General features: G+C 50.0%; 4 protein-coding genes and 3 long non-coding RNA genes across 10 annotated transcripts; 3 read left to right on the forward strand and 4 right to left on the reverse strand.

Annotated features, from left to right (window-relative positions):
- Positions 1-3,000: 3,000 nt before the first annotated feature.
- Positions 3,001-8,337, reverse strand: JKAMP (JNK1/MAPK8 associated membrane protein). The gene is made up of 7 exons (XM_066186945.1): positions 8,270-8,337; positions 8,030-8,121; positions 7,275-7,429; positions 5,526-5,732; positions 4,664-4,845; positions 3,905-3,981; positions 3,001-3,601 (listed from the first exon to the last, which is right to left on the reverse strand). The coding sequence occupies exons 1-7, from the start codon at positions 8,280-8,282 to the stop codon at positions 3,383-3,385; spliced, it is 945 nt and encodes a 314-aa protein (XP_066043042.1). The 5' UTR covers positions 8,283-8,337; the 3' UTR covers positions 3,001-3,382.
- A 203-nt stretch (positions 8,338-8,540) lies between these two features.
- On the forward strand, positions 8,541-11,768 carry L3HYPDH (trans-L-3-hydroxyproline dehydratase). The gene is made up of 5 exons (XM_066186946.1): positions 8,541-9,113; positions 9,371-9,540; positions 9,824-9,946; positions 10,819-10,956; positions 11,290-11,768. The coding sequence occupies exons 1-5, from the start codon at positions 8,576-8,578 to the stop codon at positions 11,413-11,415; spliced, it is 1,095 nt and encodes a 364-aa protein (XP_066043043.1). The 5' UTR covers positions 8,541-8,575; the 3' UTR covers positions 11,416-11,768.
- A 1,519-nt stretch (positions 11,769-13,287) lies between these two features.
- Positions 13,288-15,862, forward strand: GPR135 (G protein-coupled receptor 135). Its single transcript, XM_066186948.1, has 2 exons — positions 13,288-15,091; positions 15,241-15,862. Exon 1 carries the CDS (start codon positions 13,288-13,290, stop codon positions 14,578-14,580), a length of 1,293 nt encoding a protein of 430 aa, XP_066043045.1. The 3' UTR covers positions 14,581-15,091; positions 15,241-15,862.
- Positions 15,863-24,791: 8,929 nt separating this feature from the next.
- On the reverse strand, positions 24,792-116,116 carry DAAM1 (dishevelled associated activator of morphogenesis 1). 2 transcript variants are annotated; one of them, XM_066189033.1, is made up of 27 exons: positions 115,900-116,116; positions 97,794-97,893; positions 78,577-78,800; positions 65,061-65,150; positions 56,171-56,242; positions 54,866-54,960; positions 52,291-52,624; positions 51,249-51,359; positions 51,045-51,148; positions 50,555-50,621; positions 50,103-50,220; positions 49,839-49,977; positions 49,423-49,481; positions 48,937-49,124; positions 48,302-48,610; positions 48,096-48,203; positions 43,942-43,971; positions 42,541-42,644; positions 37,312-37,396; positions 36,419-36,525; positions 34,560-34,648; positions 34,196-34,364; positions 33,343-33,450; positions 30,806-30,866; positions 30,051-30,182; positions 28,334-28,504; positions 24,792-27,744 (listed from the first exon to the last, which is right to left on the reverse strand). In XM_066189033.1, exons 3-27 carry the CDS (start codon positions 78,757-78,759, stop codon positions 27,535-27,537), a joined length of 3,243 nt encoding a protein of 1,080 aa, XP_066045130.1. In that variant the 5' UTR covers positions 78,760-78,800; positions 97,794-97,893; positions 115,900-116,116; the 3' UTR covers positions 24,792-27,534. The 2 variants fall into 2 exon arrangements, with proteins under 2 accessions (XP_066045130.1, XP_066045129.1); XM_066189032.1 differs by lacking the exon at positions 43,942-43,971.
- On the reverse strand, positions 84,883-87,263 carry LOC136291849 (uncharacterized). Its single transcript, XR_010721773.1, has 4 exons — positions 87,180-87,263; positions 86,887-86,974; positions 85,678-85,809; positions 84,883-85,023 (listed from the first exon to the last, which is right to left on the reverse strand). It is a non-coding gene; the product is annotated as an uncharacterized lncRNA (long non-coding RNA).
- Positions 116,117-124,557: 8,441 nt separating the features above from the next.
- On the forward strand, positions 124,558-125,464 carry LOC136291851 (uncharacterized). Its single transcript, XR_010721777.1, has 3 exons — positions 124,558-124,629; positions 125,047-125,203; positions 125,285-125,464. It is a non-coding gene; the product is annotated as an uncharacterized lncRNA (long non-coding RNA).
- Positions 125,465-126,277: 813 nt separating this feature from the next.
- On the reverse strand, positions 126,278-129,665 carry LOC136291850 (uncharacterized). 3 transcript variants are annotated; one of them, XR_010721774.1, is made up of 3 exons: positions 129,635-129,665; positions 128,593-128,657; positions 126,278-127,922 (listed from the first exon to the last, which is right to left on the reverse strand). It is a non-coding gene; the product is annotated as an uncharacterized lncRNA (long non-coding RNA). The 3 variants fall into 3 exon arrangements; XR_010721776.1 differs by having other exon boundaries at positions 129,624-129,665; XR_010721775.1 differs by having other exon boundaries at positions 128,593-128,676; positions 129,635-129,663.
- Positions 129,666-140,313: the final 10,648 nt, after the last annotated feature.

The raw sequence follows: 140,313 nt of genomic DNA on the forward strand, positions 1-140,313 counted from the left end.
AACGGGGTGAAATGGATGATGTTGTTGAAAGAAAAACTGTCTTTTTAATGTCAGAGGAATACATTAACCTTTGTATTTCCATGAGCTAAAACTCATTTTATTCTTCCTGATCTCTCCAGAAACAGTGAGACTCTTTGGAGAATATTTTGGAAACTGTGGTAATATTCAGTTGTAATTTTTTTTTTTTTTTTCACAGAGCAATAATAAAAGAAGATATTTTTGCAGTCAACTTAAGCCAGCAATAGGCAAAAGCCTGAATGACCTGACAGTGCTTCATGGTAACATGTTAATAACTACTTCAAAACAAAACAAAGTTACTTTTTTTCTTTTTAAGGTAACATTTTTAAGGATATCTTTCATTCCTTATATTTTTTTTTTTTGGCACAGCAATCTACCTCATTTTAACTTTTAACTCTGTTATAAATTTTCTGAAGGGATGGTCAGAGGAGATCTTTATTCAAAAGATGAACTTAAATTTTCTGGTGCACTGGTTTCTGTAAATCTATTTCACTTACCATATAAAAACAAATTTGCATTTTGCAAATAAGGCACTACCATCTTTGAAGTCATATGAGGCAAATTATGAAATATGTGTTTTCCATGAATGTATAAAATCTTGGCTATAAAAAGAATTTTTCCTGATATTATTTCTTTTGTTGATCTGATACTCAAGCTTTTCTTAAATCAAATCAAATCATTTTCTCATTCAGTTCATCAGCCTTGTAATATTTTCCAGTCAGTTGTGGCTTTAATTTTTAACAGAAATTCAAATAAACAATCAAGTAAGTTTTTTCACCAGTTATCCTGTCAGAAAAGCAAACTTTGGGGTTTTTTATGCAAGGATTGGGTACTTGAAAAAGTTCCTGCAAAGCTACAGGTCTGGTGGCCAGTCAAGCTGTGGGAAAACAAGATGAGCAAAACAAGTTTCTTAACATTTCATGAGGGAATTTTTCATTTTAAGAAAAAAAAAATTGTCCGTATCACTACATGCATTTCTGCAAAATGAGTGGGAAATACTGAACGCAGTGCCAGCTCTAACAACAAAAATTCAACAGTGAGAGGAAAAGATCAGCAGCCTACAATACAAGCTGGAAGGACTGGATACTCTGATTGTCAAAGAATCCTGAATGGGTGATCACTGTAAGATACACTGAACATTTTTCCACACTTCTTTTTTTTCCTTCTAGATCCTGCAATATATTAATTCTTAGCTAGTTTCATCAGGCATTGTAGTGATTGAACAAGGGGGAATGGCTTCAAACTGAAAGAGAAGAGGTTTAGATTGGGTTAAGGTTTGGAAGAAATCCTTCCCTGTGAGGGTGGTGAGGCCCTGGCACAGGTTGCCCAGAGGAGCTGTGGCTGCCCCATCCCTGGCAGTGTTCCAGGCCAGGTGGGACAGGGCTTGGAGCATCCTGGGATAGTGGAAGGTGTCCCTGCCCACGGCAGCGGCTTGGAACTGGATGGTTTTTCTAGTCCCTTTCAAACCAAACTATTCTGTGATTCTCTGAATCTGTAAAACACAAGCAGTGTGTCCAACCCTCCTGCTGCAGATTGAGACCATTTCTTGGAAAAACCTGAAATGCTTTAAGGCATTCCTTAATCATCCTTAACATCCACTTCCTGAAGAGCTGTGCTAATAGCAGTGAGGGGGCTGTAAAATAGTCTGAGCATCAGTGATCTTCCCAGAACTGAGTGCTTGCTTTTGCACAAAGGATAAATAAAACTAATAAACCCCAACTCCTGCAGCTTGTGGCTGAGTGGTTTGCACGGCAGGACTGCGTGGTTAATTAATGCTTATTTTCTTTAGAACTTCCATGTGAGCAACTTGTATTGTTGTTTCTGTGGCTGTCATTATATATATATAATTCTTTTAATGCCACTGAGAGAAGATGATCAAAGACCTTTTTAATTTGTATTTCACATTCCAGGTTTTGCTGAGGGATAAAGAACTGGAGTCCAGCAGAAAGGTCAGTGGTTGGGGTGCCAGGCAAGGTCCTTCCTATAAGCTTTGCCTTTAACAGAATCCCTCATTCTGCCTTCCAAACCAACACACCATTTTTCAGACCAAAATTTATCTGGGACTTGTTACTTTTCTTTCTAAAAACAAGATCTAGCGCAACATTTAAACCCAATACACGTAGTCCACACAGAAATATACATGAAAGAGTAAAGTCCTTAGATGTGGTATTTTAACACGAATTTTAATCCCATACTTTTAGAACTCTCCTCTAGATCACTGTGTCTGCAAATTACTGTACACAGCAGTACAGACAGTATTTGATTTAAGAAGATCAGTTACTCCCTTAATCCCAAAATAAATCCTTGCTTCTGCATGCAAGAGTGAGTTTGTTTGCACACAATTTTTAGGTGCAGTGAACCTGTCAAGTGGCATTTCACATTAAAATTAAAAAAAAAAATTCACGTAAAGCCATGAGGGTGTATCAGATGTAACAAAAATAAACCTTCTGTGGAGGAGACAGCTCGAGGCAGCCTGGCTGAGGTGACACCTTTCAAAGCCTCTGAGGCGCTGGCAGACTTATCAGTGATGGCAGGTGATAAAATGAAAAAAGGATTATCATCACAGACATAGAGAAACATGCACTGTTACAGGCAATGATCCATGTAATTTGAGAGGATCTTCTTACTCTTGGTTCTGTTTTTGACCTTTCAGCACTGCTCTGCATCTTCCTCTAGACCCTCTATTAGCATCAAGTTTTGGTGACCAATACCAACCCAACTCCCAAGAAAATAAAATCTTTAATCTGATCTATTTAATGCTCTCCAGGAAAGTCTCCAGATTTAAAGCACACAGAGCATATACTCTACCCTTTTAAAGAATTTTATAGTGCATTTCTTCTTCTTTTACAGTGCACTTCTTCTCCAGCAGTCAGTCTCAAACATCATGAGGAATCAGGCACATGTTTTATCTTTTGATGTCAGGTAGAAGACAGTCTGTTTCCACTGCTGGGGGATGGAAGCTAGAGTATGCAATGAAAAAAATCAAGTTCTCTGGTATATTCAAGCTCTATTTTTTTTTTTAATTAAAGTCTATTGAAAACCAGGCTCTATTGTTTTATTCAAATACCATGTTAGGAAATGAACAATACACAAGCAAACCATTGTACTAGGACATGTCACAAGCTTTTTATACAGATTCACAGTGATAAACAGATAAAAAGACATTGCTTTTGATCTATACCAGATACTTACGAAGAATACAAAGTACAGCTTTTTAATATTATACAGTCTCACCCAGAGGTGCTTCACCAGAAGTCTGGCACATAAACAACTTCTTTTTGAAAACAGAAGTTTCCAAAGTGTGACAAGGACTAAAATTGCTTCATCCAGACCACTGGGACAGAGTTGTTGGCACAGGCTCCTTTCAATGTCCATTCCCAGTTTCAGAGAGGATACGTGAGGGCTCTGTGTACTTTGCTGTCAGTAAATAGAAGAGAGCAGGGGCAGGCACCAAGGCAAGCAAAGGCAGGTCTTGCTCAAGCTTATCCAGTTTGGAAATGGAGATGATTCCATAGGCATGGAGTAACCAGTGGCTGAAGAGGACAACGAGCCTTTTCTTCCTCACGAGCAGATCCTTGAAAAACTTGCAAAATAAACACAACATCCTGTTAGCATTCAGCACCTGGAATTTAAGAGGTGTGACAGGTAGAGAACAAAAACCATGTGAAGCCTCCTGGGTTTGAGCCCTTCCAGCACACATCCAGTTTCTCAGTGCACCATCAGAGGGAATTCTCATATGAGATTCCTCCAGCCAAGAGGGGAAGGGATAAAGGAAGAGACTTAAATGTAAAATACACCACTGAGAAAAGGCAAGAGACAAAGTGGTCTCTGCTCATTCAAGTCTTTTTTACTCTTGAGTTTTAAAACAGGAAACATGTTTACCCACCTCCACTTCAGAAGCAGACATGTACACAGCCAGTGTAACCAAAGAGAGCACCAGGATGATGTATGGGAAGGCATAATCTAAAGGCAAACATGCATCATGTTATCAGGCAAGAAATGGTGCAGCTTATCTTTCAGCAAAGAGAGGTTTTCCACAGGTGTGAGGCAAACTGAGCTGCTCCAGCTGCCTCAGCATGGCACCACACATGCACAGCAGTGAGGGTCAGCCAAGCACAGCCCTTCAGCTACTCCCCATGAGATTTTCTGCTGTTTCTCAGTGGAGTTATTCAACACTTCCAGCATGAATTGAAAAAGGCACATAATGAGGAAAGTAGTCAGGCTGAGTGGAGATTTTGTGGCACCTCTCCAAATGTGACAAGAACGCTGGAAGCTAAACCAAAAATAGCCAATCTCCCCAAATTTACACTGAAATCCAACTCCAAAATCAGACAAACTCTGCCTTAGCAGAGAGTGGAACTAGCTCGCTCTGAAGTACTTTCCTCTCACACCCCCCCTCTTCCTTTCTTTTGGGAAATGGACAGTCTCTAACAGCACTGGCTGAGGCAAAGCAGTGTTGGTCAGGAGTTTGGTGAGGACAGAGCTCCTAACGAGCAACAACCTTTTCAGGAGAAACTCCTCAAAACAACCCTAAACAATATCCTTATTCCCAAAGCAAAAAGTGTCCCTTCCTTCTGTCCCTTAAGTCCTTTCTCAGTGTGCATTTATAGGTGTGTTGAGGAGTGTTTTTTAGGAGAGAACTCACAGAGGAGGCCTCCTCCCACGGCCTGCAGCACGGTGAGGATGGGGAAGAAGTAGAGGGCTGCATAAATGCTTTTAAATCGGTCAGACCTTCCCAAACCACAGGCAATCTTCTTCACCAGGAGAGGCCGAAGCAGCATCATCAGCACGAGACAGAAGGCGTAATAGATAAACACAATGGTGTACCTGGAGAAAAAAAAAGAAAAATTCCTTAAAATGTGCATTTTCTCATGGAGATTCAGGTCACAGCTAAGGAATTTGGGGTTAGTCAGTGAACTCTAAAGACTTTATAGGCAAAAGGTGTAAACACAGAATGATGGGATCACTTTTCCTAGGGGAAACAGTTATGATGTTTCCTTTCCAATAAAAGGAAAGCAAAAAGAAAAATAGAAGTTTTAAGCTTCACATAGTGACAGGATGAGAGGACATAGTCTCAAGCTGCACATGAGGAGGTTCAGGTTGGACATCAGGAGGAATTTCTTCACAGAAGGGGTGATCAGACACTGGAATGGGCTGTCCAGGGAGTTGATGGAGCTAACCATCCCTAGAGATGTTTAAGGAAAGACTGGAATTGGCACTCAGTGCCATGGTGGTTTTGGGTCATGGGTTGGACTCAATGCGCCCAGAGGTCTTTCCCAACTAAACTGATTGTGTGATAGCCTGGGCTAGGCCACTTTCTTTGATTACTCAGAAAGCCATTAAGTGTTGCTAAACCCATGTAAAACAGGTCAGTGCACAAAAGATTCCGGGGATTGATTGCCATTGATCCCAGCTCTACCTGAAGACCTTTGGCAGGAGGAGAGGCAGGGACGAAACAGAAACCCAAAGCGCAGGGGGAGGCAGGAACACAAACCCTTCACACTCACAGGGGGTACACAGCCTCGTGGGTGCAGTGCACCGTGGTGATGTAGTCGGGGCTGGGGTTGTAGAGCATGGTGTACCAGTCCGAGAGCTTCTTCACCCTGCAGGAGCGGATGTGCAGGGAGCCCGCGGGGTCGCTGAGCAGCAGCGTCACCACGGCGGCCGCGCTGCACTCCAGCAGAGCCGTCAGGTGCTGCAGCAGAGCGCTGGAGCTGCAGGACAACACACACACACACACTGTCACTGCCACTGCCAGGGAGGCAGCAAGGGCCAGCCTTGTCAAGCTTCTAAAGGAGGGGGAATGATGCCTTAAGTTTTAACTTTCACGATTTTCAGGTTCTGTGCTGCCTAGGGGTGCAGTTCTGAGTCTCACATTAAGCGCTAGCAATCTCTCTTCACAGAGCAGGGAGACAAAACAAATCCTTTTCCTGCTCAAGATCAAGGACGACTGTTACAACTTTCAGGCCCAAAAGCACAAACAACGGTGGACTGAAGGGAGGAACAAGAAGGATGAGACCCCACAACCCAAAGCTGCAATTGGACAATTAAACCCCAATATGCAAATGGACCAAAATTTAGAAAAGTGTGAGACCTCGTGACCGGTCAGCCATTTTGTCACCATTTCAAATCCACCTTGGGTGTAGCCCTGGTCAGGCTCTTGTCCTGCCCAAGGTGTACCCTTAAAAGCCCTTCAATAAATATCTGCTTTATTCTCTAGCTCTGTCCAGTCTCTGTTCCAGGTCAGCCTTCCCAAGGCATCACCAGCTCCTGGCAAATCCCAATACCCATTGGAAAGAGGGGGCCTGGGCAGGGCAGAGCCCTCTGCAGAGTTAAAATCCTCTCAGTGGGGAAACTCTTTGACAATCTCAGATGATTTAGTGTGTAAAAGGAAAGAGCAGTGAGGGTAACACACCACACATCTCAGAAGGGGTGACATTGCCACATGTGATCTAAGCAGAATTTCCAAAGCTGCAAGTCCTCATTGAAGATGGTAAATATTCACATGTTAAACATTCCCAGCCCCCTATCTTTTCATAGAATCAGAGAATGATTTGGGTTAGAAGGGACTTTTAAGACTATGCAGTTCCAACCCCTGCCATAGACATGGACAGTTCAGTGCACTCCAGAGCCATTACTTCTTATAAAACTCCAGTCTAACACCTAATGGCCACATGCAGCTGTGGATTTAAACCTCTTTTTTACAGAACTTCTCTGATGTAAAGGCCACAGCAGCTCTGCTATCAAGACCCAAACCCAGAATACGTACTCCTAAAGAGAAAACTCAAACCCATCCTCTCTCTGCACTTGTGCAGCCCTGCTGACACTGACCCAGCAGAGAGGGGATGATACAAACTGCTCCTTCTGTCTGCTGGGAAACCAAACCCAGCCCAAAGTGCCAGGTGGGCTGTGCACAGCCACATTAAAGAGGTACAGACCATGCCCTGAGGGCAGTGACTGGAAAGGGTGCCCTGCAGGACACCTACATTTGTAAATAAACCCTCCTACAGCTGCTCTAAACTTCTGTGCAACATCAGCTCAGTCAACAGCAAGGATGGATGGGGCTCTGAGCAACCTGGTCCGCTGGAAGGTGTCCCTGCCCAAGAGAGAGAATTGGAACTGGATGATCTTTAAGGTTTCCCCCAACCCAAAGCAGTTATGACTCTAAGAACTGCTGGACAGTTCAGTTCAGCATCTCAGACTGGACAGAAGATTTCCAACTTTAAACAACTCATCTGGAGAAAGGGTACACAAACCTCTTCTTCCCAGAATACCACTCAATGAAGAACCAGTGCAAAACCAGGGGCAGCATGGCCATGAAGCCGAGGTACAGCCAGTCATAGCGGTCTGGAGAGCCCACACACTCCCGGCAGATCTTGTTGTCATCGGTTCTTTGGCCTCTAGGACACACCTACAGAAAGCAGAGCTTGTGTTTAGAACCCACTGACAACAGCAGATCACTGCAGTCAATGGAAAAACAGCTTGAAACAGCACGGGGCAAGACACAGACCAGCTTTTTAAAGAGATGAAACAATAACCCAAATAATTTCTCAACCCACACTTGCTCTCTCTGGCTCTTCTTTTATAATATACACAAGGGTGAAGCACGATTAAAAGCCTTCATGCAAGCCTCCATTCTCCTCTCCTGCTGTCACACCACTCCCTTTCATCTCAGCTCCCTCACCAGGCTGCTCACAACCACTGTCACCCAGTTTCTTGCTTCACTGTCATCCCACCTTCCCTGGATCTCGCTCTCCCTTAGCACTCCAATAAAACCGGCGTGCACAGCGACTTATTTCAGCACAGCTCTCCACGCCATCCCGTTCCGTTCCAGCTCTTCCAGCCCTTCCAGTCGGCTCGGGTTCAGCACCGAGCCTCCAGCAGCTCCTCCGGGAAGCGTGTCCGGGGGCAGCTCCTGTTCTCGGCCCCCGCAGCCCCGTCAGCCCGACCCGCGGGGCTGGGCTGGGGCCCCGCCTGAGCCCCCCCGCCCCGGGCCGAGCCCCGTACTCACCCCGCAGTCCCCGTAGGTCTCCACGGAGCCGTTCACCGACAGCACGGTCCTGCCGCAGTACAGCCCGAGGCAGGCGGGCTGGATGTCCACAGCTGCGGGGAGAGCGCGGGTCGCGTTACCGGGAGAGGCACCGAACGCCAGTCCCGGGCCGCTCCAGCCGCTGACAACACCCTCAACCCCATCCACACCCCCACGTTCATTCCCAGCCCCGTCCCGGTACCCCATCCCGGCCCGTCCTACCGGCGCGGAACATCGCGGTAACCCAGCAACCGCGGCCCCGGTACTTCCGCTGCGGCACTTCCGCTTCCGCCGCGGGTCGGCTCCACCCGGGAACGCGGGCGCGGCAACACGCAGGGGCGGGGCCGAGGGGCGGGCCCTAGGATGGGGCGTGGTTACCTCCGTGGGCGCGGTCGTGAGAGGGATTTTAATTGGGTGAGCGTGACGTGGGCGTGGCTGCAGGGTGGGGAAGGCCGAACGGGGCGTGGTCTGTCCTTTGTGGGCGTGTCTTCTGGTGGCCGGCGGTGCCGCCCCGGCCGCGCTGCCGCGATGGCGACGCACGGCGGCGGTGACGGCGGCGGAGCGGGACGGGCGCTGCCGCCGCACTCGCCCTCGGGCGCGGTGCTGCAGACGGTGGAGATGCACACGGGCGGCGAGCCGCTGCGCATCATCCCGCGGCTGGAGGCGGCGGAGCGGGCGGCGGCGGCGGGGCTGTCGCTGCTGTCGCTGCGGCGGGAGGTGGCGGCCGGGCAGGACCACGTGCGGCGGGCGCTGATGCACGAACCGCGCGGCCACGCCGGCATGTACGGGGCCGTGGTGGTGCGCGGCGGGGCGGCCGCCGAGGGCGCGCACCTGGCCGTGCTGTTCCTGCACTGCGCCGGCTACAGCGCCATGTGCGGCCACGCCGTGCTGGCCCTCGGCCGCTTCGCCCTCGACTACGGGCTGGTGCCCGCGCCCACCCGGCCCGAGACCGCCGTCCGCCTGCGCTGCCCCTGCGGGCCCGTCACCGCCTTCGTGCCCTGGGACGGGCACCGCAGCGGCAACCCCGTGCGCTTCCACAGCGTGCCCGCCTTCGCTGCCGCCACCGGTGCGTTTGGTGGGGAGGTTGGTGGTGGCCGTGCCGGCGTTGGGGGCTGGTGGCCTGGCTGAGGGGCCGCTGGGGATTATCTCCCTAGTTCCGCTGTTCTGCAGAGGTCATCAGGGATGCTGTAAGGTGCCACAAGAGTACTCAGGTTATCGTCCCCATCCACTGCCCTCGAATGCAGCTGGGTTCCTTCACTCTGTATGCAAGCCCATGGCTCAGCACGGTTTTGCCTCCTCACCTTCTTCCCTTTCTCTGCTCAGACTTGGCCATTGATGTCCCCGGCCATGGGAAGGTGGTGGTTGACATTGGCTACGGTGGCACTTTCTATGCCTTCCTCAGCGCCGAGCAGCTGGGCCTTGATGTGTGCTCTTCAAAGACCAGAGACCTTGTCAGTGCAGCGAGTGCAGTGACAGAAGCCGTGAAGAAGCAGGTATGGATGAGCACTGTGGTATCCCAGCATGTTCCCTTTGGGGTGACTGCACCAGACTGAGATGCTCTGGTTGGTGGGAGAGTCCCATCCTCCCGGCCCCATGTTGAATTTCAGTCCTTACAAGGATGTAATAAGGAGCCGTCCTGCTTCTGTCTCTGTTACCTTTGAAGCAGAAGTGGAAAGGCAGCAATGTGGCCTTGTCCCCTTTGGTCTCTCACAGAAGCTGCACTGCACACATTGCAGCTGTTGTGTGCATTTGTGACCCTCTCTGTGCTGTTCCCAGTTCAAGCTTCATCACCCTGAGAGTGAAGACCTGGCTTTCCTCTACGGCACCATACTGACAGATGGGAAGGATGCCTTTAGTGAGGAGCCCACCACCAACATCTGTGTGTTTGGAGATGAACAGGTACAGAAGAAGGCTCTTCTCAGGCACAAGAGGCACCACAATTGTCCCTTTGTCCCTTAGATTCACTGCAAAGAAGAGAGACTGTTCTGATTCTTAGTTTGGGCAGTGATTGCTTGTGCTGCTGTCATGTCTCTGGAGAGCAGTGTCGATGCACACGTTCTGGTTTTGCTCCTAATAGCAGAAATACTTCTGCACACCTTAGATGGTGTGCATTTTAAAAAGGTTCATACCCAAAACCTGTTGATTGGAATTTTCCAGGAGTTCAGGGGCTGAGACAGGATCTCAGCATAGTACATGTCCCTAAAGTCCTAATCCAGGGAACATCTGCTGGAGATTAACAACAGGAGAGAAATGAGGTGTTAAAATTCTGTTCTTGTCTGCAGTGCATAAATGGCAGGGGAAGTTTTGGTTGGACTTCCCAGCAGAGAGGAGTGTGGAGCACTGGGACAAGTCACCTCAGAAGATGGCCAACACTGTGTTTTTGGAGATTTTAAAAACCAGGCTGGCCAGGAGCCAAGCCGTAAGGAGAACCAGTCTTGCCTTGAGGTGTGAGAATGGGGCAGGTGGCCTCAGCTCCTCTCAGTCCTTTTGAGATGATATGGGGAAGATTTCAAGTAAATAAATACTGAATAGCCTCAGTCTTTATTACATCATGCATCCCTAACTGCGCCAAAGCCAATCACAGTCCAGAAGTACCCCAAACCTGCTTCTTTTTCCTTCTCAGTTGTGATGTATCTGGATTCTCTACAAAACCCTGGGTTGGAGGGGTTTCCCCCGAGCGCAGTGTAAAGGTGGCAGAGAGAACTGAGGGGAGCAATCTCATTTTGTATTAAACCCCAAAATCTAGAGCTGGTTCATCTCTTCTGCTGCAGGTTGACCGAAGTCCGACAGGTTCGGGGGTGACAGCTCGCATTGCCTTGCAGTACCACAAGGGACTCATCCAGCTGGACCAGACCAGAACCTTCCGGAGCAGCACCACGGGCTCCTTGTTCACTGGGAAGGCAGTGAAGGCAAGTGGCTTGTGCTGGACTTCCCCTCTGTCTCAAGGGCTGCTGGAAATGTGCTCAGTGGGGAAGCAGAAAAGCCTTTCTGTGCCTGGGGAAGGGTGCAGGGAAGGAGGGAGGTGCCTGGCGGTCTTGCCCTCCCACAAAGCTGGCACTTCAAGGATTTTAGGACCTTGTGTTGCGTGGCCACTGCAACTGCACACTTTGGGATGTACCAGGGCAGGGCAGAGCATTCGGGGAGGGGTGTCTGCATTAATGCCAGGTAATGCTGGAATTCTGTGGGGTTGGGAGAGTGGAGAACCTTCTGTTGCCTCTATCCTCATCCCAATCCCTCTGCAGGAAACCAAGTTTGGGGACTACAAGGCTGTCATTGTGGAAGTCTCAGGAGAAGCCTTTTACACTGGCACAGCCACCTTCACTGTTGAAGAGGAGGACCCACTGAAACACGGCTTCTTCTTCAAGTGACCTGAGCCATGGGTGGTGACAAAGTCACAAAGCCTTAAATTCTTGCCCATGAATTTCCCCTTTGCTTCTCCACACGTTGCAACAGGAAGAGCCTTGGGTGGTGTGACAGCATTTGTCACATTTCAGGATAACAGGCTCATTGCCCTGTTGTGATTAGCATATTGGGTGCACTGTGATTAGCATATACAAGCTGCTCTGAGAAGCTGTAGTGTTTTTTTTTTCTTTTTCTTCCCAATAATCCACAGAAAACGGAGCTGATCTTGGAGCGCTGCCTTCAAATTTATGTGCCTTCTCTATGTCTGCAAATTATGAATTTCAAAGTTAGATTTCTATTAAATGCCAGCTGAAAACACTGTCATTTTCCTTGTTTTCACTCCTTGAGCTCATTTGCTGGATTCTGCTGAGTATGTCATGACTCTGGGTTTGAATTGCTTGCTCTTGTTGTCTCTTGCTGAGCCAGCTGTGCTGCTCTGTCTCATGCCTGAGCTTCCCTGCTCAGCCTGTCCAGACAACCCCTTCCTCACTCATTTCTCCCACCCCAGGGCTGGATGCAGGCATTTGATCAGAATTTCCTATATTCCTGTCGAGTGTCCATGCTGTGCTGCTTCCCTGAGCCTTCCTCTCTTGCTTATCTTGGACTACTGGCTGCAAATACCCTGTGGTTAACTTTCAACAGGAGCAGCTGTGTTTGAAGGTCTGAGCCATTACGACCTTTGACTGCTAATTATTTACTGATTTTGTCCCAGTCCAGGGACAGCTTGTGCACGGAGTGCAGTCAGTGCTAGATTTGCCAAAGTCCCTCCAGGGAAAAATCAAGCATTTGCAGTGGCAGGAGCAGAGCTTCAGACCTCTGGTGGCCTGTCACTTCCACTGTGTCTCTGGACAAAATGGTGCTTGTTAAGTGAAGATACTCATGGAGGGAACTGGCACTTGTTAAAATGAGACATGAAAATGAGAATGATCATCTCACAGAAGCTCATGCAGCAGAAGGGAGAAAGTCATACTGGTGAACTTAGATAACGCTGGCACAGAAAATCCTGGGAGGGATTTCTTCTGTCAGCTTGAAAATAACTGTAACAGGAGGAAATAAAACTCCCCTGATTTATGCAACTGCTGTGTTGCCAGTAGAGGTTTTTAGGGTAGTGTCTGGGGCTCTTGCTCCCAGATTTCCTGTAAGCCCCTTGTAAGTCCCATACAGCCTCTGGTCCAGAACAAGAGGTGACACACACATCCTCTGTGCTTGCAGGGGCACACTCTTCCATGTGTTTTCATCTGGGCATCTCCCTCCTGATCAGCCCCCCAGCCTGGCTCCTGGGAAGGAGCTGGGACAGCAAGTCACAAAGCCCAGCACAGGATGTTTTGAGGTTCTTCAGGCACTAATTGGGATGCATCCTTCATTACTTATTCTCTACCCCCATCCCCAAGAAAATTTTTCAGGTAGGGGCAGGCAGCTGTAGCATGGATGAGAGTGGGGGAAAGGGTCCTGCTGCCCATGTGGGAGTCCTGATCCCTCAATCCTACAACTGATCCTTCAAGCCCCAGCTGGGGTCCCGGGCTCCACCTGAGTGTCTGGGGGTAGCTGGTCCTTCGTGATGGGGAGAGGGGCTGCCAGGGGAGCACATCTGTGGGGACCCATCGCCGACTCCGGGATGGGGATGATGCCGTTGTGGGGATGATGCCGGTGTGGGGATGATGCCGGTGTGGGGCGCGGTCCCCCGGCCCCACTGCTCGTCTGCAGGGGCTCCGCTCCGCCGCCCCCGGGTTCGGCCGGGCCGGGCCGGGCCGGTTCCCCGGGCAACGGCGGCCGAGCGACGTCAGCAGCCGGGGGGGGCCGGGAGCGGCGGGGCTCCGCAGCCGCGCCGGGGCCGGGCCATGAGGCTGCGCATGGAGCCGGCGGCGGCCGTGCCGGGAAACCTCTCCCGCGGCGGCGGCGGCGGCGGCGGCAACGAGAGCGGCGGGGCGGCGGCGGCGGCCGTGGGCGCGGCGGGGTGGTCGGCGGCGGCGCTGGCCTCGCAAGCGGCCGCGCTGCTGCTCATCTTCGCCCTCTCGGCGCTGGGCAACGGGGCGGTGGTGCTGGTGATCGCCCGGCACCGGCAGCTCCGCACGGTCACCAACGCCTTCGTGCTGTCGCTGTCGCTGTCGGAGCTGCTGGGCGCCCTGCTCTGCCTGCCGCTGGCCTTCCTCAGCCTGCTCAGCCGCCCGCCCGGCGCTTGGCTCTTCGGGCAGCGCCTGTGCCTGGCCAGCGCCGCCCTGCACGCCGGGCTGGGCATCGCCGCCACGCTCACCATGGCCCTGCTCTCCTTCGACCGCTACTGTGCCATCGTCCGCCAGCCCCGGCACAAGATGGGCCGGCGCCGCGCCGCGCAGCTGCTGGCCGCGGTCTGGCTGGCCGCCCTGGCGCTGGCCGGGCCCTGGTACGGGCTGGCGGGCGAGGGGCGTCGCGAAGCCCGTCCCGGCGCCTACCGCTGCGTCTACGTGCTGCCCTGGGGCTCCTCGCGGCTCGGGCCGCCCTACGGCGCCGCCCTGATCGTGCTCTGCTACCTCCTGCCCTTCGCCGTCATGTGCTTCTGCCACTTCAACATCTGCCGGGCGGTGCGGCTGGCCGAGAGCCGCGTGCGGCCGCTCACCACCTACGGGCACCTGCTGCGCGCCTACGGGGAGATGCGCACGGCCACCACCGTGCTCATCATGATCGTCTCCATCATCTGCTGCTGGGGGCCCTACTGCATCCTGGGGCTGGCCGCCGCCGCGGGCCGCCTGCCCTTCTCGCCCACCATGGACGCCGTGGCCAGCGGGATGGCCTGGGCCAACGGCGCCATCAACCCCCTCATCTACGCCGCCCGAAACCCCAACATCTCGGTGCTGCTGCGGCGCAGCCGGGAGGGCGGCTACAGGACTAGGAACAACATGGTGGCCTACCTGTCGGTGCCGGGCCGCCAGCCCGAGCCCCGGAGCCGGGCCGAGCGTGTCCGGGAACGCTACATCAATCGGCACGGCGGCGCCCCGGGCAGCGCCCTGTCCTCCTCCAGCCCGGCCAGCGGCGGAGAGGTGGCCATGTGGGCCTGCAAGACTCCGGCCGTGCTCTTCTGTCGGGATGGGCAGCCAGACACCATCTCTGAGGCCACCCTGAAGGCCAAAGCTGGCACCATCGACACCAGCCTGTGAAGAGGGCTGGGATGGAGGCGTCTCTCCCCGGGGCTGTCTCCCTGAAGAAAGTCCTGGAGCCCTTTGTAGCCAGATCACCAGGACACTATGATGGGACCGTGTTTCTTCTTCAGTGTGAGCTCTGCTTTGGTGGCCCAGTCTGCCAGCAGCAAGAGCTCCCCAGGGAGGGGAAATCCCCCTTCCTTTTCAGCAGGCTTGATGCATCAGTGACAGCCACCGAGCCCAGCCAAGGCAAGAGCTCAGCTGCAGGAACAGGACAGTGTTTGCTCCAGACCTGCAGGAAGTGCCACTGTGAAGCCCAGAGGCTGACACACCAAAGCTGACTGAATGTCTGTGTGAGCTGTTTGTTAAGTGCCAAAAAAAGCAATTGAAAGCTGAGCACCGGCAGCTGGAAGCCACTCTGAAACCACACTGTGAAAACCGCGTTATGGCAGGAGAATGTTGCTTTTACCCGTTACATGTGGAAGTGCCAGCCGCCATAAAGTCACGGGCTGTAGGACAGGCTGAAAAAGTGCTCTATTTATTTATTTTTTATTTAAATGCTGAAGCATAACATGAGAAATAATTGTAAAAGGGAAGATTTATAATACTGGGAGGGAAGGAAAGGAAGGTCATACCTCAGGTGTCAGAATTTCAGCAGCCTTTTCTCTTTTTTTGCAGGTACAGTCAACTTAAAATGCCATGAATATGAGAAACTTGAGTTCCTCAGACAGACTGAAAAGGGTGTGGGCGTAATCTGTGGTGTGCACAAGATGTGTGTTTTCTTTTTGAGCTCATCCAAAGTGTCTCACATCTCCAAGGGTTTTACCGTAATTAGAGGAGCTATGTGAGAGAAGTGTCTGAAAGGAGAGGTAAAGCAATACCACGTGCTCCCTGTGTGCTCTGCAGCGTGTGAAAATGTGTATGTACATAGAACAGTTATTGTTATATTGATGGCAGCAATCCATTGGAATACAATATTTAAAAACCAGCCGTTTGCTGTTGAAAAAAAAAAAGGAAAATAACACCATGAAAGAGCAATGGCACAGCATAAATTCAAATGAATTTATCAGCGTAATCTTTTTGTTCAAGGGCCCAAAGCCTTAAATTAGTATTTTGAATCAGAAATTAAGATTTGACCTTCATTTGTCTTTGCCAGAGTTAAGTGTGAGACAGTATTTTTCCTTGTACAGGCTTTAAAAATAGTGTTTCGGTTTTACCTGATTTTTCAGCTGTTTGTGATGCAAGTGAACACAGTATCATTATTTTGTAAGCGAGACAAGAAATAAATTGTCTTTTATGCAGGAAATGAAAGTGTCTCAGCCTGGCATCATTCTCAGGCCAGCCTTGGGAAGGGAACTCCTGTAAAAAAATTGCCAGATGAATGATAGCAGAGACACCTAAATGTTTGTGAAATTTTAATGCAGCTGGTTTCCATGCTGTCAGCATTACTGTAGCTTCCTTCTCTGATGCTCCTGAAGCCCATGAGAAAGAGATCTGACCCTTGACTACTCAGCGCTGCTAATTTGCCCTGCAGCTACTGGATTTTGCAGGTTGAGCAGTGTTTTCTTGCTGTTTCAGAAAGAGGCTGTGCAGAAAGCCCACAGCTCTTCCCAGGTGCTGTTTGGCAGCGAGTGAACACTGGTAGCTTGTTGGAAGGGCAGGACAGGAATTCCTGGCACACCTGCCCTTCCACAGCAATCCGTGGCTAAGTGTAAACGGAAAAAAGGGGTGGTTGTGAATGATGAGATTAGATTTAACTCTTACCTGGGTAGCTGCAGGTGGTAACAAGGAGATTGGTGGGGGTTAGTTGATAATTGGTTCCAGTCACCTTCCCTGTCCCTTCTGTCCCCACCACCCCAGCTGACTCAGGGACTGAACAACTGATTCCCTCTTTTTCACACTAGTTTCCTTTTCTGCTGGTTTGATGTCCTGACCAGTGTACCACAAGCCAGGGGAGCATCTCTTTGGCAGTCAGTTATGGCAAAGGAAGGACTGGGGATATCAGGACTGAGGGAGCTGCACGGGGAGTGGAAGTAACACAGCTTTCTAGGAAAGTGGTAGTGAAACTGCTATAACACAGGTTTCAACGTGTTTTTAACAAGCTCAGGCTGGTGCGTGTTAGTCTTGCATGTGAGGAATTGAACAAGGGCAGCTGGATGTGGTCTTGGAGGCATCCCAGGTTGGCCCATTTCTGTGAAAAGCTAACTTGGGCTGTAACAAGGGGAGATTCTTGACCTGATCCTTTTTGACATGGACCTGCTGCAGCTCCAGTAGAGAGCCAGCTTGTGTTTTAAAGCTGTGCCTGGCCTGTGCTCCTCATAATCACAGAATCACAGCATCATTTCAGTTGAAAAAAGCCTCTTGGGTCACCAAGTCCCAGCACTGCCAAATCTACCATAGCCCATGTCCCTAAGTGCCACATCTACGCGTCTCAAATGCCTCCAGGGCACTGTGATTTTACCACTTCCTTGGGCAGCCTTTTCCAGTGTTTGGCAGCATTTTCCGTGAAGATATTTCCCCTAATATCAAATTTAAACCTCTTCTGGTGAGACTTAAGGCATTTTCATCTGGTCCTGTTACTTGTTACCTGGGGGAAGAGACCAACCCCACCTGACTACAGCCTCCCTTCAGGTAGTTGTAGAGAGGTCCCTTCCAAACCTCCTTTTTTCCTGGCTAAACACTCCCTCAGCCACTCCTCATATCATAGCACTGTTGAACAAGTGAGGTACACAGGTCTCTACATCCACATTTTTGAAAGTATGTTTTAAAAACGACAACCAAATGGTCTTAAATAAACCACAAACAGCAGCAAGAGACACACACACAAACCATGCCAAAGGCTGCAGGCTGCCTGCCAAAACTGTGCTTGGAATGCTGCTGTGTCCCAGCTCTGCTGAAGGCTGCTGCCTCTCACCCAGCACCACTGAGTGTGTGAGAAGGTCTGTCCCTGCACCTCACAATGGCTCCATGTGTTCATCTGGGAGAAAGAAACCAGTCGATTAAGCCGCTGTTCTACTCTAGCTCTGAAAACTCTGCCCGTGGTTGCAGCTGCTTGTTCTTGGGTGAGAAGACGTCGCAGCAGGTGGCTCCTGGCCAAGACACTATGGGATGTCACCCCCACATCTCCCACATTCCCATGCTGGTGTCACCCCACTTAGAGATCCCCTTTCTTTGGGCTGAAAAACTCAGAAGGTAGGAAGACACCGATGTTTTGGACACTACAAAACTGGCTGTGAGGCTCCAACCTTCCAGCCTCTTTCCTTTTTCCTCCCTTGAGACAAACCTGGACATAGCAAATTGCACAAATCTTATTTGCTCAAAGATATTGGGACATATTTTAGCACACCAAAAATCATGTGGATTATTCTGTGCAGGATACTCAGCATAAGAGAAAGAGGAGTGCAAGTGATTTGAAGGCCAGTGCAGCCCTGAGTACTGTAGACAACTCAATCAAAGACAAATTAAAAATGAGTCTTCAGGCTCTTTAGTCTCTTGTTGACTTTCCAGCATATTTAAACCCTCAGTTTAAGAGTACCTTACTATTTGGCAATGGTGGCATGCCACTGACTGAACTAATGCATTATGTCTTAGAAGAAAAACATTAAGTCTTGATGAATGACAAGCATTTTAGAACGTACTGCTCCCAACTGCATGCAGTGGTAGTTTTCCTGCTGATTTAATCATCAGGTTCATTCAAGTAGTTATTTTCCACTCCCTTCCCAATCTGTAGATGAAGCCTCCGTTCAAAGCAAATGCTGCGTGCATAACTTATGAACTGTGAACAATTAGCAGTCCAATTAGCAGTATTTATAAGTGACAGCCAGATGGGCTGCAATAGCTGCCGTCAATCACCAGAACTGGGAGAGCCCAGGAGTACGGAATACCTCGTTGCTGCCTCTCTTTCAGCACTGGTGTTGATTCCTGTATCCAGCAGATGCCAGCAGAGATCCAAGCAGCCAGCACAGCTGTCCCGGTCGCGATCCTGAGAAAATCCTCTTTCTGTTAATGGGATCAACCACTGCCCTCAGAGCTGCTGCTGCTGCTTCCCAAATATGAGCACTCAGGGTAGGGGTTGTGACTGATGCCCAAAGAGCACCTCACCAAAACCTAGTTTGGAAGACAGATTCAACACATGCTGCTCTTTGGGAAGTTTGTTGTACAGGCTGAAATGAATAATTTGGAAAGCACCTCAGAAAAGAGGCATTTTGTGCACGCAGGCCACAGCTGCAAACCTGCAGCCTGGAGGGCTGGTGAGATCAGTCCTAGTGCTGGCAGGGTGCTCTGTTCAGCAGCACAGCTGCCTCTGCACTCTGGATGCTTTTGTATTTTCACATGATGACTCTGATTATCAAAAATAAATGGGTGCACATCTAGATCTGCGTGCAAAGCAGATTACAGAGCCACAAAGTAAGTGCTAGAAAGTAAAGGTCCCAAGTCCTCCACGAGGAATAACCCACAGTAAGATCCAGTCTTGGAGGACCTCATGCTCCGCTGGTTTGCTGCTGCAAGCTTTGGACTGCCATGAACCAGTGGGGTGAGTCCCAGTGGCTTCACTGGGGCTGAATGTGGGAGGACAAGGGCAGCCCTCCTGCTGTTCCCAGTTTGCAGAGGAGTGATGGGTTTTCAGTGCCATGCTGCTGGCAGGCCACTGCCTGAGTCCTGAGGTATCACCACAGCCAGAGTGCTTGGGCAACTGCTCAGCATTTCTAGGTATTTTTTTCCTAGGAAATCACCACTGCAAGAAGCAGGAGGAAAAGTGACATGGAGAGAGACAGGCTGTGAATCCCTCTCAGTGAGATGAAATGGATGAGTCACAGGGGAAATCAAAGTGACAGTGACAGAAACCTCAGGGCACAACATCAAGGCCTGCACTGATCTGTCTGGGGAGTTAGGGGTGATCTCAGCCAAGAGGACCCCAGGAGGCTGTGACAGAAGGAAATCTAACAAGGGGGGCTGTTTGCTGGGGCTGTTTGTACTGGGTGGCAGAGTACACCAATGTGCCCACAGGCTCCTGGGGTGATCATAAGAGATGAGTAACTGTGATTCAGCAGAGGGAATAAATTGACCCTGAGAGGAACTGCTTGTTATTTGTGTTATTTCTTGGCCTGCTGGCACTGAGCTCCTCCAGGTTCAGCTGGTTTCACAAAGGCAAGCACTGCCAGAAGCACGCAAAACCAACTGGGGAGCAATTTCCAAGTACTTGGGATCCTTAATTTTATACATCCATTATTCTTACCTTTATTTTTAATTTTGTCTCTTGCATAGTCAGTTCAGAAGCTAAGGGAACATTGAAAGGTAATTGTGAAGGTAACAAAGTTTTTAAAAAGCTTTGTTTAGACCAGAGCATTGTGTCTTTCCTCAGGGGCCTTTCACTGTGTGCACTGAAGGGTTAAAGGTGTTTGCAAACCGCAGTGCTCCACACATTTTCTTTCCCCTCCGACATGGGGACACCTCCTTTCCACCACAAGGAAAAGCAGAAAGATGCAGCCGTGATGACTTTGGGGAAATCACTTAGGAAAATTATATTCCTCAGTTCCTGGGCTGGAGATTGGGAGTGGAAATGGTGCTGATCAGCCTTGCACATCTGGAGGAACATCCATGTTCCTCCCAGGGGCCAAAGCAAGTCTGGCTGAAGGCAGCAGGGATATCTCCTCCTGCTTCTGCCAGCAGCTCTCATGCAGAGGCTTAAACACTTTGGGTTAAACACCTGGGGGCTTGGCCAGAGGGATTCACTGAAGGGGTTCACACTCAGAGCAGGTGAAAATTGTCCCCATGCTGGGGCCGTACATGCACACCAGGCTGGCTTCTATGTGAGATTATGGAAAACACCAGGCTAGCCCAGCCCAGCCCACCCCACTCCATCAGAGGGCAGCTGGGAGGATTCTCGTGCTTCAAAACCCCTCTGGATGGACCCTACAAATTAACACACCCCCCCAGGCTCATCTGCTCTCAGGGTAGGTGTGGACAAAAACAGCAAAATAAATGTCTCTGAAATTCATCTCACCCTCCCAGCAATTCCCTCACGACCCCATAAATGTAATTTGCTTACCTGATTTAGCAACATACTCTGAACTAATCTCAGCATCAGGGATAAAAACATGCTCTGAGTAACCAGGTCACTTATTTTTTTCCAGTGGAATCTAATGTGCTGCAACACTTGTGCCTCATCTGTGCCTGTGGCTTCTGTGCTCAGTCTGGTGCGTTTTACAGAACATTTGGTAATATAGCATCCCTGAGGTCATGTCAAGTTCTGAATACAGCATCTGAATAGTGGAGTCTTTACAGAAAATGTAACTCAAATGGTGATTGCCTCCTGCTATTAAATTGGAAAGATTTGCCATAGGAACTGGGTCTTGCCTGAGTGCTTCTCACTGATTTCATAGCAAAAAGGGTTTTAGGCAATGATCAGGAACTGGATAAAGGACAAAACTCTACTTTTCCTTGAGCCCAGGGGATGCTCTGCACAGAGCCTGGCAAAGTAAAGGCATGTCAAAGTACACAGGCACCAATTCAAGCAGATGGAAAAGCTGCTGGTACCCCTCAGCACCCAAAGCCCAGGTAAAGCCAGGGGCACTGTCCCAGCCCAGCTTACAGCAGCGTCCTGGCAGGCCAAAGGCAGGGGTTAGACAGCAGGAACAAAGCTGTGGGCTCCAGACTGGCTGTGGTGGTGCCCAGGATAATCTTGTTTTAAAGCAACTCTGCTTGCTGTTGCCCAAACCCAAAGTGTGTGAGTCCTGTCCCTCCTTCAGAGCCACCTCTGAGCTGACAGCACGTGAGCAAATACTGGTATATGGGGAGTAAAGAAAGTAATGGAAAAATGGCAGTTTCAATGGCTTACCTTCACAGAATTTCTCTGAGAACTGGGAAACTCCAGCTTAATTTCAAGTTCTTTGTGGTGTGACAACAGAGTGCATACTAGGTGTAAGGAAAGCTGGGTGGAAACAGGCTCCCAACACAGACCCTGGCAACTGGAGCAAGCTGGGGATGCTGTAGTGTAGTGGGGCATTCTGTGGTAATTTCAAAAGCAAGTTCAGATGACCCATGAAGCTGTTTTGAGTTGGTTTGTCTTACACACATGTGCATTTTTGATGCCTGCACATGCACACAGTGTGCATCAACCTGAAGGTCAGGCATTGCCAAAAGTCACAGAGAAGCCACAGGCTGTGACCTTTGGCTATGTGACTCGAATTACAATGGAGACAAAATTATCCCTCCTCAACCACGCCGGGGAAAACTTACATAATAAAATTAGCATGAGAACTTTTCTGACCACGGTAGAGATCGCTGAGGAAAACAAGAAGCGGAATTTATTTAGTACTTGACAGCTCTAAAATGCTGAAGTTGGAAAGTGCCAGCAGATGGCACTTTGCTCAGCCGTTGCCGAGGCTGCGGCAGCATGGGGTTTCTCCCAGGCTTAACTGCACACTCGCATCAAGCCTGGATTAAAGCTAAAAATGACACAAAATGCTCAGAGGTTTCAAGTCACAGCACTCCCGATTCAAACGGAGAACTCTCCTTTTCACATGTATCTGTTGGAGGACCCTGAACGATGCCAGGGAGAGAGCTCAGGGGAGAGATGTCTGCAGGATTTGCTGCAGGAAATGGAGATGGGGCTCATCCCCTCCCTCCTGCATCCATCACCTTTGTGTCCTCTGGGCCTCTCCCGTCTCCCCCAGAGGCAAAGCTCAGAGTGTTTCCACCTAAAGCACAGCCTGGTGAAATGACCAGTTTTTATGGGAGTTGAGAATCACAGGATCACAGAATTGTTTGGAATCACAGAATCATTTAGATTGGAAAAGATCTTAGAGATCATTGAATCCAACCATTTCCCCAGAACTGCCAATCTCACCAATAACCATGTCACCAAGTGCAGTATCTACATGGCTTTTGGATGCCTCCATGGATGGTGACTCCACCACTGCCCTGAGCAGCCTGTTCCAATGTTTGGTAACAAAGAACTTCAATATCCCATCTAAACCTGCCCTGGCATAACTTGAAGCCATTTTCTCTTGTCCTGTTGTTTGTTACCTGGGAGAAGAGATGAACCCCCACCTGGCTGTCCCCTCCTGTCAGGGAGCTGTAGAGAGTGAGAAGGTCCCCCCTGAACCTCCTTTTCTATACGTGAGCCCCCCCCCCAGCTCTCCCAGTTGCTCCTCATCAGACTTGTGCCTGTTCCTGTGGCATCCTGCAGTGCCAGCCCTGGACAAGGACTGCAGTTTTGGTCAGGCTGTGTGACAGTGATGGCGGCAAAGTGCAGTTTTACCCCAGAGCATCTGCTTGAGGTGTGACACGGGGGCAGTGGCAGTGGGGACAAGTCCCACAGCACAGCTGGGAGCATCCTGGCAACATCCCTGCTTTGCTTACCCTTTCCCGAGGGCCTCCAGCAGGGATATTGAAGCCTGACAGGTCCATTGGGCCCACAGTCCCCTTTTTTGGGATTAAATAAATAGTCCAGCCACTCCTGCCAGTGGCACAGATTGGCTGCCAGCGGCATGGGAGTGTCTCCCCATCTAGCCGTGCCTGCCCTGCTTGCTGAGCTGAGCTGTGCATGCAATGCTGCAATGCTGCCGTGCCTGCACCAGGCCATTGCCACAAAGCCCTTGACTCATCTTTTCCAAGGCGGGGGACGATGCCAAGGGCATCGGGCTGTGCGGGAGGTGACACCTGACACTCCTGGCTCGGCGGGACTGCCAGTCGCCACAGAGTTTGGCCACAGGGAAAGCTGCCGGGCTGGAGCGGGGCACAGTCATCAGGGCTGGCTCGGCAGGTTTGGTGCCACCAACCCGGGTGGCCCCATGGGACAATCCCTCCAGGAGCGCCGTGCCCAGCAGCTTCCCTGGCACCAGCGGGTCTGGGCAGGTTTGGATCATCCAGCACACTGTGCTGGCTCATGGCTGTACCTGCAGGGAACAGCCAGGATTTGGGGCACAGGAGCGTTTTTTCAGGTGAAAGCCCACCCAGCCAGAACATCAGTGGACGTGGGCTCAGGTGGCACAGGTGTGCCAGTCCAGCACAGTGCCCACCCCGGGCCCTTTCCCTCTGAGATGACAAACATTGGATCTGAAATTTGTATTCTTAAACAATAGGTGCTGCTGATCCAGCCATGTGGAAGGGTTTGAAGTCGAGGAAACTTGAAAGTTATTAGGGTATTTTTTCCCATCAAGTATCTTGGTTGAATAAAAAACTGTGTCCTGACCTAGCTCACATCTCCCACAGCCACCCTGCCCCCATCCTGGGGAACATCCCGTGTCACACAGTGGCGTGGCCCAGGAAACCTGCAATCTGCCATAAACTAGAATTTCAGGTCTTCATCGGTTTGTGGGGTTTGGCCAGCTTGTTCACATCTATTTATGGACAAACCCAGACCAGCCCTATGCTGTGGACACGGGGATTTACGATGGGAAGAGCAGCTGAAGCCATTCCCGTTTTCCTTGGGTCCTATCACCACACAGCCCTGGGATGCTTTCCCATGGCATCACCAGCACACGACTGCCAGGGCTGGTGATGGAATCTGTGCTCCCTGCCAGCCCCAATCCAAAATGGGAAGGCCATGGGTCAGAGAACGATGCAGATGCTCCCTGTGGACCAAGCAGTGGGGTCTGGGGGTGTCTGGGTGCAGCAAAAATCACTTCAGAGCGTTGAAAAAGAATGTAACACAGAACCTGGATGGAAAGGTGTGTGGGAAAGGAAAAGGTGAGCAGGAATAAGCCAGGAGGGATTTGGCCTACTGCCAAGGAAACATCACTAGATAGGCTTGCTAGAGGCACAGTGGCCAGCCCAGCCGGCACTTCCCCTGGAAAAAGGGACAGGATCCAATCCCATTATGCTAAACTGGCTGCTGCCTCAATGCAGGATCCTGGAAGAGCCCCAGTGGGCTTTTGGAAAATTCCCACCAAGGTGGGGACAGGCATCAGCAACAAAACAAGGAGAAATGAACAGGTTCACCAACTGGGAGGCATTTCAGAGCCCACATGTGGGTGACAATGAGGATGCTGCAATCCTGGAGGGTGGAAAAACCCAACTGCCTTAAACCCAGCAGGGTGGGAAAACCCTCAGCCCTCCTAAAACCCAGCACTCAGGGAAAGGGTGAAGGGGTTATCACCTGACCCCAGAAATGCCTGCAAACACACCCGAAAAAGAGCAACCCTCAGAGAGCTTCTTTTTCTACACCTGCCTCAATTCCTAATTATCCCATTTTTCCCCCTACAAAATAACTCACGCCTCTGCCATGTACACTCACCGAAATCGTTTTGCTTTATTGCATATTGCCATCTTAGAAAATGTACAGTCTCATAACATTACACAGCATTTCCCACTAGCTAGAACTACTAACATCCTTGCACCTAACAGACTACCTTAGTCACTACGAAGCTAATATGGTCCAAGACATAAACTTCCGTTTACAAATTATTATGGAATTTTTTTTGTTGTTTTGTTTTTGGCATTATAAAAAAAAAAAAATCAGCTTTAAAATACACACCCAAGAGAAAAGAGTGGCTACTTACACCAGCACCAATCTAAAAGTAGTTTTCGACAATGGCACGTGGAATTACCTGCACACAGCCTTTGTATTTATTTATAGAGATATAATATTTTTTCTTTTTTCTATTTTTTTTTTTTTGAAAGAAAACAAAGAAATGGCAAAGTCAGCCTGATAATCAGGCTGTTGTAAAACAATTTAAAAAGAAAACAACCCAAGAGGTTTGGAAGGGCAAGAGGAAATCTGTCAGGAAAGGTCCTGATGTGGCACTGGGGTTGCAGAGGCAGGAGCCAGGGTGGGTGCTGGCACCCAGGGACCCTGGGAGGAGATCACCCTTTCTGACCCCCACCACCTGTCCAATTAATAAACACGTGTGACCAACCATTCCTTAAACCATCAGAAGCCAAACTTTTTTTTTTAGACCTTTTTTTTTTCCTTCTTATTTTATATATTTTCAATTCCCCCCATAGTCCATTCCCTCAATTGTATCAGCCCCATTTTTTTTCAGCCATAAATAAAAAATATAAATAGAGGCACTTTAGTTAAGGAATAGTATTATCATTACCTTTTGTCTTTATTTCCCCCTCCTTCTTAAAGCAAAGTGCTTAACTCCACCTTTGAACATAATCTGCAGGTTTTGCAGCTGCTTGGATATGAGGTGCTGGACTTTATTTTTGCACTTACCTGCTTTATTTATTACTGCTTTAAATGCTACTCAGAAAGTCCTTTTTTTTTTCTTTTTTTCTTTTTTTTTCTTCCTTTTTTTTTTTTTTAAATCTACAGTGCGTTAAACGTTGCAATGAAGAAAAGAACAAAATGGTAAAACCACAGCTCTTGACAACTCTGCTTTGAGAGAGATTTCACAGCTTTCACTCAGCACACAGACCCCGCGGCCTTCAGGTGCTTAGAACCTTTTTTTTTTTTATACAAATTAGTTTAAACAGCACTTTTGCTATACAGTACATATAGTTAACTGACATCCCATACCCCACCAGTAATACCGATTATCTGACAAAAAAAAAAAAAAAAAAAAAAGAACAACCAACCTTATTTCAAATAGTGTTAATATCTAGTGCAACAGGGACAAACTCATCTCTCCACAGGAAAAAGAACAAACAAACAAACAAAAAAAAAGATCACAAAAGTATTGGTGGTATAAAAAGGTTTTGTTTTGCTTTCTTAAAAAACATACCACAAATAAATAAAAGTAAAAAGTAACAGTCCTCTATATACTCAGCATAATTTAAGAATAGAAATGTTAATATGTTAATGGTGGTTATTTTTTATTCTCCAATTCTTAATTTTCTAAACCCTTAAATTATTACTCCCTGAGAGCTCTGAATTACTTTTATTACTGGTTTTTTTTGTCTTTTTTTTTCTTTTTTTTTTGGACTGACATTTGACAGGTAGTTCTGCTTACAAATTTGCAATGACAATGAACAGCAAACCAGTCAAAAAAGGACCTGGCTAAGAGACGAGTGTTTCTTGGCATCGCTGCTTCTATGTGTCCGAGAAAGAAAAAGGAAAAGAAGGCAGGTGAAAGCTGGTGGGTTTTACCCCAACCCCTTTGTATTTCAGAGACCTTTGGTCCTGACCCACCTTGACAGAGGATACAGTTTGTCCCATTGAACAGAAAGCAAGAACAAAAGTTACAACACGAAAGTTTATGCTCTTCGTCTCCTCCGAGAACCGAACCTTTCCCACTGTCTTGGGCCAGAAAACGTTGCAAAAGTATAAATACATCAGTGTGGCGTTACAGCAAGAAGCACTTTGGGGAAAAGTTTGTCCTTTAGCAGGGTGGCAGCAGGAGGAAAAAGAGCATTTCCCAAGGATGACGGGAAGAGCATTGCTGGGAGCGCCCGCGGCGCCGAGCTCGGGAACCAGCGCGAACGAACGCACAGATCTGCGAGTTTCTCAGAATCGTCGCAACAATGAGAGAAAACAAACAAACAAACAAACAATGGATTAAAGTTCAGTCAACTTTGCTTTTTTTTTTTTCCTCATCTTTTCTTCTTTAAACCGCTCGGCTAGTGTGTGCAAGGCATCCCCTGCAAATGGCCCGAGGGGGTTCTGAGCAGGAGAGCAGCAGGAGGCAGCTTCCCCGTCGGCTTCGGGACCACGGGGACAACCGGCGGCTTGGGGTTGGGTCCTCTCTTGCTCCACGGACGCGGCATTGTGCTTGTGCATGGGGAGAACTACTTTTCTGGAGTGGGGAGGAGGCAGCGCTGGCACTCACCAACTTGAGCTGCCCAAGCACCTCCCTCCACACCCCCCGACCCGACTATGTACACGGTATATACACACAGAAACGCACTCGCCCGCGGGGACAAAGAGCGTGCCACTGTTCCGCCTCGAATCGCGAAGCACTGTCATGGAAACAAAAGCAACAACAACAACAACAAAAAAACCAACCAAAAAACCAAAACCCACAGCCACTTCAGCAAGACTGACCCGCCTGTCTTTTAGCTGGGTTTTGCCGTCAGTTCTGTTTCTCAGAAGTTGAGCTTGGTGACGGGCCTCTCGCGGCCGCTCTCCGCCAGCTGGTTGGTGATGCGCTTGCGGTTGCGCTTCAGCTTGGTGAGGTCCTTGTCGAAGACCTCGCCCGAGCGCAGGGCCGACACCAGGTCGTCGAACTCGCCGCTCTCCTCCCCGCTCTCCTTCGCCTTCCTCGCCTTGCGTTCCCGCTCCCGCTGCTCCTTCAGCTGCAGGTCACCGTGGAGGGGGAGAGAAGGCATCTCAGACTCACACAGGTGGGTTGTGGGGGTGCCCAGCACACGCATGGTGATCCCCAAACTCGTGGAGCAAGGTGATTTCCCACCCCAGTGCTTAGCATGGGAGAGGTGGTCAGGGTTATTGATAGAACATGTCCCTGGAAGTGCTCCAAGGACAGGCTGGACAGGGCTTGGAGCAATCTTGTCTAGTGGAAGGTGTCCAAGCCCACAGTGAGGGGGTTGGAACTAGAACTAGGTCACTTCCAATCCAAACCATTCTATGATTCTGCGATTCTGTGATACAAGCCATGGGCTGGGGGTCACAGCCCCATGGCTGCTGCTGGTGGGTCACAGCAGCCGACAGACAGCACCAGCTCTGCTGCACATTTCAGCTGCAAGACCTCACCAACCCAAGGTCATGAATCAAGTAATCAAAAGTGAAAAGCCTTTGGGCCTAAGACCACAGAAGCTCCCTTCCCAGTCTTCAGTGCTTCCCGTGCCACCCTGACCACCGTGGGGACACAATTGCCACCCCCAGGTGCCCTTGGGGGTGCTGCCAGAGTTGCTGGTGTGTGCTCACCTGTGCCTCCATGCGTGCCCGGCGTTCCTCCTCCTCCTTCCTCTTCCTCATGTTCTCATTCTCCTGCTTGGCCTCAGTCACAGCCTGAAGGAACTGGTCAAAGATGCCAAAGAATTCATCAGGCTGCATTTTGTCCGTGTCTTCTCCGAAGTGCTTCACAGCCTTGGAAAACTGGAAGAGAGAAGACAGGGCTGCATCAGTCTTGGATAAATCCACTGGGCTGGTGGGATGGAGCAGCCTGAAACACTTCCAAACAGAGTGAAACACTTCCAAACAGAGTGAAACACTTCCAAACAGCCACAGCACACAGCAGGGCTTTGCCTCATCAAGCCTTGATTTAAACCTGAAATAAATCACCTGATGTGTTACCTGTTGCCCTACAAGACCTGGATCACCATCAAGCTCCCTCTCCCCATCTCGCCTCTGGCTCTGCTGAGCCTCCCCTGCCCCAGCTCCACTTTATTAACTAAGCAGCAGTAAAAACAAGGAAGCAAAATACTATGGGACTGAAGACATAAAACTAATAGTAAACACGGCAGGGGAAGGGAAACTTGCACTTTTAAGTTTTTCTTTGAAGTATTTTTGGGGGTATTATTTATCACTGCCACATGCTCTGCTATTGAAACCAAATGTGTTGGTGAAACTTCTAAAAGAAGATTTTTGCCCAGGCTCAGGCACAGCCCTGGGCAGGGAAATAGGGAGTTTTCCGGCCTCTTGTGCTGTTTGCACACCATTAATGTGAGGGAGTCGAATGAGGCCGTAGCAGAGGTCAGGACAGGACATCGACGATCTGCCAACGTGCCCAAGTCCCCAAGCAGCCCCCGAGTTGTCCTTGGGACTGACACTCTTTGTTCTCACTTCCACTCTGAAGGAGACTCTTTGTGCAAGAGCAAGTTTGTTAAAATTGTGAAGGCACATTCTGGAGATAAGCACGCTTAAAAGAAAAGGAAAACAAAATCAAAGCACCAACAGATTTATTAGTTGCTTTGATATCGCAGGGTAGACCAAGAGGAACATTTTAAAATCCTGCCTGTATGATTTAGTTTTATTTGCAGGGGTGCCTCAGGCTCTTCAATAGACATTTAGTGCATTTTTATTTCTTTGTTTACTTAAGAGACTTAACGCTTCAAGATGCAGGGAGGAATCTGAGAAGTGCCACTATATAAGTCAATATAATTGAGGTTAATCTTGCTGATTTTAATCAGGATTTTACAATTCTCTGCCATGTTACAAGAGATGCTGCTGGGGGAGGGAACGCTGAAAATGCTCTCCTCATGTGATATAAAGTTATAAAACAGGGATGTTTCTGCTTTCCTAAGAGAAAACAGGAACACAACTTGAATCTGGATATGTGTTTAAAAAGCAAAAGCATAGCCCATCCCTTCCAACAACCATGGAAAACCGCTTCAGAGTGGACTTCCACAGATACTGGGGACCATGACCAGACCTTCTCCTCCAGATCCAGCCAAGTTAGCAGAAGACGATACAGTTTGCGGAGTATTTGTCACCAGTCCTAACCCAGCGCAGGGAGTATCTCTGCCAGGTTACCATCAACAGACCAAAAGGGTGGCCTGGGTTACCCATGGCCTCAGGGAGGTCCATCGTAATGCCCAAGCACAGGTCAGAAGGACAATGCCAACTGAACAATGGACACAGCCAGGGAGAAGGGGGTGAGGCTGAAAAGCTGCTCAGATCTCAAGGACATTGGTGGCCTTACCAGCTCTTTTGCTTCCATCAGGAGATCTTCAACATCTGAGAAGCTGAAGCTGGCCAGTGTGATGAACTGGCTGACGACAGACACAAACTTGTCACCTGCTTGCTGAACCTGAGACTTCTGGAAGTCCAGCTCCTTTGGGGGAAAAAAAAAGGTAAGTCTGGTCAGGCCCTGGCTGATGAGGGACACAAATACCTCTGGCCTCTGGCAGTGTCATTAGGAGTGTGCCTGAATCAGTGCCAAGGGTTCAGCCAGCATCACCACTGCTGCTCCCCCTGCCAGGCATGACACCCTGGATTACACTGCCTGGAGTAAGCTTTTAAGCCAAATCCTGCAGGAAAGCTTATGGAAGCAGGATAATTCAGCAAGACAGTGAGTCCTTTGGGATGCCTCCAGCATTTCATCTCCACTCCAGCTGTGCTGCAGAAGTGCTCCCCAACCCTCAGTGGTTTTATAGCCAAGGGGAGACTCCTCTGCACATCACAGGTCCTCCTTGGGCATCACCACTAGGCTTACTCAGCCTCCCTTGATGCATTAGACATAACCCATGCATGTGCCTAAACACACACGGTAACTTCAGTGCCAAAACAGCCCTGAGAGGACAGGCACACGTGCAGGGCAGGAAGGAAAGGCAAACAGATCTCCAGGATGTGAGATAAAAGCAGCTTTGCTGGGAGCTCCCTGGCCTCCCTCCCCAAGGAGGGATGCAGTGCTGCTCAGAGCCAGGCTGGACTATACTTGATTTAAATGATACTTACAGTCTCCACTGCTCTCAGGCCGCTTCTCAGAGTGTTTATTTCTTTCTCCAGCTCCGTCATGCTGTAGGAAATAGCAGGATGTTAATTTTCAGGTTTTCCCAGCAAAATCTACAGCTCTCCAACCAAATTGACCATGGGTTTTCCCACTGAAAAGACCCCAACCCTGCCCACACTGCCTCCTTTCTGCAAATCAGCGTGACTCAAGCAGCAAATCAGGCTGACAGCCTCTAAGCTGGGACTATCTCAAAGTGGCTGCAGCTGCCTGTTTCAAAGCAAAGCGCTTTTCTGTATTTTTAACCAAGGAGACTGTGCAGGTTTATCAAGCTCAGCAGCCTCCAGCCCTGTCCAAGTTGAAAGGATGGCTCAGGAAAAGGGCTTTGCTGGGCACAGATTTCCCTCCAGGTCCAGCAGTGGATGGGATCATTGTCCCAGGGCACAGAGGACAGTTTTTCAGGGTACCACGGTTGGGTGAGCACCAGGCAAAGCATCCTTCCGAGGAGCAGCGAGGCTTCCACAAAGGGAGACAGCCCAAATATAGAGAAATAAAAATAAATCACCACGTCTGGCGCTGCCTTTGTTTACACAAGGCTCAAGCCCCTGATGAGCTTCAAATTCAAGTGCTCATGGGTTTCTACCACTGTGTCTGAGGGGAAGCTTTCTCACAAAGCCTCGGTGACCACAGGCTTGATGCCTTTCCAGGGGTGTCTGTGCGAGGGCTGGGGTCCCTGGAAATGCTGATGCTGGGTCATGGGGCAAGCATTCCTGGCAGGTTTAGTCTGGGAAAATGCAGTTTTGGGAGCCCTGTGCTCCAGCAGTTCATTACCAGTGGTGGGATTGACAGAGGCGGCAATTTCTGCTTCACAGCTGCAGGACTGACTGGGGGGAATTCAGGGTTTTCCAGAGCTTTAGAAACTTTTTGGTTTCGCTCTAGATTGGACCAAACCCAAATGTTACATATGGTGTCCAGTTTGAAGTGAAATGATAAAGTTTAGAGGGGTAAGGAAACCCCCTGTGCAGACGTCTTCTTTCCCATACGTGTGCCTGTGCAACAGCTGCAGATCAGGAACGTGGGAAAGCCAGAGTCTCCACTGGCATGGAGCACGTCCTGCTCAGCCATGCCCTCAGCTGATGCCTCCAAACTGAGCACCACACGCCCACAGAACCACAGAATATCCTGAGCTGGAAGGGACTGAGGAGGATCTCCAAGTCCAACTCCTGGCCCTGCACAGGACAGCCCCAAGAATCCCACCCTGTGTGCCTGAGAGCATTGTCCAAATGCTTCTGGAGCTCTGTCAGGCTTGACACTGTGACCATCGCTGTGGGGAGCCTGTTTCAGTGCCCAGGAAACCTCTGGCAGAAGAACACTCTTCCTGCATGCCAAGATTTGTCCCGTCACTGTGCTCACTCCCAATGGCTGATGATTATTTTACATTTTATACAAGAGGATCCTTGTTTTGTCCAGTACACATCTTCCCTGGGAACCCACCACTGCTACAAGAGACCTTTGAAGCTTGGACAGTCCTCAAGCCAATGTAAAATCCATGTATATTTCACAGCATCTTGGAATGGTTTGGATGGGAAGGGACCTCAAAGCCCAACCCTGCTGCCATGGGACACATTCCACTATCCCAGGTTGCTCCAAGCCCCATCCAACCTGGCCCGGAACACTTCCAGGCAGGGGGCATCCACAACTTCTCCGGGTAACCTGTTCTAACTGCACCCTCTCTAAAGAGGTGCCGTTTCAGCCCCTTTTCATGTCCACAACTGACACAAATGGCTGCAGAAACGTGTGGTCTTTGCTGCTCACATCCCTGAAGCATCAAAGCCCCTAAGCTCCTGCTGGAGTTTAAAACCAAAACAGAGCCTCATTGATTTCAGAGGTAATTCAGCACATACTTGAGGGCTTTGCAGAGCAACAGCAGATTCCTCCTGAACTTAAAGGTTGAGGCTGTGTTTAAGGGCTTTGCAGAACTGGGGCAGCCTGTTCCCAACAGGTCACTGGGCAGGCTTTAAAAAGCAAACCCCAGGAACTCCATGTTGATGGAACAAGGGGCAGGCAGGACCTGGATGCAGGTGAGTCCCTCACACAGCTGCCTGGTCCTGCCCACGCTTCAGGCAGAGCCTCCCTGGCACATGAAGATAAACAGCTGCCCTTTATCTGCAGCCACACCGCAACCGCTTCCTCCCGGATTACTTAATGCACCATTAGAAATTAATTAAATGCTTTTGCGGTGAGATAACAACAGGAAACGGCTGCTGCAAGCAGCTCTCCTCCCCCAAGCTCACAAGTTTAGAGCCTTTGCTGCAAGGGCTGTGATTTAAAGCTGCCAGGTGATGTTTGCTTCTGAGTCCTGGGCTGCTCTGGGCCAGCGTGGCCACGGCATGGGATACAGCCCAGCAGCTGTAGGGCAGGGATACAGCTCCCAGCACCTCTGGCCAGGAGGGTGAGCCAGGGTGAGGTGACATGGAAAAACAAGCTGAAATGAGGGGAGAGGTGCTCCCAGTGCTGCCTAAGTGCCCCCTCAGCCCCTGCTTACTTGACTTTGGCTGCCTGTGGGATGTCTCGCAGCTCCTCGTGCAGGCGCAGGACTTTGGGGTATTTCTTTTCCACGACAGTGATGAGATAGTGCAGCAGGGTGATGTTCCTAGGAGAGAGGGGCAGAGAGGTCAGTGTGGCAGCATCGTGGGGAGCTCACTGTTCAGTCAAAAGCCCTGGTTAAACCCCAACCACAGTAGTGAACTATTTGAGGATTTCTGCAAGGATGCTGCTTGATGCCTGTCCAGGGACATGGGATGGGTCTGTCCCGTGCACAGCTATAGGGCAGAGCAGCTCGGTCCCTGCAAGCAAGGGCTCTCCACACGAGGAACCCAGGGGAGGTGACTGGAGCATCACTGCTCTTGTCCTCCACTGTCTTTACTGATGGATGAGACCAGGCAGCTTTGAGACCTGATCCAGCTCCTCTTGCTTTGTACACAGAGCTCAGCAGGGCAGAGCAAACCAGGCAATGGCTGCATCAGCATGGGAGAGTGGCAGAGGAAGTTCCTATGGAGAAAAGCCCCTGGAAACTCTTTCTCTGGCTCCTGGCATCTTCAAAGGGGTAAAAAAGCATTTGGAAGATGATTCTCCTAATCAGCCTTGGCTGTAGTTTAGCCAGCCCAGGAAGGAAAGGCTCCATCAATTGTGCTGATCTGCAGCTTGGCTTCCCTTGAAAGCTGTCCTGCTCAAAAAAGTGCACGCTCACATCACTGGACGTGCCAAACTGGGCAGCAGGAGGAGGGGACTGCTCCCACCTACCCATGTCCCAGAGGTGATGCTAATGACCCCTGCATTCCCCCCAACACCCCTGGGGCCCATGGATGCTACCAAGGACAAGGGCAGGGGCTGCTCACTTGTCAATGCTGGACTTGGTGTCTGCAATCTTGTTGAGGCTGGAGATCTTAAACCCGAAGGCGTTGCCCCTCTGGCCCTTGTTCATGTAGTTCCCAAAGGCCAGGACCACCTCCAGGAGCTGCTGGAGGCTGCTGCTCTGCAGCACTGCCTTGGAGCCAGCACGGATGGCTGAAAGCAGAGAGGGGTGGGACATTACCCCCTGCCATAACAGCCCACCAGCAACCCCTTCAGCACCCCCAGGAAGGACCACCAACCCCTTCCCCTTCCCTTCCCCTTCCCCCAGGCTCATCCTGGCACAGAGGATGCTCTTCCTGGGAGTGATCCCTGTGCTGGCACAGTCCCTTAGCAGCTCTGGTCACTTGCCTTCCACCTTGGGCTTGACCTCTGCAACTCTCTCTGCAAACTTCTTCTTGAAGTAGAGGGACTGCAGCCTTTGCTGATAATGGTTTATCCTGGAAAACGAAGAGGAGGTGCAGGTTGAGCCTAGCTTGCTGCAGGCAGAGCTCTGTTGCTCCACTGCTCACAGCTGTGCTTACAAAGCATGCTTGAGCCAGGGTGATTAAAAAATAATGACCCCTTTTCTCCCTGAAACTGTGCTGAGATGGGAAAAATTGACAACTGAAGCTACAGCTGTCCTGGGGTGGATCCCCATGGGTTTTTAAGCACATGCTTAAGCCTATCCCCTTAACTCAGCAGGTTCAACAAGTGGATTTTTACACCCTATTGACATGTGAAAGAACAAACAGTTCTTTCACAACCACTCCTAAGCAAAGGTGCTGATGAGGTCTGGGCTCCCCATGGCTTTGTGATGAGCTGCAGCTGGAGAGAGGCTCACCTACAACCAGAACTAATGAAACTGCACCTTCTGATCATCAGAATGATGGACTGGCCTGGGAAGCCCCTCCCTCTCTTGGGCAAGTCAGCGATGGCTCTGCTCATGTCATTCCTGTTTACGCTAACCAAGATCTCACTTGTATGCACATGGCAGTCTGATTTGAGTCACTTGGACCAAGGACCCACGGGAGACATGCTCCCACACAGGGCCATGAGCTGTGCTGTTGTACTAATCAGAGGTGACAAATACATCACACTTGGTTACAGACCACAAGGCAAAAATTAAAACGCCGTGCTGGAAATCAAGGAAAACATTTGCATCAGCACATTGTGCTTTCCAAAGGATGAAGGCATGAGAGTCTGTGGCGAGAGAGTCTTCGAAGAAGGAAGGTGACCTGTGATAGAAAAGCTAATTCTGAGCATCACTGAGCCCTGAGGGCTCAGGTCTGAACTTCACAGCTCCATCCTGCATGCCTCTGACACTCAGCAAGCACACAGCTCATCGGTGCACTTCTCAGGGACCATGGGAGCATTTCTATTTTTGATCTCCCAGTGCAATTGTAAAACTCGCTGACCTTGCCAACAAGTGACTGGCTTGAAGTTCAGCTAAGAAATTCAGAGAGCTCAATGCTCAGTTCAATTTAAATAAGGAGCTTCAAGATTTTAACCCAGCACCTCTAGAGGATGTGCATGCAAGAGATAAGGTTATTCATCCCTGAAGACTCCTAAGTTTTAAATGATTGCTACCAGGAGCAGGAAGAAATGACATTTCCTTTCAGTCTCATATAGTCTCAGGAGCCCTGGAGATGAGTCAATCCTGAGGTGAGAAGTGGGACTCATCTACACAGCAGGGCAAAATGTACATACATCAGGCCTGAATATTCACTAGGATGAAAGGGAAAGGAGCACAGTGCTACCATTTTAACAGCACTTCCCACTGGGCAACAATGAATCATAGAATGGTCTGGCCTGGAAAGGACTGAAAGATCATTTAGCTGCAACCCCTTTGCCCAGTAGAGGCACCTTCCACTTGACCAGGTTAGATTACAGAATCTCAGAATCATCAAGGTCCAAAGAGACCCTCAGGATCATCTGGTCCAACCATCAACCCAGAACCACCAGACAATCCATCTCCCCATCCCTCTCCCCTGCTCTGTCCAGCTGCTGCTTGTATAGGAGCACAACCCTGATTTCAGGACCAGAGCATTACATGTGATCCTTGTAATTTTTGATCCTTGTAACTTGCCCTCCTGTCGGCTTGGCCCACTCATTTCTTGACATGAAAAACAGTAAGAAAAGGGCTTATTCCCCAAGCAGGCTCCATGAAACAGCCACCCCCCATCAGCCTGTGCAGCCACTGGCCAAAATGTGTCCCCTGAGGCACCAACCTGCTCATTTCGAAGAGGAACCGGTCAGCCTTGGCCATGCGGTCCAGCTCGTGCTTGTGCTCCTCCAGCAGGTCAATGTCACCCTTTTCAGGAACAAACTTCAGCAGCTGGGCAGGAGGAAGCACAGCAGTGGACATGAGGCCCATGCACACATTTTCAGGAATTAAAAAGTGATTTATTTCCCTGAGTCTAACACCTTTTCAGCATGTACAGGCAGTAACCCCAAGGCACCTGTGAAATAAGTGTTATTGCTGTCCCTGTGACCTTCCTCACATTACCCCATCACGTCAGTGTCTCCTGCCTCTGCGCTGCCATCACTCAGCTTTTACAACAAATGAATTAAGTCTGCTCCAAGGAGGTTTCAACATCAGCTCTGCCAGAGGAGATGTCAGTCAGGGATTCCCATTTGCTGCAACTCTCTGCTTATTAGCAGATGGAAATTTCATGCAATGAATCCTCCCACGTCTCTGCTCAAAGTGCAATTACCAGCTCAGCTTTAAGGACAGGTGAATAATATGCTTCCAAAGGGATTCAGAGGGGGTGAAAATGGGATTCCCCTTCTGAGGCTTGAACAGAGACTATCTAACCTTTCAAAAATAAACCACCATTGAGCACAAACTTTGAGCCGCAGCCACAAAAAGGAGAAATGGCCCCACGAAAGGGCCCCAGGACAGACCTGGGGACAGGAATGGCACATGGGGGCCATGCTGCTCCCAGAATGCCACATTTGAGCTGCTTTCCTGCTGCTCCAGCCCACCTGGGTGGTTTTTCTACAAGTGGCTGGTAAATAATTTGGGACCCAGCACACCCAAAGCTGAGCTTTGGTCCCAAATTTGGCAGAGTGTTGTCTCAGCATGAGGCAACCACAAAGGAGCACGAGACACGTTGCCCACCTGTTCCAGCATGTCTTTTGGGAGGTCCTCCTGCTCATCCATCGTCAAAATCGCTCGTTTGATCTCCTCATTGGAGAGTTTCAGCCTGGGAGGTGGAGGGAAAGATGAGTTATTCCCAGTCCAGCAATCGGGGAAGGCTCAGGAGCGTTTCCTTACACACCTGAGCAACATGAACAGCTGAACCCCCAGCCAGCAGCAGCATCACAAACAGCTCTATCCAACATGTTATGAAGGAGGATGCGTGAGAAATGTGGTAGGACCGTGCTCTGCCAAGGCTCAGCACAGCACTGAGAAGCCCTGGCCCTGCTGCCAACCCCCCAGGCAATTCCCTCTCCCCACACTGCAGCTGCCATTCCCCATTTCCCTGTTTTGCAGTACTTTACGGAAGGATTGTAAGCAGTACATTAAATACCCAACCTTCAGATGTAACTCTTGCTCATTGCAATGCTGCTCCTGCAGTTCCAGCACCCCCAAAGGCCACAGGGCCAGTGAGATTACATTCTCACTGGCAACAGAGCCCAGCCCAGGCTCAGGAGTGCAGCTCAGCACTGCCCCTGAACCCACTGCCGCAACCCTTAACGAAAATCTGGCCAATTTCCACCGCTGTTCATGAATTTAAACCTTGTATCTCCCACTTTTCCTGACCACCTTCGGCTGGAGTCTTCCTCTAGGAAAAAATTAAAAAGAAATCCAAAACTTGGACAAGTGGATGTTTAGCATCCCAGGAAAGCCATCATTTTGGTCTTCTTTGGAGGGGTGGGGATTCAATGCTCCTGAAAGTGCAAGAAGCTGGAAACCAGCCTCTCCCCCACCTTTTTCTTCCTCTACTTCACCTAACAGGAATTGAAGATTTCCAAACCCACAGACCACTGTGTCACAGCAAGCACCACCAGGCTGGGCTTCCCTGGCAGGGATCTTTCTGCCAGCAGCCCACACTGAGCTGAGGCAACAGAGAGATGGAAAGACGCCCTCAGCTCCTCCTTGGGCTAGAGCAGCCATTAATTACAGTTTAATTTGACTGCAAGGAACCGCTCCCTGCAAGGACTTTGATTGCAAAACCACATGTATTTTTCTTTTTTCTTTGCATTGCGGTCTATGAAATAATCTAAATTAAACAAAGGGAAAGCCCAGAAACTCCTGCAACTCCATTTACCTACATCCTCCCTCTTGCCTGGCGTGCAGTCGTGGTTAAAGCCATTGCAACAGATCCAGTTTAAAATATGTAATTCCCTGTACTTGCATGCAGGGAAAAACCACAGAGTTGAAAAGACCTGTTTGAGGAACCCCATGGCCCCAGTATCGGTGATCAGTGCTGCCAAGGGATGCTGAAACACTGGATGTGGCTCAAAGGAATGAGTTGAAACCGGAAACACACCCTGCAGCAGGATGTGAGACCTTGGAAGTCAACCTGATCAGCAGATCAAAAAGAAGATCAGGAGCCGACTTGATCACTCTGAGTAATTAAACAAGGAGGGTGTTTTTCACCCCCACATCTCTTCAGGGAGCAGACTGAGACTGTGGAGTTGGCTTTTGGAAGCTAAGGCTGACACAGGAAGGGTGCTGGTCTCTAAGGTCAGGGTAGCAAGGGCTTGGTTTAGCTTGGAATATGCTGCTCAAAGCTGGAAGTGAAGGATTCGCTTTATTGAGACAGGTGCATCTTACAGACCTGGTAAGTAAATCTTCATTCCTTATGAGCCCATATTTCTCATCCTGCACTCAGTCCTCTTCCACCCCCTCCCCAAGGGAGCACCCCAGAGAGTGCCTGTTAATTAAGGAGTGAATTAAAATCTACCTCAGCCAGGGGAGGAAGCTCAAAGACTGCACTGAGCAGCAGCCAAGACACTTGCTGGGGTCATCATACAAGGAACAAATCCAGAATCCTTGGAAAATATCTCCTCTGCTGCTTGAAGGAACAGGCAGCCACATCCTGAGGTCACCCTACCTGTCCCTTACAATGGCAGTGGCCAGGATGGGACATGACCTGAGGTGGGACATGAAACTGCAGAGGAACTCCTTTTACACCTGAGCAGAAACAGGAGTGCTCAGACCACCAGCACTGGTCTCCCCCCGATGAAAAGCAGACATTGGCTAGATCTGGGCATTTGGGGATCCCTGGGAGGCAAAAACGCTCCTGGGAGAAGGGGGTGGGCAGGCAGCTACTCCTCATCCACAGCAAACACCTAAAGCACAGAAAAATACCGTGATCATCTCCAGGAGTGTGGGGAGAAGATGAGGGTGGCTTTTCCAAGCCCTTACTCACTGAAAGCAAAGTCAACAATAAAAATGCATTTAAAAAGAAAAGAGGTTGGGAAAAAAAAAAAAAAAACCAAACAAAAAACAAAAAACACAAAACCAACAACTTTTCTCAGGAATCATCACAAGCCAGTGCCAAGAACAAGAGCCTGCCCCCTGCATCAGCAGGGGCGCCAGAAGAAAACAGACTTCTCAGACAACTCGATGGGAAAGGGGCCAGCAAAAGCTCGAAGCTTATCTATAACCACAATAATTATCATTGTTGGCAGCAGCTGTCGAAGGCGAGCTGTCTGAGAGGAACGGGGTCACAGGACTCGCTGTCACAGGGATTTAGAGGCAGCAGCCCGGCAATGCGAGGTGACAGCTCGCCAGCCCGACCAGCTTTTGTTTGGCCCCGTGGAGGGCGTGGTAAGTGTGAAGGGGGAAAAACAAAATTCCACCAAGAAAGGGACAAGCCCTCCCTTGAAAAGCCACATTCATTTGAAGAGGGGGGGGAAAAATTGAAAAAAAAAAAAACCAAAAAAGCCTCATGTCACCTCACCGGGAGAGAGAGGAATCAAACGAGCCAGTGCAGCCGGAAAAACGATGGAGTGAGGGGTGGAATTGCAGGGCTAAAAATACACACCCATACACAGGGAGCAAAAGCAAGGCCTTGGTGGGTTCACAGCAAGGCACTGACATCAGCAAAGCCTTCTCCAAAAAAACAGGAGAGAAAAGCAAGCCTTAAAAATGTTCTTGTGCTGCATTACAAGCTGGAGGAAAATCCAGTGATCTCACTGCGCAGTAATTTCTCCCAAAGCAAGGGAAACAGGCGAAAAAATAAATCTACAGAGGGAGATAAAATATCTCACTGGCCGTAATCTTTCCACGCTGCGAGCCAGACAATGCCTGGTGAGCTCACAAACGTCTGGGCTAAATCAGGGGCCAAGCCTGCAGGTCCTTTTGCATGTGAAAGTCTGCTCAGCCCCATGGTGGCCATGCAAGCGAGGTGGGACAGCAGCAGCCCAGCAGCCAGACCAGTCCCTTTGGAATACTGGGATCAGGGAACCACTGCTCTGCCCGGCTTTGGGATGGGCAGCTGGGGTGGGCAGAGGCGAAAGGGTTTGCCTAAGTGATACATGGAGTCTGCTGGAGATGCAGGAGCTGGACCTGAGAATATGAAAAGGATGCTTGGGCTTTATCCCTGTACCACCTCTGAGACACCTGGCATCAAATCACCCAGAGGGATTTTGGGGAGAGAAGTTCAGTTGTGGTCCTGGGAGAACCATGGGAAGAGCTCCAAAGCACTTCCAAAGCAGCATCTGGGGCAAGTCACTGCAACTTCAAAGCCACTCATCCCTGGATGAGGATGGGCCTGGGAAAAGCCATACAGAGGCCTGAGGACCACCTTGCAGGGCAAGTCTGATCCTGCTTCTCCCCTAGGAATTGGCCCACAGGGAAAGGCAGGCAGGCAGCAACCTCCATCCTGCCCTTTTTGTGGGATTAGTTACTGGCAATTCATTTCCAGCCATTGCCTTCTTGGAAGAGAAAGGTTTGCTGGTGAGATGAAATTGAGACCTTCACTCAGTAAGACGTGCAAGATGCCTTTGAAGTTGACTGCTTGGGTCTCTCCCCTTCCCACTGAAGGAGCTATTTGTGTGCTTGGCTTCCAAATATACCCTTAAACCTCTGGCTGAATCACACCTAAACCCACTCGACGCTCAGCCTACATACGCCGGGAGCAGCTCAGCCAGTGCCCCAAATCCCGTCGTTTTACTTGCTAATAGCTGCCTGCCACAGACATACTCATTTGCCTGCTGCTTTAAACTCCGCTTTCATCACCATCCTTTTTTATTTGGACTGCTAGGAAGCACGAAAATCCCCAGAAGCAGCCCAGAGCAGAGCCAGCCAAAACCAGGGCAGTTTTACCCCCAAATGGTGCCGCACTCATCGCTCTCACTGCCCACAGGCTGCCAACCACCTCTGGGAGAAGCACCAGGGGCTGAGTTACCCACTCTGGGGTTTTATTTTTTTGCAGACATCAGCCTCTCCAAGCTTTCTAAGGAAGGAAATCAGTTGGGCTGCCCAGACAAGGCAGCATCTCCACTTGGAAGGACCAGAAGGAACCCACAGTCTGGGATAACACCAAATTCGGCTGCAAACCCAGCGCCAGCAATGCTGCTACATCCTGGCCAGTCCTGGGTGGCACAGAAGCTTCTGTGCCTCCAGACAGCAGAGTGAATATTTTTAAATTTTACTGATTTTTTTTTTCTGTGTGAGTCAGAAACAAGTGGCATTTTTTGCCGCTCTTTGGGTGTTTTTTTCCCAAGTAGCTAACACACTGATGGCTCATCCTTTCAGACCACCACAACCTGGTTTCCTTTTTTATCAGGATTCAGTCTTATTGGTGTAGTTTATCTTGCTGAAATAGTTTTTATAATTTTGGCAGCTGCTTGGAGATCAGATTAAATTGCTGGTAGCAGTGCTGAGCCTGCCTCGTAAGGGGTATGAGGGAGGCTGTCAGACCAGCAGAGCAGCTGTGAGAGGGGGACATCCCCTTCCCAAAATTCTGATGTGGGCAGCAAGGTCCTGGCTGAATTACTGCTGCTCCCTGCACCCTGTTGACACCCAGCACTTCCCCAGCCCAGAGGGAGCCTCTTCAACCACCAGCAAAGAGCAAACAAAACCCAGGCTGGGAAAGATAAGAGGTGAAATCAACCCCCTTTCCACCTCCTGTGGAAGCTCACTGGGTGTCCCAGCCCCTCAGGGGCTTTCCAGGGACACCAAATTGCCACGTACCCAGTCAATGGCACTGCCCCCCCTCTGGGTCACCCCGCCATGAGGATGTAAGGCTATAGCTGGGTTCAGGTGTCACTGGCTCTCCTGCTTCACTGGCTCCTGTCATCAACCCCCTGCCCCAGGGATGAGCAGGACACTCAGGGCAGGCTATTAAGCATCCCCCCCACTCTCCAGAGGGCAACAAGGCATGAACCATACCTGGAGAGGAGGATGTTGCAGTTCTGAGCTCTCCGGCCGTCTATGACGGAGAGCTCCTTGACTTTGTGCCGGGAACTCAAAGTGTCATCGATGGCATCTTCCTTCTACGAGAAAATAATAAGAAGAAAAGCCTGGAGAAGAGCCATGGAGCAGCAAGGACATTGAGTACCCTCAGCACACAGCAGCGTGATACACAGAGGGCCCCCATGAATCAGGAGTGTCACCACGGGTAAAACCCCTCGCCTGTAAACCCAAACACAGTAAGTCATTTCATAAACCAGAGCTGGCTTTGAAGCCACTGGTTAGAAATGTAAATATTTTCTCAGACAGGGAAGATTTAAAAATCTGCAAACACAAGGGCGCTGCTGAATAAATAAAGGCTGGCTTTCTTAGCATACATACTTGTGATACTTCATTAAACCCTCGCACGGAGTGTTTCATTATGGGCTGCTGCACACACTCAGCACCGCTCACCCCTGCTCCAAACATCTGTGATCACCCTTCATGCATCACTCCTCCCGAGCCAGATAACCAATACAGCTTTTTTCACAAGCACCCAGCAGCTTTTTCAGTGAAATCCTCTCAAAAGAAGGGATTTGAAAGCAGGAATTGGTGCGGCATAAGCACCTGCATCTCCTAAGTGGCTTAAACATGTTACCTTCAGATGACTAGCAATATTGTGGTTGTGAGCAAATGGGCAGATCTACATAACAGCAGCTTTGCAGGGCTGCCCGAGGAGTTCATGTTGTCCCAGGTTTTAATTTACCATATTGCATATTTTAGTAAGGGTAATCAATTAAAAGCTGGCTATTCAATCCTTCTGGAAGGAACACAATCTGGAGCTGCAAGGTCCTGAACGTTATAGATCCATGCTAAATGTCCACGAGCATAGACCTGGCACATGGCCACTGCAAGGGCTGAGAGTGAGCACTGAAATTACCATTTTTTTACTAATTTTCTTGTTTCAGTGAAGAAAACATGTAGATATGAGAAGTGGGAATAGAGACAGGTGATGGAAAATGAGCCCCGAGTCACCCAGCACCAGCTGCCCCTCTCATGTGCCTTGCCTGCTCTGACCAAGCAGAGAGCTTAAACCTGTGGGTTTATTTCCATCTTCTGAAAACAAAAACTGCTCAGGGGTAGGAACCTCTCTGTGTTCAGCTGCATCTAAAAATCCAGCTCCTGGACTCAGACATTGGCTTTGACCTCAGGCCAGACAGCAGAGAGGCTGGGCTCTGCCTTACCAGCCTCCCCAGCATTAACGTTCAAGCTGCTCCTTCTGGGTGACCTTTGCTGTGATTCAAGCCCATTTGTCACACATTAACCCCCTTCAGAAGCAACCACGTGCCCCTGTGTCCCTGTCCCCAGCCCCACATCACACTCCTGCAAGTGCTCACTTACCTGTCTGGAGCTACCATTCACAAAGAAGTCCTACAGCCATAGCAGAAGCATGGAAAAAGGCAGGAAAAACACATGCAGTTCAGTGATCTCAGCAAAACCAGAGGGAATTGAGGCACAGAGAATGGAAACGTGCACTATGGGAGGGGGTTGGCAGCATGGGGAGGCACTTGGGGGTGCTGAAATGGGGGGATGCAGGTGAAAATGTGGGATACAGGATGTGCAGAAGGGGAGAGCTGATGGAAAAGGAGGCTCCGTGAATGGATCAGGCCAAGGTACATTGTGCACAGAGGTGAGGAGGAGACACGGGATGAGGTGGGAGGATGCTGGCCAAGCCCTGCTGCTGGCCCAAAGGCACAGCTCTGCTCAGCCTGCCGTGCAGGGAGGAAAATTGCTGGTTCTTGCACATCTGAGGGACTGAGATGCCAACGTGACTGCCAGGAAAAACAGGGCTTTAAAGTGGAAATAACAAGAGGAGCATCCCGGAGCAAATCTGGCCGCAGCAAAACTTCACCATTTGCCACAGCAACACACTTCCCCTTGGGTTCTCATCCTCCTCCTCCTCCTCCTCCTCCTCCTCCTCCTCCTCCTCCTCCCTGCTTCTCCAGGGCTCAGCAGCCTGGCCAAGTGCCACCCCAATGCCCACCAAGCCAGCTTCCCAAGAGCTGGCTGTCCTGCTGGGCTCTCCCCAGCAGACTGGAAGCAGGTGCAGTAAAGCTGGCACCACACACATGTGCACACACACACTGGAGTTTTCCGTCCTCGTTCCCTTGGCTGAGCTGTGCTGATCAAGAGTCCGGAGGCTAAAAAGTCTCTGGTTCAGTTAAGGCTAAGGATCAATGTTTCACTCTTCAATCTCTTCCCAGCAGTCTCCTTGGTGGGACAGGCACAAAGCACACCCACAAGCTGCAAAGGTATCTTTATCTTCGTTTAACTGGTCCCTAATTAGGAGCTCTTCCTTCCATTTCAACCCTCAGATCTGCCCCACAATGCTCAGACTTGCCCCAGGAGAGGAAGAAGGGCATGGTGGGACTTTCTTTGCAGTCCCCTGCTCTAGGAGAGGGAGGGCTCCTCATGCATTAAGGTAGAGAAAAGTTTCACTACAAAAACCCTTCCTCCCTGCCTCAAACCAGCTTCATCCCTGCCCCTTTCCCTGCCAGGAAATGTGATCCAGGCTCTGCTGCAGGATGGTGTAAGCTTTAAATGTGCTCTCACCATCCCCACAAACAATTCCCAGCCCTGCTGTCCCTGGCCCCTGTGCAGGTCACTCTCCCTTGCACAGAGGAGCTGGAGGCTTTATTTCCTTCATCCTTTTTTGGGAGATGAATTCTTTCCCAGCTCACTGCTAAGCCCCTGGTTCAACAACACAATATATTTTCCACTTGGCCCTGACTCTTTTACATCACTCACCGCTGCAGGACCTGCCAGGACTGCCCTGGCTGTGTCACTGCTACTTATCAACACCACTCCCAGCCTCTACCCCCATGAAGACTCCCAAGACATCCCTGACAGAGGCACAAAGCCCTGCACAGTCTAAGCCCTGATGGTCCTGGACTTGCCTTTCTCCATCACTGCATGCACACCCTTACACAGCTACTGCCAATTCTCATGCCACAGCCAAAAACTCCTGTTTTGGAGTGTAAATGCTGATATTCTGTACACCTACAGGGCTGGGACCTTCTCTGGGGACAGGGACATCTGCAGAGCCTCAGCTGGGAGGATACAGGCTCTCCCAACAGCTTCATGCATTGTGAGGCAGGGATGCTCCCAGGCTGAGCCCCAGGAAGCCCAGAGGGTTCCTGCCCTCCCCACATGGAAAGAGCCTTTCCCAAAAGCTGCAGAGCTCACTTAATCGCCTGCATTTACATCCCAGCCTGTGATGTGGGAAAAGCATTTAAAGAGATGCTTAAAATTAAGTACATGGTTAAGCCTGGGGTCTGTGCAGCACTCAGGGATTCCCAGGAGCTCTGGCAACAAAACCAGACAAATCCCAGCAAAGGCAGCCCCACAACAGCCACCCTGGGGGGGTCAGAGAGCTCTGAGCACTGCACACGCCTCTGCCTGCTGTCCCCAAGTCCTGCTGGGGCACTGCCACAGGGATGCACCACTTGACCACGCATTTCCAGAGCCCTGGTATGTTTGGGGGCATTGGAACAGCCAGCCCTTGATGCCCCATGTCCTGTGGATATTGCGACTCAGGACAAGTGAGGGGCATGATCACTGAGCAAGTGGCTCAAGACAGGGAACAGGGAAGACAAAACCCTTCTCCTCCCTTGCATCTTCGTGACAGAAACCAAGTTTTGCTAGAGCTTGAAAACACTGTGAGTTATTAAACCATTATTATTATTTCACTGTGCCTCAGGGACAGGCTGTTCACTGCCCCAGCCCCTCACCATGTACACAGTGCCCCGGGGTTTGCATGTGTTACAGAATCACAGAATGGCTTGGGCTGAAGGGACTTTAAAGATCCTCTAGTCCAAATCCCTGCCATGGGCAGGGAACATTCCGCTGGACCAGGCTGCTCAGAGCCCCATCCAGCCTGGAACACTTCCACTCCTGATCTCATGGAGCACATCTAACCCCACACACTGGAGCCTGCACTCTCCATCCTGGGACTAACACTGGGAGCACCCTGGGGACTTCCAGCTAGACAACCGCATCCCTCAGGCCCAGGGAGATGTGTCCCATGGCTCCACTCACACAAAATGAACCACAAGGTGAGCCACGAGGAACTTGTGCATCATGTCCCCAAGGGCAGCTCCAGCCCCAGCAGCATCTCACAGGTGGGATTTTGTTTTGTCTTTCCCATCTGCTGTTCAGATGCTCTCACAGCATCTTCTGCCAGTCCCACCCCAGCCCTACATTCAGCTCCCCCGTGGTCCTCATCCCATCTGGGGTGTAAGCCCATGTCACAGCTCTCCTTGCACCATCTCCCTCTTCCTTCTGGCCCCAAACCTAACCAGACACTTCACCCAGCAGGACCTCAGCCAAGCCAAATTATTTTTAAATTCCTGCCTGGCAATAATCCGAATCACACCAGGTGACTCATGGGCCCGAGGGCAAACCGTCCTGCTGACACTCAGGTTTCTATTCTTGCTCCTCTTCCATTTCCATTCCTTGTCCTCAGACGTGCCCTCCAGTAGGCATGAGTCAAGCTCAAAAAATGTCAGGGGAAAGAGACATTGCTGTGGTCACCTATTTCCCAAAACACTGGGGCAGGCAGCACGTACTTCTGGTGGGTTACTCTTGATACTTGCCCTGCTCTAATCCACCCTGATCTTTCCCTCAATTAGCCTCTGGAACAGATTAAACTCTCACACTGCCTAATGAGCTTATGGGTCTAGTCCACTCCTTCCTGGCACCGTCCCTCTGACTGAGCCTGGCACGAAGGAGACAAGCTGCTCTCTCCTCCCAGGAACACAGCCAGGTGTTCAGCAGGTGAACATCCCTCTTCAGCCTCTCTCCTTGCTTTTTCTACTGCCTTCTTGAAACACTCACTGGCTTTGCCCATTTTCATCCCGCCTGGGGTAAAATAAGTGTCTAATTTTCTTTGTGTGCTTTGATGCCTTCCAAACTGGGGCTAAAGTGCTTGAGCAGGAGATTAAAAAGCAGAGACTTTTGCCTGCAATGACATTATTTTGGTTTGGGATATTTGTTCAAAGCTCGCATTTTGCTCTTGGCTCACTACAAAAATAAAAGAAGAGACCCACCCATGGTAGATGTGGGCATAACTTAGTCCTTCTTGGCCAGAGAGGGATAGAAATTTTCCACCCAATACAGACACATGGAGCAGTTGCTGTTAAGAGCAATCCAAAAATATTACCCAACTGTGGCCACATCTGGGGGTTATTTTCATAACATTCCCCGTCTCTTTTTTTGGTTTGGGGTGTTTTTTTGGTGATCCATCTTCAGAGTGCACGTGGCCAGGTGTGTGGGCATGGGTGGAACCAGGCACAGTGAGCTGTGAACAGCCACTGCAAGGCAAAGGCTCTGGCACATGGATGAGAGGATAAAGCAGATGAAATAAATCTGGCAAATATGGCTTTGGCATGAAATCATGATGGGAGATGTGTTTTGGGACCACAAGTGAATCCATAAACATGATCCCATAATGATGGCACCATGCCCAGGTGTGCTCACCCAGGGCCAGCTGTTACCTGCTGTCTTTGGTAGGCAGAGAATGTCCTTTCCAGGTCTTCAAGGTCCAGGATTTTGAACACTTTTGTGTCATCTATGTTGGTCCACACGGTGCCTGCCAGCTTGTTCTGCAAGACAGTTGGAGCATTGTAGGTTGGAGGGCTCCCACCCACTGCCCAGCATCCAGCACCTCCAGCCTCAGTGCCCAAATTATTGCCCAGCTTACCTCTGGAAGCTTGGACCAGTTGAAAGACTTGAGGGCATTGGTCGGCTGAGGGATGCTCTTCTTCTTGAAGGCTGTGCCCAGAGGTGGTCCAAGGGGAGGAGGCATCATCCCCCCCAGGGGTGGGGGGCCAGGGGGAGGTGGGGGACCTCCAGGAGGAGGTGGTGGGGGAGGTGGTGGGGGACACACCCCTGGGAGTGGAGGGGGTGGTGGAGGGGGAAGAAGAGACCCGGGAGTTGGAGAAGGTGAAGGGCCACCAGGTGCTCCTGGTGGCATGGGAGGTCCTCCAGGGCTGGCAGCACAGATCGCCCTCTGGGAGAGAAAGAGGAGAGGGGACTGGTCATATGGAGTTGGGGGACACCACCTAAGAAATACCCCCCCTGCTGATTTTTAATTAATTTGCTTAAAATTTAAGAAACAAAGGAAGCATTTAAAGATTTCAACACTCCTGACTGAGGCTCAATGCAGCTGAGAGGCGGAATCACCCCATCACTAGGGACAGACACCTTGGTGGCTCTTCCAACAAGCCTCCTTCTCAGTCCCCCTATGCAGCTCAGCCTCCCCAGTTCACCCCACAGCATTCGCAGGGGGTTAGGGAGGGACTGGGCCCACAGCAGGGAGCAGGTTCGAGGTCTCACCCTGCTCATCTCGTGGAGCTGTGCTGTGAGATCTGCCACTTGCTGCTTGACCTGCTTGTGCTCGCTGGACTCCTTCTCCAGCTTCTCCTTCATCTTGTTCAGCGTCTGCATCATCTCCTCCTTCTCCTGGGCCTTGGCATCACACTCCCTCTCCTTCTTCTCCAGCTTCTGCTGCAGCTCTGTGTGCTCTGAAACAGCCCCAGGAGACCATTCTGGGTGACAAACTCTCCTTCTGGCCAACAGCAGAGCCCCTGGGGGGCTAAACCCCACGCTGCCCTGCAGAGAAGCTCAGCTGACAAAACGGAGCCTGTGCTGTGCCTTAATGCCTCATTTGGAACCTCGCCATGAAAAAATACTATTTGCTTTGCCCATTTCCCGTGTCAGCCCCATGGCATGATACTATCTCAGCCCTTCAATAAAGCCTGCAGGTATGTTAACTCTTTAGCCAAGGTTAGAGTTGACACTGTGTATTTCTCCATCACTCACCTTTTCTCATTTTCTCAGCTTGCTCTTTCCACTGCTTCACTTCATTTTCATTGACTAACCTAAAAGGAAAAGAGATACAGCATGTGAGACAATCCTACTACAGCAAATAGGAGACTATCACCAGCAAGGAACATGACTGAGGAAATGGGATTTAAGGCTCCCAGACTGGTACACCTGATAGCTCTGCTGTATCCCCCTCAGCAGGGTTATGTAAAATTTATCAGGGAACGCATAAAAGCTCCTAAATCTCAAATATCGCTTGCAGATGCTGTCTAACAAAAAGGATGGGCTTCATTGATAACGTGGGATGAGTGAGCCCTGGGAAGTCAAAGGATGCTGGCTTGTGTCCAGCCAAGGAGCAGGAACATCACCGTGTGACAGCCACGAGCAAGGAACAGCAACACTCGAGCACTTACATTCGTACAACATTTTTAATGTTGAAGTTTTCCAGGGGAGTGGCGTCGGGGTCCTGCCCTTTGTCACTCTGGATGACGATCTGCTGCACGATCCTGTCGAGCAGCAGCCAGTACTGGACAGTGTTGCCACTTCTTTTATCTGCAGGGAAGGAAAGGGACGGACTGAAGTGAGCAAAGGGGAGGTCGTGGCGCTGCTGGGCAGGAGAGCTGGGCTGCCAAGCCTCCAGCAAGCCCTGGGTGTTCCTGGCCTCCCCTGGGACTCACAAGGCATCTGGAGACAGTGGTGCAGGATGGACATAAAGTGCGGGTACGCCTCGCTGTGCGTCAGCCTCTTCCTCGTCAGCTCAAACATCTGGGTTGCACTTTTGGTGTCAATGTGGACCTGTGAGCAGGAGCCAGGCAAGGTCAGGCCACTGCACCCACAACAGCATCACCCCAAGTCCCTGCTCCAGACCCCACGGGTCACCCCAACCCCAAAACTGACAGACAAACCGGCCCCACTGCCCTTCCAGGGGCAAACAGAGCTGCTGGGCAGAGGACAAAAGGGCTAAAGCAGGCTCTAGTACAGATGCTGCAAAAGAGCAGGGCAACAGGAGAGATTTCCAACCTCCAGATTTTACCCAGAAGACCACTCTTTGTCCCAGGGCACACAGGTGTTTTCAAAACTAGCTGTGACATTGAGTCCCAGTGCCTGTATCAGCAGGATTCGTACTCACCAGCTCAAATCTTTTGGCAAACTCCAGTTCATCTTCATTTCTAAGCATTTCAAAGAAATCTAAGTGCCTGAGGAAAGAAAGGGAAAAAAACCCCCATCCCAGAACAACCCATTAATAGTACATACAAATGTGACAATTAATAAATTACAGGCAGCTGGTCTGTCAACAGATCAGGCACTGTGAGGGCTTGAAACACCAGCTGGTCCTTCAGCCTGGACTTCCTAGGCACTACAGGATGTCCAAGGAGCCTTTTGGGATGAGAAGAGGTGGATGAGTGCTGACAGCATCCTCTGAACCCCTGCTGGCACATCCTCCCCAGCTCAACCCTACATCAGGATGCAGCAAAGCCATGTTGGAATTTTTTTCTCCCTCTCTGGAGACAGCACAAAATTTCTCTAAGAGGTGTGATTCTAGAGCCATGTGATTTCCCCAACACCTGAAGCAAGGGCACCAGACAAAACCCACAAGTGTGCTGGGGGTCAGAACTCACCGGTCGAGGGTTGAATTTTCATGTTGCCTCAGTTTATCGATGACTGGCTGGATGCCGAGCATGAGGAATTCGTATCTCAGATGGAGTCTGAAATCCAGGCTTTCCTGCACGGGACAGTTGTGGGCTCAGCACCGCAAGTTCACTGAAATAAAAGCACCCCAAGCACACCCCAGGGCCTCCCTCTCCCAGAGCCCCAGTGCTCACCACGCCTGCCCCCTGGCTCAGGACGGCGTTGATGAAGGACATGATGGCTGTCTTGAGGCTCACTTCGTCCCGGTACCGGCCCGTGCTCTTGTCCAAGTCGTTGATCAGCGTCTGCCAAACGCAGGGTGTCACTTAAATGCCCCGTGACAGTCCCAGTGCTGCCCAAGCAGCCAGGGAACACGGGCAGGACCAACTCCTCGTGGTGCTCCCAGAGCTGGTGATGCACCATCATCACCAGCCCACCCAGGTACGCTGCAGCCTCACAGAGCTGTGATCCCAGTGACCCTGCACAAACAAGCCTTTTTTTTTTTTGGTGGGTGTCGCCTTAAATAACTCTTTCCTCCCTCTTCACTCGGCTGCAGATCTCATCAGACACGGTTCTGGGGTAATTCCGGATTTTTCAACTCACAAACAGCCACAACAAAACATTTGCAAGCGGCCAAATCTTAGATTTAAGATTTTTGTCTATAGTAATATATACGGGGCAAGATGGAGGAGCTTGGGTGTTGTCTGAGTCCTTCTTCTTCACGGTTTCAGGCGTTTTTTTCTAATTGGGTGACAAAGGTCTGCATTGCGGACCTTGGGTGGTCATTATTGGGTCAAAAATATAAATAACATAGGTGTCATCTCATTATTAGGTGATTAGCTCTTAAATAACCTTGAAAAGAGATAGAGACACCTGCATTTTCTAATTCGCTAGTCTGAGCTCACGACTCATAAGACGTGATATAAATTTAAAAAACCCCACTAAGTCCAAAGGCAAAACTGTAACTCCCGTGTTATTAATCCCAACTCTAACACACACAAAAAAAAAAGAAACAAAACCCCCCCCCAAAAAAAACCAAGAAAAAACCAAAAAAAAACAACAACAAAAATAAACCAAAAAAAAAACCCCAAACCAAAACAAACCAAAAAACCCAACAAACAAACAAACAAACCAACCAACCAAAAAATCCCAAAACTCAACATATTAGGACATTCAGGAGGAGAAATGGACAGGAATGCTGAATTTCAAGGGCTGAGAGGAGCTACCCTCACCCACCTGGAAACGAGTCCTTTCGCTGGCGTATTTCTGGTAGTGCAGCATGGCCTCCAGTACCTTTTTGTGGCCCCCAGGAACCAGGCACACGGCGCCCATGATTTCCAGCACTGCCACCTTGGTCTTAATGTTCTCCGTGCTCAGACTCTGAGCGATCACGTTAATGCTCTCCAGGTGGGCCAGCACGTGGGCCCGGCCCAGGGAGTTGTTCATTAGTGCTTTTATACATCCAATGAGCGAGGTATGTATTCGAGACTCTGCTGTCTCATAGTCCATGCTTTTGAGAAAGTTGAGGATGCACGATAAGCCATCCAGGTCGATGAACCGGGTCACAAACCTGCCAGAAAAAAAAGGGGATTTTGGCTTTGAAACAAAACGCCAAAAGCGTGTCTTAGCCTCATGATACAGGTTAGCACGTGGTCAGAGTGTAATGACCATGTGTAAATAAATGTATCAATCTTTGAGGGTCCAGCCTTTGCAGAGAAGTGGCCAAAATCAATTAGCAAGACTGCTAATAAAGAAAAATAACAAAAAAACAAAATAACAAGCGTTACAGGAAACAAAATATAAGTCGCACACAGGTGTCCCAGAAAACCTCTGACACTGCTAAAAACACTCCAAAAAGCCTTTACCTTCCTTTTGTGCTCCTTCCTAACTACTGTATGTTTTAGGAAGGACAACCTGGCCTGCTGCCAACAAGGAGTGATACAGGATCTGAAGAACAGGGAAGGGGTTCAAAAGATGCTCCTCTCTTGGCACTGAGCCAGTCACTGCCAGGAGGGTACGGAAAATTCTGGGTTCTTTTCTTTATAAGAAATGCAAGAGGTGAGTCTAAAACTTTTCCCTATATGGAAAATACTTGCTGGGTGTGGGAAATACATTCCTACACCCTCAAGCAGAGCTAACTTGTCTGTTGGTGTAAACCTAGAACCTCCTTGTATACTTTTTCATGGATACCAGAAAGCCTGAAGGACTCCTGTGGCCCAGACACAGCGATGAGGATCTAAAAATCAATTTAATTGGTGCCTGGTAGCATAGGCAACCAAGCACCACCTGTAGAAGGTTCTTCAGAGTGAGCATACTTCAAAGAGAACCAGCTGACCCAGTCTTCAACACAAGTCCTGGGACGGAGGTTGGAAGTTTGCAGTCACACTGCAAAAAATACCAACCTGAGTCTTGAGTCCCGTTTTGAACTGGAAGAAGATCCCAAGCCCTGAAGTCAGCTCCCCATCAGCTGCAGACAGCTCAGTGTCACCCCTTCTGCCTTCTGCTACCTCTCCTGCCACACCATCCACACCCTTCTCCTCCCTCAGGCACAGCTCCCCAATTTTACAGGATTTCTGATTTTTTGCAATGACTTACAACGCCACAGAACAGAAGCAGGCAGCAAACACAGGGCAGTGCCCCAGGCAGACTCACTAGAGCAGGCAGACACAACACCGCACACTGCTGAGGTATTTTAGGGCCCCCATGGCCAGTGCCATCCAGGCTGGGTGTCCTCTGGTTTGGCAAAAGGCACGGGCTCAGGAAGCGAATGAGCCAAGAACATCCCAGCACTGGGATGGTTTTAATTCGAAACAAGCCATGCTGATGGGCAGCAACAAAAGGGGTAATTGCAGGCTTGGGGGAAACTGCTTTCTCTGCTTCAAAGCCTGTTCTTCTTCCAGCCAAAGTCAATAGGAAAGTTGGTGTTCACTTCCCTGGGTGCAAAAGTAGGTCCAACAGGTAAAATTTTCTACGGAGCCTGCTGCATCCCTCAAAAAACACTCAAACCCCACTTTTAAGGATTTTATAAAGTTTCACGGCTGGCCACCAGCCCTGCTCACTGCAGGGGCCAGCACCCACAAGGTCCAGGTGTCACAGAAATCAGGTGCTCACCCTGGAAATTTCTTACCATCACCCCAGGTGGAAGAGGGAAAGGTATTTTCAAGCAATAGTAAATCTGCTTCTTCCATAACCAAAACAGGTCAGGCATTGCCTGATGGAACATATTCCCATCAGAAGATGCCAACCTGAGGCACACGAAGTGTTGCAGCAGTGGGCATGCAGACTCCAGAGAAAACGAAATTAGGAAAAGCTACAGACATTCAGAAAGAGTCCCAGCCTTCATTTATCCTCCCCATCAAAAACTGTTTTCCATTTCGTAAAAGCCTGAAGATTCATGTGACTTTATTCCCTTATAAAGTGCAAGAGGAGTTGAAGTTGAAACAAAGGGCCTAGCTGACCAATAAAAATTGCTGTTTTCTTGAAAAAAAAAATCAATCTTAAGGAATTTTTACCTTCTGTTCAGTACAAAGGAAAATCTGGAAAAATAAAAAAGTTGCCTGATTTGCCTGAACAGACAGGGAGGTCCTGGTGGCTCTTGGCCACTAAAAGGACCAAGAAAAAGGAACAAAATGACAAAATGTGAGACAGAAAAAGCAGTTGGTGAAACAGCAACAAAAAAAAGCAATTAGTACCTCAGAGTCCTCGCCTCCCTCACCCTGTACACCTCCCATTTATCCTCCTATTTAACCCCCTGCTCTGCCAGAGAACTCAAATCCAAAGCCACAGCAATAAAGGCAGGAAAAGGAATTGCCTCATTGGTTTTGTCCGCAGTGCAGTCTTCAAACTTTCAATTGTTTTATTTCTCTCCTCCTCATCTTCCTTTTCCAAGGCGATCAGTGATTTTCTCTGTGGAAGGAGGAAGGCAGGAATCAGAAGGGGAATCTCCCCATGTGCCCCAGGAGTGGCAGTGCCCACCATCCACTGTGCCAAGCCATGGGGATCCTAAACCCATCCTGGAAGTCTGGAATCCTTATGGCAACCTCAGAACTTGGGAAAAGGGGCAGTGAGGAAAACCACTCCATAATCTGCAAGGAGACAGCCTGGACTGAGGGATGAACGCACAGTCTCCGAGCCCCCACACAACTCCTGCTCTGCTCTGCACTGGTGCAGCCTCACCTTGAGTCCTGGGGGCAGTTTCAGGCACCACAATATAAAAAAAGACATCCAAAAAAGACATCAGGCTACTGGACATCATCCAGAGTAGGCTGTGGGGATGGTGAACAGCCAACCCTCTCATTCCCAAGTCTCCCAGTGGAAGCCACCAGTGTGCGTCTCAGCTGGGGACAGTGGCTGTGTGCACGGGATGCATCTCCCACACTGGATTTTGCTCTCCAGCTGGGGCCGGGGCTGGGATTTGACTCCTGCACCAGGGCTGCCTGCTCCCTGGGCATGCACAGGGCACAGCTACAGCTAAAGCAGCTCCCTGAGTGGTTCCTGCACCACCCAGAGGTGTCAGGGTGAGTCCTGCCAGCCCTGGCTGAGGCTAATCCAAGGCAGAGACAAAGGGTCCCAGCAGACATGAGGAGCTGTGCTGACCCCTCCGTTTAACCCAGCTCCTCTTCAGCAGCACGTCAGGGAGATCAAAGCCACCCTCCAGGCATCTGGCAGGCTTTGATCACAAGCTCTGCTCAGGCTCAGGGCTCTGCCTGGCTGGCAGCCCATGGCCAGCACTGGGTGTTCCTGCCTTCCCAGAGGGAAGCAGCACAGTCCCTGCTGGCTGACAGCCCCTGCTCATCCCTCTGCCCCATCCCTGGAAGTGTTCAAGGCCAGGTGGGATGGGGCTTGGAGCAACCTGGTCTGCTGGAAGGGGGTTGGGAGTGGATGTTCTCAAAGGTGCCTTCCCACCCCAACCCCACCCACGGTTCTGGGATGGTGTGAAAGGCCCCAGGTGCTGTAGGAACATCTCCATCCTGCAGCTGTACCTGTGGGTCTAACAGATGACACTGCCTCTGCTAACACCTGCCACCCTCTGAGGCACAACGCTGGCAGACTGTCCCCACGGTGCTGCTGCCCCACACGGGGCTCAGAGGCACCTGAGCTCTGGGGGAATACTCACAGCAGCCATTGAATTCAGCTGATCGATGTAGAACTCCGGCCAGCTGGTGGCTCCTTTATTTTCTTCCTGGTCCTGGTAGGGGATAAAAAAAAAAGTGAAACAAAGCCAGATTAGTAGAAACAGTATTAACATCCCCTGCCCTTTGTGACCAACCACTTCTGAAGCACCCCTGATCTCTTGGCATTACCTTATTTTAATATGAGTGTGACTTTCTATATTCTGAGCTTACCCCTGACTCCAGCTATGGGAACATTACCTGGTTTATTGAACTGCCAGACTTTAAATACAATTACACCACCTGCCTTTGACCAAACACTGCCCCACTGACACTGCATCAGTCTTGTGATTATCAGCTTCAGGGAAACCACTCTGAAATTTTGCATCCAAATCTCTCTTGTTTCAACTTTACAGTGCCCTTGAAGCTTTGGCTGCACAGCCTTGGATATGCTCAGGGGGGAAAATGTTTACAAGCAATGAAGAGTGTTTAAATGTGACAGGATCTAGGCTGCACTCCTGGAGCAGAACCCTGACTTATCAACATATTAACATCCTGAGAGACTCCAGGCACAACAGCTCCTCTGGGGACTTCATAAGTCACTGGGAGGGAACATGCATCTGGCAATGTCACCTCTTAAAGGATGTCACCCCTGGGCCCATGATCTATGGCATTGAATGATGCAGAGCCACTTTTGGCCATCCTGGTTCATGATGCCCTGCATCTGTCAGGGTTCATGAGGGGTTTTCAGGTTCTACCTTGTTCTTGTAGGACATGACTGAAGGACCTCTGAGCCAAGATCAGGTAACTAATGCTGCACATTCCCAGGGGCTGCATGGAGTAAGTAGGCAGAATTTGAGAGAATACTTCATCATAAACCTTTTCCCCAAGTTCATCTTCCAGAGGACATATGTATCAAAAGAAGAGAAGGATTTCACAGCAGAAATGCCACACAGGTCTAGGCTGGAGTCAACAAATACTACACAAATCCCAAACATTTTCCATCTTCTGGTCACAGCCTGACTTGCTGCATGGCTCTGCCCCTTCCCCAACTTTTAAGAGATGTTTGCAAACCTCATCCTACACCATGAACACCTAGGATGGTGGGAGTTGGACGACCTCCTCTCTGCCCCCACGTCTGTCCAAGCAGACAACCACAGCTGCTCCCAGCAAGCCCCAGGAGCAGAGTCCCAAATATTTACTGTGGCTCGAGAGGAGTACGTGGAAAACATTTGTGCATCCAGACTTCCCAAGCTGCAGCGTGCCAAGATGAGGACAAGCAGAGTCAAGGACAGGTAATTTGGAGGAGATTCAGTTTGCCCCTGGGCAAAGCAGCCTGTGCCTCCAGACCTGACCCTTCCTTTAGCTGTGCCTGGCCCCTAGGTAGGGACAAAACGAGATTGAGAGCGCCAAGAGGCCTCAAAACCTCTGCCCTTTAACACTTTTCCTGACCCCACAGTCCCTCCGAGGTGCCAAGCAGCTGGGCTGAGGCTCAGGCCACCTGTCTGCTCGGTGTCAATTCTGTCTGACACGGCCATCAGAGCTCTCAGCTCCTCAGCTGAGCCCTGGGCACTCACTGGTGCCAACCCCCTCCTCTGAGCTGCTTGTGCCCTGCCAGGGAAAGGCTCTGCACAAAGCCTGTGGGCATCCTCATTTTCCCAGCTTTCCTGCCCCACTTACGGAGTCCAGCGTGCAAATGTACTCCAGGGGACAGCGGAGCTGGGACACTCATGGGTGCCTTGAACATGGCCCTGTCACCTCCTGGAGGTGTCAGGGAAGGTCTTTCCCATTGCCCCTCTTGTAAGGAGCACCTCTTTCCCAGCAGAGACACCAGCTGGGAAGGGTGGCAAGGTCCCCACCATGGTACAGCAGCAAGAGGTGTCCAGATGTGCCCAGGCAGGAGAGCCAGGCAGGGAGAAGGATCCATGCTGAGGAATGGGGAGGGAAAGCAGCAGGGCTGGCTCATCCCACATCCCAGGACCTTCCCACGTGCTGTGAACACCTGTGAGACAGGCAGGGATGTGGACCTGCTGCTCATTTAGGGTTGAAAAGGATCGGTGGAGCAAATAAAGGTCTCCAGGGGGTGGAGGGGAGGCTGAACAACAAAATTGGCTAAACTGCTCATTTATAATTAACGTGCTGCATTATAAATATTTCCCTTTGCTCGGCTCCCTCGGGCTCTTGCATTTCCTCCCTGAAACCCCCAATTTAGAGAGCACTCTCAATTAAGTGCAGCAGAACCTCATTAATTCCGACGAGCAGCTGGGCAGGCTGGTCGGAAAAGCAGCTTCCCAGGAAAAGGGGGGACTGTACAATAAAGCAGGCAAAGATCAGGGCACGGGCTTCCCTCCCCTCAGCTCGCTGCAGGACGTTGCTCAGCGGTAATTACTGGGGCTAATGGTCTACAGCACACTGATAAGTGTCCTTTGGTGGTAAAGAAATCTCCTGACAAAGCGACAGCCCCCGGAGGGAAGTGAGTCACAAGGCTCTGCTCAGAGCCAGGGGGAGGGAGGAACCTCTCCAGCATCAGGGTTTGAAAGGTTGAGTGTGTAAAATGGTTTCCCAGCACGCAGGGTGGGTTTTGGGGATGTGGGTTTTGCAGCTTGCCTTCGGGGAGGGATGCCCAGACACAGAGCTGAGCACCTCCAACCTGAGCATCTCCAGGATGTTCACAGCATCACTGAACATCTCCCAATTTCTTATTCTCTGGGCTTGAGTCTTTGCTCTGTGCGCTCTCAAGCAGCAAAGGAGTGAGGGCTGATCTGAACCCTGCTGGAACCCAGACTGAGCTGCTCTGCTAGAGACGCACTGATGGCTTTAATTGCACATCAGCATCCCTCACTGTCCTCCAGGCCCCGATGTGCCACCACACACGAGCTCAGCTGCAAAAATGAAGACGTGCCAGAGCTGTGCAGACAAGGACAGACCCTGCTCCACCCCCTGCTTTGTTCCACCTGCTCCCCCCTCACCTACTTCTTCCTTCCAGGGACCTGGCAAAAACACAAATCCCATCAGCCGCTGCCCTGGTGTCACCATGTCACCCTCTCATGTCACAGCCTCTGCTGTCCCTTAGCCCTGAGTTCTGTGCATGGGGCTGATGGATGCTGCCACTTGACTGTTTTGTTCCATGGTGGCAGTGGCAGGGGGTGCTGTGATGTGAACCTGATAAATGAGCTCCAACCCCTCCTCAGTGCCCAGGCAAGGTGCCTCATTAGCAGGAGCTTCCTCAAGTGAAGGTCACCAGTCTGCCAGCTCCAGCCATCCCTTTGCTCTTCCCAGGGAGATTTCACACTCCCCCAGCCCTGTCATGTCTTGGTTATGAGCCTGACACTTCCACAGCCTTTGTGCCTCCCCCTCAGAGCCTCAGCAGCTCCCACAGCCAGACCTCTTTCTCTTCACAATGAGAAGGTGGGAAGCACAGCTGCTTCAGAGGAGGCGAGGGCTCAGCTCAAAGCAATTTCAAGGCTAGTCTCAACTTATTTGCACCTGGAAGGTGCATCCCCACAAGCTCCTGCTGCTCTCACCTGCAGGAATGCAGCTGCTGGGAGCAATGCAACCTCACAGCATGTCCCCATGGTGGTGGGGAGAAGAACACCTGTGATGCTCCTCAGTGCTTTGTCACACCTGCTTTGCTTCCTAATGGCAACACCTTTGAGATCCTCAGTCCACAGGTGATGTCCCACCTGATCCAGCAGCTGCTTCCCTACACTCACAGCCCAGGGTGGTGCTTTGGGATAACTGGGTCTGGAACTGCTTTGGCATAATTGATGGAGGCTGGGTGGGTTCCCCACCCACCTGACGTCCAACACACCAAGCTACGTTCTACAAGGTTGGAAGGAAAGGGCTGGCTCACAGTGGCCAGCTCCATGCAAGCCCCAGAGAGCCCTTGAGTGACAACAGCCTTTTCTCCAAGGTAGGAAGTGACAGGACAAAAGGAAACAGCCTCAGGTTGTGCCACAGGAGGTTTAGATTGGGTATTAGGAAAAATTTCTTAACTGAAAATGTGGACAGGCACTGGAACAGGGTGCCCCGGGAGTGGTGGAATCACCATCCCTGAAGTGTTCAAAGAAGTGGGGATGTGGCACCTGGGGCCATGGTTTAAGGGTGAACGTGGCAGCACTGGGTTAATGGCTGGATTCAATGACCTCAGAGGTCTTTCCAGCCTTAACAATTCTATGATTTTGGTGGTTCACCTCCCTCTTGGCACCACCTGCAAGGCTGGTCTGCCCCAGGAGAACTCCCCAGGAAAGTCACAAGAAGAGATTAAAAAAACCCTCTTCAGTTGGCACCAGCTGCAAAACCAGAAACACCCTCTTCATTTTTACCCGTTGTCCTGACATAACTTTTATTTTGCACAGTGTTCCCTAACCCTCCTTGCTGCTCTATAACAGCAGAGCAAAGGAAGGCTGGCAGCAGCTGGCAGCTCACTGCATTTTGGCAACCCCTCCCTCCCTGACTGCTCTGGATGATCCACCTGGACGCTGTTTGCAAGGTCAGAGAGGAAAGCAGGCTGTGGCATGGATGGGTTTTAAAGCCAAGGGGTCTGCAGCCTGTACGAGATGTTTAAAACCAGCCCAGCTCCACCAACATGGCCCAGCCTTTGCCAGGCTTGTGCTGGTGGAGGTTTGGACCCACCACAGTCCCCCCAGGGCTCCGTCATCCCTCCAGCTATCCCTGGAACAGCACCTAAATCATTCAATAAAGCTGCTGCTTCCCCCTGGAGCCATGCTGCAAAGGGCTGGAATTCCATTAGACTCTCCCCAAGCTGGGATCTCAGCGGTCTGAACCAGCCCAGCCCAGCCTGCTCTGGTTTTCCATGTGCTGACACTTCCTAGACCCTCTCCTCCACAAACACACACGTGCCCTGCTGCTCCTTTCCCAGGGTTTAAAAATTATGCTCCCCATAAGCAAATATAGCATGACCAGATGCCTTTTCATAGTCAGCTGGTTCATTGTTTGAAAAGCTTCGCCTTAAAATCCAAAAAAGATTGCTAACAGATGCAATTTTTGGCCAGAGAGCGAGAAAAACCTTGCTTAAACAAAAGTGTGTTGTGATTGGAACTAAAAGGGGAATTACCTTGAAAGATAAAAAAAACTGCAAACATCTCCCAGTGAAAAAAAAACCCACCCCCAGCCATGCAAACAGCCAGTTTCTCTCAGGCAGCCTGAGCAAATGACACCTGAGATGGTATTTCAACCTGCTGCTGCAATAACAGCAGGTATATCTGGGTGCTCAGAAATCCTTCTCATCCATCCCAGGTGACCCTGGAGCGTGGCAAAATGCCGAGCTATTTTATCCTCCCCTCCCCTTCCCTACATGCCATCTTTGTCAGCTTTTGCTCTTAGTTCTGCTACTGCAGCAGAAATATGGGGAATTGATGTTTTTTAAATGAAGGAAATGGAGCACAAGCCCCACGAAGGAGCTGCAGGACTGAGCAGGACAAGTGGAAGAATGAGCTGGAGAGAAAAGCTCTCTGGAGGGAGTGGGTGGAAGGAGCAGTTGGAGGAGAAAGAGGATGGCTGGGAAATAGAGGATTACTGGAGAGACTTCACTCATTTCCCTGTTTATCACATATTTCCCCTGAAAAATCACCACTGCTGCCTCTTCCTAATGCAAAAGGACTCTGGTTTTTTATCTGACTCCTGAGGAAATTTTAGATACAAGCTTTGCTTCGCCCTGCTCAGAGCGATGCACCCAGGGTTAGTGATACCACCAGGTTTTCAACACAAGCTTACAGAGCTCAGCATCACTTGGCACCCCTGCAGGTCGTTTTTCCTCTACTCCAGCTTTAGAAATGCTCAGCTGGACCCAAAGGGAGAGGGGCAGAGGCAGACCCTGCATTCACATGAGCTGTTTTTCACTACCCATCCTTCCCACCTGGTTATTTATTCTGAGCTTCTGCCCCAACACCCTGTAGCTGCCCATATTCTGAGGCTCACAAAACCCACCCTTTGAGCTGCTTTAACAGCTTGACATGATGTGCATGGGCTGTCAGGAGCCAAATCCCCTGCGGTTAAACAGGACCTGCAGACTAAGCACAAAGGGTTAACCATTAACTCCCTCTGGAGGGTGGCCTCTGGAAAAAGGCCAGCCTGAGTCACCCTCTTCCACTGAGGCAAACCCACAGCCAAAGAAACTGCAGATCTGGAATCCCTCCTGCTTCCTCCCTGCACTTCCGAGCAATATCCTCTCCTGGAGAGCAGGGCCAGCAGGGAGAGAAGTATTTTGGGATGAGGTATGAAACGAGTCATCCTCCAGAAATACCGCTGCTGAAAGCAGATTTCATCCCACTGCTGATGCATCTCTGCCTTTGCGTTTCCCTGCTTTCTCCCAGCCACAGAGGGGCTGACGACTTCAAAGAGGGTCTCTCCAATAATCTTCAAATCTCTCTCCTGACCCCAGCCCTGCCCGGCTGCTGAAGTTAGTGCAGACCTTGGCTCCTCCGCAGGCTGCTGCCGACAGAACCTGCCAGCCCCATCAGGAGATGCTTTTTGTCTCTCTGTCCCCTGAGGGACACAGGGTGATGCAGGCGGGGTGGGACCACGAGGAGTTCATGCAGTGCAATCCCCAAGGATGGGACCAAACCTGCTCTCTCCATGGATGGAGAATCAGGGAGGACAAAGCCTCTACCTTGCCAAGGCAGTCCTGTGGGCTGGGATAAAACCAGCTGCTAGCAGGGCAGAGAAACCAGGACACAGGGCTGCAGGCCAGGGGGAAATATTCCAGGGAAAGAAACATGCCTGGGGAATAGCTGGATTTCCCCTACTTCCTCTCAACAGGCGCTGCCAAGGCCAGGTGCTGTCAGGTCTCTTTCCAGGACAACCCAGCAAAAAAAATGCCTCATTTTTGGTTTCCTTTTATGAAATCTTGCCCGTCATGGAAATATTTAAAACAACAACATCTGGGATGTGCTCTGGAGAGCTGAGTGTGGTGGACGACACTGACAGCAAAGCAGAAGCACCAGCCAAAACTGGCAGCAGAGCAAAGAGCGGAAACTGCTCAGGGGACAATTTTGCATTGTTGGGAAGTCAGGCAGCTGCCTGAGACTGATGTCCACCTTCGCCAGCCCCCTGGGACCCACCAGGTGAAACTGGGTGTTACAAGCATCTCAAGCAACAATTTGCTGTTAACCACAGGCTTTGGGCACATCCTGCATTTCCCAAATTGCTGCCTCTCAAGAGCGCAGCCAAGCCAGGGAGGCAGGACCACTGTCCTACCCCCAGCTCTGCTGCCCTGCCCAAAAAGCAGACACTGCTCCCAGCTGGAGAAGCCCAGCCCCTCTCCTCGATGCCAAGCTACCTTGTAGGTGATCTAGCCTCATAAATACACAGGAGCACGAGTAAGATTTACCACGAGCTGCCAGGATATCCACCAGTGTTTCTGCTGCTCACTGGTCATGATCACACAGGGCAGGACAGCCTCGAGCCTGCTGTGCACAGACATGTTCTCCAGCCCATGTAATTCCTCATTTCCTCCATGGCTGGAGCCTTCATTGATACGGTCTCACTCATTTTTAATTAAAAAAGCAGGAGAAAAGCATTTGTCTCCACAGCACAAGCAGTGGCCACATATGCTCAGCAGCTCACTGTGATGGCATCACAAGTAGGGAAGGAGTGGCTGGGAAGAGCCAGAGGAATGAGGAGCAGAGGAGAGCAGCAGCCAGGATCCAGCCTGCTCCCAGAACCTCAGAGGATGCCACAGGCACTTCTGTGGCTCCTTCCCCCCCGTGAGCAAGGAGTTTCACAGCACAGCCTTTAAAAAACCATGAGAGCAAGGAGGTTCTGGAAAGGGAAAGAGCCACCATCAGCTCCATCTAAAGCCTTCCTCAGGAGATTAGATAGCACCTAATCTCCACTCACAACAATCATTACAGGGCTTTGCTTGATTTAACTCTCCCATTATCCAGACACACCAGGGCAAGGCTCTGCTTATCCACCAGGGAGTGAGGAGTGAGCATCCCCTGCCCATTCTCCTGTTGATCCAGACCAGTGCCTGTAATTTGTTAACATCCCTTCTCCCCTCCCATTTAAATCTCGGGCATGGCAGGCCTCTGTCTAACAATAATACAGGGATTTCAGGGGTATTTATGAGAGGCTTAAAACTTAATCCTACATGAGCAAGGTAAGCCTGCTCTTGGCCTAAAATGCGGATGGAAAATCTGGTGCCATTGCTACAGTAGGAGAAAAGAGGCATTTACAGCAGTGAGCAGCCTCTGAGTGGGGCCAGTGGCTGCCAGCACTGCCCAGCCACCCCCTGCAGCCAGGTGAGGGGCATAGGGGCAAATTAGGGAAAGGAATCACAGAACCCTAGAATGGTTTGGATCGACAGGAACCTTAAAGAACACCTGCCACCACATCAGGTTGCTCCAAACCCATCAAACCTGGCCTGAAACACTTCCAGGGACAGGCATCCACAGCTTCTCTAGGCAACCTGTGCCAGTGTTTCAACACCCTCACTGTAAAAACCTTCTTCCTTTTATCTAACCTAAATAAACTTCCAGTTTTAAATCCCCTTGTCCTACTGCAACAGTCCCTATTATAAAGTCTGTCCTCATCTGTTTTAGAAGCCCCCTTTAGGTACTGGGAGGGGCTTCTAAGGAGATGGGGAGCAGCCCCTCACCCCTGCAAGGCCAACCTCAGTGCCCACAGAGCTCCACGTGGCCCTGATGTGCTGGCAGGGATGAGCAGGGAGTTGGGGACACCCATGTGGGTTGTGGGGACACCCCCTCCAGCCTGAATGGGCTGGGGACCAAAGACCTTGTCACTCCAGGAACAGGTGCGCTTCTGAGACACCCCAAACACCACCTGGCATGCCAAGAGAGCTGTGTCCTTCCCCCCAGCTCCTCCCCATCCTGCATGAGAGGGAAGAGGCTCAGCACCCAACGAGTCTCTCACTTTTTTCTTGCTGCAGTAGATCTGCCACTTCTTCTCGGCCGGCAGCGCGAACATGGCCTCTCTGTGCTTGTCCGTGAGGTCAAGTTCATCCTGCAGAGGGGAAAACAAAACACAAAACACGCAGCTTGAGCACACAGACAGGTGATGGCACACACACAACCCCCCCAGACAAGCAGTGTAAATCATTGTGGGGCCACAACATGGCGCAGAGGTGACCCCACAGCACCACCCCGGGACTCTCCATTTGTCAGGGCAATGATGACAATTCTCATCCTGCTCTTGATGACCTCTCCTGACTCTGGGCTGCAAACTTCCCTGCCTTAGCCCCCCACAGACATCTCCTCCATTGCTTTTAAAGGCTGTAAGTTGTGGGTTTGTTATCTTGCTTTATGCATATTACTAGATGCTAAAACTTTAAAATCTAGGTTTTCCACATTGTGATATTACACACTTCTATTTAAACTACACACTTATAATCCTAGTGCTATCACTCAACTTTAGATGCCTATTCTTAGGTCAAATGTAGTGCTTTCTTAGAAGTCAGTGCTTGCTAGCACAGAAAACCCAAAATTCTCAGCTTCCAGGGTTCCAACAGTAAGTGTTTTGGAAAGGACACCCATGAAGCCATCACAGCCACCCGTAAGACACACACTGACAGCTTCAGGTGAGCAGTCTCATCTCAGACACACACTGCAAAGAAAAATTCAAACAGGACCTCTCTTTTTTTATCATCATTGCTTCACCGGAGCACCTCACCCCGAGTGGTCCAGCCCATTTCCATTGCTGACATCCTCACATCATCAAAAACTGCAGGTGCTTTGGCTTCTGCTTTGTTTTCCTACAGCTAAAAATAGAAACCTCTTTCCCTAATACCTACAGCTCATAAAGAGCTACACCCTCTCCATCAAAACTGCATCACGTCCTGCCTGGCAGAGATAAAGCTGTTTACTGACTGAAGCCTTTATTGGTTTATCTGATGTTTTTAAAGCACACATCCATTTTCGAGTTGGAAGCTGGGTTAGCAGCGTGCCCTCCGCTGGGATGCCCGAGCATTATCAAAGCCTCATCGCTTCCTGGTGCTAGATGTAGGTCAAAGCTTTTATGAGGGAACTAAATAAAACATTCAGGCAGGGCTGGGAGGCTCGTTGCTAAAGCCAGCATCGATCTCAGGACCGTGGGTGTCTTAAAATCAGCACCACTGATGGTAATCCTCGTGCTGGAGGGGTTTGGGGGCAGCAGTGAGATACTGGAGAGGCTGCAGAAGGTCACAGGAAAGCCCTGCCACGGCCTCAAGCCAACTCATCCCACCCAGACAGTGGATTTAAGTGAGAGGATCCCCATTAAAAATCACACATTTAATTCCAGCAACCAAAAAAAAAAAAATAAATAAATAAATAAATAAAACAAACCCACATGGAAAATTGTTAAAGCTTCTCTGCCCGAACAATAACACTTAGCAACTAAAACTGGCAGCTCCTGTACCCCAATCAAAGCCCCATTTGGGGAAGGCTGAGCAAGATGTCTCTGGCAAAAGATGGGTACCTGCATCAGTAAGCCCACAGGCCACCAAGAAATTCAGCTGAATTCTAATTCAAGCTCATATTGCACCCAGCAGCCAAGGAAGGGAGCTTTCAGCTATCTTGTAACCCAAACCTAGGGGCCCTCCAGCACAACAACCAGTGACAGAGGGATGCTAGCACTCCCAAAACATCTCAGAAAGCCTTATCTGTCCACTGCAGGTATTGATTTCTCTTCTGGATGAAATTACTCCTCAAAAGGAAAGGTGTTGTAGAGCTTTTTCTATTACATATTCATGGAGGAGGCTTTGCCTCTCCTCTGACCTTTTACCCCATCAAAACTACCATGCTGCACAAAGCTGATGCTGGTGGGAGTTCTGGAAGCAGACCTGGACACCTTTACAACAGAAAAAACCATGCTGGCACAATAGAGAGCGGGGAAAAAGAGAGGGCTGAGAAAACCTGAGCCCAGTGTGGGACACATCTCATCCTCCTGCCCCCAGGGAGGAGAACCTGGACTAGGGACTGCTCCAAGGAGTGCCATGCCCATGTCCTCACAGTTTGGGAGGTCAGAGATTGGTATCAAGCAACCAACCTCCACCCCAGCCTTGGGCAAGTCTCGTCACCCTTCCATGCCTCAAAATCAAAACAGCACTTCCCCCTTGTCTCCTCAGGCTATGAGCCAGTAGAACATTCAAGCTCTGCTCCAGCCTCAGTTCATAGAAATCACAGAATGGTTTGGGTTGGAAGAGACATTAAATATCATTTAATAATTTAATCCAACATTGTCCACCCTCTGAACCAGGTTGCTCAGGGTCCCATAAAACCTGGCCTTGAACACTTTTTTGAAAGTCTAAAGGTGACCAACAGGATGACACCTACACAGGGACCTGGCTGAAATTCAGCTCACTGGAAAAGTAAATCTGGGAGTGTGGGGGAGGACAAGGGTCTCTTGATGAATATTTACCTCTCTGGTGAGGGTATGAAAGAAACTCTTTCCACTGTGACCCCGCTTTCTGGCCACGTGAATCTGATAATCACGCCTGAAAGCACCAGCCATGCACATCTGCACTTAGGTCCTTAGAAAAATATTTACTGAAGCTTTCAAAATGCCCATACCCTAAACAGACAATTTGTGCAAATGTGAAGATTTATTAACCAAGGAAAAAAAAAATTAAATCAAGCTGAAGCCTAAGCAGGAGCAAGGGACAAAACAGAAGAACATATTAGGTAGGTGCTGGCACATGACAACGTGCAAACACATCCAAAAAAGGTGCAGAAATGCTTCTAAGTCTCACACAGCAGATTTCATCGTGCCCCAGCTGTAACATGTTCAGTCATCGCAGCCCTGCATCACTCAACAACACCTGCCTAATGATGTCTTGCAGGATGCTTGGGAGAGGTGTTTAAACAAACACTATGTGGCACCCAGTGAATATGAAAATCCTCACAATCAAAGAGTGACTGACGGCTGTTATTCGGAGCCGTAACAGTGACTCAGCCGTGAGGAGTCAGGTCTTCGCTGGTTTTTACGTGTGTGGGGATTCCTGCAGCCACCTCCAGCCCTTTGCTTGGGCTCCCTGATGCGCATCTCAGCGCAGGCTGCTCAGAAACTTGCCCTTCCCAACTCCAAAAGATCAAGAAAGGACAGGAACAACACCTGTTTTCTAGGGGTTCACAGCCCACTGTAGAAATGCAGCTCCCACCAAAGCCTTGTGAGGAAACTCACGCCCACATGGGCCTTCAATTAATAATCATGAGCTTGATAATTAGGTGATTCTAACTGGCAATTCATTTTATGGGCCATTTGCAATGCACACACTCCCACTGCAGCCGTGCCATGCTGGCAGCTGTTGAAGAGTGAGGAGACAACGAGGGGCTGGGTGTCCATCACCCTCACAGCCCTCACCCCTCGCTTCAGCCTCACCTTTCCCAGCTCTGCCCCTTCCTCCTGGCTGCCTCCGTGTCAGGATCTGCCAGCTTCAGTAGTATTTTTAGTACTTTTTTGGAACTGGGTCAGTGGCACATAAAGTAACAGCCTCGTTTTACCACCAAAAGGAAGTCTCTGCCCAGAGTGTTTTTACTGGAAAGAGATACGCTGCTCTTAAATATTTATCCCGTACAGCTAAACTATTCACCTTTACATCAGGAAGCAGGTTTCCACATTAAATCTTCAGTTGAATATGGTCTTTTAAAAAAAGCCTCACAGGGGAGCTTTGATTCTCAGTGTGTATTTTGCCGTTTCCAGGAGGTACAACGCTCCCATGCTGTGTGCTCTGCCGATGGCTCTCCACTCCAGCCAAGCAAACCTCACCCCCCGTCTCTGAGCATGGCACAAGTTCCACTGAGGGTGAGATCTCACACCCTTCTCCTAAAGCTGCCTAAGAAATGTGTGGCTCAGCTCAGCACACAGTGAGCACAATCCTGTGGCCAAACAAGTGGTCCATAGCTTTCCCTTGGAGGACACACAGCAGCACTCAGGGACAGATGTTCCCCATGTCCTGCACTTCCCTGAGCTGGCAACTCAATGGTGTGAGGAGATCTCTGGTCAAACAAACCCCTGGTCAAGCAGGGCCATTGCAATGTCCAGATGGCTTTCTGAGCATCTCCAAGGAGGGAGATGCCACCACCTCTCTGGTGGGTAGCCACCAGCATCTCCTACCACCTCCTGAAGGCAAAGCCAGATCAAGCCAAAAAGCCACTGAAAGAAAGGAGGAAAGCATCAAGCCCAGCCTCAGACTGACAGCACAGTCCTGTTTGAGACAAACTCCTGTCCCTGCCACTTCACTCAAGCCACGTTTTAATGAGCACCTTCCTCAGACTGAGAGCCACGGGCTTTCACAGGAGCAACAGGAGGGACACAGCAGGAAGCTGCAAATCTCCTGACTTCAGGAAGGACCTCAAGGATGGGCTCCTGGAGCTGGGTGAGCCCAAGTGCTGCCCACCCATGTCCACAAGACCACAGCATGACCAGCATGGGTTTTTTTCCCTACATCCCACAGGTCCTTCATGCCATTAAACATTCTGCATGAAGCATCTGGGGAGATTAAATAAGGAACAACTCCCTATAGAGGGGTCTGCAACTCCAAAATATCCTTAGAGGTTAAAACCTTTAAATGATGAAAAACCTGTAAATCCAGTGCACCTTTCCGGCTGATAAATTGCGTAAGTGTAGTACATGGAGGAGACTGGGGGTCACCCATTGCCATAACTGAAATTACGATTATTTAAAATTTGCTGGTTTGTATGTCCATACATATATATGTTTACAGAAAGACAGAAAAGCTTGGTTTGGGCAGGACCGTAAAGATCAGCTAATTTCAACTCATTCACTGTGAGCAGGGATGCCACCCACTAGACCAAGCTGCTCCAGACCCATCCAAGCTGGCTTTAAAACTTCAGGGATCAGGCATCCCCAATTTCTCTCTTTCTGGACTTATTTACACACACACACACACACACACACACACATATATATATATATACATATACATACATATATATATATATATATATATATACACACACACATACAGAAAGATGTCATGGGATCAATAAATGACCAACATAATAAACAGCAAGAGAATTTACTCCTGGTGGATGGATGCACAGATTTTAGAAACTTCTGTAAGAGAGGCTAAAGCATGTAAAGATCTCTTGCATCATCAAATGAAGCATGAGAGAGATCCAAGATTGTTCGAAAAAATTGGGAAAAAAATAGAAGGGAAAAACAAAGTGTGAACTTTTTGGCAACATTTGGCATTAAGGGGTCCAGCATGGGAATTAAAAAGTCAATAAATAACGGCCTGTTGAAGCCTGCACCGCCTTCCTTTCTCAGGGGTCATATCGCTTTTTCACTCTCTTCCAGGCATTCTTCTCCAAGTTCATCAATTTGATTTATCCCAGAAGGCTGTGGTGTCAGGGGAAATGGCAATCAGCATTTTCCCCCCTGTTCCTCATCTCGTGTTTTTCCGCTGCCGGCCGGCGCAGCCGGAGCAGCAGCTGCTGCCTCCACTGCCAGCCCTGCTGCCTTCAGCAAAGCCCTGCCTCAGAACACACCCTGCTCAGCTCCTTGGTTTCTTTTTAAGCTGTTCTCTTAGAAAAAAAAGACATATTAATCCTTATTAATCAGTGGTTGTTACAAACAACTCACTGCCTCCACACCCACCCTGTGCCGCAGGAGCTCCTCCCGCCTCAGCTTCATTTAGGTAACTACAATTCCCAGTGTATGCAGATTTGTCTCAGGGGCTTTTTTTAAAAAGTCTTTTGTTTTTATTATTACTGATAAAAATGCCTCCTCCTCAGCACACTTCTTTTCAGCTGCAGCACCCTGAGAGCTTAAAAACAACCCCTCAGACAAGCCAGCCCCTGCTAATATTATCTCAGTGTATTTTTAATTTCTCCATGACAACCTGCAGCTGCAATTACAGAACATGAAAAATCAACTATTCATACTTCTTAATGAATAAGCATAACAGATAAAAGATTACTCATTTTGCCTTTATCATGTAATGAATTTCCTGAATAAAGGAAATTGCTCACAGCCAAGTGAATGAGTAGAAGCAACAAGGAAAAACAGAAGCACTTCAAAGTTAACCTCCTCCCACAACGAATTTTTCGTCCTAGTCTCAGAAAGACCCCAATCCACCCTGCTCAGTTATTGACCTGAACACACTGGACAGACATAAATAAAATATATATCCCTTCCTTCTTCTGCAGGAAAGATTATGGCCATCACTAGCTGATTTAGCCCTCCAATAAACTCCAGCTGCAATTGATTCATGTTGCCACCAGTTCAAACACCTAACTGAGGCAGACAGCATGTAATGCTTTAATATTTTAATTCAATTAATTATTATAATAGGCTAAGGGTTTCAAAGCTGCTCATATTTCAGTATTAGTATATTTTAAAAGAGGTATCCACTTAGTTTCTACTTCTTTTTTGTTATCATATAGATTTATGTATATATATATATCTCTATAACCTCATATACACTTTTTTTTTCATGTTATTTATTGAGCTTGGCCTCCTGTGACCTTTTCACCGACCTCATCTGGAAAACCTTTCCCCCATTTTAATTAACCCAGGGTACTTTTCCAGCCTGAGTTATTGATCTACACAGTTTCACCCTGCAGAGCACTCTCAGATCTAGAAGCCCTGCAGGTGCATCACCAGCGCACTTTTTCCACACAATTGTACTTACACCCTGAAAAAACAACAAAAATATGTCTCAGCCTATTATCTACTGCTGTGACAGCTCAAATGGATTCAATCCAATCAACCAGAGCTGGGGGTGGCTGTCCTTTGGTGGGTGCACCACCATAATAAAGCACAGAGTTGGAAAATAAACAAGGTTTCAGATGTGGACCTCTCACCTCTTTACAGAACCAAAACAGCAGCTCCCTTTTCAGTCAGATTTTACACTGCTTCTGCCGGTGGCATCCCAGGGAGCTGCTCAAGCTGGAAATCAAGCCAACAGCTCAAGTGTGGCTCCAGATGTCCCCTGCCTGGCTGGTTCTGGGGCTAAACCGTGCCAAGGTTTCCCCAGATAATGCTCTGGGAAGGGTTTCAAAAAGGAGCTGGATGGAAGTAGAGGCTACAAAGCCCCACACCAGCTTGATCCTGAAAGTTTCCCAAGAGGTACCACTCTGGCTGTGGGACCTAAAGAAGGCAGCCACAGGAAGCAGAAGCCAGCTATAGCCTGGTGCTGGTGGAGCAACAGAGGATGGAAATGGGCTCCTGGATGGGACGAGTCCTCATCCCCCACAGGTCTGGCTTCAGCCACACCAGGCATCCTAATGGCATTTTTAAGAACCTACTCAGGTGCAAGGAAGGATCACCCTGAGAGGAGGTTACTTCTGACCAAGGCTGGATGAGACTTGGAGCAAACTGGTCTGGTGGAAAGTGTCCCTGTCCATGGCAGGGGGGCTGGAATGAGATGATCTTTAAGGTCCCTTCCATCCCAAACCACTCTGTGATTTCAGGGTCTAACACCCAGCAAGACGCCACGTGCAAGCAGGCATCCGACTGGCTTATAGATGTTGGGTGTGGTTGGGAAAGGGGAGCTGATCCCGTTAAATAATGGTATTGATTTGAACATTGGAGTTCATGGGAATTGGGATTCCTGAGTAGGCAGGATCCTCCCCGCAGGGCTGTGAAAGCCTGGGGTGCCAAAAGCTGACCTTGGTGATGTTCCCACGCTGAGGAACACCCGGACTCTGCCAACAAGATACTACAGCAGCAGGGACTGCTTCCACTTGTATCTGCAGATGGATACAAGGCAGGCACAGGCTATTCCTGGCAGGAATGCTTCCAGCTGAGGATGGTGATAGAGCACAACTCATCTGCTGTCCAATCCTGCTCGTAACTCCAGCAACACCACCCAACCACTGAGCAGGCAGGAAGAAGACTGCTGCTGGAGCAGATTCCCCATCCAAAGAGGCTGGTACCCTCCACGGTGATCTGTGCCAGAAATACTGGGAGCAAGTGCAAGCCAAAAACCTGAATGCCTCAATTAAGGTCACTGATGCATTACCAAATGAGCTGCCCAGGCATCTCCCAGGGATGTGGCCTCCTCTTTTACGAAGTGCAAAGTGGAAAGCATTTAGCAGGTAGACTATATTATTTTTCCACTTCGACTGTACTCCCTCCTGGAAACAAAGGGGTTCCTTATGTGCTCTCTGCCTTCAGCTGAGATTCACATTGTGCTGTAACATGGCTCCTTTGTAAAATCAGGGGTTGGGAACAGCACGTTTTTTGGGCAAGCCCCCACGCTGGTTTGTAGCAGTAACAGATACTGCAGTTACAGGGCTGCTCCTGCTGAAACGCAGCGTTCCTCGGTGGATTGGTTCATTCAGGTCCAGGGAACGCACGTAGGCAGAAAACCCTTATTTTCTGACCGAGTAGGTGTGTGACTTCTCTATCAGATGCTTGCCTATCAAAAGGTGCATTCAGAAATTAACTGGGAGGGTGTTAACAACACGAGGTGATGAAAACAAGCGCCGTGAGCGCTGGGCTGGGATGGGAGCCTGGCAGGTCCAGACTGTTCACATCTGAAAAACACAAAAGTGGGCACACGGGTCCCTGCAGAGTGAATTTAAATGCAGATATTACCAGTCATTCGGTTTGCCTTCTTAAAAGTGATTCATAAGCCAAGGGAGCTTGGTTTTGGGAGACAGCAGTGGGATGGGGTCAGGAGCTCCAGGCTCAGCATGTGGCTCTGGACTGACTCTGCAGAAAGGGGTGGCTTGCCCAGGACATAAGGGCTACTGCAGTTGTAATTTTTTCCAGACACCAACCACACACTTTTCTTTGCAGATATAGGGGAAATGGCTTCAGTCACCAGTCAGTGGTTCTCAAAGTCCTGAAGTCCTTAATGCCGAAAGGACCAGGCAGCAAAATACAACAGCTGACCTGCAAGCATGAAATGCAAAGCTTGGCTTTGCAGTTGATCCCTCAGCTGCTACTTAAAAGCCGTGTTGTTTTGCAAAGCCCAAAACCTCATACTTTCTCCTTATTGGATTAGAAACCAGGGGGGAAAGCACATTACTGAAGTTCCAAAGTACAACTGGGTATCGCCAGCAATGAGTTCCCAACCCAGAGCAGTTACTGACACACAGCAGTGCTCACACTGATCACAGCACCAATTTCTCCTCACATTTATATGCTCCCTGTTCAAGCAGCACATAAAACAGCCATCATCCCAGCACGCCAAGAGGAAGGGAAGGCACAGCTCCAAGGGACAGTTATGCATGGAGAATCCTGCCCCAGAACTGCACATCATGAGCCACAGACCCATCGACCACCACGAAGCATTTCAAAGGCAACAGATTTAATGTCTGTGACAAGGGATACTATCTCCTATCTATCTCCTGATAGCAGCCAGAGAGCAGCTCGGATGAAATGCATTAGTTGCCCCAAGTACAGCAAAAACAAATGCTGTGATAAATCTTATAAGCTGCCAGAGACCTTTTTATTGTTCCTCAGTCTCACAAGTTTCCACTGCTTCATAAAGCAGCAGGGATGAATACAGCCATGTGAGGGGAAGGCATAAAGCCCAGGCAACATCTGGGGGCAAAGGCCTGCACCCATCCCGAGTCTGGGGGGCTGGGGACACTGCACAGCCACTCACCTCCTGGTGTCACCTCCCCAAAAGCCAAAACACTTGTCAGCTGCTGGAGTCTGGGCAGAGGGACCCAGGAAAGGTTACCTGCTCTGGTTTCACAGGCCAAAAATGGGCTGCGGCACATCACAGGCAGGATGCAGGGCTGAATGGAGGCTGCTCTAATTTCTTCTGCACCACTAACTCAGGAGTGAAAAGGCTGCGAAGCCCCATCGGGAGCAGTAAATGGAATTTCCTCAAAGCCCAGGGAAGACAAGAGTTGAGGAATGTCTGGGGCAGCATCTCCTCTGCACCCATCCCTCCACCAGCAGGGATGCAGGCTGGGAGCAGGGTGTGGGATCAGGGAGAGGCAGCACCTTGTGTTTTGGGGGCGAGCAAAGCCACACCAGACTCAGCAGCTCCTCTGAGCATCTAAGCTACCTGAGGAGTCACCAGAGCATCACTCTCACTCTGCAGGAATGGAGATGCCGCTGTGACCCACCCCACTGTGAGGAGAGGGCTCCTGGGTCATGCTGAGGCTCCTCCTACCCTCTCCAAACCAAGGCATCCCAGCCCAGTGCACACCACCACACACAGCGTTTCACTGCAAGCCTCGGAGTGACAAGGAGTGTTAAGCAGATATAAAGGACATCAGTCATTCACCCATCTGCTGGAAAGTCTAGTTGCTGGAGGAAAATAGAGAGGATTGTTATGGCAAGATCTACCATATGGCACCATTATGTGGAGCTTTGCAAGTGCTTTCTGTGAGTGTGCAAGCAAGATTTCAGCCTTTGAAGAAATGCTGTATTGTTAGCCTGGAAAGGCAGGAGCCTCTTGAAAGAAGCTGTGGCAGATGGTACAGCTTTGTTCTCTTGGTTCGCAGGCAGCTCGTGCAACCCCCAGATTTCCTCCTCTCCGGGGCACAGTGATCAGTGATCCTCCCGAGGTGTCCTGAGGGAGGACTGATGGCTCCTGAAACTCCTTAAATCCCATGGATGCAGCCTGGCAGGTGCCACACCTCTGCACGAGCCTCAGGAAGCAAACACTGCCTACTCAAGCCGGCAGGACACGGAGGTGTTGATGCACGGAAAGCTGCACAAAATCATAAAGCACTGTCCCAGGCAAAGGAGCTGCAAATCAGTAAATCTTGCTGAAATACACTGCTTTTGTTTGTGCCTCTCTGCCAGCACCTGCTTCTCCCTGGGTGGCTGAGCCTGGCCGGAGCCCCGGCAGGACAGGGGACAAAGAAAAGCCTTTCAGATAGGGCCGGTGCCCGCCTGAGCGACATCCCAACAATGCTCCAACAAAACCCATTCAGAGCGGGCTGGGGGAGAGGCAGAGAAAGGGAAAAGGTTCCTCTGGGAGGAAGTGGTGATCAGTCATTGACCACAACAACATCTGCATCTGCCCTGAGCCAGGGAAAAGCCCCTGTCTGCTGCATATGGCTGGCTGGGACAGGGAGCATCGTCCCTGCAGTCTGGGATGAAGATCAGGCATTTCTTATTGCTGAAATTTGTGCCCAGGTGAAAAAAGAAATTCCATTTCCCTGTAGTTCCTAATGCAATTATGTGAAAAACACTTGCACAGACACAGAATAAACCCCTAAGTATTTATCTGTTCTATTTACTTATCCTAAATAAAATCCACAGTGCCCATCTAACACAAAACAGGCCAAAAAAACAGACACTGGGAGAGCAGCCCAAGCCTTTAGCTGACCTTGGAGTCACAGCTGCTCCACATCCCTCTGCAGCTGAGGCCCTCATCCTCTGCTGCTGGCACGGGACAGTCACCAATTCCTCACACTACGGATGTTTCCTGCCTCAGATCAACGAGGCACACTTAAAAAAACACAAAGCTCAGGGAATATTTTGCAGGATGGCTCCAAAAAGAAAAGGACTTCGCCCTTCGATGTAAGCAGCAGGCTGGGATCTGTGGAGCAGGGATCCCACTCTGCTGTTTGTGTCTGTGGAAGGATTGCCCATGCCAAGGGACCAAATTTACTCCTGCAATGTCCCCAAAGATACTCCCCATCCCAGGCCTGAAATCCTCCATCCCTCCCACTCTGATCCCTGATGCAAACAAGTGCGGCAGAGAAGTCACAATTAGGCTGTAAGGGAGAAGTTGGCAAAGGACCAACTCCAGCTGGCAAAGCCTCCAGATCCCCTCCAACCCCTTTAACTTCCCTGAACCCAATGGGCTGAGACAGACAAGGACTTTGGAGGGAGCCTCAGTCCCACAGAGCAGGCACAAGCCATCCCACCCAGGAGGGCTGAGCACGATGGCATCGGGCTCCCGCAGGCGTGAAGATCACCCCAGCACCTCTGAGTGCTTCCTCTGTCTCTCTTCCAAATGTTACACAGTGGGTTTGTACAGGAACAGTGGGATACTTTCCAAACCATTTAACTAATGCTGAAATTTAATGCCCCACACCAACAGGTTACAGAGAGCAAGAAGGAGCCGTTGTAAGGATGGGGTTGGAGGGGGGGGAGGGAGGATTTGCAACTTCACTCCCCTGAATTGGAATCTGCCTTCTTGTGCCCACAGGGCACAGTTTGGCTTCGCCCTCCCTCCCACCCAGGGCTGGCTTGGGTTGAGACCAGCCTGATGGGTTTTTTGGGGAGCCAGGGGCTAGCAGCTGCCTGTAAGGAGCACGGTGGGCACACAGTGTCCCCCTCCCTGCGTGACTCCAGTCCCCAGGGAGCCAGCGTGGCTCCTGCTGCCAGCATGCCCTGGAGCAGCAGCTGCCTCCGGCCTTTTTCTCACCCTTGACTGGGGAAAAATAACTAAAAATCTCAACAGCACGGAGAAGGACCAGGGAGCAGAAGGGCCACACCAGGGTGTGCCCCAGGCTGGGCTGGCTCCTGCCTTGCTGCACACACAGAGGTTCCCTGTGGCACTGCCACTGCACAAAGCACCTGGATGAGTTTGGAAGAGATGTTTTTGAAAATCCTGGGCTGAGATGAGGTGCACAGGCTTGGTGGGGCTCCAACAAATGAGCCTCCAGAGATGCCCCCTTCAGCCCAACAAGCCTTTGGCTGGGGCATGGGGAAAGTGATCCATGGGAAAGAGTTTCCCCAGAAAAACCTGATTTGGCCAAGTTCTCGGTGGAGAATAAATTGGGACAGAGACAGCCACTTCTCCTGAACAAAACCAACCTAACCAGAAGAGTCCTGCTGCAGGGACACTTCATCCCCACTGTGCTGCGTTGGTGGCCTGGTCTGCCACATCCTGCCCTTGGAGAAGGATGTCTTGGCAAAATCAGCTTTTATAATACAAACCGGAGCTTTACCAAGAGGCCTGGCTCAACAGGTCCACGCTGCCTGGCATCTAACGAGATGTGCTGTACCTTGAGATGTGACTGACCAGTGTCACAATTCCAAGCTCTCTCTATGCATCCAAGCACGGTAGGAAAACCTCATTTCACTGCTGAATGAACTCGAAGTAGAACACCATCCAAAATACCACACCAAAATGTTTTTGCTTAGGGGAAATTAAAGCTTTTTTTGGCCGTCAATTTTTTTTTCTTAATCCGTGTTTTTCCAGGTTTTGGAACCAAGGGATAAAGAAACAATATCCTGACTTTCCAAATCACAGCGTAGCCCACACCTGACAATTTCTGTGAAGCTGAGTGCCCAGCAAGTAAAGTCACTTTGCACCTATGAGGAACATCCTGCTTTACCAGCTTGGACCCAACCCCCTGCTATAAGAAATTAAGAGTTTCTAATGAGAGAGACCACCCCAAACTGGCAGCTCTTCAGGGAGGAGCGGAGCTCAGGCTTTAGCAACAGCAGCCAAAGTTTGCCTCAAAACCCAAAACCAAGGCTGCAAAGATGGGGTTGAGGTGAAAGAGGGAGAAACCCCAAAACTAGAACTGAAATGAAGAAGTCTTCTACTCACCACCAGCTCGGTGAACATGGCATCCAGCTCCTCCACCGGCGGCATGGGCAGCGAGGGCTCCATGGTCTGCAGGGCGAAGCTGCTGTCATTGCGCAGCCGGTACGTGATCTCGGGGTGGTCGCTGCTGCGGAAGCAGCAGAAGATGAAGGAGATCCCCCGGCCGCTCCTCTTCCTCGGGGCCATGGCCACAATCCTCTGTGTCCCTCCCTGCTGGGCACTAGATCCTGCAGGGAAGAGAAGAGTGGAGGCTGGAGCAGCCGCCCCGCAGCGCTGCGCTCCCGTCCCGCGGTGGGAGGAGGAATCGAGCCACCCACGCGCTCGGCACGGAGGGGAAGAGCAGAGACGGTTTCCATGCCAAATATTTCTGCTCAGATTTGACGTTTACAGTCCTGGCAACCTTGACGACCACGCAAATTAAAGAAGATGGATTTTCTCTGCCTCGTGCCAGAGCTGGCAGCGGCAGGGGTCATGCCACTGTCCCCGTGGGATGAGGAGTCCTGGGCCCCACCGCCGTTGCCAATCCCAGCAAATCTGCACCAACCTCCCCGTGCCATGGCAGCCAGGCCAGCCCCCCTCACACCCACACCTCATATCCCCTCACGCCAAGGGTATGGAAAATTCAGGAGACTGCTGTCAGAACAGCTGGATGTGCTTGGGGCCACCAGGTCCCCACCATGGGTGATTCAATCCTTGAAGACCTCATGTGGCTCCGCATGCCCCGAGCTACAGACAGCAGCAGAGCTGAAAAAAATATCCTGCACGCTTCCCCCAACTCTTAAAACATCCACCAGCAACCCCTGGTTCGGCGGCTCTTTTTCATGGAAAGTTTTGCTTGGCTTTAATTAGATAAACCTTACTTGTAGCTCCAGTAAATATTTACAAGACGCTGATTTCAGCTGATAAAAATCACACGGTGCTGGTAGCTCAGATTTTCCTAAGCAGCGCTGACGTTGGGCATCGCTTGCCCTGGTGGCTGCTTGGGTTTTGCTGATTCCTGAAACTCTGGTTGGGAGCAAAAAGACAGGAACCATGTGCCCCGCCTGCCTAATGACAGCAAGGACCAGGCAAAAGCTGCCCCAAAATTGGGACTCTTAAGGCAGCAACACAAGAGGAGGGTCACCTGTGAGGAATGAGGAGTGTGGAAACAGTCTAATGAGAAAAATCAACCAGCAAAGTAGGGAATTTTTGAAAGCCTAAACATTTGTCTTACAAAGTTACACACCCACATATTTTATCTCTGCGAAACAAGACACTGAGATGTTAAGAGACTGGACAAACAGCCAAGGTTGAATTATGGATGACTCAGATTTATTAACAAAGCTATGAAGAGACTCAGGGAAAAAAGGTCAGCATTTAGAAAGGAGTGTCTGATCTCCCTGGAGCCTGCCGTTCCCTCCAACTCTGGATTCATACAGCAGAACAAACAGCTGCTGTGCCCTGTGGAGGGCCAGGGCTGGGGTCAGACCCGAGGTCAGACCCTGCACCACCACAGCATGGCAAACACTGCCCTCTGAAAGCAGGGCCCTTGCAGAAAATTCAGGCTCTGCCCACAGTTCTTTAACAGAGGCTTTGACCCCCGAAATGATCTCGATGGCACGTTTTTAGCACATGGTGTAATCATCTGCTGAACCACGAACGATGGGAAACAGCTCTTGGATCTTCACGCAGGATAATCCCAGGCTGTGCAATTGCTCTGTGCCCAGCCCGGAGAGTCCCCCCTCCCTTCCTGAAGGGCCCCAAATCTCATTTCACATTTTTACATCTTGGATGTGGAAATATGCAGCCGCTGGAGGAATTTCAGCTGCCATGAAAGCTCTCTCATCACGGCTCCCCGGCAGCCAGCACCGCAGCAAATCCATTAGCGGCCTGCTGGCATCCCCTCGGTGTCAGCAGGGTTTGGGGACCTGCTGCAGAGCTCCTCTCCTAAAAAAGGCAGGCAAACAAAAAGCCAAAGGCACACGGATTTCTGTCCGCTCCAACACGGAAGAAAACACTGCGGGTCTGGGTTTTAGAGAGTTGCAAAGAGCAGGGTGCAAAGGGAGAGGCTGGTGGCTGCCCAGCACAGGAGCCCTGTCCCAACCTACACTGGGTCCTCAGATGTGTAAAGTTTGCTCACTTGGTCATTCCAAGTCCATAGGTACAGCCACACCATTCCCAAAGCAGCATCTGATCCTGCTCCTGCTCCAGGAGCTGGTCTGGAGCAAACAGACCCAACTTTTCCACAGGGCATTTTCCACCCCCTTTCCAACACCACGTCAACCTCGTCCTGCTGCTACACACAAGCTCTGACTTGGGCTTACAAAAACGTGTGGAAAGCTTTTATCAGAACAACACCTGCCCTTCAGAGATACGCGCTCCTGACAGTGTTTTATGAGCAGTCTGAATGGCAGACCAAAAGGCAAGGTTTTATTTAGGGGTTTAAAGCAGACAGCCATGCAGCAACCAAGACAAGCTGCTTCCAGCTCTGCAGCTATTGAGGTTCCTCATTTTCATCTATAAACAATTTAAAAAACCAAACCGCCCTATAATGTAGACTGAGTGGGCTGTAGGTTATTAGCAACCAAGGCTAAAAAAAGGTTAGGGAGAGAATATGTTAGCTACCAGGCAAATAGCATTAAACCTTCAGAAGGCTGATGAATATTCATTGACATGATGGATCAAAATCAAAACACAGCTCCCTGGCAGGTCCTTGGGAGCTGCAGACAGCGCAGCTTGCATCGTCAGAACAAAGTCCAGCTACACAGCCTCCTCCTCCTCCTCTGCAAATCCTGCAGAAATTGGTTATTCAAGAAGAAAAAAGCAGCAGCCCCTGGCAATCTGGAGGCTTGTGTTAAGGAGAACAGAAGGGACAAGTTCTATGCCACATCATATGTTAAGCGTCCTGCTCCCACCTCCTGCTTGTACCTTTGACCGCTAATTAGATCAATAAATTTAAGTCAGATTGTGATCTGATGGTGCCTTCTGGCCTCTACTATTGAGCGGGCCAGAATAAATTAAGCTTAATTGCCCCTGTATGAACACAGCCAGGGGAAGATAGGTTGGGAAGGGTCATTGAGGGAACTTGTAGCCGAGCCCGAATCTCAAGGCAGGACTGATGGGGCTGAATCATTCCCAAATAACTTCGTTTCCTCAGAAACCGGGGTGAAAATGTGTGTGTGATGGGCTCAATCTGGAAACTCAGACCGAAGAGAAGGAGAAGGAGCTTAGCTCCTGTGTGTGACCAGGATGGACAAAGGCCACCTGGCTCAGTGACACACACAGATAGGAGTTTACTTCTCCCAGCCCTAAAAAGAAAATCATCAAGCCTACATCGCCCTGAGCAGTGTTTAAATGAAATCAGTCATTAGGAGAAGATTGGACCCTGGTGTCGCTTCCGCCTTTGCTTTAAGGAAAGGAGAGCAGCAATTACCACTTGCATATTCAACAGCCTCCTCAGCGAGCTAAATTAAACTTCGTGGAGCAAACGAGCTGCCAAAGCCTGTCTGTGACCGATGCCCCAACCAGCTGGTTGGGAGCCAGCACCGGTATTGCAGCACTGCGGTCTGCAGCCTAAAAATACCCAACAAGGGCACAAACACATGCAAAGGAGAGCACACGCTCCCCTTCACACCCGCCTCCTCCAGACCCACCCAGCAGCCAGGAGCTAAACCCTCAAACATGAATATTAGCTTGTTGTTTTCCTGGCTCCCCTCCCAAAATGAGGATGCAAGATCCTGAGCTCGCGCTCTCTCTCTGAATGTGGAGCTTTATTCCAGCGCCTTGCACAAGGAGGGTTTGGTGCAAGAGTGACAGCACCCACTGACCATCTCTGCCCTGTCCCCACCAATTTCAGCATCTTGGGCCACGTCCAGCTTTGCCTGCCTTTACTCTGCGAGAGCTCCAGCATAGCCTGGGATGCTCCCCAAACAATGGAAATATTCCAACTCTCATCCATCACTGCGAAGTGACTCCCTTGGCGGTGATGGTTGGGAGGCACTTGGCCTCAGCAAGGACTTTAGGAAGACACCACCACTGTCACCAAGTGTCAGAGCCAGGTGTCCAGGACCCCTTTTCTCAGCACTCAGAAAGCAGGAATTTGGCACTCCACACAGTGCACCCTGTAGTTGTCCCACCCCACCACTGAGCAAGGCTCATCCTCCCTCGGGGCTTCTCCCCATGAATTCAACACCCAGATTAGGGCACAGCACAAGATAACTTGTATCATTTTTTAAAGTAAACAATTCCAGATGATTTTACCTCCCCTTTAAGTCACATCCAGACCTCCACAGCAATAAAAACTGGATGCTCCCACAGCGTTTTTCAGATCAGCTGTACATTTGCAGCATTCCCTGAGAAGCACCAAAGCCCTTCCCAGGCATGTTTCAATTTTTCACCTTACAGACCCAAGACAGTCAGCACCATCCTTGGCTCCACTCGGTAACCCAAGCTCTTCTTGGGTTTGGTTCTGACTGTGAGCCCTCCAAGGTGTGTCCATGGTGCTCTGCCCATCCAAGAGGCAGCAGCACATCCCTCTCAAGAGAGAGATGTGCTTCTCCATTTCAAATTTGCACCAAAGCCAGTGCATGGAAACATTTTTTACTGAAGGGGGGGGGGGGGGGGGTGTGTCTAAGCATTATTCAATTTTAAAAAAAAAAGGTTTGACATTGAGCTCTTGCATGCATGAAATGCTCAGAAATAGGATTGCCTTCCCCTGAGCAGGAATCACCTTCCCTCCAACACAGAAGCTTAAAGGATCTGAGCTCATTACCAGCACCTCCACCATGCTGAGCATGGTGCCGGTATCCACTGCACAGCTGCTCCTATTTAAAGCAACCAGAATGATTTTTTTGGCCACAAACTCTCATGCTGACTTCCAGAACCTCCTTTCTCCAGTGTAAAGCTGTTTTCAGGCATTGCCCTGTACAGGGCAATGTTTGTGTTTGGTGGAAATCAGTGCATATGGTCAGGAGGGGACAAAAAGCCCAAAACATTCAGCTAAAAGGCTTTAAACTATTGATTGCCTTTTCTCCACCCATCTACTCTCAAAACAGAAAGCCAAAAGGGATGGGAACAGGACCCTTTCCATGATGCAGCTGCCAGGAGGAGTCTGATTAATCATTAGTGCATCACAAGAGCCGTGATTGTCAGCACAAGCAGATCTCAAAGACTTGGGTTTCATGTATTTATGAATACACCCGCCAAATCCCGAACTACCTCATCTCAGAAATCCTGTTACACTCTATGAACCCAACAAAAAGAGTGTTTTGTGTCTCCATACCCTGCTTGGGCTACGTGGTACCTGAAGGCCACCAGCACGATGCCCCTGATGCCATGAGGAGATGGCTGCAGCCACAGGTCTCTGCGCACTCCAGCAAAGCCCCATCTGCCAGCATCACCCAAAACCCAGTGCTTGCCTAAAACGCGTCACCTCCTCTTTCTGTTCTTCCCTTTTATTGTGGCATTTGTCACATCCTGAAGCACACATCTGGGCCTGCTGTCTCACAAGGAAAGACCCTGCTCAGCTCCAGGGCAGGTGAGCTTTGGGGGCTTGATGGCCAGCCACATCCAGGGTGCAGCAAGAAAAATTAGAACAAGTTTCTTACAGAGCCAGAGAGGGAAAGACACAGTTCCACGAATCTGTAACGTGCCAGAAAATCCCTCCTCCTTCCTCTTTAAACTTACACCTGTCAGAAGTGCTGGGAGAGACTTTTTTGTTTGTGTCCGCATGGGGCTCCCACCTGGAGGTGCCGATGTTATTCAGGGAAAAGAGCAACAACCTCCACCGTGCTGTGAGAGCTCCATGGCCTGGCTCGCCTGTCGCCTTCTCCAGCACACCAGTGAGGTCCCTGCCAAGGGAAGCACACAGGCTGCTGACTCTGTAATCCACTTTTCAGGGGGAAGAGCGTGGTGCACAGCGGGGTGAGACGGGATCTGTCTTAACGCTCTCCAGCTGAAATCAATCCTCGGAGCAGCGCTGCTCGCCTTGGCAAGCCAGCAAAAATCTGGAGCAGGGGATGGCTGATGGTGTGCTCTTCATGCCAGGGCATGGAGACAAGCTTGGATCCAAGGAGAAGGCTGAGGGCTTGCAGCATCTATCAGGAGCTGGTCCAGGGAACCCCACAGAGCCCTTGATCCCCTGTGGTGCACGGCTCAGTGCACGTATTAATCCAGCCAGGAAAGACGCTGCAGCAGCAAAACTTTGTTTAGTTTTTGAGGATTAAAAACCAAACCTTGCTGGAAGTTTCCCAGCCATCTAGACGGTGAGCAGCACAGTAACACTGGAGGTCATGAGTTCTCCACCAAAAGGGTACATTTCATCAGCGACAAGCTCGGCACCGGCGCCAGATCCTCCAAACCACCACAGACCACTTCCTAGATGAGCTCCAGCAGATCAGCTCAGGCAAATACCATTTATTTCAGGAACAAGGGCAACAACACGGAGCCACAGACAAGACCCAGTTTCCAAACCTATAAAAATATATATATATATATATATTTCTTGATATTCACTAGGGTGCTGAATGACCCAATTTCACAGACACACACATCCCGTTTTCCCAGAAACCAGGCGGATTCGTGGTCTTCTTTTCACAGAATCAAACCAAAAAAGTGGGGTGGGTTGGCACTGGTGGGAGGAATAAACAGTTTTCAAGTCACATATCGCTCCCCTAAATCCACTCCATGATTTTGCATCCTGAAACCCAGGCACAACACTTATCCAAGCACAAGAGACTTTCCAGGAAGACAGGAGGAGGCAGAGTTGGCAGAGGGGGCTCTCCAGGAAGGATGCTGAGGTATTCCCCTGACTTCCCTGCGTCCCAGCCCAGTTTTAAAAGGCAACACGGAAAAAAAAAACAAAACAAAACAAACAAAAAAAAAAAAACCGAAAAGAACAAAAAAACCACACAAAACAAAAACAAAACAAAAACAAACAAAAAACCAAACACACACACCAAAAAAAAAAAAAAAAAAACAGCAGAAAGGAAAGGCTGTGGGTCTCGGTGCTCCCCTCACCCTGCTCTTGTTTTGGGGCAGCAGCTGTCGGTGCTGCATTGTGGTGGGGCTCAAAGGGGCAGGCACAGCCCTTTCAGAGCCTCTGTGCAGGGAGGGATTAGCACTCACCCGAGGCTCTCCTGAAAGCCTTGCAGGGAAGAAGAGCCTCCTAGAATTTGTCCTGTGCCATTTGAACCCGGTCTCTCAGGCAGCCTTTGGCAGTGTCCGGGCTGGGCGATTCAAAGCCTTGTCCAGGCAGCCCTCAAGGACAAAACCAGTAAAGAGAGAGGGATGCAAGACCCCCTAGGCAGCTCAGGGGGCTCCTACAGCCTCACTGAGCATCCCAGGGGGAGCATCCTCTTCATCCTGGCTCCATCCCTATCACCCAGCACAAGCACCAATCCAGCCCCACTCCTTTCCACTGCTGGTTTTGGCCCCAGCTGGGAGAAAACTCATTCAAAGCACAACACACCTCCCGAAGGTGCTAATACCAGCTGTAAAGCCCAGCCCAGATATCACAAGTTCTGACTACTCCCTTTGACGATGCAAATGCAGTTAATACAAACTCAGCAGCCTGGCAAACCGGAGAGGAGTTGTATTTCCCACTGGAGGAAGATATTTGTTTGCCAATTAGCCCTTCTCCTGGAGAACAACAGTTCAATCAACAACCTTCCTTTATTTTAATTCCTCCCTTTTTTTTCACCCTCCAGTGAATATTTGGGCTGTGACTGTGATTTATCATACGCAAACCCTCACTGCTGAGCTCCCCATTTCAGCACTAATCCCCGGGGTGAGACCTGCTGAAGGCAGGCAGGTTTTTTTCCCCTTCTAAAGCCTCTTAATTTGGCTTCACAAAGTGGAGTTTCCGAGTTCCTCAGCAGCAGATGCTTCCAGTCCATCAGCACAGCAACATCTGCCATGGGGCCACCACCACGACAAGGCAACAAGGAGCTACTGACTGAGTCCCAGAGGGCTTTTTTTGGGTGGTTTTTGGAGCTTTTTAGCACTATCCCTGCTTCAAGTGAGGCTACTGGAACCACAGGTGCTCAGGCATTTTGTGGTGTGGAGCAAGCTGGTTTCTTTCTCTCTTAAAATGGAAACTGGATGAAGGCTGCTGTAAATAGGAGTCCCTCCCAGCAGGGCCCCTGATGGCTAAATATCATTAAACTTCCAAGATATCATTAAACTCGTAGTACAGAAGGTGCCCAGAGCAAACAAAACACACTTGTCAGATCTCTCAGCTGGCCTACCCATCTGCAATGCTGATTTCCTTTTAAAGCTTTTTAAATTCTGATGTTAATTCAGAGCGATTTCCCTCCCCCCCCCCAAAGTACAAACCTGGGGTTGAGAACTCCTTGATAAATATGTCTAATGGCAGAAAAGGCCCGCTGGCTGCTTCTCCTTCCAGTATGACACGAATACCTCCCTGTGTTCCAGCAGATGAACACCAAAAAACAATGTATGTGATCTCACATCAGGCACAATATGATCCCTCCAACTCCCACCCAGCCCGGGATAAAAACAGCAACTTTTATCACATTTCACTGAAATACTGTCTGCATTTAAACAAAAGAAAAAAAGAAAATTAGGCGAGCACAGCAAGTGAGATTAACTGGAAAGCTTGGTCATACTTATTTTATGTGGCTACAGCACAACGTAGCTGATGGCAAAAGCCCTGCTTTGACCAGGATGGATCTGCAACATCCTGAGCCGCATGGCAGCAGGACTCGATTTTCCAGGACAGCTGCTCAAATCCACCACCTGCAACTCAGAAGACTTGTCTTAATGGGGGCACGTGGTTTTAATTGCCTAATTATCCAGCCTCTAACCGAGGGGATGGATCAAAAGAAGGCTCCTCTTCCCCTCTGGAGCATGCAGAGGGGAATGTCAGTCCAGTGGAAGTCCCAAGGGGGTGCATTTAAAAATCAATAGAGGCTATTTTAATGCTTAATCCAGGAAAGTATCAGCATCAGCAGCATCAATACAAACCAAATTTAAACACACTGAGTACATGCACAGGACTGTTAGTTTTCCCTCTGTGCATTGATTTAACCAAATCTGGTTTTCCTCAGAGAGTTTGGAGTTCAAACAAGGCATCCACGGTACCTCTGGAGCTTCAGGCATCCTGCCTGCTTTCATCTCTTATATACTGCTCAAAAAATGAGTCTCTGCACCTAACTTCAGCATATATTTCAGTGAGGAAACCCCCTGGAGGGGCAATATCAAAGCAACAGTGGTCACATCCCTGCCAGGGCTGCATATGGGAGTGGAGATCCTCTCTTTGCAGGTTTTCACACTGCACCCGGCACAAACTGCAACACAAGCTTCCCACCCCTGTAGATATTTATACAATCATCTCCCTTTTCATTAAAAAAAAAAAAAAAAAAAAAAGAAGAAAAAGCCTAGCAATTGCAAATAACCACTTTGAAAAAGTGACCCAAGGGGATCCTGAGAGGCTCAGACACCCTGAGGGAACATAACTATGTTTGATTTTCTTTAAATTTAATCGCTCCCCCAAGCACCCACTGGTCTCTGCAGAGATGCTCCCACTTCCTCCTCAAACCAGTCCTGCCCTTCCCAAGCTGGCTGCGGCTGGAATGCTTGATTTTCCTTGGGTCTGTGCTGGAAACAGAGTTACTAACACAGAGATGTTTTAGTTCCTGCCATGCAGGGAGCCAAGGTTTTTTCTGCCCCTCACACAGGAGCAGAAAAGGTTGGGGGTGCACAAGGAGCTGGGAGGGGACACAGCCAGAACAGCTGACCCCAAGTGACCCAAGGGTGTTCCAGAGCACCTGGAGTCACGCTCAGATGACAGATCTGGGGGACACCTTTGGAGTGATGGCATCTTTACTCCTCCCCATCAACACCAGCCTGGTTTACCCACAGTCCAAACCCCACACTTCAGAGGTGAGTCCTGGCAGTGGCTGGGTCTTGCAGAGCTCCTCACACCTGGGCAAAAGGCTTCAGGAGCTCTGGTGATCAGTGACTTGTGGCATTCCTTCAAAGCTCCCCTCCTTTCATGGCTGCAGGGCAATGCATTTGACTGACACCAGGTCTGCCCAGCCCTGCAGTGGGAAAATACATCCCCAACACTCTCCCATTCCTTCAGCAGCTTTCGGAACACCTCTGTCAGCAAAAGTGGACACGGAGCCGGGTGATGGAGGCCACCCAGGGGTGCAGCTTTGCACTCACCAGAATGTCAGGTCTTCCAACACAGCCCAGACAACACCATGGATAACAAAGTGAGGCCCAGCAAGGCTAACCAAGATTGAGAACCATGACTTCATCTCCAACCCTTTGCTAGAACAGACAGCCTGCAGGTTTGCTGCCCAGACACTGCCCCTAAACACTGAAAAACATTTTCCCCCTTTTGTCTGACCTCTGCATCCCATTGCCCCAAATTAACACTGCAGGCTGGATGGCCGAAACACATGGCAATGACATAATGCAAAGAGAGACTGACCCTCAGAGATCATCCACAGTCTTCTGACTGCCCAAAGGGGAAGGAAATTAAATGGCTTTTGGATAACAAATCTTTGCAGCATTTCCCAACACAAGAACTGTAACGCTGAAGTGAAAGCTTGAAGAAGCTGCAAATTGGATTTAGGTACCTGAAAATTCCAGATTCAATCCACTACTGCCAGAGTTGTCACAGGAAGAGAAAGCATCCTGAAATAATTGCCTCTCCAGGCAAAAAACTTGCAAAGTGCCCTTAATGCAGACTTTTCTAGCTGGCAAGAGCTACCCACCCCCGTGGACTGCAACATGAGCCATGCGGGCAGCCAGACAGGAGAGAAAAAGCATCTTCCAGGCAATCACAGGCATTTTCTTCCCAGCTGAGTGCCTCGTGAAAAGAGCATCTACAGGAGCACTTGACACATGCCAGGGCTTTCTAAATTCACTTTCAGAAGATTTACCAACACTGCCGACACGTCCTATGGAAAAGGAATTCGTGCTATGCAAATCCAGCCTCAGACTGCTCCCTGCCTAATCTAGCTTTAGATTCAAATGCTTATTACCATGGCGTCTAATCGGGTCATGTGTAATAGACAGGTTTAGTTTGGGCTCCCAGGACTTCAGCTGTGCTCCTACTAAGGCACTGAATGGAGAAAGAAGAAAGGAAACAAAGAGGGGGGAAAAAAAAAATAAAAACCCCAACACTGCGGAAGAATTCAGGTTTTGGTGGAAACCAGGCCTGGAAAGAAGCATTGACACCTACCAGTGAAAGGCAGGCTGATATGCAAACATTTGGCAGCTCACCAAGAACACACTGAATGTCAAGTCCTGTTTGCACCCTGTCACATCCCTGCAGGGAAGCTGGTGCTGGCTGGTCTTTCAGGGTCTGTCCCTTCCCCCAAAGACGAGGTGATGAAATGATCTCACACCCACGGAGGACCCATCTACCAGCAGCACCAAGCCCAGCTGGTCACACCATCACCTCCAGACTACCTTCCACATGCTCTGAGCACCCACAGCAGCACCTCCAGAGCCCGGGGAACACCTGCCAGCCAGGAGCTGTTGCTGCTTTACGGAGGAAGGGGGTACATCACTGCATTAGGATCTGCAGCAGGACACGAGGACCATGGGAATGTCATTCCCAGAGGCAACCACCTCCCTGTTTGCTGGCACCAGGCACACCGCTCTGGCCAAGGCAACCTCTGTCCCAATCAACACCAGGCAAAATGCTTCCTTTAACTTCTGAGTTTGTGACATTTGTTCTGCTCAAACCAACCCTGGTGCCTCCAACCCACAACCTCTAAGCTCCACCATGCAGCTGCAGCTCAGCCACTGGGCACCAGAAATAACCCAGAGGCAGGGACACAGGACCCCCCTCCTCGGGATTCTCCTCTCCATCTGCTGCTCATCTGCCAGGCTCTGCTTTCCTGCAACACAGCACGGTGAGGTTTCCAACAGCACTGTCCAGCTCCCACCTTCAGGATGCTGAATCCCAGCAGCGTGGCCTCCCCTGCCTTCCACAGTGCCCACACGGACTGGCAACCAGCTCCAGCAAAAGTCAAGACATCCAAATGTTGCTGTCAGTTTCTGAAGACCCTACAAGACAGTGCTGGCCCTGTTACGCAGCCAAAATTACATTTGGTGGGGTGAGCAGCACTAGGAATACCAACATGAATGCAAAGATTTCCTTCTGTGAATCTCAGCAACATAAGCCATTTTTAGAGTGAGGCTGCAGGATGAACTTACATTTATTAGACATCAGAGAATTCACTGAGGTGAAGATCCCCCTGGCAACACCTACATGTCTGCACAGAGCCCTGCAGCGTGGGCTCCCTGCTGTCTCATAACGTGGCAAATCCAACTAAAGCACTCTTTATGACTTGGATGTTCATAACATTTATGTGTATTCCCTGGTGTCCAGTACAGGCTGAGGTTTCATTGCATCCCTTAATAAAAAACCTCCACAACACCCTCCTAACTTGATGGCTGTTTCGACAAAAATTACAGCAGCACCACGGATTTGGGAGGAAAAACCAATCTGAAAGAAAGGACAAAACCAGGCAATGGACTAAGTGAATTGTCAGTGATGGGAGGAGGCGCATACGGACAGACCGACTTTAAAGCTTCCCCTCATTAGGAAATTAAACTAAAATCATGGGTTAACTTTCAGCAGTGCACGTTGTTACTGGGGAGAGTGAGGCAGCTGATTTCCTGCCACTCAGGCACATGTTTCTCTATGCTTCATCATTTCCTGAATTAATAATCAAATGCTTTGAAAGGAGAAGGGGAAAAAAAACAAAAAAAACCCCAGAGAAACTGGAGGCTGCAGCTCTCAGTGCTCTCATCACCATTTTCAAAGACCAAGCCAGATTTACCAGAGCCTGCATCACTGCCCGGCTGTGCTGGTGCCTGCCCAGGCTCTCCCTCCAGCACGTTCCCAGCTCGCAGCTGCACCTGGAACTGGTCTGGGGGACTTTTCCCCTTGCTCCTGTAGCCAAAACAACCACCAGGGATGGTTAAACCAGGTGGAAGGACCCCTGTTTCCATGCAACCCAGCCTGCAGCACAGAAGGAGGAAACTTTGTGAGATTCCCTGCCTGAGGACAAGGATGGAGAAGCTTATGGAGGAGCCCTTCCCAGCACCAAAGGAGCCATGCAAATAGTATTTACCAGGTCACAGCTGCTAAATACTCCAGCAAAGTCATGCTCACAAAAGGAAAAACTCCCATTCCTGTATTTACAGCCACTTCTACAGCAGTCTCCAGGACAAGGCCATTCCCAATGACGACTGTGAGGAAGTCCAAGTGAAGAGACTCATAGCACAGAGACTCATGGATAGCTCACACATAAGTGAAAAAACATTTCCAAGCCTCAGAAGCTGCGTTGCTGGAGCTGTGGATAACACACAGGCAGAGAGCATGGTTTGCTTATGATAAGCCAGGATGACAACCCAGTGGAAACGTAAAAATAATTTAATGAATAAGTATATTTAGAGTTATAATCCCCCAGCAGCTTTATTTATAGGGATGCCAATCACTTTTACAGAGATATAAAATTGGCTGGCAGAACGCCTTAGACTATATCCAGAAACCCATCTGTAACAAATCTAAGCTGTGATATCCCCGCGCGTTTGGCCAAACAAGAACGCTGATGCCAGTTATCCTTGCTTTAAACGTGCAGATGGGCTCAGGGGGGCTCGCCAAGCCTTCCCCAGAGCCAAGGATGGATGAATTCCCCCAACACCTACTGTAAACTGGTTGGGAAAAGGACCAGATGAAGGAAAACCAGCCACCATCTGGGCTGTGTGGATTCCCACACCAGCGCAAAGCTGGCTGGAGAACAAGCCGGCGTCCAGCTGGCTCCAGGGGAACCTCCTTCAGAACCTTCCCTGAAGTGGGGAGCTGTGAGCAAGGTTAAAAAACCCCATGGAGCTCTGCAGCACCTTTAAAAGGTGGGGACATTCAAGTAGGGCTCTTGGGTATTGTTTTTTTTTTTTGATTCATCGTTCAAGACACAAAGCTGGGACAGAGGAAGATGCAGGAGAAATTAACGGAAAGGCATCACTTGGCTCAGTCTCAAAGCAGATGAGGATTTCTAGTGATCCTTTGCCCAGGATCTCACAACTTTATCCAAACCTGCAGATGTCAAGGGAAGAGGCTGCTGTGGATTTCCACAGGGCTGGTGACCACCTGGGAAACTGCAAAGTCACAACTAATTCACAAGAAACAAAGAAAAACCTGCTCTTCACCCCAGTGGGACTTCTGAGGACTGGCTGTCTCAGAAATGGGGCAAAACGGGGATGGCTCCATGTCAAATACAGACTGTGGGTAACTGCAATTCATCCGTAAAGCTTTCAGTATGTTGGCAAATGCCAAGGTGGAAAAGGTTACTCTGGAATACTACTCTGAATAGCTCTGGAAACAAACTCAACGTTAATTTTCATCACTTATTCAGCAAATGATTTGAATAAACGGAGGAAGGCTCGTGCACACATACTGACAGTATTGTTTGGTAGATTTTTGCCTCTGCTCCTGAGATCACTTATGACAAAAAAACACCCAGCAAAGACGATCACTTTCCAGACCAATGAGTGTATTCAACTACCCTTGGGGACGAGGTTACCTCTCAAGATCCCTTCCAGCACAATTTTAGTACCATTTTACACCACAAACTATTTTCACACTGGCATTTGCTCTGATTTATCCCTGGAAATAAGTTTGTCTAAAAGAAAAATTGATGGGGAAAAAAAAAAAAAAAACAAAAACCAAAAAAACCCCCAAAAAACCAGAAACCCAACAGCAGTTTTCTCGCTCAAGGACAAAGCAAAGTAAAACAACCAAGCGCAGCGCTACGGCATCCTCGATCCAAATGTTTTCCAAAACATTTCCAAATGTTTCTCAAGGCTTCCAGATGAAGCTTTCATAACTAGGCTGCAACCTCTCCAAAGCCTCAGGCACTGAGCGTGGCATCAATGGCATGTCGCAGCAGAGACACCAAGGAGATGGCTGGTGGTGACTTTGGCAGTGACACACCTGCCAAAACACACCCAAGAGCCCTGCAGAGAAAACACAGCGTTTCAAAGAAAAACTGCCTCTGCTTCCTCCACAGGGCATATTCCAATGTGAGAGAGGAGCTTGATTGCTGCATGGGCTCTCAGGAAGGGTCAGTCCCTCTGTGCTGCGCACTGGTGAGGCCACACCTCAAGTGCTCTGTCCAGTTCTGGGCCCCTCAGGACAAGAAGGCATTAAGGTGTCCAGACAAGGGAAGGGAGCTGGAAAAGGGTCTGGAGAACAAGTCTGATGAGGAGCAGCTCTGGGGGCTCAGCCTGGAGAAATGGATGCTCAGGGGGAACCTTCTGGCTCTGCACAACTCCCTGAGAAGAGAGTGCAGCCAGGTGGGGGTCAGGCTCTGCTCCCCGGGAACGAGGAACAGGACAAAAGGACACGGCCTCAAGCTATGTCGGGAGTGGTTCAGGTTGGACATCAGGAAGAATTTCTTCACTGAAAGGGCTGTTAAGCATTGGGACAGAGTGCCCAGGGGCATGGTGGAGTCACCATCCCTGGAGGTGCTCAAGAAACAGCTGTGTGTGGTACCCAGTGCTATGGTTTGGTTGACAAGGTGGTGTTTGATCAAAAGATTGGACTCAATGATCTTGGAGGACTTTTCCAACTTTAATGATTCTATAAATACATGTGGGCCAGATGTCCTCACCTTCTCTACAGGCTTTTGAGTTTATTCCAAGCAACTTAGGAAGATCCTTCCCTGCCTCTCTTCTGGAATTACAAAAAAAAAAAAAAAAAAGAATTCATTAAAATAATTTTTTTAAAAAAAGTTTAAAACCCACTTATGGAATGGTAACAGGTAAGGAGAGAAAAACGTACATTTTCTACACTCAAGCAAAAAATGCTGAAGTTCTGTCCACACCACCATCAAATGTGGGTATTTATGGTCATTACACAGAGAAAACCGAGACAGTTGTAGCAGATTCTGGTCTGGGCAGCTGACCACAAGGACAGATGAGCACTGAGGCCTCAGCAGTGCTCAGCTGCAGGAACTGACAACTCTGGGGAGGGGGGACTGGCACACAGCTGGTCCCCATCCTCAGCCTCCCCATCCCAGTGCTGACACAACCTCAGCGGAAACAGGGGCGCCTGTAAAGGTCTGAGTCCTTCCAAGCCCAAACTCATCCCCACCTCTTCCAACATGGACACAATCACAGCCCCTCCTATCAACTGTACACGGGCTTTGGATTAGACCTTTTGTAGAGTAGGAAAGAAAAAAAAAAAAAAGAGCCTTTCTTGAGGATGATAAAGTCTAGACACTACAATATATTTTCCAGCTGATGCAGCAAACCTAAAAGGCCCTCCCTTGATCTCGGACTGTCACGATCAAAGCCATTATCCCGTTTGGAGCCCTTCTGAAACTTTAGCTTCCAAATGTGCAAGTTATTTTTAAAATCTAAACCAGGCCAAGCCTCTTGTTTGGAGTTTTATGAGGAAAATGGGGTGTGCTCCTCCCAAACCTTCCCCCACCACGTCTGAAAGGGGCTGGTGGGCACATGGTGGAGGACCAGAGCAGGGAGGGAGCCCCATGTCTGGGGACATCTCAGTGGCACCTGGTGGCCACAATCTACTTGCATGGGGGGACAGAGCTGAACCCCCCAAGCTGGCTATGGTGTGGGGAATATTCCCCATCCTTGACTGAGACAGAGTTTTTTGGAGACCAAACATTGTTTGCATCCCCATCCTCAGGATTTGTGCCTGCCTTTGGCACCCTCTGTCACTGACTGTGTTACTCTGGAGACAAGGAAAAGGAAGCTTGAGATGCTTTCATTTCTACAGAAATTAAATAAAACTAAGCACTATGATTTTCCTTTACCAGGTAGCAGGATGATCAAGTGCACAAATAACATCCAGCTCTACACCAAGGGACAACCAGGGAAATAAGGTGCTCAAAAAATCATTCTCCAGTCTCTTAGAGCAGTTTTTCAGTTGGCTGAAAGGAATGAAGAAATACATAGCCCTGCAAAAAAACAGGAAAGCCAAAGGGGAATCATCCTCTGCCTTAAGTGGGATGCTCAAGGAGAGGAGGTGGAAGACCAGCCAGCTCAGCCCAGACCAGCTGGTGCTGTGTGATGAACACCAGAGCTCCTGGCATGCCACGGCCTCTGCAGGAGAGGGAACCTGTGGTCAGTCCCAATCACCAAAGCTTCCAGTCCAGACTGGAAAAAAACAAAGGATGAATGGTCTGGAATCATGAGGAGCTTGGAGAGAACTTTGAAGGGCTTTTTGAAAGCAGGTGACCACCAAGCTTCCCCTCCCACATCCTAAGGTCGACTTTTAACGGGGATATTCTTCAAAGAGAGATGGGGACAGGAGGGGGCTCACCCTGCAGAAAGAAGAGAGTAACACAGAGCATTCACATGCTCCAAAGCTATTTAGAATTCAAATGAGACTCCCTAGTGAGCGCTTAATTTAACTAAGCAACTTCTAAAGCATCAGGCAAATCGGCCACATCATCTCCTTTCCTTCCCAGCACCCTCTCCACCACTCTGTCATCTCCCTTCCCCTCCGTGCTTTCACTCTCCTCCACTCCCAGCAGCTCTGCTCCTCCTCCCCACCTCTCCCTCTGCCCAAACCAAGCAGATCTGTGAAAGGCTGAGTGAAGCAGGCAGGCACACACCAGCAGGATGGGGATTAGAGACAGACCTGCCACCCCCTCCAGCACCCCTCACTGTGGCTGGAGGGACCACGCCAGGCAGGAGCAATGGCTGTGCTGCACATCACACACTGCCAGTGCTTCGGGAGGTGTTGTCTGAAGTGCCACCAGCTTTCCAGCTGGGCAAACATCAAGGGAAAAAATCAGGCTGACAGGTTTTCTTAAGAGTATTTCCATCAAACAGGACTTTTCCCACCTCCACACACACCGGAGCAGAAAGAGCAAAGGCCACGGGCAGTGCAGTGCTGGCTGTGACAGGCACCACATCAGTCCCAGAGGGGACAGAGGATTTGCCAGCGTCTCTCCAAATTGTCACTCCGGAGCTGGGACAGGATGTGGGGATCATGCCCAGCTTCAGCTCTGCCACAGCAGAGTCCAACACAGGCCCCATCACTGTGGCTTGTCTTTACTCTTCCCAACAAACGCAGAGAGAAAGATTCAACCTCAACCTTCACACAAGCAATTTCCCCTGAAGCCACCCAAGCCCTGCAGATCCCTTTGGTCCCGCCTTGTCCCCTCCAGGCCTCTTCCCTTTCACGAGTTTCTCCCAGGGAAGGAGAACAAGACCCAGCTGCACATCTCGATCCACAAGAAGGGCTAACACAAAGCTACCAACCTCAAAAATTTATGCTCCCTCTCACGCAGGAAAGCAGAGAAACTGATGGCAAAGGCTGCTTCTGGATTTAAAAGTATCTAAACCCATCAGTGTAGCAGCATGCACTCCAAACTCTCCCTTCCCAGGGCTTGCACATTGGACATGATAAATGAGGCAGCAAAAGGCAGCTGACAAGCCAGCACCTCAGAACCTACCACAACAGCTCAGGAAGAGAGAGAAACCGAGGGAAAAAAACCCAAATTGTCCAGCCTCACACTGCCACCAGAACAGGGCCACTCATCTGCTCTTGGTGACAAACACTGAAGGGAAAACACCACACAATTCACTCAGGCTCCAGGCATGAACCAGGGCTGGGTTCAGCAGCTCACTGCTCTCCCTGCGAGGTTTCCCAGCCATCCCACCCTCCTCTGCAGTGACTTCCTGTGTCTTTCTCATCTCCTGTGTTAGAGATGGGAAACGTGTGCATTAACAGTCCCCCTTCCCAAACCAAACAGGCAGATACAAGCTGAGGAACAGCTAATTCCCAATCCTGCCAAACTTACAGTGGTAACTTATTTCCAGACAGAGCTGTGATTTTTATAAGGGACACCACCAGGTTAAGGAGTCAAAGCCGTAACTGTACGAGCAAGAGCAAAAGCCTTTCATTCCTGTAAGGCCTTTCTTCTCCCCCCTGCCCCTGAAATGACAGGGAGCAACACAGCCCTTGCCAGTTTAGCGGGGTGAAGGCTTGGCTGAGAGCAGCCTCATTAAACTGGCTGGGCCGTCCAGCGCCAATCCAAACACTCAGTCCTCTGATCACCACATGATGGGCTGGGAACCACAGGCAACTCACAATTAAACCCGTGACAATCAGGAAAAATCCGTACAACCTCCCCCCCCTCCACCCCAAGCAGAATCCACCAGCACCATCCCCACCCTATTCCTGCTTCCATTTATTTATTTATTTGTTTACTTACGTAAGCCTCATGGCAGATAACTTGGGAGGAAACGGGATGCTCTAATGATTGAGCGACACTTGGGCAGCCCTCTGGAAGATAAATACGCCCTTTGGTAACCCTGCAACAGAAACAGAAGGTACAAACAAGACAGTAACTAATTATTCTGATTAAATCTTGGAAGACCTGAAATACCCGACTGCAGCAGAACAAAGCCAGCATGCTGCGCAGGGGCTGCTCGTAAAAGGAAAAATAAGTCACACCCTTTTTTTAAAAAAAAGAATTCACCCAAATAAACCTTTAAGCGCTTCTGTGTTGTTTTTGTTTGTGTGTGTTGTTCCTTAAGGTCTAGGCAGCTGATAGGAAATCTCTGCCATACCCTGGAGGGATCCCATCGCCCTCAGCTAAAATTAGACTTCAAGGGAAGCGGGCGAAGGCGGCGTCTCCAGCCCACCACGCACTCGAGGAGGGATTTTCCTCCCTTCCCATCGAAACCAAACACAGAGGGGTTTTCGGATTAAAAACAACTAAGGAAAATAAACAAGTAAGGGGCACTCCTAAGGAGAAAGGCGGGGACAGCAGGTCTACCCCGCTGCTAGGCTGGGAGGGATGCCAGCCAGGAACGGGGTGTGGGCAGGTGGGGACGCAGCTGAGTTCACTGGGAATAGGCAGGATGCAACGGGATGCTCAATGCAGCAGTGAGAGGGGCTGGAAAAGCCCACCAGCAGCCCATTCACCATCATGGATATGGAGTAAGGCACCTGCTTTATTGGCGCCCAAAACACCAGTGCCAGGAGCCTGTTACAGCCAATGCTGCAGACCAGGACAAGGGGATGCGTTCAGCCGACATTCCCGTACTCTCCTTGCCTTGGAGGAAAACCATAAATTCCCTCCACCCCTTCCCTCTGCCCTCCCCCCACCACACTGAATGCCAGCGGAGCTCAGGGGAATATTTAATCTCAAACCTCAGTAATCAATCAGTTCACCCTCATGCATGAGAAAGAGTCACAGCGGTAAGCACCAAATCCCATTTCCATCCAGCAGTACGACGCTTTAATTACGTACATAACATTTCCCTTCTCGCATAAATCCTGAAGAGATCCAGGCAGCCCCCAGGTTGTGGGCAGGGAATGACAGAGATGGGGAAGAACACGGGAAAGGGGTGGAAGAAAAGGAGGAGAAACCATTATGGCAATTATTTAAAATGACAAGTTTATATGGCTGCTCCACTTTGCCGTTGGCACAGCCATTGTTTGACCTTGTGTTTGCTGTCCCAGAGGATGGGCAATAAGCCCAACAACCACCAGAAGCTGCATCTGTTTCATTCCAACACACCAGCAAGCATGTGGGAAAGAGGGCATGGAAAATGCAGGATGGGCACACATGGAAAGGCCTGCCCAGGCTGTGACACAAATAACAGCCATAGAGCCTCTCCACTGGTGCTGCCAGGCTTATTCCAAAGCCCGCTCACTTCAAAGGGGTCTGAGCAGGTTTGGGATCACTCCCTGCCAACACCTGTTATTTCCAAGTGCAAGAATGGCTGGACCAGCAGGACCATCACACAGCCGCCAGTGCAACAGGTAGGCAGCTGTGAGCTACATCCCTCCTTCATCCAACCAGAGCAGCCCCGAGGGGCACGGCTCAAAAAGGGCCATGCTGAAATATGTACATACTGTTTTTAAATATAAACACATGCACAGACTTTTCCAATCTATAGGAACAAAAGAGGGGACACCCTGCTGAAACCCCATGTGCAGCCCCACTGCTCTCACAGCGACGAAGGAAATGAGAAGCAGAGACCAGGCACACACCCGCTTGCCACGGCGTGTTCTGGCTCTGGGAACGTTTCTGGGTTCTCCAGCTCGAGCTCTGACCTCCAAGAGATATAAAATCATCTTGGAGCTGCTCTGGAGGAGAAGGGGAGGGGTCCCTGAGGGCTCAGCCAGGCAGGTGGAACAGGATGGAGAGGTGCTCACAGCTGACCCAGTCCATGCCCCACCAGTTCAGAGGCCTTCAAAACACCCGCTGTCCACAAGATCCAGGGAGGAACAACCCCAAACCCCCACATCACAGCAGAAAGCAAGGTCCCCTCATCCATCCATGACCACAGTTCCAGCCTCACCAGACCACAGTGCTCAGACAAAGCAAGGGAAACAAGCTCAGGACTGGGGGGGTTTGGGGTTACCTTTGACTCCTCTATGTGTAGCAGAGCTGTGTTTCTGAGCCCTCTTTTTCCAGGCAGATCCAGTGGCAGGATCTGTAACACATGTGCACTGCTTCCAAGGGGCTCATAAAAGCAACTTTTGGAAGGGGAGGTGGTACAGAGCAACAGGAGTTTTTCAATTCCTATTGAGAGGAAGCATCACTCAGAGATGTGGAAGGAAAACCTACCTGTAACCCAGATTTCCTCACAATGGTTTCCTCATTGTAGGGCAATGATCCCCTTCCCCCCCCTTATTTTTTCTGGCTTCAGTTTCCCCAAGATCTGTAACATCAGGAAATGCAGGGCACAATGGACTAAGCCCTCAAATTCCACACACAGGGAAACTATTGCTCTTACACCCTGCCTGAACTCTTTAGCCACACCAGGAGGTGCACAATTAACAGGGATCAGGCACCATCAGCTGCTGGCGGCATGTTCCCAGAGGATCCATCTGTATCCTCATCCTCTCCCGAAGATCAGAACTTCGCAGTGCAATTCAGGACAGAGATACTCCGTGCAGTATCTAGAGCAAATTAAACCTCCCAGGCACAGCAGCAAAGCATGGATTTATTGATTCATGGAAAACGTCCTTATAAATTACTTCATTCAGACCAACGGGACAAGACAAAACGAGGACTCTCCTCAGCAGTGAGAGGTTGCACTGAAGTTGCTTCAGTCCCACATTCTAGCAGAAATTACTTTTTTCAGAGCAGACATTTCTTACAGGGCTTTGGGGGACTGGCAGAGAGGCCAGTGCAGATCTGTGTCACATCCCACCTGGTCCGCACCTCTCTCTGCCCCACAGCAGGCAGAGCCAATGGATGATTTTTGGAAGCAAACAGGGAAAAAACACTGCTTGACATCAGTGTAACAGCTGCAGAAACTCCATCCACAGCTGCTTGCTGGCTCACAGAAGGCTGCAGCCACCAGGTGGGATGGGACACAGAGGCTGCTGCCCCCAACAGCTTCCCAAACACTGCCCCAGCCACCCCTCCAGGGTCTCCTCACTGTGGGACTGTCCCTGGTGAGATGTGGCACAGATCCCTTAGGACCTCTTCTGCACTGTCCTCCCCCCACCCTGTGAAGCTACATTAGCAGTGTTTGCTCTGAAAGTGATTTCTCCTGGAGTACGGGGCTCCCAAACACCGAAGCTTGTTGATCTTATCTGCTTCTCTTGCTACTGGTGGCTTAATGTGCTTTCATCAAGCTCAAACTCCCTTCAGGGCTACCTGTGGTCTGCATGCAGAATGCTGAGCCAAGGCTAAGGCCGCTTTCTGCAAGTGTTTGTTCCAGTGGTCAAATGCAGCTCAAATATAAATAAACATCCAGATGTCCCCGTGCCTTGTTCAGGATCGCATGCACCTGGCTTTGGCTTCCAGGCATGGGCTGAAGAGTTGCCGGATGCCATTTTACAGCTTCCTGATGAAATGGCAAGAGGAGTATCCCCACACCCCAGCACAAAACACTTCCCCAGCATTTATGCCCGTGCAGCACTTCCCTGCACACTCATCAGCCAAACCAGGGTCAGGCACTGCCCTTCCACCATGGGTCCAGCAGCAGCCACGCTCCCAAACTGCCTCTTCTGCTAATTAATCACAGCTCAAAACGCTATTGCACAGCTCCAAATCACTGCCTTTTCTTCATATTACCTCCTAGCTTTGAAAATCAGCACCAACCCAAGGCTCACTTTAGAACACCACCAGCCAAGACGCTGAGTGTCCAGGACAGCACCCACCGAGGGTTTCTAGGAACGCCTCCTCCCTTCCTCCTGTGAACTCCCCCGCTGGAAACACTCAAACTACACTTACTTAATAACGAGTACAGCATCTCTGGCAGCAGTCTGAGGCAGGGACTCCCAGCAGCGAGGAGTTCAAGTTACCAGGGCACACACAGCTGTGTTTGCGGTCCCCGATGATCCGCCCTGCCACGATGCCTCGCCCCTTCTCCCAAGCACACCCCCGTCCCTGGGCACTGATCAGTGTTTCGATAAATAATCGTGTCTCTTCACATCTATTCCCTTCACCCACCACGGAGGGGTTGCCATTCCCAGTGCACTGGCTTTGGAGGATGAAATGCCCGTGGCTTTCCCAGTCTCCGGTGGGATGTGGTCCCTCTCCCAGGCCCAGGGCACAGCTCCTGGCTTAGGGACAGTGCAAGGGCAGGGAGGTGAGATCTCACCTTTCTGAGCTCAAAGCTGGCCCCACGGTGGAGGGCTGCTCTGCTCCAGAGACACCAGGACAGGAAGGACAAACTGCCTTGCCCCTGGAGAGCAATCCTCTGCTTCCCTAACGGACTCAGGCATTGCCACAGAGGACAAGGAGCTGATCTTTCAAGGGTGAAGCTGATTTCCCCTACTTTTAACTAAAGTCTGGGGCAGGCACCCATCTCTTCTCTGTGGTGGCCCGTGATAGAACCTGAGGGAACGGGTTGAAGTTGTGTCAGGGAAGGTTTAGGCTGAAAATTAGGGAAAGGCTCTTCCCCCTGAGGGTGGCTGAGCACTGGAACAGGCTCCCCAGGTCTCCCAAACCTGACAGAGTTCAAGGAACATTTGGACAACACTCTCAGGGACACGGTGTGATTCTTGGGATGTCCTGTGCAAGGCTAGAGTTGGACTCAGTGATCCTTAAGAGTCCCTTCCAGCTCAGGACATTCTATGCTTCCATGATAATTTACCTCCCCTTTGTAAGCCAAATCAGGGATAAAGCAGGTCAGTGGCTCATTATTTTAGGAACCATGGTGAGACACATATATATGTATATATATATGGGGTTTTTTTTAATTAAACTTAAACATTTACTTAAACACTTCAATTGGCTTAATTATTCCAATCCAGGAGTTTGCTGGTGCATTTTTTGTTTTGTTTCTTTCTAAATAACAGAAGTAATCATCCCTGGGAGGGCAAACACCCATTTCCCATGGAAGTCATCCAGGCTTTTCCCAGAATGCTGGGACAGAGGAGCAGGAGAGTGTGAAAGGCTGGCACAGAGGTGGATAAGAGGGTTAAATCCAGCTGCTCAGAGATAAGCTGGTTACACACCAGGGCAGCAAATGGGGGAATACAGCTTTGCCAGCCTCCAGCAAATACCTGCACAAGGCACTTGCATGGCTGACACCGGGTATTTAACTCAGAAGTTGCCAATACTAGAAACCCTGAAGCCACATTTCACTAAAGCTCTCCTGATGAACTGCTTTCCTGGCTCCTCTGAAGCCAGTAAGAGGAAGGGTTGAAAAAATTAATTGACTACTGGCTTTGAGGCCAGCGTGGCAGGGAAAATGCAGCAGCACATTTTACCTGTAGTTGTGACTCTCTGGTCTTTCAAGGACCCTGGTGAGGCCAAACACAGAAGAGTCTGAGACTCTGTCACACAGGATAAAGCAACCAAAGACCCACCCAGCAGCTTGTGTGTTTTGTGCCTAATCCCAGGCATACACACACCCAGGTGGCACCTTTGGACTAACACATTTCACCACTGGCCTTTAATTTCCCTTTTGCCTTCCAAGAGTAAAACTTCTTCCAATTGCTGCTCTAGCTGACCAACAGCTTTCTTATTTTCCTTTGCAACCAGAACTACGGAACTGCTGCTTATGGGAGTTATGCAAAGATGGAGAAGGACCTTTTCTCTTTCCTGAAGCCACTGAGGTGCAGCTCAGCCACTAAACTTTAAAACCTGACAGACAATGGAAAGCTTATGGCTATGCTGGAACTCCTCGTGCTTCCAAAACCTGCATCACACAAAACTCCAGAGCTGGAGCTCTCCACAGAGATGCCCATTGAGCATCCCACAGTTTGGCCCTGGTCCAGGTCCAGGTAAGCAGGAGAGAGTCTCAGCCATGGGATGCCCCAATCCCGCTCTTCTCCCGGCTCCATCCGGAGGCAGCCAGCTGCATCCCGTGTCAGTGTGTTTTCCATAATCAAAAAGGGAGTTAGCCTCCACAACCACAAGCCAAAGGGCATATTTAGCTCAACTGGGAGACAAAGGAGATCGTGTCCACCGCAGATTAAATTAGCTGAGCCTGCTTACGCCAGGAGCGCCCGTCTGCCATCCATCACAGCTCCCGTGGGTTTATTCCTAGCTCCACACTTCAGTGGTCCCCCATGGAGGAACAGACCTGCTCCATAAAAGCTCTGGAAAGCAAGGAGGTGGAAGAATGGGTCCAACAGGTTTCCAAAGCCTTGGGCAGGACACAGTCTCTTGTAAGGGTTTGTGTCACCTGTCTAGACTCATGGGATGAGGTGCAGGAACCCATATGGGGCTGCACTTCCTTCAGCCCACAGTGAGGAAGAGGATGGCAGGGAACAATGGGGGACTCTCTGAAACCACCCTAGTGCCCAGCTCCAGTGTGTCCCCTGCACCCCAGCACAGTACAGGAGGGAGGGGGCACTTCCCTCACAGACTTCAGGACCTTTCCTTCAGATGTGCCTCCCAGGAAAAGGCTCATTTCTCCTGCCTAATTTCCATGGATATCATTTCATCCCCCACCTCCTTTGCTGCAGTCTCACGCAACTCAAAGACACAGCCAAAGACGTGGTTATTTTTACATTTTCCTCCCAGGAGATGGTATCTCCACAGGGCACGGCTGCCATGCCTCATCAGATCACGGCACCAAACCGCCTCAGCCCCACGACAGCAGGATGAAGACGGAGGGACACCCTGCCACCAGGTATTTTTCTGTCTCACTGGCATCAAAACTCAGCAGCTCTTCAGTCAAGAGCATCCCAAAAAAGCAAAACAGCACCAGTCCTGGAGGTTGTTCCAGCTCCTCCCACCATAACTCCCACCCAAGCACTGAAACCATCTTCCAGTCATTCCAGTTTTAGATTTTTCTGAGGCTTTTGCCGTTGTCATGAAACCCTGGAAGGCACTTGCTTCATCCGGATCCAGATCTTTGTGGATTCAGGATTCCCAAGCTGACCCAAATTTCCCCAGCACAGAAAGTGACTGGGTTTGGCCATGCTATGATGTCAAGGTCCACAATTTGACCTCCCTGATGAGACACATGGGCTTCAGCAAGGATTCCATGTCTTTAGACCCGCATCTCTTATTACTTTTACACTGGGAGAAGGAAAAAAGCAGCACTTCCATGAATAACCCAAGAGCTTTTGGAATTTAGGGAGTGGGGAGATGGAGAGCAAAGTTCTAGGCATGCAGGGAAAAGCTGGTTTGTGCACCCCTAGGAGAGGACCAAGAGGATAGAAGGGTGGTCTGCTGCATGTCAAGCACATCTGCAGCAGCTACAGCCTGCAAGTTCCCCCAGTGTTTTCCTTTCCCCCTTTCCCTGAGATCACTCTCACCATCATTTGTCCATAACAGCGAAGCCAGGCATGCAGGGAAGAAGGCATCACCTGTGCGTGGTTTATCTGTAGCTACTTTACAAATAAAAGCGATCATAATGAATGTGTTCGCACCCTAGAAGAAATCCTAGTGCCCTTCCCCCTCCTACACCTCCCAAAGCAGAGCACAGATCCAGCTGCTCTGCAACCTTATCTTGATGCAGAAAGTGTCTGGGACAGAGATAGAAGGGTTCCCTGAAGGCACAGCTCATTAAAGGCATCTCTCCCCAGTCGGTTCTCTTCAAAAACACCGCACTGAAGCGCCGTTCCCGGACTGGTTTTCATCACAGCAGCAGCAAACACCCCCAGCCTGGCAAGGTCGTGTGTCCCCCTGGAAAGCCACCACAGGGTTTTTCCAGGCTAAAAAGCAACCTAAGACCAGACAGATCTGACCAGGCCAAGGCACTTTGGGGGACCTGCAGGTGAGAGTCACAAGGAGCTCCCAACACACCCTTGCTCTTGCCCCAGGGATGTCACAGGAATGGGGGCTGGCACAGTAACGAAGTCCACGGGATGTTCCTTCTTTATTCAGCAGTTTTTCCCTCCAACCCCACTCCTGCTACCGCAGGGGATTGCGCACTGGGAGTCAGAGACTCCTAATCCCAGGTTTCAAGAAGCAGAACTACAAAACAACCACACAAAGAGGCGGCAGCTCGCACGCATCCCGGGAACCTCCCCGCAGCCAACGCCTCTCTGTTTATCCAACACCAGATCTTCACTCGTTCAGCTATTTCCATCCCACCCTGCTATTAATGGCTGCAGAAGGCTGTTGGGTGAGGCGTTCGACAAAAATCTCATTTAGAGATCAAGACAAGCTTAATTGGTTTCCAGCCAGACCTGCACAAAGATGGGTTACTCCACAAATACAGTTGCTAATCTGTCCATTATACTCCCTAAGCTCCCACTCACAAAGAAGAAGAAAATAAAGATGCACAAAGGAATGCAGGGTTTTGAGCGTGTTACTTCCAGCGTGGAACACATCACGAGTGGTGAGTTCTGCTGCAAGAACAAGGGCTTTTCTCTGAAGGAAAAGGATAACCAAGCGGTAAACAAAATAACAACAAAAAGACCTAACACAGATTAAATCTGCATTTTCCACAGGCAATCCCCAGCCATTCTTGAAGAGCATTTCCAGCAGCTATTGTTTCTGTGGGCAGGCAGAAGCAGGGGAAAAGCTTACACGGCCAAGGAGACGTCATGTCACAAGTGACAGAGTAGAAAGGATGGGGAACCTCGTGATTGAAAAGCACAGGACTGAAACCCTGGAGAGCTGAATTCACTTCCGAACTCGGCTGTTAAAAAAAAAAAAAAAAAATCGCGAATTTCCTGTGTGATCACATCCTAGATGATTTATTCAAAACCTGGTGTTGACAAGCCAAGGGAGGGGGAAGGAAGCAGGAGGAGGAAGGGGAAGACACAGTCCTGTGGGCTTTTAATAAGCTTGAGGTTAGACCAGCAGTGGAAAGCTGAGAACATCCATCTGTATTGGGCACTGCATGACCTGGAGCTGGTGCTGGGAAAGCACTGAGTGTATCACAAGCTCAGATAAGAGCCTGTCCTGCTGCTCTGCCCAGGTGTGTGCCATGGGCTCACAACACCACAGCCCCACCAGCAGCATCCCACAGGCTTCCTTAATGCTGGACTCCCAACAGAAACACAGCCACGTGCAAAATGGAAAGGCTAGGGATGGTTTCCCCTCCTGGAGCTACACAAGAATTTAGAAACAAGAACACAAAGCTGTCCCCCGAATGCAGCGTGTCACAAATGAGCCACAGCCCAGCTCCAGAGCAGCTGCAGTGGCAGCACAGGCAGAGGCAGGCGATGAAAGGGTCCTTTGGTTACAACCTTCTCCCCTTGTGCAGCAGCCTGGGACTCCCAGCTCCAGAGGAGAAGGCCTGTCTGTTTTCCTGAAAGCCAGCCAGTTCTGCTAGGCGGGAAGCCCTGCACCCAAGGGAGAGCTGAGCTGCAGATCCTCGGGCAGGACAGAGCCAAAAGCAAGGCCAGAGCCAGAAAGGACAGCACTCCTGTGCTTGGGACCTTTACAGCAACATCCCTTGGGCTCCAGAGCACCTCTGCAGGGCCTTTTGCAGCAGGCAAGTTCAGAACACTCCAGAGAGACAGAGAGGTGTTTTCTCCCAGACCTTCAGCCACGATGGGTGCTCACAAATCCAAGGCTTGGTGCAAACAGCAGCCCAGTCTCTGGCGTGGGACAAGAGCTTCCAGGCATGGACATATGGGGTTGGTGCTGTTCCAAAATGCTGCTGTGGGAAACCCAGGGTGAACAGATTCAAACTTCTCCTTTCAGCAGTGAGAGAAGCTGTAATTAGCAGCACTGAGTCCAACCCAGGGGCAGGATAAGGACATTCCCGTGACATATCTGACAAGGCGACTGTTGGATTTGTTTTCCTTGGCTTTTTTCCCCCCTGGAAAAAATGAGCACCCATTTTTCACAGGTCTTTTTGCCCCCACTCCGTGTTACCTGGAGTCAGTTTCCCAGAGTAAGGGCATACATTCCAGAACACACTCTAACAGCCCATTACCACAGCTGGAGCTCGGGTCTTGCCATCCCCAGGGATGGGTCCCTCCTTAATTATCCCACACCCCGTGGCATACTGGGGATGCCAGACCCCAAAAGACACAGTCCCGATTAGACTTTCAGCAAAATGAAAAACACAGTCCAAACCACAAGGCAAAGGTAAAATAAAAACATGAACGTGAGGCAACTGAGAGCTGCAGCTTCGAGACACATCATCACCACTGTCTCACACGTCTCTCACCTAGTTCAGCCTCAACCCCAGAGCAAAACCAACAAAGCTTCCTGTGATGCAACTACAAGCAATCCTTTGGAAATCAATTCAGAGAATTTTCAGGCTGAAGTCCCTCTTTACTCTCTTTTTCTCAGGATGAAAGCTGTCACGCTGTAGAGTGGCTCGAAAAGCCTAGATGTAAGGTAAGTCCCAGTGTGCCAGCTAAGGGACCAGCACAATTTCATGACTAGGTAACCCAAATCACAGCCTGTCACACATCAGTGCAGTTTGAACACAACTATGACCACCACTGCAACAATTAAGAACTGACAAATTCTGCTGAACCCGGTAAGTGGAAGAGCAGCATTTAATACACAAGTAAACGGGGGGAAAAAAAACATGAGCATAAAGGCTCAATTCCAGCCCCAGCCCCAAAAGCAGACCGACTGTAGGGATTACAATATTTAGCATGCTCCAAAAATTTTCCTCAACATCTTTCTGCTCCGTGTAATGGGCAGGGATTTCTCATGGCTCCAGAGCCACCAGCTATTTCACATGCAGTTTGCCAGCAGCACTCCCCATGGAAAAATAGATGGAGCTCATAAACGGATCCGAGTGATCCCCAAAAAGGTTCCAGTCTCTTTGCAGGGTCCCAAAATGCTGGGACAAGAAGATGGCCTGCTGAGGTCTGAAAACCAATCTCCCAGACCCGGAGAGCTTTGGTAAGCAAATGGCTTGCGTAAAGTTTCTGCCAGAACACCTATTTGAAGCGCTGGCATTGTAAACAAGGTTGCTCCAGAGACACCTGGGATTAGCACTGTTCAAACAGTCCTTGGCATGACTTACCAGGAACAGATTTGCAAGTTCAGCTTTTCTCCTGCCTCACGCTCGCCCGGCACCACAAAACAAAACCAGAGCTCCGACAGCCTCAACCCTGCTGTCTCCTACACGGAGTATGAGACACAGGGCAGGAGCCCTGCACTTGGCACAGGACTTGATGGAAGAAGAAAAGCCCAGGAGGCAGCACCGTGGGGCTGCTTTTTTTTCCAGTGCTGCAGGATGAGATCCAGCACCAGGCCGTCCATGAGCAAGCTGGGCGAGTGTCCCTCTGCAGAGGCACGGCAGCTGAGAGCCATGCGTGGGATGTGCAAGGAGAGTGGTGCCCAACCAGACAGAGCAGCTGTAAAAAACCACCAGGCACCCTAAAGGCTTACCCTGATATCAAGGCACAGAGCAGCCTCTCTTCCCTGCGCTGGGCACACAAGCCAAGACACTCCTCGTGCCTCGGGGGCAGAGGGAAGGAAACCTCAGCCAGTGAAGCGTCCTTTGCATGCGATTTCTGTGGAAGGCAGGCACGACAAGGGTGTCCACCTCCCCTGACACATCTCCCCCACCCTCAGCTCTGGCAAGAAGGTGCTGTGGTTTCCAGGAGCAGCAGCAGCAGCATGGAACAACAGGAACACGAAGGATGACTGGAGTCACGGCAGGGAAAGCTTAAAACAAACAGGTTTGCAGCCACTTCCAGCCACACAAGCATCCTTGAAGGAAACAGCTGCACCGGACCACAGCTGACACACTCCCCAGGATGGGACATGAGTTCACAGCTCCTCTAAGCACCATTCATTAAGTTGATGCTGAGGCCAAGCAAAGAACAAGAACTCAGGAAAAAAAAAAAAAAAACAAAAACAAAACAAAACCCCCCCACACACACTCATGGCTAGGTAAAAGTCAGATGGATGTGCAGCTCCAGAGAGCCACCTCAGAAAAAGTCTGGACAAAAGAAACACTCAGGAGCAGCAGCAGGGCAGACCCACCACAGACTGAACTCTGTCCCACAACCATCTGAGCCAGAAAACATCCCCCTGCACTGACCCCATGGCCATGCCACAGAAAACAACTAATCTTGCTTGTTTGGGGTGAGGGAAATGGTCTCTGGACTGTTCCTCAATCCTCCTCCTCCTCCTCCCTGCTGGAGCTGGGAGGAAAGCCTGCCAACAGAGTTTGCCTGCAACAGGCACCAAGCTGCTAGAAAACCACCTGAGCAACACAAAACATCTTTCCACACCTCCCTGCAACACACTGCACTCTCCTTCTCACACCTCAGACCTGAGTGGCTGCAGATCCCACCCCTGACCAATGCTCCTCTGCATCCCCCCATTTTCATACTCCGGTAGGTTTTTTTGATTTTAATGACAAGTGCTGTCCTCTCCCCCCAGCCCAAGTGGTGCAAAGCTGGCTCCCAGGTGCAGAGCAGAGCCTCAGCATACAGACAGTTGTGCTCCTGCCCAAAAACAGTGTGAGGACTTTCCTGCCTGGTGACAGTCTGCCCCCAAATGCTCGACCCTACAGCCCCTGAGGATGCCCCGCTCTCTAGAAGGGGATGCAAGCTGATCCTCACTCCTGCAAAGCATCAGAGGAACCGACACCCTGCAGAGCCTCCCCCAAAAGCTGCCAAGCTCAGTTTTGCATATTGGTACAGAGCCCAGCTGCTGGCGTTTCACACACCACCCCCCAGAGCCTGCCTCTGAATGGCACGATTTTGAATTGCTTCCTCCTGCCATACTGCCCCGGGGCAGGATCTGCCAGCAGCCCAGCCCATCGCCACGGGAAACAGGATGAAAGCCCCATGTGAAAGAGGAGCAGCAGGGAGCCAGGAACACCAGGAGATCCCACTGTGCTCTCCTCTGCTCTCCTAGGGATGGGCACAGGTCAGGTGGATTAACTGGGTCCTTCCCCTCTCTTCATCTCACCGATCTCTGGCTGTTGCCAAGTCGTTTCGAGCTTTGGCAAGGCCGCTTTCCACCCAGGGCCTGCACAAAAGGGGACGAGGAGCCTCAGCGCAGAATTCCTGGCAACAGCCCAAACCCAGAGGTCGGTAACTGGGTCACTGGGTTCAGCTTCCGAAAACCATTCCTCCGGGAGGTGTGGTGAGAGCAGGCACAGCCGCCTGCACCACCGCAGACAGAGCCGGACGCTCCTGCGAGCCTCCACCACACCCTCCACACCTCATTTCATTGCCCTGTCATCAAAGCACTCGGTGGCACAGGGACACAGCAGCCTGGACAGGGAGAGCCCTTGACTTCCACGCAAGCTGCGTGCACGGGGGAGACATGATTCAGGTAAGCAGCACGTAGCTGAAAGCACATCGCTATGCGCTGTGCTCAGCCCCAGGAATGCGGGAGGGAAACATGAAGCCACTTGTCTGGCACGGCAAATAACCCTTCAATCATCCGCCAGGCCCTGCCGGGGAGCTCTGGGTTGGGAAAGAGAGGATGTCTCCAGCCAGCAACGCATCAGCTCTCACACCAACAGCACCACGACGAGCTGCTGCGCTTCCCCCGTGTCTGTAAGCGAGCTCCAAACACAAAAAATAAAACTCCAAGTGACGCGCTGCAGGAAGAGAAGAGGGTTGAAGAGCAACCAACATTGGCACCCATCAGCACTGGCATGATGAGCTGGTGGGTAAGAACACGCCTGTCCAACACCGCCCTTCCAGTGGGTCAAGGCGATGTTTTGAACGCAGTTTCTCAAGGCAACTCAGCCGTGAGGAGCAGAACATCGAGAAACTTTCTGAGTCACGGTCACACTGACTCACCAGTGAGTGTCTCCAGGCTGGGCCACCCCGTCCAGTTTGGCTGACTCAGGAAGGGACCACGAGCAACCTCCTCGCCCAGGTGCTCCAGGCAGCACAAACCGCCTCCATTTAATGCATTCACAATAAACTGCCCCCAAAAGGCTGGGGGTGAACCCAGGAGGGAGGTCAGAGACGGGGTAATCAGAGACTCATGTGAGGGCACAGAGGTTGCTCCAGACCTGGGCAAAGCATGGGCCAGATGCCCTTGGGAATGACCCCACTCAACCCCACCATGAGGAAAACACAGGCCAGATGTTCAGACAACTTCAGGCGTTAATTTGGTTAATTTGCTATAATTCAGGTGGCTGGTGTTCAGGCCACACCAATCACGAAACAAAGCGCTGTCAGCTCAGATCCTGAAACTCTTCAGTCAACTAACCACGTCCTCACGGTGTGCCAAGGCCGCTTCTCTCATTTCCATCTCCTTTGGTTTTCTCCTCAGTGGCCACAAAGATCTGAAAGCTTTATGACTCACTGAGCTGAGATTTTCTGTGCTCCCCCAGAACTCCTGGTTCCTCAGCGTATTCCAGAATGTTATGACATGCCACAAGGACAGAAGATACCAAGAGCAAATGGTCTCCTCGTAGGGCAGGAGGGTAAGTAGGCACCAGCACTGCTTTTCTCCCAATTAAGGAAGAAAGGAAAGAAGAATCAAAGGCAAACAGCAAATTACAAGACGTATCTGGCAAGGGGCTAAGGAGCCTCTAATTTTTGCATTAAACAGAAAGTTGGAAATCACAGAATCACAGAATGGTTTGGGTTGGAATAGACCTTAAAGACCATTGAGTTCCAACCCCCTTCCTCCAGTTTAGGTTGCGCAAAGAATATGTCATGAAGGGTGAGGGAACTAATGCAATACCCAGAAGAGCTTCTGCTGGAATATTTAATGACTTTCCAACCCTTAACTAGCTGTTTCTGTCATACCCTAGTATGGTAAGCAAATAGAGCTAGTAAATCTATGTGACTTAGCATCTAAATTAACCAACACATTCAGTATTTCTGCCCCAATTTACAGCCCTTTGCTCAGATCAGCTCCTTTTTTTTTCAGCATGGCATTGACATCTGTTGTGTTGCATGAGTGAAAAGTACATATATGATTACCTTAAAAGAGGGGGGGGGGGAAATCAATGTGGACATGATTTGAATTTTATGGCATTCGGCTGCCACGACTTGCAAATAAACAGCTGTTCCAGCAGGTCCATGCAAGCTTAACAGCACAGCAGTAAAACACAAGGGTTTTCTTCCTCCTTAAAAGGGTTTTACTTATATTTAAAAAGTATATTTTTATAAGAAAATAAATTGCAGGTTGAAGAATCACAGTTAGGTCACACTCAATTCCAGCAGAACAAGCACATCCTGCTTCATGTGGCCTCACCAGTCACTCCATGGCAGTGGCAGCTTTCTGAAGCCAAGTTAAGATATTTAATTACCAGCATCAAGTCAGAAACCAAAGCGTCCAACAAAATCCTCATTTGTGAGTGAAGCCTGCAGAAATGTCGCTGAGCAGGCTTTGGCAATCTCCAAAGCTGACAGCTGGATGCCCTGGCTTATCGACTGCTAGAGCACACACGGAAAAAAGCTCTGAATAGTTGCAGTGCCGAGCAAGCCTTCAAGGCAGCCCTGCCAGCCTCTTAAAAAGGCTCACAGAAATAGGCAGGCTTCATTTATTAATACTTCAGAGATAAAAGTGGCCGTGTAGGACCAGCTCAGTGGGTGTCTGTGCAGGAGGAGGATGGGCAGGAGACCACCCGCCCTGGGTGGTGCATCCGTCAGGATCCCCATGCAGCCAGTTCAGGTTATAAAGGCACCAGGTATGTTTGCAACCCGGGCACGTGGTGGGCTGCTCCAAGTGCAACAGCCAAAGGTCTTTAGGGATGGACCCGGCAGGGATGGTCAGTGCAAGGGAACTTCAAAGCAGGAAGATGGAGCGAGAGGAGCCACGCTCCTGGCTGGCTGACAAACAGAATTTGTGGGAAGCCCAGCTGCCCAACAGCTCCATGTCCCCACTGCCTTGGGCTCCTCAGCTGTGACATGACAGCGCGGGAAAAAGAGGAGGAAGGAACCAAAACAAAGCACAGAAGCAAAGGGAGATAAACACGATCCAGTTAGACCGGCTGTCCCCAGGTCTTGCCTGTCCTCACCAGAGGGGCCAGCCCGCTGTGGCTGTCCCTTTCCTGCTCCCTCCTGCACCCCTGCCACAAACAAAGGTCAGATAAGGAGCCAGCTCAGGTCAAGACCGGTTTGACTCCGTTTCAAGCCCAGGGGAGCAGATTCAGCGCTGATTTTACACCTCACCCATCCTGTTTGCCTCCCCGGGGCAGAGGCCAGTACACGGAGCAGGGTGCACGCCTGGCTGGCCGGACCCCAAAATCCCAGGGCCGTGTCAGGGCAGCACGGGCAGAGCCACACACCAGCTGAGCGCCGGCCAGAGCCAGGAAGCGTCACTGCTTCCTCCTGTCCCGGTGTCACACAACGTTGGGCGGTCAGAGATCGTGGACTTTGGCTTTTGCTTCCTGCTCCTGACAGAGCAGGGGCAGGTCCCGGCATATGGCCATGGGGAGAGCAGGGCGAGTCACTCATTAATCGAGGAACAGCAAGGTGGAAGCCTGACCCGCGGGCTTTGGGGGGAAATGCACGCCAAAACAAACTCCAGCTCTCGTGGAAAAAGCTCCAGATGCTGCAGGACCCATCTACTCCTAATGGGACTGGAAGAGGGGCCGGCAGGGAATGCAGACAGCTTTGGAACACGTTGTTTTTGGCAAGGGAGGATAACAAGGCTGCACGACGGTCCACCACTGAGGCATTAATACACACCAGCACCTGATTTTGTACGCAGTATCAAAATCAACCTCTAGAGAGGGGGAAAAAAAGGAAACCTCTGGCATCTCCCTCTCCCTGCTGCCGGGAGAAGCTGGCTGGCTGTACAATGCTGGGCATCTGCAGTGCTCACGCCTGGTCAAAACCACCAGGGCAGCCTGTGCCATGGGCTGCCCTCTCCCCAGCACCTGGAAAAGGGGACTTGGCTGCACCCTGTGATGTTCCACGGGGAGCCCCTCGCCCCCAGTTTGACAGCACAGCCCTGTCGGTTCACGTGGCTTTTGTCAGGAGGCACATTATCATCCATCTTTGCCTTAAATTAACCTTGATCACTTAAAGATGCAGAAAGACTGTTCCACACCAGCACCAACGCAGGAGGCAGCGTGGTGTGAAAGCCATGAGCACTGCAGACCCCAGGGACGAAACCCCACTGTTCACACGGAAGGTTTCATGCCAAGCAAAAGGCCAGGATGTCACCACAGTCATTGCACCCCAATGGCAGTGGGTGCCAACCTTCAAGGCTCCACGCAGCAAGGGCATTGTCCCTCCTCCAGGTAGACCCCAGACCAGAATCCTCCTTAAGATTTTTGGGTGGGTGCAGCCAGTGACAGACCCGACCTCCCCACCTAGTGCCCGAGCCACACACTTGCTTGTAGCCAAGCCCTAACCCAAAACCGACACATGCCAAAATCCTACTCCCACATCAAAGCATCGGCTGGACCAGAGCACGCCTGCAGCAAAATGTGTGACACCAGCACCAGAGGCTTGGCACATCCAGACGATGTGGCAACCCCAAACTGCTGTGCCTATGGGGAGGCATTCAGGAGGCTGAGACCCCCCCCCCCGCCCAAAGTCCGCGGGAGCCCCATCAGGGGGGGTCACACCGGTGGTGTGGGAGTCGCCGCAGGGGTGGGAGCCGCCGTGCCAGCCGGCGCCGGGGCTGCAGCAGCCTCCGGAGGCGTTGCCATGGAGAAGGCAGCGCAGCAGCAGCATCCCGCATCCCACGCCCCCGCGTGGGCGCCCCCTGCCCGGCGCCCACGGGGCTGGGCACCGCCCGGGACACGCCGGGGCCGGGGACACGTCGGGGCCGGGGGACACGCCGTGCTCCGGGGGACACGCCGTGCTCCGGGGCGCCGGCAGCGGGCCGGGCCCGCGGGGTCCCGGCGCTCCCCCCGGGGCAACAGCTCCACGCAGCGCCCGGGGCGGGGTGGGACGCGGGTTCTCCTCTCTCACACGGCGGGGAAAAGGCAGAAAAGCCCCAGCCCCCGCCCCGCTGCCGGCATTCCCGAACCCCTCCCCAGCACGGCCGCGGGGCACGGGAGAAGGGCAACACACTCCGCCAAAAGCCCCGCAAAGCGAAAGGGGAGGAGCGCCGAGGGGCTCGGAGGACTCACCGCAGCGCGGCCGCCGTTCCTGCCGGGGCGGAGGGCTGGGTGGCCGCGGTCCGCCCGCCGTTCCTGCCGGGGCGGAGGGCTGGGTGGCCGCGGTCCGCCCGCCGTTCCTGCCGGGGCGGAGGGCTGGGTGGCCGCGGTCCGCCCGCCGTTCCTGCCGGGGCGGAGGGCTCGGTGCCCGCGGTCCGCCCGCCGTACCTGCCGGCGCGGCGCTGCGCTGCGCGGCGCGGAGCCCGCCCGGCCCCTGCCCACAATGGGCCGCGCCCGCCCCGCCCGGCGCGCTGGCGTCACCGCCCGCCCGCCGCCGGGACTGGGAGTGACGCGCGGGGCGGGGGCTCCGCCACCGGGGTGCCCTGCCGGGGGTACCGCACCGGGGCTACCGCCGGAGGTTTCTGTCGGGGGTACCGCGCTAGGGATGCTGCAAAGGGTGTACGGCACCGGGGGTACCGCACCAAGGGCGCCGCACCAAGGGCGCCGCACCCGGGACACCGCTCCGGGACTCCCTGCGGGTCCCGGCACTGCGGAGAAGGCGGAGGGCAGGCAGGAGAGTCCCGCTCCCGCCGAGCGGCGAGGATAAAGTTTCTACCGGCTGGCGACATGGGTGACACGGACACGCGGGATCTGTGTCGCAGCTGCCTGGCAGAGGCCTCCCAAGATGCGGCAGTCTCCGCTTGGATTTAAGAAATCAATTTTCCAGGGGTTTCCATTTCACGTGAATCAGAGCAGCAATTGGATACACGGTTGGATTCCCACATGCATGGGAATAACCTCGCTGCATGAGATGGCAGAAGGAGCAGTTAGTGTTCTTGGTGCAAATCAAAACTCAGATCAAATTAATAGCGTGGAACATTTTACCTTAAGTAAACTTTTTCTCTTTTTCTGGATAAGAGGTCAAGCTATTTACATCTTGTATATTTTTTTTTTCTTTCTTGGCAACAACTATATGGGAAGGTCTGAAAGGCAGGAAGGGATTTACTGTGATTGTGTTTCATATCGAGTCTACACAAAAATTGATACAGAGGCAAAGGAAAAGCCAGTGTTGGGAAGGTAAAGGAAGAGCATCCTTAGAGGAGTTGATACCAAAACATGGAGTAAAATTATAGAATCACAGAAGGGCTTGGATTGGAAGGGACCTTCAAGATCATCTTGTTCCAACCCCCCTGCCATGGGCAGGGACACCTTCCACTAGACCAGGTTCTTGTTGGCCTCTTCCATCTGTGCCTTTGCCTTCCTGACCCCATCCCTAAACATCAAAATTGTATCCCTTTACTCTTCCTAGGTCACTTGTCCCTGCTTCCACTGGCTGTGTGTTTCCTTCTCACTCCTCAGTTTGAGGAGCAGATCTTTGCTCAGCCTTGCTGGTCTCCAGCCTGCCTTGCTTGTTTTCTTGCCCATCAGGTGTTGAAGCAAATGGGAGGCAACAATTAGGCAGTTTTGGGATAAATGGTGTCAAGGGCAGGATATCTGGAGCAGCAAACCCAGTGATGATGTTGTGAAACTGGTGGGACAAGAGGACAAGCACCTGTACCAGGGCACAGGTTTTGGCAAGAGAAATTATATCTCCCAAAATCTACCACAGTCCTTAGTGGAGCCAAATATGTGGTGGAAAGACAGAGATCTAATGGATATAAGAGATATTGATTTCCTAAAGGCTCTGATAAAATCCTTCATCAAAACATACTGGGGGGAGTAAGAAGCCATGGAAAAAAAAAATAAACAAACAAAAAAACCCCTCAGTGGTTTATAGACAGAAACCACAAAGGCCAGACTGGGGTGGTCAGTCTGCACTGGAGCTATGAGAAGGGGAGATCTGAATCTGTGCTCAGCGTCGTCATCAGTGATGTAGGAGTGGCAGTGGGTGGGGACATGGTGAGGGGTTTCTGGTGACACTGAGCTGCTTGGAAATGCCAGTGGCACCTCTCCTGGTTTAGGGTAAATTTGGGAAGAACCTTTCAAAAGGGTCCCTCTAGAAAGCAAATTCAAGCAGCCCTTCCCCCAGCTGGTTTGAGAAAAGATTTCATTGGAGAAAAGTGGAAAAAACCTGTTTATTTAATAAGCAAAGTATTCACAAGCATAAAAAATGATTAATGTTGAACAATAAAACTTCTTGCTGTTCTAAAGAAATGGCAAATTCAGAAAGTCTTGTTGTGGGGTGTGGCTCAGCTCACTCAGTCTCTTATCAGTCCCTCCTGTGCTGGAAAATGCCACATCCCAGTGGGCCAAAGGTGTGAGCTCCCAGTGTTTTTCTGGATTTTCAGTCCAGAGCAGGGCTGATCAGTTCCAAGAAAAAGGAAAGCCACAGTCCAGGGAACTTCTCTGCCTCAGCTAGCTAAAAACTAACTAAAAGCACAGGAGAGCTCTCTCCCACTGTCCACGCTGCAGACAACACAGTCCATGAGAAGGATGTGGAGGAGTGAGTGCAGTTTCTGCAAACAAACTCCACGCTTCTTCTTCCCCCCTTTGCTCTCAGAACCAGTCTTAAAGATGCAGAATTTAATATCCAGCATAAACAGAACAAGCTTGGGGATACAAGCATCATAAAGTCACCCTAGGACAGCGCCAAGCCGCAGCGGGACCTCGGGACACTCAGTGACAAAATGACAGATGAAATTCAGTGGAGACTAACGCAAGTGATAAGCCTCACAGGGAGCACTCCTAACATCAGGCACATGGCAACAGGCTCTGAACTGACTGCAACCCCTCAGGAGAAGGATCTTGGGTTATAACACAGGATTTGATGAAAGCATCAACCCATTGCTGAACAGCAGTCAAGAAAGCAAATAGACGGATAGGAGTTAATGAGGTAAGAGGGAAAAAACTGCTGTACAAATTCCTGGTTTGCTCTCCTCTTGAATACTGTGAGCAGCTCTGGCCTCTGTTCTCACCAAAGAACTAGTGATCAAAGATAGGGAGCGTTTTTCACTGAGGTAAAGGGTTAGGCCACGACTATTCAGTATTTCTATAGAAGCCTCGGGCTCAGGAAGTCCTGGAGCTGCCTGCAGCCTGCTGCAGGCTTGGAGAGTTTATGGGAAAATATCCCTGAACACTTCTCATACCCCTGCCTTATCATACACCATTGGCTGTGAGAGGTTGCTGGGCAGGATGGTCCTGCCATCGAGCCAGTACAGCTTTTCTTTCACTCTTCCATTCATCTTTATCTTCTCCATAAAATGCCTTCCCAGGACCCCCCTTCCCACTCTTTTCCTCCTCAAGGACTTTAATTAACCATGTAGTGATGGTTTGATCTGGAAGCTCCCAGCCTGGGTTAAGTGTGTGCTTAATGGTTGGCATCTGGAATTGCATCTTCCTCATGGAAACTGCTCAGCCATCCTCTTGCAGTTGCCTCCTTGGAGCTTGTTTGGACGCTGCTTATCAAGCCCCATTGTGTTGCTTTCCTGCTTGTTTTTCCAACAGCCGCCTATTAAATTAAGCTCCTGTATTCAGACAGGAAAACCCAATAACCAGCTGCCCAGAGCCTCTCTGGATAAGTAGGACACATGCAATAGTCATCGTGTAAGGCTGATGAGCATCCGGCCGGGAGAAAGGGAGAGCATGGGTACCAAGCCTGCTTGGAAAATAATCCCTGTAAAGCCTTGTAACAGGAGGGGGTTGGCAGGGTTTGCTCATTGGATGAAAAACTAAACCAGGACTTTCTCAGAGCCGAGGGAAAGAAAATGGGTTTCTTGTTCTAAATCTGTAAGAATAGACTTGGTAGTGTTCATCGTGAGATGCTCTCTAGACCCTAATAAATGTTCTCTGAGACCAATCCATGTCAGATCAATACTGTCTTATCCCTGGGGGAGAGTTTTTATGTGTCTGTTCCAGTGAAACTTAAAAGGACACTCTTGATTCCGCTGACAGTAATGGAATACGGAACCCATCCCCTCACAAAAATTAAATAAAATTGATTTTGGAGGGGGAAAAAACCCTCTCGAGGTTACAGTCTTTCACGCTGCACAGATGATATGCTCGGTAGAAAACCAGACCACAGCTTTTATTTAATTGTTTTTCTGCTCTAAACCAAAGACTTGCACCAAAAGACCAAAACCACCATCTGAGCCCCTACCAGCATCCCAGTCCTTTGGAGCTCACGGGAAGATTTCCATCACAGCAATCAGGGCTGGTTTTGGCTCAAAGGTAGGAGGCAGCATCATGCTTTTTGTTCTTTGATAGGAGGTTTTCAGAGTACTAGAGGACCTTTAGCGGTTCTTTATCTGGGCTGGGATGTTCTGTGTGAAAACAAACCACACCCTAAAAGCCAATGTTATCTCCAAGAGCGCCGAGCCCAATCTCACCCCAGGATTTACATCAGCTCCCTGCAGCTGGCAGGGGGAGGCAAAGCTTCGGCGTAACATTTCACAGCCTCAAAAGGGAAAATAAACGCATTCCCAAGGCAGGACTCAGCCGGCTGGGAGAGTTAGCAAAGCTCAGTGGATTTAGGCCCTGATTCTGCAAAGTCCTTAAGCTTGTAAGGAATTTGTAATTTGCTTGTAAGCAAATTCCCATCCGCTTCAGTGGCATTTAATCACATGCACATAAGTGCTTTATGGCGTACCAGGGAGTTGTACCTTGGTGGAGGTGGGGATATCGGGAGCCCAAGCAACTGAATTCTTTTCCAGTGTGTTCAGACAAGGGTAAGATCATGGAATCACATTACAGAATCGTAGAATGGTTTGGGTTGGGAGGGATCTTGAAGATAATTTAGTTCCAACCCCCCTGTCATGGGCAAGGACACCTTCCACTAGACCAGGTTGCTCAGGGCCCCACCAAGCCAGTCTTTCTAAGAAATTTTAAAAAAATGTAAGAAATAATTGGAGAGCAGATTGTGAAACTTATTGCAAACAGCTAAAACAAAGTCTTGCTCCAGCTCTGCCCTGTCAATACCCACTCTGCTGGGAGAGGCTGGGAGAGCACAGCCTCTCCTGGCTGCTTCACCTGAAAGAACACCATGGCCTGTGGGAAACAGATGACTCAGATGAGTGGCAGAGATATGAAGCACTTGTAAGAGTGCTGGGGGTGTAGGAAGCCCTAAATTATCTCAGTGCCTTAAACAGGACCCTCCACCCTTCTCTGTGCTCCTGTCATTGCCTTCCTCCCCTCTCCTCTCGTCCCTGCAGCTGCTAGAAGCCTCTCATGCTTCCCTTGCCATCCATCCTCCCAGCTGTCTCCTGTGAGATACTGCACGTGTGGCCATGCCCTGGTTTTGATCATCTTGCTGATACCTGGCATGTGTTTGGCAGACTCCTGACACTCAGCTCCTGATTGCTCTCAAGGCCAAGGGTCAATTTTCCTCCCTGGATTGTCCTGCCAGCGCCAGGCTTCACCCACAGCCCTGTGCCAGCCTCAGATGCTGGGTCGGGGGGAACATGTATTGTTCAAGGTGCCTGCAGGGCTCTGTCTCTTCCCCCCTGGACTCCCCAACACGGCTAGAAAACAAGAAATTCCTGATTAGGGATCTGTAAATTTGCCCGGGTCTTTTTTCTCCTCCCTATTCCTAGAGATGACTTGCACTGAATTGCGGTAAAAGGTGCCAAGCAAACAACAATAACAACAACAACAACAACAAAAAACCAAAAAAAAAAACCCAGAGCAAATTCTCAATGGATGAAACTTCAGTGCCCAGTTTTCTTCCTCACATCCATGGTTATTTGTCTCCTGAGAGCAGGGAAGGAGGTGAGATGAGGGGTAGCACCCAGGGAAGAGGTGAGGCAGGAGAAACAGGAGTGAGGGGATGGCAGAGGGGTGTAAATCAGTGCCTCTCTCTCCAAACCAGACAGAGACTGCTGCAGATTTCCAGCAGCTGTTGCTGGGACTGTCAGAGAAGGGTTTAACAGGGATGTGTGCACACGTAGCCTACAGGGAGAGCTGCTTTTATTTGTTCACATCTAGCAGGGGTTGAATTTATTGCCTTTGCAGAGGGGCCAGCAAAAAGCCAGAGCGTCACTTAAATCCCATTTAAAACCTCAGATTAAGGCCTTGCAGGAAGGGAAAACGGGGAGGTGGAAATGGCCTGGCCAGATCTGGCTCCATTGCTTGGGGGAGTGGGCTAGAAATCCACATGGCTAAAAGAGCCAGGGGGACAAGTGAGGCTGTTGTTTCATCAGTGGAGCATCCTTTGCTCCAGACCTGTAGCAGCCACAGAGTGAGGAAGTGCCAAGTCACCTTACACTCATGATGAGCCTCCAGCCTCTTACTGGAGCACAAAACAGTTAACCTCTAGGCCACCAAGTGAGTCCCAACCCAATTCTGCCATCCATTAAGGAAAGAAGCTTATCCGAAGGAATTAGAACCCCCCATCAAAAGCCTACCTGCATTTGGAATATCTTAATCCTCATGATTTTTGACATGATTCAATATTCTATACCTATCTTACTTTTGCAAGATGCCTAAGCCAATTCTTGGCAGAATTTGTCCAAAGTGACTCAGCCAAGGTCACTCTTAGAGTCTGTGATCGACCTGGGAATGGCTCACAGATACCCCAAGTCCTGGCTGAGCACAATAAATCACAAAACCCTCTCCATCCCGCTCATTATTTTGGTCCCCCTGATTTGTCCTGCATCATTAAATTTTTATAGCTCCTGACTGCAGATGACTTAAAGTTTGTGCCTCCTGTCTCCAGTAACTGCAGAGCTAAGAGGTTTTGTTCCTCCCAGCAAAAGGGCTGGAATGTGAAGACTCAGCGACCAGCACAGGCAGGAAAATTTCTCCCATCCCTGACAGCTGTGTAACTGGACATACATGCCCCTGGTATCTTTCAGAGCATCAGTGTGGCTTTTACAGGACCTGGTGCTGCATTTCTTTCTAATCAGCAGAGTTCAGGACAGATCTGTCACAGGACTTGAACGACGATGTTGCAGTCAGCAGAGCAGCAGGGTCCTGTTTGCATCTCTGCCAAGAGATCACATCCTGCATGGAGGGAGCGAGCACAGTGCTGCTCCAGCCTCCCTGCTCCATCCCTGGGCACTCCTGGGGTGACATCAGCACCATGAGATCATCTCTCTTGACTGGCTATATTTTCTTACAGGTTTTCCCAGGAGGGCTTCTGGTTACTCTCCGGTTGCAGTTTCTGTGCTGCGAGGACTTCCGCAGGCTCGTGTTCCCTTTTCCATGGTGCCCAGATGTTGCTCCACCCCAGGATCTCCATGCAGCTGTGGCTCCATCAGCTGTCAGAGCCACTGTGCTGGGAATGTTTGTGATGGGGAGTTATTGCAGCCACCTCTGGCTGATCCAGGTGGTACCCACAGCAATAGCCCAGCTGGAAAGTTTTCCTGGCTTGGACTCTGCAGGAAAGATCTTCTCTTTCCTCTGCTCAGCCTTTTCTCTGCCCAAGCACACAAACTCCTCCTCCATCTGCCTTGCAGTAATTTTAGGTCCATGCACAAGACCCTGGTTGATATCCTGGCAGGATCTCCTCAGTATCTGAAAGCTGCCCATGGCTGGTGATGCTCAGAGGTCTCAGACTCAGGTTGCAGCCTTGGGAGAGCAGCACTTCCCTGGCACAGGAGGAGCCCCTGGGAGTGCAGGGATTTGCAGTTGGGGGCATTAGGAGATGTGGCAGTAACAGCAGCCTCCCTGTATCACTGCCCCCGCGGTGGAAGGAACCCTGAAAGTGCCCTCACTGCCTCGGATTACTGGTGACAAAAGGGTGTTGCTCAACTGTCAGAGAGGGAAATCGTGGTCACAACAACAGCAAGTGGGACCTCCCCAGTTGCAACCTCCTTAGTCACAGTTGGATTACCAACCCTGTTCTTATATTTTCCATGGGGGTGGCATGAGTAAGAGCTGACTCCTAGGGATGTCTGTTGCCTCCAGAAACGCTTAAGGAGAGAAATGCTGATGGGACTATCAGGCTTGGCTTGTCATCTCCCTATGTGGGATGTTGAGCGGTTGTGCAAGGAGTGGGATGGTGACTCAGGTGCAGGACAGAGCCGGCCCAGGGGGCCAGGATGTTGAGGACGGCCCCAAGCATCCCCCAAGGCAGTGTCACTGGGAGAGGATGGGCATGCACAGTTCAGCCTTTTCCACAGTATCTGCAACACCTGAGTCCCTCCAGAGATTATATTTGGGATATGGACTTGTCTTGGAGAAGAGCCCCCAGCCCCTGCAGCAAACCTGCTCAGTTTCCTGGCTCTCCCTGTTTTGGTCAATGGCGAGTTGGGAGTGAGATCAGACCTTGAGAGTGTCTCAACATCTCTCTGATGCTGGTTTATGTATCAGGGACAGTGCAAATGATGAGCACAGGATTCAAGCACACGCCAAGTCTCACAGGTCTCCAGCAGCTCCCAGCCATGGGTATCGCGGGAGCCTCAAGCCCCTGACAGCCTCCCACAGCCGGCTAGGCTGTTGGGGTGCAGGAGAGGGAGATGGCAGCCCCCAGCTCCCTCCCGGGTCAGGGTCTGCACCCAGACCCCAGGGTGATCCCCCTCTCTGTGGAGACCTGGGACAGGGAGGAATGGGGAAAGAGAACTTTCCCACTTGGGCTAAGCCGATGGGAACGAAACCTTGCTCCCTCAGCCCTGACTGCCGAGGCGGTGGGAATCTGAGCTCAGCCCCTAGGCGACTTAATGGGCTTTTAAAAAACCCCTTTGTATTGGATCCATTCTTCTTCCCAAAGCTTGCTGGCCCCGCTCCAAGGGGAAACCTTTGATTCTACAAATACACCACAATTATCATCCCGAGGAGTCTCAGCTATCAGGCTCCCCGCCTCCAAAAGATCAGCAGGATGCCGGAGAGGTGCTTAAATCATTTCATCCTAAGAAAGCCTTGGCTGTAACAGCTTCCCTGTTGCTCGGAAAAAGCCACCCCTCTCCCAAAAGCTTGGCTCCATTTTTCTCCCAGTGATACGGTCGCTAGCGGAGGCAGGGCGGGCAGCGCTGCGGAAACCAGGCCACTGAGCTTCCCGGCGATTTCATCAGTCCTGGGACCCAGCTAGATCGCCGAGATTTATGAGCTCACAAGAATCTCGCCTTGGAGTTTTCTCCCCCTCCCAGCTTTTTTTTTTTTTTTTTTTTTTTTTTTTTTTTTTTTTTTTTTTTTTTTTTTTTTTTTAATGGCTGTGCAAAAAGGGATTCGGCGATAGAGCCCTGCTGGGTACCGTAACAAGCTCGCTCTGTTTGACAGTCGCAAATATTTTTCTCCAACATTGCACAGGTCCATGTGCACGGGCTCCTCTCCCCAGCGTCGCCACCGCCCAGCACCGGGAAGCTCGACTTGAGGTGGGGGAGAGGCAACTCAAAAGCTTGCCAAGCACTGCATCCACTCCCTGACTCCTATCCCTTGCTCACGACTCCCCCAAGCTCTCCTTCAGGTAGGTTTTTCTTTTTTTCTTGAATTGTGCGATTTGCTTTTTTTAATATTTTTTTTCCAAAAGTATTTTTATTTTCTTCAGGTAATACAAATCCTGCCCTTCTGCAATGCTCTCCAGTCCAATGCTGGGGATTTTCAAGGGGCTAGGTGCTCCACTTCCAGCAGGAGTCCAGCACTTCTCTCCTTGCAGAAATCCCCCTTTAAAGCACGTCACAGTGCAGCTGTTTTTCTTAGTAGTCTAAATAAAGCTTTCAAGTTATGACTCCTTGATGTGAAGCCAGATTCAGAGGCTGTCAGTTCCTTTGTGTATCCTCAACTTATCCGCGGTGTTTTGTTTTATTTTGGGACGGCTGCTCGCTGCAGAGCTGTGCATTTAGCAGCCCATTCCTGCCCCATTCTGCTCCTTGCCAGTGACAACGTGAGCTCCAAAGCACCACTGAGTCCGGCCCCCGCAAAACCTTTGCACTGTGCCCGCCTTTCTGCGAGGATAAAGGATTTTACAAGCAGGAATTTGCTCAGGCCGCGTGTTCACCACCGCAGGAGCCCCAGGGAAAGGTGTTTCACTGTGGCTGAACAGCCAAGGCCAGCGTCCTTCCCGAGCTGCAGCTGCAGCCCACACAGCCCTGGGATACAGAGGGAGTCCCTTCCTCATGGGAATCAGTTCTTTGGGGAAGACTGATCCCGTTTGCCACCACGCGGGTCTAGCAGAGGCTGCTGTGACATGGCGTTGTCTTTGGGGGTGGCACCCCCATCCTGCTCCTGTGCCACTTGCTCGGTCACACTGCTGTGGCCAAGCCAGCCAGCTCCCTGGGCCAGCCCGGGATGAAGGCTATGGGAGGCTGAGGCAGCTCTGCCACCAGGAGGAATGTGGACCCACAGCCAGCTTAGGGACTCACACAGATCACTCCAGAAATCTATAGGCAAGCAACAGGCTGAGACCAAAAATCCACTCCTATCCTTTATCAAAACCACCGCCGCTTACTTAGGATGCTCCAGGCGTGATTCAACACTGATTATCTTCATTGAGCTGGAGATTAGGCTGTAATATTCTCAGATAATTGCTTTATTAGCTCTGTATTATTCTTTTTACATTATTTATTTACACTGAGTCAAGAACACTCAAAGCTTTCACTGAAACCATAACACCAGTTCATCAGACAATATTTTACACTGTGCTTTTTACAGGAGTAAAGATCCTGCGTAGAAGGAGCTACCCCAGGACAAAAGTACCTTTGCCTGTGAGGCTTTTTTGGCTCAAGGAAGCTGTAGGTGTTATGGGTACCCGACCAGGTGCTAATAGCGTGGAAAGGTAATTTTCTAGAATTTCAGCACAGGCAATGGACTCTTGTGTCCTGTTACCTGCTGTGCTGGCTCTACCAGGCTGCTCCTGGCCCAGGGACAACTGACACTCATGGCACAGCTCACCAGGGATATTTTTCTTGCGCTCCCATGACCTGTCTGCCTCCAGCCATTCATCCTGTCCCAGCACAGGCTGCTACCAACCCTCTTTTGGCTGGAACAAGACTGCATTCTCCCTCCCTCTCTCCTGAAAAAGGAATTAGACTGATTTAATGATAAATGCATGGGCTCTTGGCTTGGGCCTTGCTTGTCAGCCAAGGCAGCACATGGACCACTGCAAGGCTGTGGTAACCCAGAGAACCAGTCCTGGGTACAAGGGGTTGGCCCCAGGAAGGGATGTCTGGGAGGTCCTGCACTGTGTGCTGGCGATGTAACCAAGCCCAGATTTTCCTCTGACTTGGTGTCACTGCTGAGGATGACTGTGGGGGACGGCAGCAGCTGAGTATCCATTCACCTTTGCCCTGTCCTTAATGACCTTGTCATGGAAAGCAGGAGCAGACAACGTGACCCTCCAGACAACCAGCCCCTCCCTGGGATGCAGAGGACCTTTTCCGGCACAGAGTGCTCAACTTTCTCCATTTCTTTCCGAGTGACTGTCTTTGCAATCAGAGCTACTGACCATCCTATTAGCACACCGCCCAGTCTGGATTAAAGGGACCCACATGATGTTGGGTTTTGTTTTGGCTCACATTCTCCCCATGAGCTCTTGGTACCCATTGATTCCAGACCTAAGCACAGCCTCACATGACACCTGACACACTCCCTAGGGAAGATGCTCCAGGAATGTCATATCACCCACCTGAGTTCAGCAGGTGCAAAAGCAGAGCTGAACATGCACATTCTTGATATCCCCAAATATGCCTGCTCTCCCCAGTTTTCTCCTGGAAGAAGGATTCCCACTTGGGGAGTGACTGCTTGTGATGTACCCACCACAAAGATGCTGTGGCTCCCCAACAAGCCTGGGAGATGCTGGGGGCCAGCTTTGATGTGTATTTCTTTGCTATTTGAAACGGTCTCTCCTGGAAGGGCTTGAACTGGAGGCTGTATATAAAAGCTGCTGCTGTTTTTATTGGGCTGCCATCCATCTGTTTATAACACAGATGCCCTGAGTGATTCTGCTGGCGGGAAGCAGAGGTGAAGTGGCTCCTTTGGACGTGCTCAGAAACCATCTCCACATCCAGGACTCCTTTTAGAGATGTTTAACATCATCCATCTTTCAAGCCTCTCACAGCACTGCCACATTTCTGGGGTTTGGTATAAACACTGGAGTTCAGAGTCAGTGAGACAGAGCGGGGCAGGCGCTGCAGTTACGAGATGTCCTGCGTCAGAAGTGGTGCAATTTGCAGCTGCTTGGAAACGCCCTGGCAGAGAAACAGGGGATGTGGGAGACGCACCTCTCCATTCCCGGCCCAGCCCAGGGGCAGCCTGCCAGCCCCAGAGCACAGGCACGAAGCCCTAATGGAGCTACAACACAAACTGCTCGTTTGCTTGCTGTTTGTGCTCCACATCAACCAGAGCTGTCTGGAAGAAGCTCTGGATAATATTTGCTTGTGTGTTCCTCTTCAAAATCCCCGCTCCAGCTTTCTGGAGCTGCTAGCAATGTACTGCCCTGGCACTGCCTCTGACTGAAGCTCTAGTCAGCCAAGAAGGGATGAATTTGTCCCTTCTTTTGAGCCATAGAAGAAGAGTCTCCATCCCTCTCCCCACCTGTGGTACACCCACCTACATCCCACCTTGGGCTCTCCTATGGAACAGCCACTGCCACCACCAGCCCAGCTCCATCTGCTCCACCTCTCTCCCATACCCAGCCCTTTCCTTTGGGACATACCTCCCTTGGGTGCAGATGTCCAGCACTAAGTCCTGGTTCCCTCTATGCCTCCTGCAGCTGCAGCTCCTGGGACTTGGATGTGTTGCCCAAGTCCAAAGAGTGGATGAGTGTCAGAGGAGGGATGTGGACATCCCTCCCTGTGCTGTGCCTCCAGCCCAGCCCCGCTGTGTGTGAAAAGCGCACAAACCGGACATTCAACTTACCCTGTCTTTGCACAAGGCCGGCCATGGCTGGGGCTGCCAGGGAGTTATCAGATGCTCTTGTGGATCTGCAGAGAAGCCAGGATTCTAAGGGAAGGGTTACTGATTGCATTTTGGCCCTGGGGAGCTGTGTTGGACAAACTGCTGTATAATCACTGCACAGACCAGCCTGCAGAACTGCACTGTAATATTTTTCTCTTATCGTAGTGCAGCTTTGGAAGCTCTTATTTGATCTCCTTTATCCATGTGAATGTGTTCAAGAATGCAGCAGCCTCTGCCTGCAGAATAGTTCCTATTGTTCCCTTTGTTCATGTGTCTAGGCTGTTCCTCAGCCTCCTCTCTCCCTTCCCTGCAAAGAGACACACCCTGCGTGGTCAAAAAGTACCTTTACAACTTGATCTTATATAGGAACTCAGCCACGAGAAAGGCAGAGGGGATATTTTCCTGAATATTACAGCTTTTTGTGATGCAGAGGGGAGCGTGGTGAAAGGTACCCTGAGCTCATACACTGAATCAGCTGCTTTTAACTTCAATCAGCATCTACTCACCCATGCCCAACCTGCAAGCTGCTCTGAATTAATGCTGAAAATGGATGCCATTGGATTGGGCATTTTTGGCTTATCTGTCTGTTCTTCCTGAAGTGCTGACCCTCTTAGTTTGAATAAAGTTACAGTAACACAGCAAACCAATTTGGAAGAGAAACAAAGAATCTGAAGGCCATGAGGAATACAGATCCACATTTCAATTTTTTATCCTGCTTTTTTTCTGATACAAAAGCTTATATATGCCTTCATTCTGAAAACGGGCTGGAATTGACTTAGATATTAAAAGTGTTTAATTTGGAGATTTCTTTTCGTGAGTGTGCAACTGAACTCAGTGTTTTTCAAAAGCAGGCCTCCAGCTCTGCAAAAATGTCTCTCCGATTTCTTGATCAGCCCTTTCTACTTCTCCTTCCAGACAGGTCTGCAGCAGGTTATCCTAACATGATCCGCACAATTTTTACACCCCATCGAGTGCACAGTTTCAAAACAAACCTCAAACAAACCTCAGCTCCATGTGAAAACCCATCTCCTCTCCATCCTCTTTGTGGAGAACCTGTAGGAAAATGTCAAATTATACAATTGAGAACTTTGGAACAGCTGAGTTAGATCAGGCTGAGTAAGTAATCAAAGTTACAGCAGGAGGTTGTTAATCTGTTGGTGATTTCCAAGCAAATGATTTTTAAGGTTCTGTTTACAAAATAAGAGAACTGATATTATTGGTTGAGCCTGGAGGCTGATGCATCACCAGCCATAGTAAAAGCAAAGATGACACGGAGCTTGCTCACACACTGAGGAAGGTGTGCTCCTTAATTAATCCTGAGTCATCACTTCCATTAGGAGCAGGATGGAAGGATGGCACCAGAGCCACTGGCTGCCACGGGGCAGGGGCCAGAACCTGCTGAGAGCCTGATCCTGCACTGCCTGTGGCACACACAACTGGTGAGACAGGTTGGAAATCACTGGCTCAAGGCTGGATGTGTGCTTTGGCTTTCCTACCTGCCTCACTGGGGATTCCTTTAGAAATCCACACTGGGAATTCTGCCTTAGACTGAATTTACATGAGCAGGAGGCCAAATAGTTGTTTAAATTTTTTTAGGTCTTGTTACTTTTTTTTTGTATGAAATGAAGCCAGGGAAATCACTTACTGCTGTTCAAGTCTCATGCATGTGCAGTGCTGTTAATCTCAGACTTCATAAATTGTAAATGAAGGTTTCCAAAATCATGAGATTTGTATTTGTTTCTTTTTAAGTAAGAGAAATTGTCTCTTTTGATTGAGGTTTTGTGCTCTCAGGACATAACATGGCCTTTTCCCCCCAACATGCAGCAGCAGAAACAACCCCCAAAATTAAATCCTCTGTTGTAAAAATTAGAACCTCTATTTCCTGACCCCGGAAGCAGAAATTTGCAAAAAACATCTCCTTCCTAAAGACCCAACTGAGACCTTTGGACATGAGCAGTGTAGATAGGGGCAGACATTTTGGTTCATAGGGACCAAGTTCTTTTTACCCTGATCTCTGAGCAGTGGACTCTAAACTTGCCATTGCTGAGCACCCATGATTTGATCTGCAGACTGAGGAAGAAAAAACCCCCAAAGAGCAGCTGGTTTTCAACATGGCCTCTCCTCTGCCTTGTGGCAAAACCCCTTCCCAGACTGCAGAAAGCAGTAAAACCCTCCTGCCCAGCACTTCCATTTTCCAACAATGTCAAGGTGAAAAGCCCCGCAAGTGAACCCTGTGTCTCTCTCCTCTGCTTGGCTCACAAAGCAGGAGCAAAGAACAAACCTCCTTTCCTGTCCCTCCTGCCTCCCTGAATCCCTTCTCATTAAGGAAAGAAAAGGTCAATATTGGTGGTGTTGAAATGAAGAACAAGGACTGAACAGCCTCCTGTGCCTGGTGCAGGGTGCTGAAAGAGCCGAGCGTGAAACAACATTTTCCAGAGCCTCCATCAGCTCAGGGGTCTGTTTTGGCCTGCCAGTGTGCAAGGAAGGAGCCTGATTTCAGGAAGCAATTTGCAACCAGCCCCTTAGGAGACTAAGGGGGGAAAAAAGCACCTGTGAATGGGTCATAGCTTGGCGTCTCCTGACAAGTTTGAGAAGTGCCTGGCAATGTGGGAAATTCAAGAGGTGGTGGACAAGTTCCACCAGGAGGATGCTGAGGAAACCTGAGGCTTGCCACACCAGGGAGCTCTTGGTGAGGCTTCCCATCTTGGCCCAAGCCACAGTCTCCCCTCCTCTTAGCATCTGTTTCGCCAGCCCATCCATGCAGCAAAGCCAACACCCGAGCCTGTGTCATCCTCATCATAAGCACAAATTCTCAAAAGTGGCATGGAGAGGTGTTGCTTCCCACCCCACCAATTTACCCACACAATTTATCTCTCTGCAGCTGTCTTCTGCCTCTCCAGAGCTTCCTCTCCATGGCCTGGTAGATGCTGTCCTGGCCAAGCATGGATTTGATCAATCAGAACCACCTTGCTCCACTTTCAATCCCACCACCTTCACATTTCCTCCCATGCTGCCTTTTACTCTTCCCATTAATACCTCATCACCCTCTTTGAGTCCTGCCTGGTGATGGTTGCAGACACTGAAGCTGGGGCTGGCACCCAAGGCTTTGAGGCTGTACCCTCCTGGGGAGTGGACTCTCCTGTATTCTTGTGTTTTTCTCTCTGTTTATCTCCATCCACTATTGCCTCTGCTCTTAAATCTTCTGGCACTCTGGGTGCAGAGAGATGTCCCTTTGGTCTGTGTTTACCATCATTTATGATGCTGTCCTGGGTGCGTTATGAGAGATGTTGCCTAAGCCTGGGTGAAAAACAGGAGCCAAAGCTCCTTGGGACGAGCATCACAGTGATCTGTATGCTGCAAACTGAGCAGGGATGGAAGGCTCAAATGTCCCAGAACTTTGCAACAAATACTGTCCTGTGAAAAACAGGAATATCTGCCTTTTTTATTGCCCTGATTTGGTATCAAACCAAGTGTTTAAAAAGCCTGACTTTTCTCTAGGGATGGAAAGTTTGATGTTCGACCAACCTACCTCTTGCAATCTTAAATCTGTTTTAGAAGGAACCTTTTTTTAACCTCTTTTTTTTACTTATTTTTCAGTGCTAACAGACAATTTCTACAGCAGCCAAATACTCCTTTCTTGTGTACCAACAACACGAAGCATTTACCTTGGCAGACCAGGTAAAACAGTGCCCTGAGGGAAGCTGAATAGGCCCTGGTGATGAGTTACAGTGTCTTACACTTCCCAAGTACAATCACAATGATTTACGACCGCTGACATGACAAAGATTTTGTCTGGTAGTGAGGAGTGATGGCTGATGTCCCTCTAAATGCTTATCATTTCTGGCAGCTTAATTGAATCCTGTTAACAGATGCAACAAAACTCCTAGGAGTCCTCATCGGAGAAAAGCAAAGATGGTGTTGGCATTATTTCCCTGTTTTCAGGAATTCTTCTTTGAAGTCAGAGGGTGAAGAAATGATCTTCCTAAAAAGAAAATGCCACCAAAGTAGTATATTATCTTCATAATTGATTTTAGGACACCTTGGCAGGAGAACAACCTCCCATGATGGGTGATAAGAAGGGACCCTTGGAGAGTTGCTGCAGTTTTCCCCTGTGGAGTGAGGCATCCCTCATTCAGCATTCAGAGGACTTGGGCTTACGTCCAACTTGGAGCCTTGCCCTCCTCTTGGGGGTTTTGAAGCTTTTCAGACCAGTTGAGCAAAACCTCAGATAACTGTGGCAGCCAGGGCATCCAGCCTGGCCTGTGAGGTGTTCTGGGAACAGCTCTGCAACACAAGAGCTCCAGCAGATGCAAGGGAGGCATTTCTGACAGGCCTGCAAGCAGCTGGGAGTGCTGCAGGAGATCCCACTTTGCCCACGTGGCTGCAGTGCTGCAAAGGGGCAGCATTTGCTCAGAACCCAAAAGAGCAGCAAACCCACAGCCACTGGAGGCAGTTGGAGGGAGAAAGCTCCATGCTGCAAAGCTGCTGCGTGCAGGAGGAGGCTAAAATGTGGGAGATGGTTTTCAATAAGGTTCATCCAGAGCAGCAATGGACACCTGTGGCTTGGAAGGACTTTTAGCAAAGATAAAGTTGTGCCTACAGCACGTCCGCACATCCTCTTGCAGCAGCTGAGCCGTGCTAGTCTCTCATCTGATTTCATGCACCAGGGTGTTATCTTTTTCTTGGGAAAGCCATGGAACCGGGTAGAGTTTAAATTATACCCCAGAGAACCTGGCTAGCTTCTCTGACAGAGGTCATAATGAGGGAGTCGGAATTCCAGTTATAGCTCAGCACAGCAGATGTAGCTGGTTTTGCAGATGATAAAAATACAGCCTTGTCTCAGGAATGCTGCAGGAGTGAGGCATGCGTGTGGCTGGGTTTTTTTTTTCCAGAGCTGTTGTTTAACTCTGGCTGTACTGTACAGCAGTTGTTCCCATTGGGAAATCAATATTTACAGAGTAAACAGCAATAAGATGTAGGCTGGGTGCCATCCAAGCACACAGCAGGACCTGCTCCAGTGAATGCCCTCCCCTCAAACTCTGAAAAATGTTACTCCTCTCTCTTTTGGGGTAGGAGTACTTTTCATTACCAGTGATGAATACTACTTTATTTTTACTCTGCTCTGTGTGCTTTCCAAGGCCAGCTTGCAAGGAAGGAGGCAGCCACTGAAACATGGAAAGCTACATTATATACTCTCCTATATCACACACAGCTCACCTCTTCTGATCAGAATTGAGTGCTTGGTGCACAGAATTAGCTACCCACTCCAAAGGAAAGCAATTTATCTGAAAAAGCAATCACAACTAACACTTCAAATACTGAACTTCCTACTTGAGCTCCTGCTTGCTCTCATCTGTATGTCATAGAATCATAGAATGTTTTGGGTTGGAACGGACCTTCAAGACCATTTTGTTCAAACCTCCCTGCCATGAGCAGGGACACCTTCCATTAGACCAGGAGGCTCAGAGCCCCATCCAGCCTGGTCTGGAACACTGCCAGGGATTAAAGTGTTACAGGGACCTCCTCAGGGATCCTGCAATTCCACTGCCTACAGAGACCTTTCCCTGGAGGATGAACACCAGTGACCTCCCTTCAAGGAGCAGGTCACTGAGGCTCAGCTGGGACTAACACAAACCTGGCCACGTGAACTCAGTGCTTTGCTGTTCCCCAAAGCACTGCCAACGGAGAAATGCACTACAGGCTTAGTGGCACTGCCATTCTCACTTTATTTGGATACTACAATAAGTCCATGTCCTCTTGGATTTACAACAACACAGTTGAAGCTGGCTCTGTAATGCTGCCTGGGCCTGTATTCCCTCCTGTTTTCAGAAGCACAGCTGTAAGGAAAATGTTCTGTCTCTAATCTCTATTTACACAGGATGGTGATAAAGAAATTCCTCCACAATCATTTAATCTCTCTTTGGGCTGACCCCACCATCATTGCACAGCCCAGCTCCAGAGCAGCAACACATGCAAACACGACACATTGATTTTTGGGCTAGGGAAAGACAATCGCAGGCAAACAACCTCTGTACCAAAGTACCCCTCAAGTCTTGTGCTCAATTTTGAACCTCTCACCTCGAGAAAGACACTAAAGGGCTGGAGTGTGTCCAGGGAGGGGCAATGGAGCTGGGGAAGGGTCTGGAGAACAAGTCTGATGAGGAGCAGCTGAGGGAGTTGGGGGGATTCAGCCTGAAGAAAAGGGGCTCAAGAAGGACCTTCTCACTCTCCACAACTCCCTGACAGGAGGGTGCAGCCAGGTGGGGTGAGTGTCTTCTCCCAGGTAACAAGTAACAGAGGAAATGGCCTCAAGTTGAATAACAGGAGGTTTAGATTGGATGAAGTTTTGCCTAAGAAACTTTCAGTAAAATTTCTTCACTGAAAGGGTAATCAGGTATTGAAATACACTGTCCAGGGCAGTGATTGAGTCACTATCCCTGGAGTTTTTCAAAAGGTGTATGGGTGTGGCATTTTGGGACATGGTTTAGTGGTGGCCTTAACAGTACTGGGGTAACAGTTGGACACAATGATCTCAGAGGTATTTTCCAACCTAAACAATAAAGTGATTCTAAGTTTTTTTTGCTGGGCACGATGAGTTAGAATGAGCGAGGTGAGTACCCCACCAGGCAGAGTGATACTGAGAGGAAGGACAGCCCCATCTTCTGGAAGCTGAGGTGACTGAAGCTCTTGCGCATTTTTGGCGAGAGATTTCGAAGCAAGGAGCCTGTTTTGGGGTGCGTTTCTGCCGTAAACTCAGCTGGCTGTCTGCAGCAGTGAGGTGCCACTGGCATACGTGCTGTCCCCACCGCGAGCTGGCTTGTTCATGTCAGTGAGCTCTGAGCAAGCTCTGCATGAACTCACCGCCTGGCCCTAAAGGATCGGCAAAACAGGAAACTCTTTCAAAAGTGTCTAAGGATTTGATGTTGATGTTTGAATTTCCCTTTCATATCGCTGCAGCATTTTTGTCCAGGCAGTTTATCCCTGCAGTGCAAAGCTGTCATTTATTTGTAGTTAGAGGTTTGATGCTTTTGAAATGAAAGCCGAGGCAGACAGAAAATAAAAGTATTTCAAGACATTTTAGTGCATTAGACAAAGGTTAATTAGGGGAAGCTGAGTCCTTTCCAGCCCTTGGGGTGAAGCATATCTTGTGTACAAATAATTCAGAAAAAGGCAAAGCTGTTCTGCCTAGTGAGATTGTTGGTTCTGTACAGTTTGAGGAAAACACAGAATGTATTCCTCAGTGGAAACAAAGTTATAACACAGTGAGAATAACTTAGAATGAGCTGATGGGGTCTGAGGCCAATGCAGAATGTGTGACCACAGCTGGGAAAGCAGCATCCTTGCTCAACCAGGCACACAAGCAAGAAAATGGGCTGAGAAAACATGGCAGGAGCTCCTCTGGTCACAGTCCTACCTGTGAAATGGGTTCTGTCTGTTCACAGCCTGTGATTACAGGAGCAAGCAGGGTGTATCTCACCCTCTTCCCAAGGAGCTTCTGGGAACCAGCTCCCAAGGCAGCAACTGGCAGTGATGGTTATTTAAAAAGGCACTCTTGAAGCTGCACCTGGAGCTGGCCACATTTTCCTGACAATTTTCAGCAAATTGTTTACTTGGAAGAACTATGGAAGAAAGTCCAAGAATCTGTGAATATAACCCCTCAGGTGAAACTCCGTCCCACTTACTATCCAGCTCAGCAAATGCCAATGTCCTGTCCCTGAATTCAAATTCCCATCAGAGCCATTTTCCCCAGACAATGGCTTTCATTGCCCTGATAAACACAGAAAGTGGGCATTTTCTCAGAGGAAGTTAATTTAGCTTTTTAGGTAACCCCTCCACACACACCCAAAAAAAAAAAAAAAAAAAAGGTGGGAAACAAAATCTTTTCAACAGTCTGGAAAAGTATTATCAAACAAAACCTTTTCTGCTAAAGGGAAACACTTTCCTTAAGCCATTGAGATGCTAAGGGACAACACATCACTTTAATATTATCTTAAATGAAGATAATTAGATGTCCTTGCATTTAATTTTACCAGCACACATACTTTCCATTGAAGTTCTGACTTTATTTTAAGAGTGATCCATGCTTTTGGTTAATTTTAAACTTATTTTAGAAGGCATAATAAATTTCACTTTGGAAGTGCAGAATGATTAATCTCTCAACTACATTTTTGCTTTGAAGTGTCTGTTGGCTGTTAATAAGTCCTTTCACGTTTTCTTCAAAGTCACAAAACTCAAAAACACGTGGATGCTTTGGCCAAAGGAGGGGGCTGAAAACCTGTGTGGCAGTGGGAATTTAGGAAAGGAGGAGGGGAGCTGCTGTCTCACCACTCTGGGGAAAAGTACTGCATTTGTTCAGCCAAAACTGCTGCGTGTGGAGGCAATGGGAAAGTTGGGACTGGGTCTGCACAGATCCTGATTTAGTGGGTGGAGTCTTGGGCAATGACCATTGCATTTTGTTAGAAAACCACTAGTGTTTTCACAGCCCAGATTTCATAAACCTAATGTCTGTCTGACTGAAAGTTAAGTGCCTTATAGCCCTGAACTCAGTGTTTGCTTAGTGATGAATATTGTAGTGGGCTCTGTGTCCAGCTCACAGCTGCTTTTGGAGTGTGTCTAGAAACACTCGTGCCTCTGAGACATGGGGAAACATGTAGGCTCAGAGGAGAAAATTGCCAGCTGGCAGAGCTAGGCAGCCACTCTCGGAAGCCACCAGCTCAGGCTGGCTGAGGATGAACCTTAAGTGCTCAGGAGTGAGATTTTTTACAAAGGCCACAGTCAGAGCAGAATGCTAAACTCAGGTGCTGATGCTCTGGACCACTGCAGTAAGTGCAAAAGTCTTTCCACCCTGGAGGAAGCATTTCATCAGGAACAGTGATGTTACAAAGCCATTTCCATCCCATCCAGCAGCTGTGTTGCCATCATGGCACAGATGGGGAGAGAAGGGAGAAAAAAATCAAAGCAAGTTGGAATTGAGCAAGGGATATGCCATGAAAGGAGTTGTCTCTGGAAGACATAATTCTCAAAACCAAAAATCTTTCTTTTGCTAAAATATTTCACATTTCTGTTAGGGAGAGTCCCATTTAGCTGTTTTGGTCCCTTAGCTCTAAACTAGAAAATGCTGCTAAACATCACACTTTTCCTTTTTAGAGCAGCTTACGTTTGGTCTCAGCACAGGCAAGAGCAGGAAGAAACCCTCACCCGCCTTTGTGGAGCCCTGTGATGAGCAACGATGAGGAGTGTGCGGAGAAGAGACCAGCGGCACGGCACAGCAGCTTCTCTCAATCATCAGTCACAGAAAATTCAAAACCTTCTGTGTGGGTTTGGGGTTTGCGTTGTGTTTTCTTTGGAGCTTTTTAGCACCAGGAAAAGCTGCGGCATTTTCAATGCTGGAGACCTGGATTTGAGTGGTCCCCTCCCTGTGCTGCATAGATCGATCTCAAAATTGTGTCTTGCTCCTCTCTTCCCTCTGTAGGGACGTGTCACTTCTAGGGGGTTGATGGGTAACAGCGTTGCTCTTTTCTCACCTTGTGCTCAGCAGCTGGGAGAGCTGCCGAGCCCCCTCTCCGGCCCCAGCTTGACCCTGAAAGGGTTCTGCAGTAGGGTCAGGTGGCATGTTGCCAGTGGCTCAGCTGCCAGCACCGCTGCTACCAACGTGGAAGGCTCATGTGTATGGCTTGAGTCAGCTCACAGCTGCCAGCATCTGGGCTGTGTCCCTCCCACATTCATCTTGCCATCAGGATGCTGCAGCATTATGCAGAGGACTGCAGCATCATGGCAGGGGGAAGCCAAAGGGACTTCAGCAAATCAAGTCTCCTTCATGTGTGGGCTCTTTCTGTCATCGTCTGCTCCCATAGGCAGCTGGGCAAAGTTTTGCCTGAATGTAAAAAACATGGAAAAATATTGGAATACTCTTAAATAAATATAAATCACACTATAATAATAGTGTCATAACTCTATTTTATGAGAAATGACATTGAAACAACACAGGGTCATGACACTGGCACACCAGCTTCTTCCATTCATTGTTATATGCCTGATTCTAGAAACATGCTGTTTGGAAATTAGCAACTTTCCCACCATTTCTGACGTGTTTTGTGTTCATGTCATTTTCATCTGCTTGGCAAACACAGGCTGGGATGGATGTGAATTTATCTATTGCTTGGTTCAGCTGGGTTTCAGATCAGTGCTTCCTGTGATCAGCCTTCAGCTTGACCAACATCTCCTCCAGCCTGTAACTCACCTCAGAGCGGTTAAAGAATGTCAATAGCGACTAGAGGTATCACAGCCTCTTCTGGAGGCAGCTCCAACCTTGGCAGAAATAAACAAACCTACAACCCCCTGGCATGAGGCTTTCCCACTACCACTGACCCCACCAAAGCCAATTCTCCTGTCCCAAGGCTGAAGGTAGAAGTGAAGATGAGGAGAGCACAGGGAAAAGCAGGTTGAGCACTAGAGTGAAGTTGCTATTAATGACTCTATGAAATGACCTTATAAAATACTCTTCGGGTTAAAACTGGCTCCCCATCACTGTAGTACCATACTGTGGTAGGTTTAGGTTGAAAAAGATCTCTAAGATTGTAGAGAGTCCGACCACAAACCTGACACGACAAGTCCACCTCAAAACTATGCTCACAAGTGCCACATCCACACATTTCTGAAGAGCCTCCACATGACACTAATTCCACGGGCAGCCTTGACAACCCTTCACAACCCTTTCAGAGGAGAAATTTCTCCGTAATACCCAATCTAAGCCTCCCCTGGCACAACCTGAGGCCATTTCCTCTTGTCCTGTTCCTTGCTCCCTGGGAGCAGAGCCTGACCCCCACCTGGCTGCATCTCTCTCCTGTTGGGGAGTTGTAGAGACTGAGAAAGTCCCCCCTGAGCCTCCTCTTCTCCAATCTCAGCCCCTCCAGCTCCTCCTCATCAGACTTGATCTCCAGACCCTTTTCCAGCTCTCTTCCCTTCCCTGTGCTCAGGCCTTTGCCACCACTGCTCTGGGAGCTGTTGCAGCATTCCACACTCCACACAGGCATGTTTTTATCTAACCCTCGCTTGCTCGGAGTGAGAGATTAACCCCTTTTCTTTGCAGTGACCTAACTTGCAGTCTGGTTGCTGGCTTTGCTTGTGCTGCTAGAGGGCAGTAGAGAAAGTCAGCAAGCACTTTGTGGGCAATTCCCATCCCGTATTCATCAGTTGGTGTGATTTGGGCTAGCCAAACGATTGGAAATGGTTGTTTCCCTCTTCCCCTGCTCTGGGAGCTTTAACAAGACTGAGAACCAACTAGAGACAAGGGAAGATTGATGTTCTGGAAAGGGCAAGCATGTCTGCAGCCATTCACTTGTTATGCTCCTCCAGGACTAGAGTGGAATACATAATCCTCTGGCACCAGCTAGAGGCCACTCATGGCTGAGTTTCTAAGCTGAACAGAGCTCTCCTTAGGAAGTATAACTCTGTTGAGGTGTGTGATACAATAGGCCCAAAATCTCAGAGGGAATGAGAAGACCAGAGCATAAATAGATTGCTTGCTACCCAGGAAATGGCTGAACATTGCTCATCTATGAGAAATAGAGACTAAATGTTTTTTCTCCTTTACTTTTGCATGCACAAACTCTCTGTTTTTTCACTTTAGTCAACAGCTTTATCTCAGCTTACCACTTGTTTTCCATCTTATTTTCTCTCCCC

Source organism: Chamaea fasciata, unplaced genomic scaffold (genome assembly GCF_029207755.1).
Source record: "Chamaea fasciata isolate MVZ Bird 193981 ecotype frontalis unplaced genomic scaffold, bChaFas1.0.hap1 SCAF_7, whole genome shotgun sequence".
NCBI lineage: Eukaryota > Metazoa > Chordata > Aves > Passeriformes > Sylviidae > Chamaea > Chamaea fasciata.

Bases quoted from the DNA above. Each gene is read 5' to 3' on its own strand.
- JKAMP (XM_066186945.1), bottom strand. The intron at 7,430-8,029 runs GTGAGTACGGGG...TGCTTTCTGTAG, and splicing joins AGACCTACGGGGACTGCGGG to GTGTGTCCTAGAGGCCAAAG. The intron at 5,733-7,274 runs GTTTGTGTACCC...GTTGTCCTGCAG, and splicing joins TGGTATTCTGGGAAGAAGAG to CTCCAGCGCTCTGCTGCAGC.
- L3HYPDH (XM_066186946.1), top strand. From the start codon at position 8,576: ATGGCGACGCACGGCGGCGGTGACGGCGGCGGAGCGGGACGGGCGCTG. The intron at 9,947-10,818 runs GTACAGAAGAAG...CTTCTGCTGCAG, and splicing joins GTGTGTTTGGAGATGAACAG to GTTGACCGAAGTCCGACAGG. The intron at 10,957-11,289 runs GCAAGTGGCTTG...ATCCCTCTGCAG, and splicing joins TCACTGGGAAGGCAGTGAAG to GAAACCAAGTTTGGGGACTA.
- GPR135 (XM_066186948.1), top strand. From the start codon at position 13,288: ATGAGGCTGCGCATGGAGCCGGCGGCGGCCGTGCCGGGAAACCTCTCC.
- DAAM1 (XM_066189033.1), bottom strand. From the start codon at position 78,759: ATGGCCCCGAGGAAGAGGAGCGGCCGGGGGATCTCCTTCATCTTCTGC. The intron at 50,622-51,044 runs GTGAGTTCTGAC...TTCTTTCCTCAG, and splicing joins GAAAATTCAACCCTCGACCG to GCACTTAGATTTCTTTGAAA. The intron at 42,645-43,941 runs GTAAGTGAGCAC...ATTTTCTCGTAG, and splicing joins TGAATGGTAGCTCCAGACAG to AAGGAAGATGCCATCGATGA.